Source organism: Sus scrofa, chromosome 10 (genome assembly GCF_054392235.1).
Source record: "Sus scrofa isolate SSC_HxYL_T2T_F1_AM1 chromosome 10, Sscrofa_HxYL_maternal_Yorkshire_Landrace_v2.0, whole genome shotgun sequence".
Taxonomy (NCBI): Eukaryota; Metazoa; Chordata; class Mammalia; order Artiodactyla; family Suidae; genus Sus; species Sus scrofa.
In genome coordinates, this window is record NC_139392.1 from 33,650,214 (window position 1) to 33,794,392 (window position 144,179).

General features: G+C 51.4%; 1 protein-coding gene across 27 annotated transcripts; it reads right to left on the reverse strand.

Annotated features, from left to right (window-relative positions):
• Window positions 1-13,904: 13,904 nt before the first annotated feature.
• Window positions 13,905-105,242, reverse strand: LOC102162336 (uncharacterized). Of its 27 annotated transcripts, none has more exons than XM_084980874.1 (21): window positions 105,114-105,242; window positions 72,579-72,911; window positions 71,434-71,578; window positions 69,341-69,519; window positions 63,398-63,579; window positions 59,382-59,517; window positions 54,633-54,753; window positions 48,891-48,974; window positions 36,187-36,377; window positions 35,713-35,737; window positions 33,468-33,515; window positions 32,293-32,421; window positions 30,016-30,236; window positions 29,267-29,291; window positions 26,169-26,219; window positions 25,762-25,809; window positions 23,979-24,199; window positions 23,230-23,254; window positions 20,132-20,182; window positions 19,725-19,772; window positions 13,905-14,612 (listed from the first exon to the last, which is right to left on the reverse strand). In XM_084980874.1, the coding sequence occupies exons 10-21, from the start codon at window positions 35,726-35,728 to the stop codon at window positions 14,593-14,595; spliced, it is 903 nt and encodes a 300-aa protein (XP_084837000.1). In that variant the 5' UTR covers window positions 35,729-35,737; window positions 36,187-36,377; window positions 48,891-48,974; window positions 54,633-54,753; window positions 59,382-59,517; window positions 63,398-63,579; window positions 69,341-69,519; window positions 71,434-71,578; window positions 72,579-72,911; window positions 105,114-105,242; the 3' UTR covers window positions 13,905-14,592. The 27 variants fall into 27 exon arrangements, 10 of the variants coding, with proteins under 10 accessions (XP_084837000.1, XP_084837005.1, XP_084837002.1 ...); XM_084980879.1 differs by having other exon boundaries at window positions 63,398-63,575; window positions 105,114-105,220; XM_084980876.1 differs by lacking the exon at window positions 105,114-105,242 and adding an exon at window positions 102,708-102,831.
• Window positions 105,243-144,179: the final 38,937 nt, after the last annotated feature.

The window sequence follows — 144,179 nt, forward strand, 5'->3', positions numbered from 1 at the left end:
GTCTTCTTTTGAGAAATGTCTTCTTTGATTTTTTTTTTCTTTTTAGGGCCAAACCCATGGTGTTTGGAAATTCCCAGGTTAGGGGTCAAATCTGAGCTGCAGCTGCAGTCCACAGCCACAGCACTGCAAGATCTGAGCTGTGTCTGCAACCTACACCACAGCTCACAGCAACGCTGGATCCTTAACCCACAGAGCAAGGCCAGATATTGAACCTGCAACCTCATGATTACTAGTTGGGTTTCATTATTGCTGAGCCACAATGGGAACTCCCTTTGTTCATTTTTAACTGTGTTATTTGGTTTTTTGCTATTGAGTTATATGACCTTCATACATATTTTGGATATTAACCCCTTGTCATTTAAATGGTTTGCAAATATCTTCTATTCAGTAGGCTGTCTCTTCATTTTGTTGATGGTTTCCTTTGCTGTGCTAAACATAGTGCTACTTTTATTTTTTTTTTTTTTATTTTTTATTTTTTAGGGCCACACTTGTGACATATGAGGTTCCCAGGCTTGGGGTTGAATCAGAGCTGTAGCTGCCGGCCTACACCACAGCCATGGCAATACAGGATCCAAGCCGTCTCTGCGACCTACACCACAGCTCACGGCAATGCCAGATCCTTACCCCACTGAGTGAGGCCAGGGATGGAACCCACATCCTCATGGATCCTAGTCAGATTAGTTTCCGCTGCACCACAATGAGAATTGCTCGTGTTACTTTTAAAATTTAGGTGTTTGTCTCAAATTCATATTTGCATATGGAATGAGGTAGGGGTTGAGTTTCACTTCTTTGCACTGATATATATTTGTTTCAGCACCCCTTTCCCTTACTTTTTTTTTTTTTTTTGGTGGTTTGTCTTTTTTTTAGGGCCACACCTGCCACTTATGGAGATTCCCAGGCTAGGGGTCTAATCGGAGCTGTAGCCACCGGCCTACACTACAGCCAGAGCAACACCAGATCTGAGCCGTATCTCCAACCTATACCACAGCTCACCGAAACACTGGATCCTTACCTTGCTGAGCCAGGCCAGGGATCGAACCCACAACCTCATGGATGCTAGTCAGGTTCCTTAACCACTGAGCCATGACAGAAACTCCTCTCTTACCTTTTGATTTACTTGGCATCTTGTCAAAATCCAGCAACTGTCAGCATGAGGCTGTTTTTACTCTAAGCATTTCTGCACTCTATTTTTGCTACACTGTAAATAGTATCACATTGTGTCCCCTCCCCCAGCCCTGAGGTCATCATGATATTCTCCTACTTATTCTTTCTTTTTTTTTTTTTTTTGTCTTTTTGCCTTTTCTAGGGCTGCTTCCCAGGGCATATGGAGGTTCCCAGGCTAGGGGTCCAGTCAGAGCTGCAGCCACTGGCTACACCAGAGTCACAACAACATGGGATCCAAGCTGCATCTGCAACCTGCACCCACAGCTCACAGCAATGTCAGATCCCCAACCCACCAAGCAAGGCCAGGGATCAAACCTGCAACCTCATGGTTCCTAGTTGGATTTGCTAACCACTGTGCCATGACAGGAACGCCATCTCCTACTTATTCTTGCAGTGGTGTAGGAGGGGTCTTTTAGGTGGGACTGTGTTAGGTTTCCAGTAATACTAGTTTTCTTATGTGGGTGACCATCCATCCTGGCCCTGTTTATTCAAGTGAACATCCTTCCCCACCCACTTGCAGAGTGCTGTCTCTATTATAAATCAGCTTTCTTGATACCTCTATTTCTTGGGGATGGTTTTCTTTCTTCCTTTTTTCTTTTTAGGCTGCACCCAAGTCACATGGATGTTCCCAGGCTAGGAGTCAAATCAGAGCTACAGCTGCCAGCCTATATCATAGCCACAGCAGTGCAGGATCCAAGCTGTGTCTGCAACCTACACCACAGGTCACAGCAATGCCAGATCCTTAACCCACTAAGCAAGGCCAGGGAGCGAACCCACATCCTCATGGATCCTAGTCAGGTTCATTAACTGCTGAGCTATGAAGGGAACTCCAGAGCTTTCTCTGTTTTTAATGGTGTTGTTTTGTTAGAATTCTTTGCATATTTTGAAACAAATCCTTTGTTGTGTATGTGTTTGCAAATAGTTTTCTCTCGGTTTGTGACTTGCTTTTTGATTTTCTGAGTAAGGCCTTTCACAGAGGAGAAATCTTTAATTTTACAAAATCCATTTGACCCCTAGCCCAGGAACTTCTGCAGCCCTAAAAAAACCAGACCAAACCAAATACTCTAGGAGTTCCCGTGGTGGCACCCACGGGGCAGGTGCGGTCCTGGAGGACCCTGCTTTGCACAAATGAAGGGAGTTGAGGCTCCTTGGGCCCATGGCTTCTGCTTTGCTGGGATGATTGGTGGCATCTCTGCTGTCAGAGCTCTGTCTTCTTCAGACTTCAGGGGCTTTCAGCTTTAGGACATCAAGGGGCAGTGTCTACACTGATGGGAGCCAGGTTTCCTGCCAATTGGGTGGCACAGGAGGAAAAGGTGAGCAGAAGCTTTTAGCTTCCCATGTGCACCAGAGGGGGGGTCCACCTTCAGAGGATGCAAGAGGGGCTCTGGGTTGAAAGCTGGGGTTTTTTGGTCCATTGTGTGTGTGGTATGGATGGTGTCCACTGTCTTTACATGGTATGTGGTGTTGAGTTTTCCCAGCAGCACTTCCTGTGGGGACGACGTGGCCTTGGCCCCTTTGTCGTGAACACACTGACCCGCTCAGTGTGGGTTGAATTCTGGGCTCTGTCCTCTTGCTCTGGGCCAGGCACCTGTTTTTGAGCCAGTTCCACACTCTGTTGGTGACTGTAGCTTCACAACATAGAGTGAAGTCAGGCAGGGAGATGCCTCCGGCCTCTTGTCCTTTCTGAGGGTTGCTTTGGCTCCTTGAGGTCTTTTGTGGCTCCACACAAACTGTAGGAGGATTTGCTCTATTTCTGGGAAAAAGACTGTTGGAATTTGGGGAGGGGCTGGCATTCACATGTTCATTTCCTTGGGCAGAATGAACATTTGAACAATGTGAATTTTTCCAAGAGCACAAGGTATCTTTCCATTTATGTGTGTCATAGTTTTCAGGGGCTTCATCACTGTCTGAAAGTGTTTCAGTCTTTCATGTCCTTGGTTAAATGTATTGTTTTGTTCCTTTTTTCCCTTTTTTAGCTGCCCTGTGGCATGTGGAGCTCCTGGGCCAGGGATCAGATCTGAGCACAGTTGCAACCCATGCCACAGCTGTGGCAACACTGGATATATATATATATATAATGATTTTTATTTATTTTTAGTATAGCTAGTTTGCAGTGTTCTGTCAATATTCTGCGGCACAGCATGGTGACCCAGTTACACACACACATTCTTTTTCCTCACGTTATCATGCTACATCATAAGTGACTGGATATAGTTCCCAGTGCTACACAGCAGGATTTCATTGCTTATCCATTCCAAAGGCAAGAGTCTGCATCTATTAACCCCAAGCACCCCATCCATCCCACTCCCTCCCCCTCCCCCCTGGCAACCACAAGTCTATTCTGCAAGTCCATGAGTTTCTTTTCTGTGGAAAGATTCATTGGTGCCATATATCCGATTCCAGATACAAGTGATATCTTATGGTACTTGTTCTCTTTCTGACTTACTTCACTTAGTAGGAGAGTCTTTAGTTCCAACTGTGTTGCTGCAAATGGCATTATTTTGTTCTTTTTATGGCTGCGTAGAATTCCATTGTACATATTTACCACCTCTTCCTAATCCAATCATCTGTTGCTGGACAGTTAGAATTTTTCCGTGTCTTGGCTATTGTGAATAGTGCTGCAATGAACATGTGGGTGCATGGGTCTTTGTCAAGAAAAGTTTTGTCCAGATATATGCCCAAGAGTGGGATTGCTGGGTCATATGGTAGTTCTATGTGGTTTTCTAACGCACCTCCATACTGTTCTCCATGGTGGTTGCACCAACTTACATTCCCACCCACAGTGCAGGAGGGTTCCCTTTTCTCCACACCCCCTCCAGCATTTGTTATTTGTGGACTGATGAATGATAGCCATTCTGGCTGGTACGAGGTGGTATCTCATGGTAGTTTTGATTTGCATTTCTCTAATAACCAGGGATGTTGAGCATTTTCCCATGTGCCTGTTGGCCAACTGTATATCTTCCTTGGAGAAATGTCTATTCAGGTCATTTGTGCATTTTTCAATTGGGCTATTGGCTTTTTTGCTGTTGATTTGTATAAGTTGTTTGTATATTTTAGAGATTAAGCCCTTGTCAGTTGCATCATTTGAAACTATTTTCTCCCTTTCTGTAAGTTGTCTTCTTGGTTTCCTTTGCTGTGTAAAACTTGTCTGTTTGATTAGGTCCCATTGGATTAGTTTGGCTTTTATTTCCGTTGCTTTGGGAGACTGACCTGAGAAAACATTTGTAAGGCTGATGTCAGAGAATGTTTTGCCTATGTTCTCTTCCAGAAGTTTGATGGTGTCTTGTCATACATTTAAGTCTTGAAGCCATCTTGAGTTTATTTTTGTGCATGGTGTGAGGATGTGTTTTAGTTTCATTGATGTGTGTGCACCTGTCTGGGTTTCCCAGCAATACGTGCTGAAAAGATGTCTTTTTCCCATTTTATATTCTTGCCTCCTTTGTCAAAGATTAATTGACCATAGGTGTCTGGGTTTATTTCTGGGTTCTCTCTTCTGTTCCATTGGTTTGTCTGTCTGTTTTGGAACCAGCACCACACTTTCTTGTTTCCTGTGGCTTTGTGATATTGCCTGAAGTCTGGGGAGTTAAGCCTCCTGCTTGGTTTTTGGTCCTCAGGATTGCTTTAGCAATTTTGGGTCTTTTGTGATTCCATATAAATCTTTGGATTGTCTGTTGTAGTTCTGTGAAAAATGTCATGGGTCATTTGATAGGGATTGCGTTGAATCTGTAGATTGCTTTGGGTAGTGAGTACATTTTTACAGTATTAATTCTTCCAACCCAGGAGCATGGACTCTCTTCCCATTTCTTTGAATCCTCTTTAATTTCCTTGATTAATGTTTTCTAGGTCTCAGCATATGTGTGTTTCACCTCCTTGGTCCGTGGTATTCCCATGCATTTGATTTTTGGGGTATTGTATTGTATTTTTGAAAGGTATTGTATTTTTGTGTTCCTTTTCTAATATTTCATTGGTAGTATCCGAAAATGAAACTGATTTCTGAATGTTCATCTTGTATCCTGCTACTTTGCTGAATTTGTTGATCAGTTCAAGCAGTTTCTGGGTTGAGTCCTTAGGGTTTTCTATATCCAGTATCATGTCTTTGTAGGCATACGGTGACAGCTTTACCTCTTCTCTTCCTAGTTGGATGCCTTTTATTTCTTTTGTTTGTCTGGTTGCTGTGGCTAGGAACTTCCCATACTTTGGTGAGTAACAGTGGCGAGAGTGGGCATCCTCATCTTGTTCCAGATTTGAGTGGGAAGGCTTTCATCTTTTCTCCATCGAGTATTACATTTGCTGTGAGTTTGTCATAAATGGCTTTTTTTATGTTACGGTATGTTCCCTCTAGACACACTTTGGCAAGAATTTTTAGGGTGAGTGGATGTTGGACTTTGTCAAATGATTTTTCTGCATCTATTGAGATGATCATGTGGTTTTTGACTTTTCTTTTGTTAATGTGGTGTTTGATGTTGATTGATTTGCACATGTCGAACCATCCTTGTGAACCTGGAGTGAATCCATCCTGGTCGTGGTGTATGATCTTTTTGATATGTTGGATTCAGGTGGCCAAAATTTTGTTGAGAATTTTCAAGTCTATATTCATCAAAGATATTGGCCTATAGTTTTCTTTGTTGGTGGTATCTCTGTCTGGTTTTGGAATTAGGGTTATGGTGGCATCATAGAATGTCTTTGGGAGTGTTCCTTCTTCTGCAACCTTTTGAAAAAGTTTAAGGAGGGTGGGTGTAAGTTCCTCTTTGTATGTTTGGTAGAATTCTCCTGTGAAGCCATCTGGTCCTGGGAATTTTATTTGTAGGGAGTGTTTTTATGACACACTCAATTTCATTTCTAGTGAGCAGGGTGCTCAGTTGATCTATTTCTTCTTGATCCAGTTTTGGAAGGCTGTATAAGTCTCTAGAAAGGTTTCTGTTTCTTCTAGTTTGTCAAACTTGTTGACATATAATTGTTGAGAGTATTCTCTCATGGTTTTTTTCTTTTTTTTTTTTTTTTGGTATTTTTGTAGTTTCCGTTGTGACGTCTCCTTTTTCATTTCTGACTTTATTTGGGTTTTTTCCTCTCCTTTTCTTGGTGAGTCTGGCAAGAGGTTTGTCAATTTTGTTGACTGTTTCAAAGAACCAGGTGTTAGTTTTATTGATTTTTTCTATTGTTTTTTGAATGTCTGTTTTATGGATTTTCTCTCTGATCATTATGATTTCCTTCCTCTGCTGACTTTAGGTTTTGCTTGTTGTTCTTTTTCTAATTCATTTAGGTGGTGGGTTAAGTTGTCAACATGAGATTTTTCTTCTTTTTTGAGGAAGTCCTGTATTTCTCTGAACTTCCCTCTGAGCACTGCTTTTGTGGCATCCCATAGATTTTGAGTAGCTATGTCTTCATTGTCATTTGTCTTGATGTATTTTTTAATTTCCTCCTTCTTTTCCTTTCTTTCTTTCTTTCTTTCTTTCTTTCTTTCTTTCTTTCTTTCTTTCTTTCTTTCTTTCTTTCTTTCTTTCTTTCTCTTTTGGTTTTTAGAGCCATATGTTGTGGCATATGCCAGCCTACACCACAGCCACAGCAATGCCAGATCCAAGCCACATCTGTGACCTACATCACAGCTCTCAGGAACACCTGATCCTTAACCTAGTGAGTGAGGCCAGGGATTGAACCCAAGACCTCATTTTTCCTAGTAGGATTCATTTGCACTGCACCACAATGGAAACTCCTTAATTTCCTCCTTGATGTCCTCATTGACCCATAGGTTTTTTTAGTAGCATGTTGTTTCATCTCCATGTAGTAAGTTTTTTTCTCATTTCTTTTCCTGTGGGTGACTTCTAGTTTCATGCCATTGTGGTCAGAGAAGATACTTGAAGTAATTCCTATACTCTTAAATTTGTCGAGGTTAGCTTTGTGCCCCAGTATGTGATCGATCCTTGAGAATGTTCCATGTGCACTTGAGAAGAATGCATATTCTGATTTTTTTGGATGTAATGCCCTGATAATGTTAAGTCCAATGTTTCTAAAGTGTGTCCTTTAGGATCTCTGTTGCCTTATTGATTTTCTCTCGAGAGGATTGTCATTGATGTGAGTGGGGTGTTAAAGTCTCCTGCTATGATTGTATTCCCATAAATTTCTCCTTTTATGTCTCTTAGTATTTGTTATAGGTATCGAGATGCTCCTATATTAGGGGCATATATATAGAGGATTGTAATATCTTCTTCTTGAATGGATCCTTTTACCATTAAATGCTGTCCTTCTTTGTCTTTCTTTATGGCCTTCATTCTAAAGTTGATTTTGTCTGATATGAGTATTGCAACTCCTGCTCTCCTGTCTTGTCCATTGACATGAGATATCTTTTCCTGTCCCCTCACTTTCAAACTATATGTGCCCTTTTCCCTGCGGTGACTCTCTTGTAGACAGCAGATGGATGCTTTTTGCTTTTTTTAATCCAATCTACCACTCTGTGTCTTTTGATCAGAGAATTCAGTCCATTGACATTTAAGGTGATTCTTATTATTCCTATTCTTATTTAGACTTTTAGGGCCGCATCTGCAGCATATGGAGGTTCCCAGGCTAGGGGTCTAATTGGAGCTGTAGCTGCTGGCCTACACCACAGCTACAGCAAAGTGGGATCCAAGCAGTGTTTGTGACCTATACCACAGCTCACAGCAACGCTGGATCCTTAACCAACTGAGCAAGGCCATGGATAGAACCGGCAACCTCATGATTCCTAGTCAGATTCATTTCCACTCTACCATGACAGGAAATCCAAGGTGATTATTGATAGATAGGTATTTATTGCCATTTTCAACCTGGTTTTCCTGTCGCTTCTATGTTTCTCTTTTCTTCCCTTCCTTTTTTGGCTAAATGATTTCCATTTATTTTATGTTTGAGTACTTTTCTTTTCAGGTTTTGTGAATGTAATGTTCAGTTTTGATTTGGATTGCCCTGTTGTTAAAGTATGTTCTTAACCCCTTCCTATATCTGCTTGCTTTAGCCTGATGGTCACATAGCCTCGAACACCTCATTAAAATAAAAACAGAATCTATATTTTCTTAATTTCCTTCCCTACATTGTATGATTTTGAAGTCCTTTTTTTAACATCTTCATGTTTAGATCTATATGCTGACTTACTTAAGGGATTGCTTTCCAATTATGGTTCCTTCCATCCTATTTCTTCTTCCTTTTTTTTTTTTTTGTTTATTTAGAGATGCCCTTCCCGTATTTCTTTTTTTTTTTTTTTTTGTCTTTTTGCCTTTTCTAGGGCTGCTCCCATGGCATATGGAGATTCCCAGGCTAGGGGTCCAATCAGAGCTGTAGCTGCCAGCCTACGCCAGAGCCACAGCAACACGGGATCCGAGCTGCATCTGCAACCTACACCACAGCTCACGGCAATGCCGGATCCTTAACCCACTGAGCAAGGCCAGGGATCGAACCTGCAACCTCATGGTTCCTAGTCAGATTTGTTAACCACTGCACCAAAACGGGAACTCCTCCGTATTTCTATTTGAATGGGTTTAGTATTGCTGTAGTCTTTCAGCTTTTGTTTGCTGGAGAAATTCTGTATTTTCCCTTCTATTTTAAATGATATTCTTGCTGGATAGAGTATTCTAGGTTGCAGATTTTTTTCCTCTCAGCCCTTGAAATCTATCTTGCCACTCTGTTCTGGCCTGTAGGGTTTCTACAGAGAAAAATAGCTGATAGCCTTATGGCTTTGCTTATCATTAATGCTTTGCTTTTCTCTTGCTGCCTTTAGAATCCTCTCTTGATCTTTAACTTTTGCCATTTTTCTTATGTTTTGGCGTGGGCCTGTTTGAGTTCACCTTGTTTGGGGCCCTCTGTACTTCCTGTATCTTCATATCAGTTTCCTTTAGATTTGGAAAGTTTTCAGACATCATTTCTTCAAACACATTTTCAATCCCCCCTTTTTTTCTTCTCCTTCTAGAATTCCTATTATTTGTAGATTGGCCTGCTTTATATTATCCCACAGATATCTTATATTGCTTTCATGTTTTTTCATTTGGTTTCCTGTCTGCTGTCCTGATTGGGTGATTTCCATTATTCTGTCTTCCAAGTCACTAATTTCTCTGCATCATTCATTCTGCTTTTTAGTGCCTTTAGCTCAGTTTGCATCTCTGCACATGAATTTTCTAGTTTTTCATGGCTCCTTCTTATATTTTCTAGTTCCTTTCTAAAGGAATCTGCATTACTATTCATATCCTCTCTTAATTCCTTGATCAGCATTAGTTCCTTCAGTATTTTCACTATCTCCCTTTTGAACTCAATGTCTGTCAGACTTCAGAGGTCTGTTTCATTGTTGACTTCTTTAGGTGAATTCCTCTTTTCCTTTAACTGGGATTGGTTTCTGAGCGTCTTCATCTTGCTTATGTTTTTCTTTGTCTGTGAGTTTAGGGAAGCCAAACTGTAGTCTTGCAAGGCTACTTCTATGTATTCTTTTTTTGTGGGGGGGAGGGTGGCTATTTTTGGTGTGCGAGTTTGAATAGTTTCTGTCTCTTTCTTTGGTGTGAGCAGACTGTTATTTCCAGGACACTCAGTGTGTTTTCAGGGAGAAGGAGGAAGTGGGTAGGGCCAGCAGTCAGTGCCTGGTCATTGGGTTCAAAACAGCAGCAAGGACCTGCAGGAATGTGGTACAGGCTACTCATAGTTGCAGGGTCCGAGTAAGTGGTAATGAGCTCTAGGCAGATCTACGAGGAGTCCAGAGCATTTGGCAGTAGCAGCAGCAGTGTTCAATTGCAATGCCCTCCTCTGAGGTGATTGGAACCACAGGTGAGGTGGTGCTTGTTCAGGGACCCCTAGTGGGAGCGGGCCATGACTGCCTCTGGAGTCAGAGATAACTGTGGTGGTTTGCCCCCACCACATGCAGACCATACAAGAAGCACCCTGTTCTGCCTATCCCCCACAGGAGGTGCTGCGCCAGCTGCTCCTAGTTGTAGGGTCTTGGGAAGGGACAGATGACCATCTCTGGGTGCTGCCCAGAGCATTTGGCAATGGCAGCTGCAGGGCAGGTGTGTTCCCAGGGGAGTGAGAGCAAAAGTGTATGGTGCTTGGGTGCAGTGCCCTCTTCTTTTTGCCAACCCCTGAGGTGACTGCAGGTGGAGCCCACTCACATGTCCCCAGTGGTGGCAGGCCATGCTTCTCTCTGGCCTCTGAGGCAACCGCTGAGGCCTGTCCCTGCTGCCTGTAGATGGTGCAAGAGGCACCACACAGCACTCAGCCCCCTGATGCTCTTAGGCCACACAAGAGGTGCCTGACCACTGGCAGCCTGCAGAAGAAGTGCCCAGTCTCCCTTCGAGGAGCAAGAGGCTTCTCACCGCCTGCTGGGAACCTGCACAGAGCCACCTGGTCCTCTGAGCCTGGGGCATGGGCAGCTCTGGTGCCTGGAGCTTCCTTTGGGTCCACCCATGCCCCTCCCTTCCCCAGCAATGGTGCCTGGCCTCTCGTGTGGGTTGGCCCTTCTCCTGGATTCCCTCTGCCCTGGCATTCCTCTCCTCAGCCTGTGCTGCACAGCTCCTTAGCCCCTCAGGCTGTCCCCACATGCCAGCCTCAGTCCTCTCCCCAGGACTCCCCTCTGGAGCCAGAGTCTCAGCACCCAGCCCCTGTCTGCGCATCTCTGGCTGGGGTGTCCCGGCCAGTGGTTCAGATGCAGCTCTCACTCTGCTTTGCCTTCCTCAGTCCAGCTGCTGTGCTTTTCGTGGTGACTTTGAGATTCCTCCATCTCAGCTTATCTCCCTGTCAGTTAGCTGCCTTCCCAGGAGGTGGGATCCTTTTCTCCTTCAGAGCTCCCTCTCAGGAATGCTAGTCCCGCCCTGATTCCTTTACCCTCTCTTTTTGTCTTTGGTTCTTCCCAGTTCTCTCAAGAGTTGCCCTTTTTGGAGGTTTAGGTTCCTCTGCCAGCAGGCAGTGGATGTTCTGTGCGAGTCATTGTACGTGCAGATGTGTTTTTCTGATGTGTTTGTGGGAGAGGGTGAGCGTGTCCTCTTATGCTTCTGCTGTCTTGCTCCAACACTGGATCCTTAACCCTCTGTGATGGAACGTGCCTCCCAGGGGTCCCAAGGCGCCACCGATCCCTTTGCACCCCAGTGTGAACTCCTTGTTCTTTTGGATGCAGTGGTGAATAGGGTTGTTTTCGTTCTTTTCCTGATGGTTCAGTATGAATGTTTAGAAATGCAGTGCCAGGAGTTCCCATCGTGTTTCAGCAGAAATGAATCTGACTAGCACCCATGAGGACAAAGGTTTGCTCCCTGGCTTCACTCAGTGGGTTAAGGATCCCATGTTGCCATGAGCTGTGGTGTCAGTCACAGACTCGGCTCGGATCCTGCATTGCTGTGGCTCTGGTGTAGGCTGGCAGCTACAGCTCCAATTAGACCCCTAACTTGGGAACCTCCACATGCCAAGGATACTGCCCTAAAAAGACACACACAAAAAAAGGCAAGGCTCACAGATTTCAGCGAGTGGGGTGGTTTCGAGTGGGGAGAGAGCCCTGGGAGAACTTGAGATAGGCTTATCCCCACCTGCAGTGCTTCTCAGTGTACTGAGAGGGAGAGGGTTAAGGAAGTCATGCTGGCAAATGCCCCAAGGCCAGTGGGGACAGGGGGTCTGTATTAGGAAACAGTAGGAAAAGTGGAGCATTGGTCTCAGAGCACATGGCCACCAGATGGTGCCAGACACCAGCAGAGTCCCTCTGCAGCTCCCTGGCTGTGCCTTCAGGCTCAGAGATGGGGTTGGAGACAGGTGGGTTGAACCTCATGGAAGTGCCCAGGGCCTTGCACCTGGGTACATGCAGCCTCTGATACTCTGGCCCTCTTTGCCTCAACTCAGAGAGGGGACATAGTTCCCCTTTCACACCTGTGGTTCCATTCCTGTCTGGTTGGGCAGCCCAGTGCCTAGAGAGTTGGACAGGCTATCAGGGGGCTCTGAGGGCCCTTTGATGACTTGGAGGCAGCATTCTTGGTCCAGATGTACCTGGCTTGAATCCTGGAGGTGCAGCTTCCTAGAATCAGGCTGGCATGGAATTTGGCTTCTGGTCATGAGCACAGTGTGTCCACGTGGTGGTATTTTGGGGGCAGGCTGCGCTCATCCCTGTGCCCTTTCTCTCCAGAGAGCTCCACACTCGCCTTCTTCCTTCTCCGTCTGAGCCTCTTCCTCCTCTGTGGCACCCTCGTTAGAAGGAAGCTACCTGAATCCAGGTCATGTGGATACAAGCTGGGTGGTCCTTGATTTGTCTGGATCTCAGGTCTGAAGGGTGCTGATGACTCAAAGCCTGCTCACTTGATTTAAAAAGAGGGGTTGCTGATTTCAGGGCATAGGGTGGTGTCGGGTTGGGTGAGAGGCCCAGCCAACTTTGCAACTGGTATTCATTTTGGGGCACTGAGAGGAGCAGGTAACTCACGCTGGCAGGTGCCCAAGGCCAGTGCAGACCAAGGTTCTGCTGTGGGAGGCGGAGGGAACTCTGCACGTCCAGTCTCTGTTGATCTTGGAGCCTGGGGGTCTATCACTGTACTTCGCACCTTATTGGAGTTTCCTTTCCCTTTGGCCAACAGCTCTTCTTTTAGCTCTCAGCCATGCTTCCTGGCTTGACCTGACTGCATTAGAGCAGTCCATGCTAGGAGTATCCTGCTGATAGCTGTCTGGTTCCCAGAACATGAAAGGCAGGTGTCTTGGTTCCCTTCTTGGGGCTCTTCAAGCAGCATGGTTGGGAGCACATCTTTTTGGATGGACTGCATCCCCTTCAGATGCTGGGTGAGTGTCTGTGGAAATCTGGGGGAGAACCTGACCTGATCGGCCCAGCAGGGACCCCAGGAGCTGCAGGCCCCTCAACCCCTCTGCCAACTTCAGAATGGCTTCCCCAGGGGAGATGCTTCACCAGGACGAAAAACACCTTGAGATAGCTCAGACTTGTGACAGCTTTGGTCACTAGGGGTGACTTGAGCCCGATGCTAAGGCCACTATGTCAACTGCCTCTCTTCCCTCTCTTTCTCTCTGAATTTTTGGTGTCTTTCTCTCACTCTTGTTTCCACTTTCTCCCCATTTTATGCTCAGCCCTCTCTCTCTCTCCCTGTCTGTCTTCCTTTTGGTCTCTGTCTCCTCTGTTTTTGTTGCTGGTGGACGGTGGAAAAAGCCTCCTCTTTTTGTGGTCGCCCAGTAGAAGCACTGGAGCATGGGGGTAGGTGGGGTTGGGGCTGGGATGTGCATTACAACCTGGGGAAGTGTGCAAAGTCTGTTCCCAGGGGTGAACCCAGTTTGGCCATCCCACGTCCTATCTGAATGACCAGGACTCAGCTTCCCACTAGGAGCATCTTTAGACACGGAAAGCCAGGAAGCCCAGGAGAGCCCGAGGGGTTTGAGAAGCCAAGGCAAAGACAGCTGGTCTTTCCCTCTCTTTCTTTGTTGTTTCAGGTGCAACCCTGATCATGCAGAACCCAGAGTCCTACAAGGCAGGGAGAGCAGAGCACGACGATGCGTGGACAATGGAAAGGTGTGACAACGCATTCTGGGGAGGGGAAAAGTGTTAACCTTGGGATTCACTCTCAGATTTTGGAATAGAGAAAATACTCTTGCCACCCAATTCTGCAGCACCGCATCTTCCTTCTGTGGACAAAGAAATGTTTCTCTTGGCCTTTGCCGAGAAATCTGCACGTTCATGCCTTCTCTCATGTTTCCTATCTCTGCCTTCCATACTTGGGTATGCCATTCTTTATCCTCCCAAGGGATCCATTAACACAAAACACACTTGCTTTGCAATCAAAGTGTACTTTATTAAAATTACTTTTACAGTTTTTATCTGTGTCTCATTCGGTGTCACTCTACATGTTTTAAAAATACCAACTCCAGGCATGGGATATAAAGAAACATGTCAGAGACATGAGGAGGGAAAAGGTGAGATATGGATGTTCCAGCAGCCAGGGTCTGGGCATGCAAGGCTCGGCCAACCATGTCATCCTGAAAGAGGGAGCGTGACAGAGTTCCCATGGTCAAAGGTACAAACCGACATGAGGCCACAGAATCCTTGGAAAGAAACTGGCTTGAGGGCAGTTGGTCAGGACTAAATCCACAGTCCCCTTCTTCAGTCAGGACTGATGCGGGTGACAGGACAGGGGTTGGACACTAGGGTGACTGCCTGACTCCAGTGCATTAAGTTCTACCTCTGCTTAAGGGGGCTTTCCTATACCTGTGTTTATTTTATCGAAAACTAGTTTTAAAAAAAGCAAATGGATAGGTAACAATTATTTAATACACAATCTTACATTCTACCAAAATCTTATATACCAAGTAGTAAACATGTATCAGAACTTAATACTAAATCTAGACAATAAAGAACTAAGCTTATACTAAAGTTGGCTCGTAATAGATGAAGAGTGAGGTCAATCTTGTATCCTGGTCAAGATGGAAACTTTTGGACTCTTCCAGTCCCAGGCTGAGGCTTCAAGGTGTCCCAGAGGAGTCTGCAACACAAACACAGGGATGCCATCACCGAGGAGGTGCAGAGTCAGATGGAAGGAGGGCTCCCCTGGGTGGATGTGTGGGTCCGTCAGGCTCCTCAGGGCCTGGAACTCCCCAGGGCTCAGATCCCCGTGGCACTGCCGTCTATGCTGTGCTTAGCTGAGGAGGTTTTCTGTTAGCAAAGAGGGAATACAATTGTCCTCCAGGAGCGAGTTCCCTGTGCATTGGGCTGGGCAGCCTTCAAGGGACTGATCCCTGCACAGTGAAACAGATGCAGCGGAAAGGGGAGGCTCCAGGAGACAAGGATGTAGTCCCTCCCAGTGGGGCCCTGGGAGGAGCAGGACAGCTGATAACCCAAGGGAAGGGGTAACCAGCCCCTGCAGCCCATGCTTTATACCACTAACCATGAGACCTGCGTGGCAGAAATGGACAGAGGCATGAAGACCTCCTTTTACCCTGAGAATGCTTTCTACCTCCTGGCCATTCTCGCTTGTGCTTTTCAAGGGGGGGGGAAGAAGTGGAGAAATCAGTCTTCCTGTATTCAGACTATACTACAAAGCTACAGTCATTCAACTCTATGATCCTGGCGAAAAAGCAGCAACACTGATCAGTCAGAAAGCCCAGAAATAAACCCAAGCACCAAGGGTCAACTGCTCTATGGCAAAGGAGGCAAGAACATACACTGGAGGAAAGACATTGTCTTCCATCAGTAGTGCTGGGAAAACCGGACAGGTACCTGTCAAAAGTGCAGTGAGAACATTCACTAACACCATACACAGAAATAAACTCCAAATGGCTGGGCGACCTCCATGTAAGGCCAGATACTAGAAAACCCCTAGAGAACAACAGGCAGAATGCTCTTGGACATAAATCGCATCAAGATCTTGTTTGATATGCCTCCTAGAATAATGACAATAAAAACACAACTAAATCAGTAGGAACTAATTAAGCTCAAAAGCGTTTGCACAGCAAAGGAGACCTTTTTTTAAAAAAGAAAAACTCCACAGAATGGGAGAGAATATTTGTTTTTTTTTTTTTATTTTCCCACTGTACAGCAAGGGGGTCAGGTTATCCTTACATATATACATTGCAATTACAGTTTTTCCCCCACCCTTTCTTCTGTTGCAACATGAGTATCTAGACATAGTTCTCAATGCTATTCAGCAGGATCTCCTTGTAAATCTATTCTAGGAGAGAATATTTGTACATGATTCACCCACCAATGGCTTTACCTTCAAAATAGAGAAACAACACATACAACTCATCCACCACCACAAAAACCAAACAACTCAATGCAAAAAGAGCCGGAAGACCTAAAGAGACATTTCTCCAGATGAGGCTTAGGGATGGCCAATAGGCACATGAAGAGATGCTCAACCTTGCTTGGTACGAGGGGACTACACATCAAAACTGCAGCGAGGGACCACCCCACACCTGTTAGAATGGCCGTCATTAAGTTGATAGATAACAAATGCTGGAGGGGGTGTGGAGAAAGGGGAACCCTCCTACACTGTTGGTGGCAGTGGAAATCAGTGTGACCACTCTGGAAAAGAGTATGGGGGTTCCTCAGAAAACTCACTACAGTACTACCCTATATGATCCAGCGATCCCACACCTGGGCATCTACCCAGACAAAACTTTCACTCAAAAAGACACATGCTCCTGTGGAGTTCCCATCGTGGCTCAGTGGTTAACGAATCCAACTAGGAAACATGAGGTTGCGGGTTCAATCCCTGGCCTTGCTCAGTGGGTTAAGGATCCGGCGTTGCCATGAGCTGTGGTGTAGTTTGCAGACACAGCTCGGATCCTGCATTGCTGTGGCTGTGGTGTAGGCCAGCAGCTCCAGCTCCGATTTGACCCCTAGCCTGGGAACCTCCATATTCCACGGGAGCGGCCCAAGAAATGGTAAAAACACAAAAAAATGAAAAACAAAAAAAAACCCAAACCCCCCTCAAAAAACACATGCCCCTGTATGTTCATGGCACAATTCACAAGAGCCAAGGCATGGAAGCAATCTAAATGTCCACCAACAGATGGATGGATGAAGACGATGGGGTACACATATACAATGTCGTACCACTCAGCTGTGTACAAGAAAGAAACAATGCCACTGGCAGCAACAGCGATGCCACTAAAGTTATCATGGTATGTGGCACAAGTCAGAAAGACAATGACAAATACCACATGACATCACTTCCATGCAGAAGCCAAGATAGGGCACAAAGGAACATATCTCCAGAACAGAAACAGACTCACAGATCTAGAGGACAGACGTGTGGGGAGCCAAGGGGGAGGGGAGAGGAAGTGGGATGGACTGGGAATTTGGGGTTGGTCGATGCAAACGCTTACATTTAGGATGGATAAGCAATGAGGCCCTACGCTGTAGCACAGGGAACTGTATTCAGTCTCTTTGGAGAGAACACAATGGAACATAAGAAGAGAAAAATAATGTATAAATAGGTGTGACTGGGTCCCTTTGCTGTACAGCAGAAATAGGTACAAAAATACCTCACTTCTTCAAAAAATACTTCATGTATATATAGGAGTCACACTCAGCCATAAGAAAGAATGAAGCCATGCAATTTGCAGCAACATGGACAGACCTAGAGATTATCATACTACGTGAAGTAAGTTAGACAAAGATGAAAGTTCTAACACTTCTATGCTGAATCTGAAACATGACTACAATCCAGCTTTTTTACAAAACTGAAACAACGCACAGACATGGGAAGCAAACTTCCATTAGCAAAGGGGAAAGGGAAAGGAAGGGAAGGGATCAATTGGGAGTGTGAGATTAATAGAGAAGCAACAAGGATTCACTGTGTAGCACATGGAACTCTATGCAATATCTTCTCATAACCTGTAAAGAAAAAGAATTTGAAGCTGTACACCTGAAACTAACACAATACAGTAAATAATCTATAGCAAAAGAAATTCAATAAATATTTTTCAGTATTAAGAGTTTCAAAAAATCATGAAGATGTGGTAGTAGAAATATAAATTTATCTTTTTATTCTATTGCTGCATGAAAAGTATATAGAAGAAAGGTATTCTCTTTTTCTTTTTTCAGCCACACCTGCAGCATATGGACGTTCATGGGCTAGGGGTCAGGGACAAGCTGCCTCTGCAGGCCTAAAACAGATGCCACAAGGTGGGATTTGAATCGCCTTTGCAATGTATGCCACAGCTTGCAGCAATGCCAGATTCTTCAACTGACTGAGCGAGGCCAGGGATTGAACCTGCATCTTCATGGACACCATGTCGTGTTTTTAACCCACTGAGCCACAGCAGGAACTCTGAGAAGACAATGCTTTTGAAAGTGTACTAAAACAAGTTACATTCATGTTATTAGATGACACAGTGAAAAGTCACTGAAAGGAATACAACAAATTTGAATCCTAGCCTTTCACTTTTCCCAAGAGAAGACAGAACTGAATTGCCTCAGGGGTTGCTGCATTTGAACTTGTCATCTATGTCAAAGAATTTACAGAAGTTCCAACCTCAGTTTGAGAATGGGTGGCATGGGATGGCCCAGGCCATCCCTGGGCCTTACAGAGACTGAGGGAAGACCCAGACCCTGGAAATTCCCACTCAGGTTGGGATCCTGCCATGTCTTCTGTGTGATGCCAGGAGCACTAAGCATCCACAAGGATGCAGGGCTGGGCCAGGTGAGCCACTCTTCGTACATGAGCACTGAGGGATAGATGCCTTCATCTTGATTGTTTTCTGGAGCCCCGACATGAGGGAGGCCTTAGAGAGGCTGACACAAACTCAGAGGGAAAGGACCCTGTGTCACTTCTCTCAGGCTGAGATTGGTTCAGTACAGACCCGATGTGAATGCTCACCACCTGCCTCCATTTGGCCTGAGCCTCGGGGACCTGGGAGGGAGGAGACCAGGGCCAGGCTAGGAAGGGACACAGGGTCAACATGACTGGGAATTGGGGATCAGGGGATAGCAGTCTGATGGGAAGAGGGGGATCCAACAGGAGCTGTGACCACCTGGTCCTGCTGCCAGAGGCTCTGTCTGGGACATGGTCAATCCCAGGAGATGAGGTCACAGGGCCAGGAGAGAAAGGGTCTGAAGCAAGGCCAGCAGCTCCTTCACACAGTCCCCCAAATTCCTGCTGGCCAGGGGTGGTCTCTTTGGGCAGCTGGACATGGACCTCTCCCAGAGGGGAGGAGAGTCATGACAGCAGCCTGGGGTCAGCTGTGCAGGTGGACAGGACTCAAGGGTACTGGATCCTATGCAGCAACCCCAGATGACTTCTCCTTTATTTTATTTTATACTATTTTTGTCTTTTTCTTTATTCTAGGGCAACTCTGACAGGATATGGAGGTTCCCAGGCTAGGGACAAAATGGGAGCTGCAGCTGCCAGTCGAAACCACAGCCACGAAATACAGGATGCAAGCTGTATCTGCGACAAACACCATAGCTCACAAAAATGCTGGATATTTAAGACACCGAGTGAGGCAAGGGATCGAACCCGCAATCTCATGGTTCCTAGTTGGATTCCTTAACCACTGGAACTCCAAGTATGCCTCCTTTAACTCATCCAACTCTGCGAACATCCCTTCCCTCAGGACACACCGTGAGGACACAATAGGACAGGGAGGCCAGAAATCCCAAACATGCAGAGCCAGAGAGCTGCCTTCTCACCCACCACCTGACACTCACTCGACCAACTTGGTCTCCAGGGTCAAGGTGCCACCACTTCAGGTGCCACCACTTCAGGTCCCTCAAGGCCAATAAAGGAAACCAAGTCAACAGCTCTTGTGCACTGGGCCCTCACGGTGCCAATCACAAAGCAAACTTGCACAACGGGCAGAGACCAAAGCAGGAAGGAGCAGCTTTGGGAGGGAAAATCGATTCTCCCTCTCAAAGAAAAGGAGAGAGGAATACAAACACAGCACAACAAAGACCAGGGACCCAAGTCTTCTTCGTGGTATCCATTTCACAGGGGAAAACACCACAGCAGAGTGCCACTCATTAGGCCACCCACCCACCCACCCGCCAAGTCCTATCCCCCACTTCCTCCCTCTCCCGGCAGCAGGCGGAACCCAGGTGCTCCCAGGAACCCTCTCCCACTGGATCCCAGCTGCGTGCTCTTCCCTACCTGCAGCCTCCTCATCCTGGCGGCTGCTCAGGCTCTCCACCACTGAGTCTGTAGAAACACACCATCAGGGGAATCAAGGAGTTAGAAAGAGTGGCCCTCCCGTTTCTCCGGCTTCCCTGAGGTGACTACGGGTACAGAGCATCACCCTGGTTTTTCCTCCAGGTGCCCAGACCTTCCCTCTGCTCCATGGACTGAGACCCTTCCACACAAGGTGAGCACAGATGCCAACATTCAGGCATCTCATATCTGCTCCCTCTCCTTATTAAAGTAGGCGGTGAACAGCTTTACATCAATTTCTTTCTGTTTTTAAGTTTCAGACTCACCTGCCCCACACTCCAAGCAGCAGGCGTCACCCAAGTGTCCCGGGATCCCTCTCCCATTGGCTCCTACCTGAGAGCTGTTCTTACCTGTATCACTTTCATCATGGTTGCTGTCACTCAGACTCTCCATGAAACATACTGCAGAGACACAGACATAAGGAATCAAGGTGTTAGAGCCTGTCCCCCACACGTATCCCCTACTTAGGGTTGTTTGCGGCCACACAGCACCACCCTGGCTTGTCCTCCGTGTGCTCAGAACTTCCCTCTGCTCTACGGCCTCAGAAGCTTCCATAAAACATTGGCCACAGTGGCAAACCTTCAGAGATCGTGCGCTGCTGAGGGATGGAGCCTTACACATCTCCCTTCTACGAGTCCATCTGGAGGCCTCAGCTCCAGGGTGACACACCTGAAATTCCAGCTGCATGGACACACTTGTGTGGTGGCCCCTGGGAGTGAACCATAGGCTGCTTTATTCTGTTCACTGCAAGAGGCAGACCTAACTACTGACTGAACTCAATTAAGCAGAAATGGCTCCTTCTGGCCAGTGGCTGGCACACTGTGGACAGCAGCTCTACAGAAGCACTGAGGAGAAAGGGACCACTGCCCGTGAGGTTCACCTCCAAAACATATATAAAGAAAACTCATACACCTCCACAACAACAACAGCAAAGAAACCACCCAGGAGTTCCCGTCAGGGCACAGCGGAAACGAATCCGACTAGGAACCACGAGCTTGCGGGGTTGATCCCTGGCCTCGCTGAGGGGGTTAAGGATCCAGCGTTGCCGAGAGCTCTGGTGTCGGTCGCAGATACGGGTGGAGAAAAGGCTCCCCCGCCCCAGCATTGCCGATGCGAACGTACACTGGTACAACCACTATGGAAGACACCATGGAGGGTCCTGCGAAAACTGAACACAGCAGGGCATGCGACCTAGCAAGCCGAGCACCCTGGGAAATATCAGGACAAATGTATCCAGGAAAAAGACATATGCCCCTCTATGTTTATGGCAGCACTGTTCACAACAGCCAAGACAGGGAAGCCACCTCATGTCCACAGACAGATGAATGGCTCATGACGATGTGGTCCACATAGATGATGGAATTCACGACTCAGCCAGAAAATCGAAGAAGAAACCAATGCCACTCAAAACAATAGGGATGGATCGGGAGATTCTCGTGCAAAGTGAAGTACGTGACAAAGAGAAAGACGGATACCACCTGATCTCACTTAGAGGTGGAATCTAAAGCACGGCACAAAGGAACCTGTCCACAGAACCCACGGATGCAGAGAACAGACTTGTGGTTGTGAAGGGCACGGACTGGGAGTTTGGGGGCAGTTGATGCCAACTACGGCATTGAGAATGGAGAGACAACAAGGTCCTCCTGTTGCAGCACACGGAGAACGAGATCCAATCTCCTGTAATCGACCTGATCTCAGACGGCAATAATATCAAAAAAGGAACATACGTTAATGGACACACACGACTGGGGAACGTTGCTCCACAGTAGAGAGTGAAACAACACTGTACCTCCATTAAAATAGAAACAAACAGAAAGGACAGTGTCTAACAATCCACTGAATGGAAAGACAACCTACAGAAGAGGATATTTGTAAATCTTGTATTTGAAACAGGGGCTCATATTTGGAATATATGGGAAACAACTACAAATCAATTGAATCAAAAGGCAAATACCTCAGTGGTAGATGAGTGGAAGCCTGGGAGAGACCCACCGTCCAAGAAGACCACAGAGAGCAGCACACAGAGGGCATGTTTCCCAAAGTCGCCTATCACAATGGAAAGGCAAAGCAAAGGCACCACGAGGTATCACCTCCCACCTGGTAGGACACGGAGTGTTTTCAAACCTGAACAGATGTTTGGGAAGATGTGACTGCCTGGGACTTCTGGACACTGTAGCAGGGAATGTCAACGGGGCCAGCCAGGACGGGAAACACCACGGCAGGACCCTGCAATCCCACTGCTGCATGGACATGTAAAGGAAGATCCATCAGTGTCGGGTAAAGAGACCTGCCATCCCAGGATCACGGCAGCGCCATACACAAGAGCCCAACAGAAACAGAGCCCCAGTGTCCACGGGCACACAGACTGAGAAAGACAACGGGGTGGATACAGACCATAGCAAGGTATTCCGTTGTCACAGAAGAAGGAAACCCTACCCATTGCAGCAATGCACAGAGAACTCCAGGACATTATTGACTGATTCACTTTTGGGCTTGAGGGCTGCCCCCGCAGCAGATGGAAATTCCCAGGCGAGGCGGCAAATCAGAGCTGTGGCCACCGGCCGACACCACAGCCACAGCCAAGCTGGATACCAGCCGCGTCTGGGACCTCTGCCGCAGCTCACCGCAATGCGGGATTCTTCACCCACTGAGCAAGGCCAAGGGTCGAACCCGTGTCCTCATAGGTACTGGTCAGGTTCATGAGCTCTGAGCCTCAACAGGAACTCGCTGGAGGACATCACTTCAAGTGAAGCCAGTCAGACACAGAAGGACAAAGACTCTCTGATGTCATGCACATGAGGTGTCTGAAAGACCACTCCTGAGCAGAGGCTGGAAGGGTGGCTGCCCCGAGTGGGCAGGAGGTGCGGGGGGAGCACAGCGTTCACAACACTCCTCGGGACACTTACAACCTCAAGAGGCTCGAGTTCATGGCACATGTTTGAAACAACAGCATGAAAGTCTGCACCAAGCAGAGGGGGAAGAAAAGAGGAAACGAAAGACCAACAGAGGAAGGAAAGCCTTTTCCCCAAACCTTGCTCCCAGCGGGTGCAGGGAGAATGAGGGAATGGACAGTTAGCCTGCGGTCATCATGAGACTGTTCAACGAGAAACTGGACAGCTATGTGGTGCTAAGGCACAAGTGACTCCCCACAAAACACACCCACTCACACTGGTTCACAATCACACCAACAGGCCCTCACACGCACACCCCCCAATGTTCCCGGACACCTACCCCCACCATACAAAGAGCCTCCTTTCCTCCAGGGACCCGAGGACTTGGGATGGCCCTTTTGTGGGAAGTCAGTCTCTTTCACCCCATCCTTCACCCCCTTTCCCAGGAGGAACCCAGAATCAGGGTGTCTCTGCAACCAAAGGGGCAGGAAAGCACCCCCCGCCCTTCCTCAACACCTGGACTTCTCCTCAGCAGAGCCGGGTTCCAGAATACTTACGGCTTTCATCGTCCATCCCGTCCACCTGTGATGAGAGAAAAGAAAACACTGTGAGTGTCACAGCATCCTCTGCACTGTGGCCACAGGTCTTCCTGTGGTTGCGGACCGCAGGCACACAGACAGAAGGCAGAGTTGAGTCTGTTTCCCCAAAAGAAGACAGCAAAGACACCTGTGGAAAAGGCACCAGCTTTTCATGGAAGACCTCCCAAGTCCACGTTCATTTAAAAAACATTCAGGCTTCTTTGGAGTTCCCGTCGTGGCGCAGTGGTTAACGAATCCGACCAGGAACCATGAGGTTGCGGGTTCGATCCCTGGCCTTGCTCAGTGGGTTAAGGATCCGGCATTGCCGTGAGCTGAGGTGTAGGTTGCAGACGTTGCTCGGATCCCGCGTTGCTGTGGCTCTGGCGCAGGCCGGTGGCTACAGCTCTGGTTTGACCCTGAGCCTGGGAACCTCCATATGCCACAGGAGTGGCCCTAGAAAAGGCAAAAAGACAACAAAACAAAACATTCAGGCTTCTTCAAAGACAAATGCTCCCTATGTACACTTGGGAACTGATGTGGTCCCTTTTGCCAATGCCCCTTGGAAGGAGTTATTGGTTGGTACCAAACTTTGACTCAACATTCCTCCACAAAGGAATGTGCATATATCCTCTATAATGGACTTGCTCAGATTTCCTTTTCTGAAGTAGGCACATCCAAGAAGAAAGGAGGCACCTTTTTAAATCTCCGATCAAGAAAGGTGAGCTTACCTTGGGGGCAAGCTGGTCTTCCTGCTCAACCAGGTCGCTGGCTGGGGACTCCTCGTCATTTTCAAGGGATGGGCCTGCCTCCTCCTCTGCCTCGTCAATGCAGGCAGCCTCCTCCTGCACCTTCTCAGTTCCCGGCCCCACCTCCTCCTCATTTGCCCCAGCCAGGGCCTCTTCCTCCGTCTTCTCACTCCCGCCGGCCTCCACAACATCATCGAGGGTTGCTAGGGGGACACACAGTCACTGTCAGCAAGGCGGTGGTGCTGCTCGGGAGGTACTCTGGGCACCTCACCTGACTGGACATGGGCTGAGAGTCAAGGGGTGGGGGTGGGATGAAGCACGGATGGAGCTTCTCTTGGCCCATCCTCCCGGGTAAACGTTTTGAAGGACGGCAGAGAGCACCTTGAAAGACCTGAGAAAGGGAGCCTCTGCCTCTCTTGCTAAAGGGAACCTCTCCGTGGCATATTCTCCATCTGAGAAATGGCCAACACGAGCATGCAGGCTCTGCTGCCATGACAGAGTCTCGTGAATCCTCCTGCCCATTTTCCTCTCCAGCCACATTCCTCCATCTTCTGAAAGGGCAGGAGATCATTTCAGCTTCCCTACTCTTCCCACAGGGTGCTCCTGTGTTCACACGCCATCCTCTGGGATGTTTCGCCTCTTTTCTTTTCTTAGATACATAATGCTTCTCTTTGGAATACTTTGGCAATAGGAAACTCACGGGGAGAGCAGGCCTTCCCAATGCTATGTACTTTGCACCACTGTCCATAACAACTTTTCTCATCATAACTCATAGGACCTCTGCACCCATTCAGGAATGACTCCCCCTTCAGCCCTGCTGCCAGGTCTTGGCCATTTCTACTTTCCATCTCTGACACTCTGCCGAGTCTGGTTACCGCCTATATGTTGAGTTGCACGATATTTCCTTCTCTGTGCTGCCTGATTTCTCTATTTTTTTTTCTATTGATACTTGTTGCTTTTTAGGGCCACACACATGCCATATGGAGGTTCCCAGGCTAGGGGTCTAATAGGAGCCGTAGCTGCCATTTTATGTCAGAGCCACAGCAAGGCAGGATCCCAGCTGCATCTGCCACCTACACCACAGCTCACGGCATTACTGGATCCTTAACTCACTGAGTGAGGCCAGCGATCGAACCCGCAATCTCATGGTTCCTAGTTGGATTCCTTAACCACTGGAACTCCAAGTATGCCTCCTTTAACTCATCCAACTCTGCGAACATCCCTTCCCTCAGGACACACCGTGAGGACACAATAGGACAGGGAGGCCAGAAATCCCAAACATGCAGAGCCAGAGAGCTGCCTTCTCACCCACCACCTGACACTCACTCGACCAACTTGGTCTCCAGGGTCAAGGTGCCACCACTTCAGGTGCCACCACTTCAGGTCCCTCAAGGCCAATAAAGGAAACCAAGTCAACAGCTCTTGTGCACTGGGCCCTCACGGTGCCAATCACAAAGCAAACTTGCACAACGGGCAGAGACCAAAGCAGGAAGGAGCAGCTTTGGGAGGGAAAATCGATTCTCCCTCTCAAAGAAAAGGAGAGAGGAATACAAACACAGCACAACAAAGACCAGGGACCCAAGTCTTCTTCGTGGTATCCATTTCACAGGGGAAAACACCACAGCAGAGTGCCACTCATTAGGCCACCCACCCACCCACCCGCCAAGTCCTATCCCCCACTTCCTCCCTCTCCCGGCAGCAGGCGGAACCCAGGTGCTCCCAGGAACCCTCTCCCACTGGATCCCAGCTGCGTGCTCTTCCCTACCTGCAGCCTCCTCATCCTGGCGGCTGCTCAGGCTCTCCACCACTGAGTCTGTAGAAACACACCATCAGGGGAATCAAGGAGTTAGAAAGAGTGGCCCTCCCGTTTCTCCGGCTTCCCTGAGGTGACTACGGGTACAGAGCATCACCCTGGTTTTTCCTCCAGGTGCCCAGACCTTCCCTCTGCTCCATGGACTGAGACCCTTCCACACAAGGTGAGCACAGATGCCAACATTCAGGCATCTCATATCTGCTCCCTCTCCTTATTAAAGTAGGCGGTGAACAGCTTTACATCAATTTCTTTCTGTTTTTAAGTTTCAGACTCACCTGCCCCACACTCCAAGCAGCAGGCGTCACCCAAGTGTCCCGGGATCCCTCTCCCATTGGCTCCTACCTGAGAGCTGTTCTTACCTGTATCACTTTCATCATGGTTGCTGTCACTCAGACTCTCCATGAAACATACTGCAGAGACACAGACATAAGGAATCAAGGTGTTAGAGCCTGTCCCCCACACGTATCCCCTACTTAGGGTTGTTTGCGGCCACACAGCACCACCCTGGCTTGTCCTCCGTGTGCTCAGAACTTCCCTCTGCTCTACGGCCTCAGAAGCTTCCATAAAACATTGGCCACAGTGGCAAACCTTCAGAGATCGTGGGCTGCTGAGGGATGGAGCCTTACACATCTCCCTTCTACGAGTCCATCTGGAGGCCTCAGCTCCAGGGTGACACACCTGAAATTCCAGCTGCATGGACACACTTGTGTGGTGGCCCCTGGGAGTGAACCATAGGCTGCTTTATTCTGTTCACTGCAAGAGGCAGACCTAACTACTGACTGAACTCAATTAAGCAGAAATGGCTCCTTCTGGCCAGTGGCTGGCACACTGTGGACAGCAGCTCTACAGAAGCACTGAGGAGAAAGGGACCACTGCCCGTGAGGTTCACCTCCAAAACATATATAAAGAAAACTCATACACCTCCACAACAACAACAGCAAAGAAACCACCCAGGAGTTCCCGTCAGGGCACAGCGGAAACGAATCCGACTAGGAACCACGAGCTTGCGGGGTTGATCCCTGGCCTCGCTGAGGGGGTTAAGGATCCAGCGTTGCCGAGAGCTCTGGTGTCGGTCGCAGATACGGGTGGAGAAAAGGCTCCCCCGCCCCAGCATTGCCGATGCGAACGTACACTGGTACAACCACTATGGAAGACACCATGGAGGGTCCTGCGAAAACTGAACACAGCAGGGCATGCGACCTAGCAAGCCGAGCACCCTGGGAAATATCAGGACAAATGTATCCAGGAAAAAGACATATGCCCCTCTATGTTTATGGCAGCACTGTTCACAACAGCCAAGACAGGGAAGCCACCTCATGTCCACAGACAGATGAATGGCTCATGACGATGTGGTCCACATAGATGATGGAATTCACGACTCAGCCAGAAAATCGAAGAAGAAACCAATGCCACTCAAAACAATAGGGATGGATCGGGAGATTCTCGTGCAAAGTGAAGTACGTGACAAAGAGAAAGACGGATACCACCTGATCTCACTTAGAGGTGGAATCTAAAGCACGGCACAAAGGAACCTGTCCACAGAACCCACGGATGCAGAGAACAGACTTGTGGTTGTGAAGGGCACGGACTGGGAGTTTGGGGGCAGTTGATGCCAACTACGGCATTGAGAATGGAGAGACAACAAGGTCCTCCTGTTGCAGCACACGGAGAACGAGATCCAATCTCCTGTAATCGACCTGATCTCAGACGGCAATAATATCAAAAAAGGAACATACGTTAATGGACACACACGACTGGGGAACGTTGCTCCACAGCAGAGAGTGAAACAACACTGTACCTCCATTAAAATAGAAACAAACAGAAAGGACAGTGTCTAACAATCCACTGAATGGAAAGACAACCTACAGAAGAGGATATTTGTAAATCTTGTATTTGAAACAGGGGCTCATATTTGGAATATATGGGAAACAACTACAAATCAATTGAATCAAAAGGCAAATACCTCAGTGGTAGATGAGTGGAAGCCTGGGAGAGACCCACCGTCCAAGAAGACCACAGAGAGCAGCACACAGAGGGCATGTTTCCCAAAGTCGCCTATCACAATGGAAAGGCAAAGCAAAGGCACCACGAGGTATCACCTCCCACCTGGTAGGACACGGAGTGTTTTCAAACCTGAACAGATGTTTGGGAAGATGTGACTGCCTGGGACTTCTGGACACTGTAGCAGGGAATGTCAACGGGGCCAGCCAGGACGGGAAACACCACGGCAGGACCCTGCAATCCCACTGCTGCATGGACATGTAAAGGAAGATCCATCAGTGTCGGGTAAAGAGACCTGCCATCCCAGGATCACGGCAGCGCCATACACAAGAGCCCAACAGAAACAGAGCCCCAGTGTCCACGGGCACACAGACTGAGAAAGACAACGGGGTGGATACAGACCATAGCAAGGTATTCCGTTGTCACAGAAGAAGGAAACCCTACCCATTGCAGCAATGCACAGAGAACTCCAGGACATTATTGACTGATTCACTTTTGGGCTTGAGGGCTGCCCCCGCAGCAGATGGAAATTCCCAGGCGAGGCGGCAAATCAGAGCTGTGGCCACCGGCCGACACCACAGCCACAGCCAAGCTGGATACCAGCCGCGTCTGGGACCTCTGCCGCAGCTCACCGCAATGCGGGATTCTTCACCCACTGAGCAAGGCCAAGGGTCGAACCCGTGTCCTCATAGGTACTGGTCAGGTTCATGAGCTCTGAGCCTCAACAGGAACTCGCTGGAGGACATCACTTCAAGTGAAGCCAGTCAGACACAGAAGGACAAAGACTCTCTGATGTCATGCACATGAGGTGTCTGAAAGACCACTCCTGAGCAGAGGCTGGAAGGGTGGCTGCCCCGAGTGGGCAGGAGGTGCGGGGGGAGCACAGCGTTCACAACACTCCTCGGGACACTTACAACCTCAAGAGGCTCGAGTTCATGGCACATGTTTGAAACAACAGCATGAAAGTCTGCACCAAGCAGAGGGGGAAGAAAAGAGGAAACGAAAGACCAACAGAGGAAGGAAAGCCTTTTCCCCAAACCTTGCTCCCAGCGGGTGCAGGGAGAATGAGGGAATGGACAGTTAGCCTGCGGTCATCATGAGACTGTTCAACGAGAAACTGGACAGCTATGTGGTGCTAAGGCACAAGTGACTCCCCACAAAACACACCCACTCACACTGGTTCACAATCACACCAACAGGCCCTCACACGCACACCCCCCAATGTTCCCGGACACCTACCCCCACCATACAAAGAGCCTCCTTTCCTCCAGGGACCCGAGGACTTGGGATGGCCCTTTTGTGGGAAGTCAGTCTCTTTCACCCCATCCTTCACCCCCTTTCCCAGGAGGAACCCAGAATCAGGGTGTCTCTGCAACCAAAGGGGCAGGAAAGCACCCCCCGCCCTTCCTCAACACCTGGACTTCTCCTCAGCAGAGCCGGGTTCCAGAATACTTACGGCTTTCATCGTCCATCCCGTCCACCTGTGATGAGAGAAAAGAAAACACTGTGAGTGTCACAGCATCCTCTGCACTGTGGCCACAGGTCTTCCTGTGGTTGCGGACCGCAGGCACACAGACAGAAGGCAGAGTTGAGTCCGTTTCCCCAAAAGAAGACAGCAAAGACACCTGTGGAAAAGGCACCAGCTTTTCATGGAAGACCTCCCAAGTCCACGTTCATTTAAAAAACATTCAGGCTTCTTTGGAGTTCCCGTCGTGGCGCAGTGGTTAACGAATCCGACCAGGAACCATGAGGTTGCGGGTTCGATCCCTGGCCTTGCTCAGTGGGTTAAGGATCCGGCATTGCCGTGAGCTGAGGTGTAGGTTGCAGACGTTGCTCGGATCCCGCGTTGCTGTGGCTCTGGCGCAGGCCGGTGGCTACAGCTCTGGTTTGACCCTGAGCCTGGGAACCTCCATATGCCACAGGAGTGGCCCTAGAAAAGGCAAAAAGACAACAAAACAAAACATTCAGGCTTCTTCAAAGACAAATGCTCCCTATGTACACTTGGGAACTGATGTGGTCCCTTTTGCCAATGCCCCTTGGAAGGAGTTATTGGTTGGTACCAAACTTTGACTCAACATTCCTCCACAGAGGAATGTGCATATATCCTCTATAATGGACTTGCTCAGATTTCCTTTTCTGAAGTAGGCACATCCAAGAAGAAAGGAGGCACCTTTTTAAATCTCCGATCAAGAAAGGTGAGCTTACCTTGGGGGCAAGCTGGTCTTCCTGCTCAACCAGGTCGCTGGCTGGGGACTCCTCGTCATTTTCAAGGGATGGGCCTGCCTCCTCCTCTGCCTCGTCAATGCAGGCAGCCTCCTCCTGCACCTTCTCAGTTCCCGGCCCCACCTCCTCCTCATTTGCCCCAGCCAGGGCCTCTTCCTCCGTCTTCTCACTCCCGCCGGCCTCCACAACATCATCGAGGGTTGCTAGGGGGACACACAGTCACTGTCAGCAAGGCGGTGGTGCTGCTCGGGAGGTACTCTGGGCACCTCACCTGACTGGACATGGGCTGAGAGTCAAGGGGTGGGGGTGGGATGAAGCACGGATGGAGCTTCTCTTGGCCCATCCTCCCGGGTAAACGTTTTGAAGGACGGCAGAGAGCACCTTGAAAGACCTGAGAAAGGGAGCCTCTGCCTCTCTTGCTAAAGGGAACCTCTCCGTGGCATATTCTCCATCTGAGAAATGGCCAACATGAGCATGCAGGCTCTGCTGCCATGACAGAGTCTCGTGAATCCTCCTGCCCATTTTCCTCTCCAGCCACATTCCTCCATCTTCTGAAAGGGCAGGAGATCATTTCAGCTTCCCTACTCTTCCCACAGGGTGCTCCTGTGTTCACACGCCATCCTCTGGGATGTTTCGCCTCTTTTCTTTTCTTAGATACATAATGCTTCTCTTTGGAATACTTTGGCAATAGGAAACTCACGGGGAGAGCAGGCCTTCCCAATGCTATGTACTTTGCACCACTGTCCATAACAACTTTTCTCATCATAACTCATTGGACCTCTGCACCCATTCAGGAATGACTCCCCCTTCAGCCCTGCTGCCAGGTCTTGGCCATTTCTACTTTCCATCTCTGACACTCTGCCGAGTCTGGTTACCGCCTATAGGTTGAGTTGCACGATATTTCCTTCTCTGTGCTGCCTGATTTCTCTATTTTTTTTTTCTATTGATACTTGTTGCTTGTTAGGACCACACGCATGGCATATGGAGGTTCCCAGGCTAGGGGTCTAATAGGAGCCGTAGCTGCCATTTTATGTCAGAGCCACAGCAAGGCAGGATCCCAGCTGCATCTGCCACCTACACCACAGCTCACGGCATCACCAGATCCTTATCCCCCTGATTGTGGCCAGGGGTCAAACTCACAATCTCATGCTTCCTAATCGGTTTCACTGCTGGCACGCCATGATGGGAACTCCTCACTTTTGGTCAAACAGTACTTAGTTTTTTTTTTTGGATCATCCTCTTGGTATCCTATTTAAAATTTTACTTTTGTTTCCGGTAGAATACTGTTCTCTTCTGTTCACATATCGCATTTGATCTCTCTCCTGATCTCTTGTCATTTGTGATTGGTTTCATCTCTTTGCTGTTGGGAATAACGTCCTTCTACAAATGGGAGTGTACACGTTCTCTATGGTAACATACTGGGGCCTCCTAATATTTTGCATGTGTCCAACCTCAACTACTGGCACAGCCCAAAAACTGAATGTGAATGTAAATGGGGAACTTTTCATTAATTAAAATTATAGGAATCTTTTGCTGCTCAGTGTACCATGAGTTCCCCATTCAGTGCTGGACGTTGTCATTGGTGGAAATTGGAGCAATGGGTTAGAGGAGCTTTCTGTAATATCCACCATTTCTTGTTAATATAATCTTGTTCTAAATCATTTCTAGTATTGTTTTCAAATTGGGAAATGTGGTTCCATGCAGGGATCTATTACAACTGGAAATGTTAAATATCAGCAAATGTCATAAAATGAGTGAGATCACCTTTGCTATTAACCAGGAACCAAATGTCGATTTTAAATGAATCATTATTTCCATAGTTGGGAAATTACCAACTGAGTTATTCAATTTATTTTTTGCTTTTTTTGTCATTTTGCCTTTTCTAGGCCTGCTTCCCTCAGCATATGGAGATTCCCAGGATACGGGTCTAATCAGAGTTGTAGTGGCCTACAGTGACCACTGCCACTGCAACTCAGGATCCGAGCCACATCTTCAACCTACACCATGGCTCACGGCAACCCTGGATCCTTAACCCACTGAGCAAGGCCAGAGATCAAACTCACAACCTCATGGTTCCTAGTCGGATTTATTAACCACTGCGCCACGATGGGAACTCCGAGTTAGTTCGTTTGAATTTGCATCATGGAATAAAAGAAAGATGTGGCGTAGCATTTGTAGAGTTTGTTCTGAAATTTGGAACACGGAATGAACTAGAATCATTGTTCAGGCCTGGATGTATTGAGTCAGGTTCCACAGTACCTTCATCTGGCTCATTGGCAGGGTGCACCCTGTTGTGTGGCCACCATGGGATTATTCCAGCCAAGGTGGTAAAGAACAAAATTGCCCTCAGACTCCTGAAGCAAGATCCTAGGTTTCCAAAGCAAGATTCTGGAAAATACATGACAACAGAGAGAACGAGTGACATCCTGATTGCAGAAGATAACAGGGAAATGACTAATAATTGACTCCCAGGCCAAGCCCTCAAAGCCCATAACACCCGGCCGCCCAGAAGAGCCTTCAGAATCCAAGTTCTACTTAGAAAGATCTTGCTCTTTGGGGTGCACTTCAAAACATTACCTCCCCACACAGGTTTCGTGTGAAAATGCCTCTGGGTAGCGGAGACAACCTAGATAATGACCATGCAGAATGGTCTGATGTCAATCCCATTGGTTGACTGATTGATTGTCACCACTCCCAGGGGATGCAGTGGTTCCCAACCCAGGCACTTGATTCTGCACCACGGAAGGGATCGAACACTCGATCTTTAGCCTCTAGGACACTAGGGAACTCCTCACATCCCCTGTAGAAGAAACACATGCCACAAAAGGAGATGTAGATCTGTCTGTGCCTCAGTTCCCTGTTCTGGGCATCCAACTCTGGGAACGCCCCTTCCCTCAGGACACACCGTGAGGACACAATAGGACAGGGAGGTCAGAAATCCCGAACATGCAGAGTGAGAGAGCTGCCTTCTCACCCACCACCTGACACTCACTCGACCAACTTGGTCTCCAGGGTCAAGGGCCTAGGAGAGCTTTGGGTGCCACCACTTCAGGTCCCTCAAGGCCAATAAAGGAAACCAAGTCAACAGCTCTTGTGCACTGGGCCCTCACGGTGCAAATCACAAAGCAAACTTGCACAACGGGCAGAGACCAAAGCAGGAAGGAGCAGCTTTGGGAGGGAAAATCGATTCTCCCTCTCAAAGAAAAGGAGAGAGGAATACAAACACAGCACAACAAAGACCAGGGACCCAAGTCTTCTTCGTGGTATCCATTTCACAGGGGAAAACACCACAGCAGAGTGCCACTCATTAGGCCACCCACCCACTCACCCGCCAAGTCCTATCCCCCACTTCCTCCCTCTCCCGGCAGCAGGCGGAACCCAGGTGCTCCCAGGAACCCTCTCCCACTGGATCCCAGCTGCATGCTCTTCCCTACCTGCAGCCTCCTCATCCTGGCGGCTGCTCAGGCTCTCCACCACTGACTCTGTAGAAATACACCACGCGGGGAATTGAGTTAGAAAAAGTGACCCTCCCATTCCTCCTGCTTCCCTGAGGTGACTGCAGGTTACAGAGCATCACCCTGGGTTTTCCTCCAGGCTCCCAGACCTTCCCTCTGCTCCATGGACTGAGACCCTTCCACACAAGGTGAGCACAGATGCCAACATTCGAAGGACAGCAACGTGCTGAAGGAATGACCTTTCAACTTCTTCCTTCTATGGCCCTTTATAGCTCCTACCTCTAAACTGACACACCTGAAATTCCACCTCTACACACACTGAAAAGGGGATAGCTGAGTAAGCAATTGAACGGTGCTGTGTTTTATATGAATGGATTGCACTATTTATTACAGAATTCCATGAAGTATAAAGAGGTGATCTGCCAGTGACTGCCACATCAGGCATCGTGTTCAGGGTGGAGATTCAAAGATGAGCAAGATATGACCTCCCCTCCCCGGACATGCTTTACTGCAGACCAGTTGGCTGGTCTGACCTGATCATTCATCTGTATGTATCTCCTGTGCTCATGAACCTGTGCCAGGAATTCTGGGAGGCCCTGCAGACCCCCAAAGAGAGATGGCAACGGTGACATTCTAGACCGATTCCTAGCAGAACCCACGGGTAAGCAGAGGTGCTGTGTATGGCCCACAACACCTGTGCTGCCATAATCAGAGCTCAGTGCAGAGGCAGTGAGGGACACGCCAATGTTTTCACGAGCCCGTCCTTCTCATGGTGCTGCTGGAGTAGCTGGAAAGCAGGCTCAGGGCTCTAAGAAAGGAAACAACTTTTACACTGAAAACTACAAAACATTGCTGAAAGAATTGAATAAGTCACAAAGAATTCAAATGACATTCCATGTTCACAGAGGGGAAGGAGGAGTGCCCATTGTGGCTCATCAGGAATGAACCCAACTAATATCCATGATGAAGCAGGTTCAATCCCTGGCTTCACTCAGTGGGTTAAGGGTCCAGTGTTGATTTGAGCTGTGGTGTAGGTCACAGACGTGTGTTGTAGGTGTGGATGTGGCTCTGGTGTAGTTTGGCATAAATAGCTCAGATTTGACCCCTCACCTGGGAACTTCATTATGTCATGAGCAAGGCCTGAAAAATACAGAAAACTAAAAAAAATAGATTGGAAGACGGAATATCATTGACATTTCATACTACATGAAAAAACAGCAGGTACACTACAACACATATCAAAATCTCAATATCATTTCTTTTGGTCTTTTTAGGGCCTCGCTTGAGGCATTTGGAGGTTCCTAGGCTAGGAGCTGAATCAGAGCTACAGCTGCTTGCCTATGCTACAGCAACAGCAACTTGGGATCTGAGCCATGTCTGCAACCTACACCGTGGCTCAGGGAAAAGTCAGATCCTTAACCCACTGAGCAAGGTCAAGGGTCGAACCCGTGTCCTCATAGGTACTGGTCAGGTTCATGAGCTCTGAGCCTCAACAGGAACTCGCTGGAGGACATCACTTCAAGTGAAGCCAGTCAGACACAGAAGGACAAAGACTCTCTGATGTCATGCACATGAGGTGTCTGAAAGACCACTCCTGAGCAGAGGCTGGAAGGGTGGCTGCCCCGAGTGGGCAGGAGGTGCGGGGGGAGCACAGCGTTCACAACACTCCTCGGGACACTTACAACCTCAAGAGGCTCGACTTCACGGCACATATTTGAAACAACAGCATGAAAGTCTGCACCAAGCAGAGGGGGAAGAAAAGAGGAAACGAAAGACCAACAGAGGAAGGAAAGCCTTTTCCCCAAACCTTGCTCCCAGCGGGTGCAGGGAGAATGAGGGAATGGACAGTTAGCCTGCGGTCATCATGAGACTGTTCAACGAGAAACTGGACAGCTATGTGGTGCTAAGGCACAAGTGACTCCCCACAAAACACACCCACTCACACTGGTTCACAATCACACCAACAGGCCCTCACACGCACACCCCCCAATGTTCCCGGACACCTACCCCCACCATACAAAGAGCCTCCTTTCCTCCAGGGACCCGAGGACTTGGGATGGCCCTTTTGTGGGAAGTCAGTCTCTTTCACCCCATCCTTCACCCCCTTTCCCAGGAGGAACCCAGAATCAGGGTGTCTCTGCAACCAAAGGGGCAGGAAAGCACCCCCCGCCCTTCCTCAACACCTGGACTTCTCCTCAGCAGAGCCGGGTTCCAGAATACTTACGGCTTTCATCATCCATCCCATCCACCTGTGATGAGAGAAAAGAAAACACTGTGAGTGTCACAGCATCCTCTGCACTGTGGCCACAGGTCTTCCTGTGGTTGCGGACCGCAGGCACACAGACAGAAGGCAGAGTTGAGTCTGTTTCCCCAAAAGAAGACAGCAAAGACACCTTTGGAAAAGGCACCAGCTTTTCAAGGAAGATCTCTCAAGGCCATGTTCATTTAAAAAAATTTTGGTCTTCTTCAAAGAAAAATGCTCCCTACCATACACTGCAGAACTGATAGGGTCACTTTTGCCAATGCCCCTTGCAAGGAGTTATTGGTTGGTACCAAACTTTGACTCAACATCCCTTCAAAGAGGAATCTGCATATATCCTCTATAATGGACTTCCTCCGATTTCCATTTCTGAAGTAGGCACATCCAAGAAGAAAGGAGGCACCTTTTTAAATCTCAGATCATGAAAAGTGAGCTTACCTTGGGGGCAGTCTGGGCTTCTTGCTCGGCCCTGTCGCTGGCTGGGGACTCCTCCTCGTTATTTCCACTTGTTGTGGCCTCCTCCTCCACCTTGTTATTGGGCGAGCCTTCCTCCTCCTCATTTTCCCTGGCTGGGGCCTCCTCTTCGGTCTTCTCACTCCCACTGGCCTCCACAACATTGTCGTGTGTTTCTAGGGGGACACACAGTCACTGTCAGCAAGGCAGTGATGCTGATCAGGAGGTACTCTGGGTGCCACACCTGACTGGACATGGGCTGGGAGTCAAGGGGTGGGGGTGGGATGAAGCATGGATGGAGCTTCTCTTGGCCCATCCTCCCGGGTAAACGTTTTGAAGGACGGCAGAGAGCACCTTGAAAGACCTGAGAAAGGGAGCCTCTGCCTCTCTTGCTAAAGGGAACCTCTCCGTGGCATATTCTCCATCTGAGAAATGGCCAACACGAGCATGCAGGCTCTGCTGCCATGACAGAGTCTCGTGAATCCTCCTGCCCATTTTCCTCTCCAGCCACATTCCTCCATCTTCTGAAAGGGCAGGAGATCATTTCAGCTTCCCTACTCTTCCCACAGGGTGCTCCTGTGTTCACACGCCATCCTCTGGGATGTTTCACCTCTTTTCTTTTCTTAGATACATAATGCTTCTCTTTGGAATACTTTGGCAATAGGAAATTCAGGGGTCGGGCATGCCTTCACAAGCCATGTACTTTGCACCACTGTCCATAAGAACCTTTCTCATCATAACTTATAGGACCTCTGCACCCATTCAGCAATGACTCCCCCTTCAGCCCTGCTGCCAAGTCTTAGCCCTCTCTACTTTCCACCTTTGACAATCTGCCTAATCTACTTACCGCCTATATGTTGAATTGTTCAATATTTCTTTTCCTGTGTCTGTCTGACTTCACTATTGTTAAAAGTGTGTTTCATTTTGGATCATCCATGTAGCAACATATTTAACATAATTACAATTTTTTCTCCGGTAGAATTTTATTCCTATGTGGATTCATACTGCCTTTGGTTTATCCACGGATCTCTTGTTAACATTTGGGATTGGTTTCATTGAATGACTACCTGCATAAGCTTGAGTCTTGGGGCTGGTTGGATCAAAAGAGGGGGTTTGAATAGCTCCACAGCAAGAGAGTATGGAAGAACATCACGGGAAGGAAGCTTTCCAGGTCATGTAGCGTCTCTCTCATCATCTCCTCTCATCCCCAAGTTGGCCCGGTTGCAGGCGAAGGGGGTGCAACCCAGAGAGTGTAAGCCTGATTTGACAGTAGAGGGCATTGAACTTTAGACTAACTTGCCAAGAATCACGGCAATGTTGAAGGATGGATGTGGGCCAAGAATGTAGTTGGTTCCTTGAGGACAGAAATCCCTGAACCCTGAAGGCCGGACACCTGCTCAGGGCCAAGACCATGCCCTGGACCCTTGAATCAAGAGATCTTCTCACTCTCCCACAAGTCCTCCCATCCCAAGGTTTTAGTGGGCAAGCTCTGATGCCTTCCCTGCAGGAGATGCTGAACAAAGACATCAGTCCAAACCCTTATCCAGCCCTTTGTCTCCATGCTTTAATCCCTGATCTGAATCCAACATTTTCCTCCAAACAAAGCCCCTCTGAAGGACCGAGGCTTTGCCCTGGCTCCGTGGATACTCCAACCCAGGCATTCTCCCCCAAATCTTCATGTCATCCACTGCATCACATTACACTTTCATGACAACCAGCTGACAACCTCCAGCGACTAGGGGTCTGTTTCACTCCCAAGATGGCTCAGAGCTTAGAACAGTCTCGACTGAATGCCAAGAATGAGCTTCCCTTCAGCTAATCATGCCTGGATAAGAGGTTCCTGGGAATTCACTCGGGAGGAGACCATCTGGGCCAGTGCTCTGACTGTTTAGTAAATTAAAATCTCTGACTGTCAATGTCTCACACAATTTTCTTTAAAAAATTGTTGTGATGAAAATACTGTTGACTGACAATGTTGTACCCCTTGCTGCTGTACAGCAATAGGAGTCTGAGCTCCTCCTCTGCAGCCTGGACCAAGGTCTGGCTGAGAATGAGCAGGAGCTCAAGTCATTCTTCACCCAAACCCAATCTGTACCCTGGAAACTCCTCATCCTTCTTCAGACCCTGCAGTGGCAGGGATAGTCTTCTATCCTCTAAAAGGGACCCTTTAGAGACTCTCAGCTTGAAGACCTGACCCTAAGTCTCCCTCTGTGGATCACCAGTCGGACCCTCCTTCCCTCAGTTACCAAATGGTCACCCCACGAACCTACCAGCACTGTGTGTTCTCAGCACACTACCAGCGAATAGCCAACTACCCAGGGAGCTTATCATCATCAACCCATGGAAATCCTACTTGAAAATCCAAGTTTCACTCCTTACAATCAATTTCTACATTTAAAATGCAATTATTGGGAGTTCCCGTTGTTGAGCAGTGGTTAACGAATCCAAATAGGAACCATGAGGTTGCAGGTTCGGTCCCTGCCCTTGCTCAGTGGGTTAAAGATCCGGCATTGCTCTGAGCTGTGGTGTAGGTTGCAGATATGGATTGGATCCCGAGTTGCTGTGGCTCTGGTGTAGGCTGGCGGCTACAGCTCCGATTCGACCCCTAGCCTGGGAACCTCCATATGCCGTGGCAGCAGCCCAAGAAATAGCAAAAGGGACAAAAAAAAATTGCAATTATGTGGCTTCAGACGTTGATATGTGCATTCAGAAGAGTGGAGCTATAAATGCCCATTTCCATCATGTGTATTGAAGAATGGAATCAGGGTCCCTCTGCACTGAATAAAGGCAGAGTAGGGTATTACCAGGGTTAGTGTGATGGGAGAAGGTTTGTACATGGGAAATAGGAAGGAGTATTGTATAAATTAAGAAAAAAATTGAGGCGCCCAACCAGGAAGAAATAATTAAAAATCTTAAGAGTAATACAAAATGGCTGTATAAGAGATTTACATCTCTGTACACAAATTGAAGTGGTGGAAATGAAAAAAAAAATCAGAGAACATTTTCCATCAGGGTAAACTATGCCATCTGATGGAACAGCCTTTAGATCAGTATCAACATACCTCCCCAACAACAGCTCAGGTTGCCCATCGTCCAACTCTTGAGGGGTGAAGGGGAGAGCCTCCCAGTTGTGGCCCAACACACACCTCTCCACTCACAGAGTGGCAGTTGGACCGCAGGACCCCGTGGGTATCATCCTATTGCTGTGGCAACCAGTCAAGGCCTGGAACTTTCAGAGGGAAGGCAACTCTGCCCCCTCTGGGCCCACCTGCTCTGTCTAGACTAATGTGTCTTTCTACGGACAGGGATGGCAGTGCAGGGTCAACATGTTGTCTCAAAAAATGCATCCCAGAACCACACAGTGTTACTCTCTGCTTGAGAACACAAGACAGGTGAGAGAAAAAGACCCACATTCCAAATAGACCAGATACAGACAATAATTAAAGAGTGAGGAAGAACCAAACAGGAGAAGGCCTTTCCATGGGAAGGGGGCTTTATGGCTCAGGGAGAATGTCTCCTGTCACGTTCCCTGATCTGCACATCATGCCACTTTAGAGGAAGAGGGTTCAAAACAGGGGCTCGAACCCCTATCTTCCAGTGGACAGCACTGAAACTTAGAGCATCTTCTCAAGAGTCGCGCCAATCATGTGTGAGCAGATCTGGGACAAGAGTGCAGTTGGTTCCCTCAGGTCACACATCCCCCTGAACCACTGAAGCCTGCTTGGCGCTGAGATCATGCCCTGGACTCTTGCTTGAATCCAGAACTCCACTTTCTCTCTCTCTCTCTCTGTTGAATCCTGCTGCCCCCAAGATGTCCTGGGGTGATCCTGGAGAACATATCAGAGCCAGGAGAGCAGTCCAATTCTTTACCCAACATTTTGCCTCTATCTTCTGACCCACAACCCAAAATACAAACATTCATCCAAAAAGAGCTCCTCTGGAGGACTAGACAAACCCCAACTCGGCCCATCCTCCCCCAATCTTCCCTTGGCAGCCCTTCACAGTGACCAGCTGACCACCTCATGTGAACAGCGGTCTGCTTGGATCCCCAATTTGACTCAGGGATCAAAACACCTTCAAGTTCACATGACGGCTCTAGCAAGAATCAGCTTTCCTGCGGCAGACCACACCTGGATGATCAAGTCCTGTGGACTCACTGGGGAGGTGGCCATCCGGATGAGTGCCTGCTGGGGGGCGGGGTTAGGAAAGGAAATCTGTGACTCTCCAGGTCTCACTGACGTTGCATCAGAGCACCAGTCTGAGCAACCTTGACGAAGGTCTGGCTGACAATGGGCCAGAGTGCAAGTCTTCTGTCACCCAAACCCAGTCTATACTCTGGACACTCCTCATCCTTCTCTAGACCTGAGAGTGGCAGGGACAGTGCTCCTCCTAGAGAGACCCCCTCCAGACCTCAGCTTGAAGACCCCACCCTGGGTCTCTCTGAGGATCACCAGAGAGACCTTCCTTCCTTTCCTTACCCAATGTTCACCCCACTAACCTGCTGGCACTGGCCCTTGTCACCACACTACCAGCTAGCACCCAAAGAGCCAGTGGGCTAGTCCTCATCAACCCGGGGAAATCCAACCTGAAAAATCCCCGTTTCTTGCTCCATCGAAATTCCTCTGCCTTTGGACTGCTAGCATGTGCATTAAGACATCGACATGTACACTGAGAAGAGTGGCGCTGTAACGTCCCTCTTTTGAATGTCTACTGCAGGGCTGACAGCGAGGGCCTCGTGCTTCGAAAAAGGCAGAGGGGCATGTTTGCCGTCTCTGTGCTCTGGGAGAACGTGTTTCAAACTGCCACGAGACACGAGTCTTTTCTCACATTTAGGAAAATACTTGAGGCAGTTGGCTCACTCGGAGCATTAAGATATACCTTAGTCATACAGCAAGCCTGTATAACAGACCTATGGCTTGAGAGACTGATGAGACTGGTGGCAATGGAGATAAAGATGGAGATAATATGTTTAGTCAAAATGAACCACCCATCTGAGGAAACAGCCTTTAGAACAGTAGCAACATACCTCCGCAACAACAGCTAAGGTTGCCCATCGTCTGACACTTGAGCAGTGAAGGGGAGAGCCTCCCAGCTGTGGCCAACACACACGTCTCTTCTCACAGACTGGCAGTTGAACCACAAGGCTCCGTGGGCAGCATTCCATTGCCGTGGAAACTGGTCAGAGGCCTGGAACTTTCAGAGGGAAGGCAACTCTGCCCCCTCTGGGTCCACCTGCTCTATATAGCCTAGTGGCCGTTTCCCTGGACAGGGTCAACATTTTATTTCAAAAACTGCATCCTACAATCAAACAGTATTACTCTCTGTTTTGAAAAGACATTACTGGAGAGAAAAAGACCTCCCCAAATATAATGGGTCTTCAACGTTTAGGGGAATTGCAAAATCCTACCATGGTGAGATTTAAAAGGGCTCCCATTTTTTGATGGAAATACCATTTCCACTCATTTCTGGTAGTTGAGGCACCAGACATTTTTACACTCCATAGGTAACATTTGTCCAGAAGAAAAGGAGTAGTTATAGAAATTAAATTGTAAAATGCCACACACTAAGCATATGTTCATCAAGTTGCAAAAGTCTTCACTCAATGACCGTGTGTAGAATTTTTCTCTGGATGCAACAATCTGTACACTTCATTATCTTTCCACTGGTTCTTCATTAACAGTGTCCCTGTCATTGTATACGTACAAAACTTACTATGCCTTGAACAGTTAGGAAACAAGGACTCACCCTACTTTCAACAGTGGGTTGCCTTAAAACACATATCTCATAATTTTCTAAGCAACAAACTTTAGCTAACTCAAAGTTCTAGGATGAAATGTATTCTTCTCAAAATTCAACCCCTCATCACACCAGTGCCTGGGACAGTGTCATGAAATCTGGCTCGAGAGCAAACTGAGCACCAGCCCACATGGAACATGAGACAATTCCTGGAGAAAACTGAGAGCACTGCAATATTTCAAGCCAAGCAGGGAGGGTGTAAGGTATGGGAGGCTGTGAGAGACAACTCTGCCATGGCTGATTCTCCCCAAGTATCTAAAATTGAGAGACCAAATGCATCGCTCTTCTGATAGGACAACAAGGGAGATGGGAGTCCTCTTTTCCTCCCTGTATCTATGAGTCTGTTACTCTTTGGTGTGTTTGATCATTGGTTTTGGGTATTAGACTGCACAAATCAGGGACATCACATAGTATCCTGATTTGTCTGACTGTGGCCTTCAGCATAATACTTTCTAGGCTCACCCAAGGTGCAGCAAATGGCAAGAGGCCACTCTCTTTTCTGGCCGAATACCACTGCACTGCATATGGACACCACATCTTCTTGACTCATCCCTCAGTGGACACAGGCTGCTGCCATGACCTGGCTGGTCTACACATTATCACTCGCTGTTGTGAAAAGAAGTTATGTGAGAGAAAAAGTCTAAGGGACACTTCAGTGGACAGAGCTGCTCCTATCTTTTCAAATTAGGATGTTCGTTTTCATCAGAAGCCCTAGCAATGGATTTGCTGAATCTTATGAGAGTTTTGGTTCCGTTTTTTTTGGATGAAATTCCACAATTAAGATACACTACTGAGGTTCTCATCAAACAATACATCCTACCTCATTTTACCTCATGTGGTAGTTCATGGCGGTATTCCTTTTCTTTTCTTTACTACTGGATTCTATACAGGTAGAAAAAGTCTCAGGGAACATGTTTTTAAACATGACCCTTAGGCATACTTTGCTGTAAGTAGGAATGAATTCTTCAAAGGGACACATATTTAACTTAAATTTATTTAAAAAGCAAACTTCAGGAGTTCCCGTCATGGCTCAGTGGTTAACAAATCCGACTAGGAACCATGAGGTTGTGGGTATGGTCCCTGGCCTTGCTCAGTGGGTTAATGATCTGGCGTTGTCATGAGCTGTGGTGTAGGTTGCAGATGTGCCTCGGATCCCGTGCTGCTGTGGCTCTGGCGTAGGCCAGGGGCTACAGCTCTGATGAGACCCCTAGCCTGTGAACCTCCATATGCTGTGGGAGTGGCCCAAAGAAATAGCATAAAGACAAAAAAAGAAATCCTATTTTTCACCTTCATATTCAGTCCCACAGAGGAAAACATGAACACACAGCCCCCTGACTCTCTGAGAAAAGGAAGCTGACCTGCTCAGCACTGGAGCTCATTCGCGGGTGCATCTCCATGGCTAGGAGGGAAATGGGCTCTGAGAAACAGCCTCCCCTTCCTGCTGACTGAGAGGAACCCCATTCCCACACTTCTGCTTGGCAAGGGCTGGTGTGTGTATAAGTATGGCAGTTGTGGACATGCTGCTCAGCTGTGGCTGTAGCAACACTGTCTGAAGCAAGGGAAAGGGAAGAAAGCAACCCAGAGAGGCTGCAAAGCCTTCCTGAGGACCAGGGCCCTAGATCGCCCCCCTTAGTCCACATGGGAGAAAAGCCAGCTCTGGAACAATGGAGGAACTATGTTCGAAATTAAACATCAGGACACAAGGGCTTTCAAGCAGAGAGAACATGAAAAAATCAGGGCTTCGCACCCACCGCAGCTAGGCACCTTGTGTCCCAGACCGGTGCTTCCCCACTTCCCAGCAAAGAGAATCACAGCTGGGCCCCCACCACAACAGGTGTGTTCACACAGACCACAGAGGAGACACTCCTTGAGTGCCTGGCTCTTGTGGCCAAGTGGGATGGCGCCTCTGGGCCCTACAGGACAGCTCCCAAGTATATCCTCTCCTTCAAGACTGGGAGAGATGGCAAATGGACCTAATGCATGGAAACACACACAGAAAATTAGGCAAAATGAAACACAGGGATATCTTTCTAAAAAAAAAAACAAAACAAACACAAGGCAAAATCACAGAATAAGAACAAAATGAAGTGGAAATAAGCCATCGACCTGAGAAAGAGTCAGAAGTCATGGACATAAAGATGCTTACTGAACTCAGAAGAAGGAATGAACACAAAGAGATCTTCAATGAAGAGACAGGAAGCAGAGGAAAGAACCAAAGAGAAGTTATTAATGAACTGAAAAACACACTCGAGGGCTTTGACAGCAGACTGGATGAAGGAGAATTAATCAGAGACCTGCCTGACAAAACAATGGAACTCAATCAGATAGAGAGGCAAAATGAAAAAAGAATTTTTAAAAAATTAGGCTACTTTAAAGGACCTATGGGATACCATCAAGCAGAATAACATTTGCATTACAGGGGTGGTTCCAGAAGAAGAGAAAGAGAACAGAACAGAAAAATTAATGGAAGAAATAATGCCTAAAATCTTCCATCATCTGGGAAGGGAAACAGAACTTGCTTGGCTGTGGTGTAGGCCTGCAGCTCTAGCTCTGATTAGACCCCTAACCTGGGAACCTCTGTATGATGTGGGTGCATTCCTAAAACTAAAACCGAAAAACAAAAAGGGTAAAAACCATATGATTATTTCCATAGATGCAAAGAAACCCATGAGATAAACTTCTACATCCACTTATGTTAAAGTCTCAACAAAGCAAGTATAAAGGGAATGGACCTCAACTTAATAAAGGCCATCAACTGCAAACCTACAGCTAACATTCCACTCAACTGTGACAAGCTGAACGCTTTTTCTCCTCTAAGATGATGAACAAGAGAAGGATGCCCACTCTTGCCCCTTTTATTCCACATAGGATTTGAAGTCCTACTAACAATTAGACAAGAAAAAGAAATAAAAGGAATCTGAATCATAAATGAAAAAAGTAAAAGTGTCCTTTTTGCCGATTACATGATACTATAATAGAAAATCCTACATACTCTAGCAAAAAACTGTTTGAATGAATACATTCAGTTATGTTTCAGTTTACATAATCAACGTACATATCAGTGGCATTTCTATACAATAATAACAAAACATCAAAAAGAGAAACAGGCGTTTCTGTCATGGTTCAATGGTTAAAAAACACAACAGTACCCATGAGGACACAGGTTCAATCCCTGGCCTTGCTCAGTGGGTGAAGGATCCTGTGTTGCCTTGAGCTGTGGTGTAGTTGCAGATGCAGCTCAGACCCCATGTGGCTGTGGTGTAGGCTGGTAGCTACAGCTCTGATTCAACCCCTAACCTGGAAACTTGTACATGCTGCAAGTGCAGCCCTAAAAACAAACAAAACAAAACAAAACCCCAAGAAGAGAAACAGACACGGAGTTCCTGTTGTGGCTCAGTGGTTAACGCATCTGACTAGGGACCATGCTGTTGTGGGTTCGATCCCTAGCCTCGCTCAGTGGGTTGAGGATCCTGAATTGCTGTGGCTCTGGTGTAGGCCCACAGCTACAGCTCTGATTAGACCCCTAGCCTGGGAACCTCCACAGAACAGATAAAAAGACAAAAAAAAAAAAAAAAAAGAAAGAAAGAAATAGACAAGATGGCAGAGTAGGAGGACTCAAGCTCCCCTCCTCTCATGAAAACACCAAAATTACAACTATGTGCTGAATGACCATCAACAAAATAGACTGGAAACTACCAAGAACAAGATATCCTACACCCAAAGGCAATAAGGAGCCACACTGAGACAGCAGGAGGTGCTCATTCATGGTAGAAGTAATCCCATACCCCCTGCATGGGCAGCCCACAAACTGGAAAAGAACTCTATTTCAGAGGCTTTCCCACAGGAGACTTCTGAACCCCACAGCAGGTGCCTAAGCCAGGGAGTCTGGCACGGGAAGGAGGAGCCCCTGGGACACATGACATTGAAGGCCAGTGAGGCTTGTGTGCAAGAGCTCCACAGGACTGGGGGAGACAGAAACTCCACTCCTGGAGGGTGCACACAGGCTTTCATGTGCACTGGGTCCCAGGGCTAAGCAGGCACTCAAGAAGAATCTGGGTCAGAATGACCTGGCCAATCATGGAGGGTCTCTTGGGAAAGGAGGGGGTGACTGGGAAACACTGTAGGGCAGGACAGTCTAGGCAGAGGTCCCAGGAATAGTTGTTGGCATGAGCTCCCCTGGAGGTGGCCCTTTTGGAACAATCTGGTCCCACAAGTTAGGGCTGAGAAGCCCCAGGCCAAACAACAAACAGGCTGGGAACACAGACCCACTGATCAACAAACAGGTACCTAAAGTGCTCCACATCACACCCACAGACAAAGGTCCACCCCCTAGAGGGACAAGGCTCAGCTCCACCTACCAGTGGGCAGGCACCTGTCCCTCCCATCAGGAAAGCTGGCCATAAACGCCTCTATTTTACCTACAAGAAGGCAGACACTAGAAGCAAGACAGGCTACACACCTCTAACCTACAAAAAGGAGATCATGCAAAAAGCATACAAAATGAGAAGGCAGAGAAATATGAACCAGATGAAGGAACAAGACAACCCCCACACCCACCTCCATGCAAAATGACTTTAGAATAATGATTGTGAAGAGGATCCAAGAGCTCAGACAAAAACTGGAGGCAAAGATCAACACATTACAAGAAAGACTAAACAAAGACATAGAAGATTTAAAACAGAAACAAACCAAAAAATCGTATTTATGATTGCATCAAAAATAAAGTACCTAGGAGTTCCCGTCAAGGCCCAGTGGTTAAGGAATCTGACTAGGAACCATGAGGTTGCAGGTTTGGTCCCTGCCCTTGCTCAGTGGGTTAACGATCTGGCGTTGCCATGAGCTGTGGTGTAGATTGCAGCCGCGGCTCAAATCCCGCATTGCTGTGGCTCTGGCATAGGCCGGTGGCTACAGTTCCGATTCGACCCCTAGCCTGGGAACCTCCATATGCCGTGGGAGCCGCCCAAAGAGATAGCAAAAAAATAATAATAATAATAATAAAATAAAATAAATAAATAAATAGATAAAAATAAATAAAATGAAAGTAAAAGAAAAAACTAAAGTACCTAGAGATAAATTTAACCAGGCAAGGTAAAGACTTGTACACTCTAAACTATATGCTGTTGAGGAAAGAAATTAAAGGCACAAATTAATGGAAAGATATTTCATGTTTATGAGTGAATTCACATCATTCAAATGTCCAGATTACCAAAAGCAACAGAGACTCAATGCACTCTCCACCAAAATCCCAACTGCACATTGCACAGACCTAGGAGAAACCCTTCTAAAATTTGTATGGAACCACAATAGATCCCCATCAGCTACAACCATCTTGAGAAAGAGCAGCAAAGCTGGAAGGATTACATTTCCTGATTTCAAACTACACTACAAAGCTATAGATAGCAAAACAGATCAGGACTGGCACAAAAACAAAACAGACAGACCAGTGAAACAACACTGACAGCCCAGAAGGAAAACCAACACAGACACAGACAAGTCATTTCCAACAAAGGACCACAGAGCATACAATGGACAAGGGACAGTTTCTTCAATCAATGGTGCTGGAAGAACTGCACAGGCACATGCAAGGAATGGAACGAGACCCCTACCTTACAACACATCCCCAAATTAAAATGGACTAAAGACTCAAATGGAAGAAATGAAACCATACAATGTCTAGGAGAAAACATAGGTGGTAAGCACATGGACATCTGTCTGCTTACACTTGGCTCTGACCTCAAAGGCAAGCGATAGAAAGGGAAAATTAAACCAGCGGAATGGAGTTCCCATTGTGGCGCAGTGGTTAACGGATCTGACTAGGAACCATGAGGTCGTGGGTTTGATCCCTGGCCTTGCTCAGTGGGTTAAGGATCTGGCGTTGCTGTGAGCTGTGGTGTAGGTCGCAGACACGGCTCAGATCTGGCATTGCTGTGGCTGTGGTGTGGGCCAGCGGCTAGAGCTCCGATTCAACCCCTAGCCTGGGAACTTCCATATGCCCCAAGAGCGGCCCAAGAACGTGGCAAAAATACAAAAAATCTGCTATTGTTACTACGGTGCCATGGGGCGCTGCTGGTTCCGTCCCTTACCTGGGAACTTCTGTGTGCCTTGGGTGTGGCACAAAACAAACAAAAAACAAACAAACAAAAAACTGGGGCAGAGGATCTGAATAGACATTTTCCAAAGAAAACAGAAAATGGCCAACAGGCTTATGACAAGAGGTTAAACCACACTAATGGAACTACAAACCAAAACCACAATAATGTTTCAACCTCATCCCTTAGAGAATGGTTATTATAAACACACACACACACAAGCAATAAATGTTGGAGAGCATGTGGAGAAAAAGGAACATTACTGGTGCAGCCACAGTGGAAAACAGCATGAGATTGCTCAAAAAATTAAAATCAGAACTACAGTGTGACCCAGCAATTCCACTTCTGGCAATTTATCGAAAACACTCGCTTGACGATCATACGCACCTCTATTTCATCACAACAGAGTTACAATCACCAGGACAAGAAAACAACCCAAGCATCTACAGAAGGATGAGCCAAGAAAGATGTGGTATATATCCATCTGCATTTCAGGGAAACATGGAATACTTTTGAGTAGGTCTCAAATATTGCATGAGGCATCCGTATACTTAAAATATATCTGTTGTTTATCTGAAATGCCAATGTAACTGGGCCTATCTTGTTCTTATCTGTTAAACCTGGGGACAGTCCAATGAACGTGAATGAGAATGGTCAGGGCAGAGATCATCACAGGGTGTCTGGGCTGCTGTGAGGAAAGACTTCAGAGAGCTGGGAAGACAACTGAGTCTTAAGCTGAGAACTCTGTGGGCTCTTCCACTCCTTGCAGAAATTCACAACACACCATCATTACTTGTGACTTACCTTTTGGATGGATCCATGTTTTGTCTGCAGAATAGATCCTAGGTTGCTTGAAGACAGGAACGAGGTGTGTGTTCCCCACTCCACCTAGGACCAACAGGCACACCAAAGGCATGTTAGTAAATCACCGCAGGAACTGAGTCAAAGGGTTTTATCTTCCCAAAGAGTAAAACCATTCTGTTTGGGAAATCACTGTTAACGGCTATTTTCTTTCTTTCAACAATGCAGCCAAGAATCCAGTCTGGAGTTTTTGCAGGCAAATTAGTAATACAGACATGCATTGTCTGTGGTGCAGTAAGTGTCCATGGTAGTGATGTCATGGGCACATTTCAGGTTTTTGAAAGTTGGATGTAGGAGATGGGATTAAGATGGCGGAAGAGGACTGGAGCTCAACTTCTCTCCTAAAAACAACAAAAGTCACGACTAAAGGCTGAGCAATCTTCACCCAAATGGACCAGAAACCTTCAAAAAGACATCCTACTCCGGAAGAGAAAGAGGAGGCCACATCAAGAGGTAGGAGGGATGATTTTGTGATACAAACAACCCCATACCTCCCAGGTGGGAAGCCCCCCAGACTGGAAACTAACTGGTTCACAGAGACCTACAGGAGTGAGAGTTCTGAGCCCCACATCAAATCCTCACATGCAGGGATCTGGCACTGGGAGAAAGAGCCCCAGAGCATCTGGCATTGAAGGCCAGTGGGGCATGTGTGCAGGAACTCCACGGGACTGGGGGAAAAGGAGACCCCACTCTTAAAAGGCGCACACAGACTTTCACGTGCACCGAGTCCCAGGGCAAAGCAAAGTCTCCATAGGAATCTGGTCAAAACTGAATGCAGTTCTTGGAGAACATCCTGGGAAAACAGGGGTGAATGTGGCTTGTTGCGAGGGAGGGACATTGGGAACAAAGCTCTCAGGAATATTCAGCAGCATGCCTTTCTCTGGAGGGTGGCCATTTTGGCAAAATCTGGCCCCACCAGTCAGTGCTGAGAAGCCCCAGGGCAAACAGCAATCCAGGTAGGATCACAGCCCCATCCCTCAGTAAACAAGCTGCCTAAAGAACCCTCAGGCACACAGACACCTCTAATCCCATCCAGAGACAAAGCCCCACCCACTAGAGGGAGGAGAATCAGAATCAGCCCCACGAACCGGTGGGCAGGCATCAGCCCTTCCCATCAGGAAGCCTACAGCAAGGCTCCATACCAACCTCAGCCACAAGGGGGGCAGACACCAGAAGGAACAGAGGCTACAATTCTATTCCCTGTCAAAAGGTCACTGCACCAAAAACCTATAAAAATGAAAAGACAGAGAACTATAACTCTGATGAGGGAGAAAGGAAAACCCCCAGAATATCAGCTAAGTGATGAGGAGAGTCTCAGCCTCTAGGAAAAAACTTTAGACTGTTGATGCTGAAGATGATGCAAGACATTGGAAATAAACTGGAGGCAAAGATGGGTAGTTAACAGGAAACACTGAGCAAAGAGATACAAGATATAAAACTCAAACAAGAAGAGATGCAAAATACAACAACTGAAATAAAAAATTCACGAGGAGCAGCTAACAGCAGGATACAGGAGGCAGAAGAATGAATAAACGAGGTGGAGGACAGATTAGTAGAAATTATGGGGGAGAGAGGACAAGATGGCAGAGGAGTAGGGGGACACGCTCACCCTTTCCCACAAACACAACAAAAAAAGCACATCTACAGAATAAATGACTTGCACAGAACAGCAACCAATCGCTGGCAGAGGAACCTAAACTCCAGTAACGGCAAGAAGTTCGTGACATTACTGGGCAGATCGGGAGAAAAGAGGAGAGTGAGAGAAGGTGAATCCGAGCGGGATGGGCGCTCCCGAAAGGGAACTGAGGAGGAGAAAGGGATCCCGCACGCTGGAAAGTCACCTCCACGGGGGGAAGATCAAACAAACCAGAGAAATCTCCAGATGCAGAGAAGAGAATAGCAGTAAGTCAGAGTACGGAAAAGCCGATCAAGAACCGAACGGACCATCTGAACTATGGGCACAGTCACCAAAAATTGAGACGCCTGGGTGGGGGCTGGGCACCAAGACCTCGGCTCCAGAGGTTAGTCCCAGGGCTGGGGGGGCAGGGCGGAGCGGAAACTGCTTGGAAGTCTAGAAACTTTTTGACCGGGCAGAGACTGCCTGGGAGACTAGAAAACAAAACTGTGGCAGAGGGAGGGAGCAATACTCTAGGGGCGGGGAAGTGGAAAGCTGCATCAGAGGGAACCTGGGAGAAGAGCCTGGTCTGCGCCCGTGCTGGGGAGGGGAGAAAAGAAGGGGTGGGTCCCCATAGAATACCCCCCACACCACAGCAAGCTTACAGGCCCACTAGCTAGCAGAAAGCTGCGCTTCCCAGTGCTTCCCCCCCACCCCCACCACCCCCTATGCTCTCGCTGGACCTGGGGCTACCTGCCATCCAGGAGGGCTGGCCTCAACAATTGCCTGAAGCCTACCACCACAGGGGCTGTCCCTGCACAGGCCTGCTTGCCCTTTGGAGGGGCTACACTTCCGCAGAGCAGCACCAATCACCACCAGCCCCCGAGAAAAGGCCTGCAGCCCAGAAAAGCTAGAACAAGCCTAGCCAGGCTGTGAATAAGTCTGCCTAATTCTCAGATGGTTTTTCTGAGTCGGGCTGCCCTGGGGAGGAGCCTCTTGGATTTCCAGCGGCCCTGCTACCCGCCCAAGGCCCCAGGGGGTGCCAAGCTCTAGAGGATCAGCTGCATACCATCACCAGCCCTCAGAAAATATTCCACGGCAGTGACAAGGCAAACACTGCCCGGCCACTGAGGGTACAACTCCACCAGGAAAAAGAAAACAACAAGCAAGATGAAGAAGCTGAGAAACCACCCCCAGTCAAACCAACAGGAGAACTCACCTCAAACAGTCAACAATGAAACAGATCTCTGCAGACTGACAGACCTGGAGTTCAAAAGAGAAATAGGGAAAATACTGAAGGAATTAAGAGAAGATATGAACAGTAACGCAGATACCCTCAGAAAGGAACTAGAAAATATAAGGAGGAGCCAAGAGAAACTAGAACATTCATTTGCAGAGACGCAAACTGAACTAACGGCAGTAAAAACCAGAATGAATAATGCAGAAGAACAAATCAGTGATATGGAAGATAGAATAATGGAAATCACTCAATCCGGTCAACAGACAGAAAACCGAATCAAAAAACTGGAAAGCAATATAAGAGACCTATGGGATAATAGAAAGCTGGCCAATCTACGCATAATAGGAATTCCAGAAGGAGTAGAAAAAGATAAGGGGATGGAAAATATATTTGAAGAAATTATCGATGGAAACTTCCCAAATCTAAAGGATACTGGGTCCAAGATACAAGAAGCACAGAGGGCCCCAAACAAACTGAACCCAAACAGACCCACACCAACACACATCATAATAAAGATGGCAAAAGTTAGTGATAAAGAGAGGATCCTAAAGGCAGCAAGAGAAAAACAGAATGTTACCCACAAGGGAACCCCCATAAGAATATCAGCTGATATCTCTACAGAAACACTACAGGCCAGGAGGGAATGGCAAGAGATATTTAAAGTGCTAAAAGGAAAAAATATGCAATCTAGAATACTCTATCCAGCAAGAATATCATTTAAAATAGAAGGGGAAATAAAAATTTTTCCCAACAAACGAAAACTTAAAGAATACAGCAACACAAAACCCAGGTTAAAGGAAATTTTGAAAGAGCTTCTCTAAACCAAAAAGAAAGGAAGGAAAGGGAAGAAAAAAGAAGAGAAAAAAAAAAAGAAGAAGAGAAAGAACTAGGACTGAGGAAAACGCAATCAGAGAGCAGTCACTCAAATAAGGCAGCATACAGATTATATAAGAAAAAAGAAAGCTTTATAGTTCTATGCCAAACTTCACAAAGAAAATATGTGTCATTGTGCGGCACATATTATATGGTAACAGTACTCACGTACCTTTCTGTAAATTTGGGAGAAGTAAGCTATGGAAATGTAGTTGTGTCATTTGTGAACAATGAAATTATAATTAAAAAATACATTCCTATTTTCCATCCAAAGTTTATTTATATTTCATTGGCTAATTCTAAACTTGGCGTGTAAGCTGTTCCAGGGTGAAACAGAAAAACGTAATGAAAGATGAGCCCAAGTCTCACAAAAATAGAAGAGTTTTACTTGATAACATTCCAAAAGATATAAATTCTAATTTGGTTTAGTATTGCAACCACTGTCCAAATCAAATAGTAGTAGTCCAAGACCTCTATGAAGTGCATTTATTAAAAATTGAATGTTAGTGTATTATTACTCTGAAGTTGTGACAACCCATTATCCTTGGAAGTCACTGAAACATGCATCAAAGATACAAACAGGCTTCTTAGAAGAAGGAGTTAAGGCATTTTTGGCTGAACACTCAGCACAGAAGATATTTCCACATTGTCTGCAGTGATGCTGTAAACAACAACAAAAAAATAAACATTTTCAAGCATAACAACTATATCAAAATTATGAGACTACAAGAATAGGCCAACTGCACTTTGAAAGTATACTATTTCAAGGTTTATTTAATAACAAATCTCAATGCTGATTTAATCCTTTGATTAATTTGAATGCTTACTAGTTATATACTACACTAAAAATTTCAATATGAGATTGATCTTAGAATTTTCAAAAAACCATGCGAGGCATTTTTAAAGTGTTAATAAAACAGTCCTATCAGGGGAAAAACTATTTCTACTTGCCAAATATTTCAGGCATCATTTCTACAATCAGAATATAAATTTGAAACATCACATGATGGTATTATTTAAAATGATTTTTTTAATCTCTGCTTTTTCTTCCTTTAAAATAACTCAATGATGATAAAATGTATGAGTTTAATAATGATGCTGTGGTTCAGAAAATGATTATTCTAGAAAGTGAATCAGTAGGAAGGCAACAAATGAATTTAAAGTTAAAATATATGCTAATCAGAAACTAGACTGCATAAATTTAATTGTTCTACGTAGTTATAAGTTAAAGTTAATAAATGGCAAAACTTTTAAAGTCTATCAAATGCAGGACAATTCTGATGGTTAAAACAGTCAACTGTGGAATAAAATCCCATCTCACTGTGACTGAAAAGCCTTTCCCACAGGTGCTTCAGCTCTGTACTTCATTGTCGTTAGCCCACTTTCTATTCAGTGTTTGTGTAGGTCTGATCTATTTTAAAAAGTTTCAGCACATTATAATATTCCACACTTTTAAGAATGATTGGTGCCCAAGTTTTCAAATGGATAACATTTTGAAAATCAGAAATAATTTGGTCATCTTCCATTATCAAAAAGTGCTACAATCTTAAGTCTGAATGACAATAAAGCAAAGCAAATTTTATCTCTCAAAAGCACTGGAAATTTCTAACCTTTGGTAATTTCCCATTTATTCTAACCCTAGGGAGCAATCCTTCCTTGAGACTCCAAGCATATATATTCAGATCACTTCTTTAACACACAGCAACTCATTCATGCCTTTGTGTTCTTGACTTCTCCTAATACTGACAATTCATGAATGACATGTCTCTATAATCCTTGGAATCCCTGAAGTCTTTAAATCTTGTATTTAATTACCCATAACACCTACAATATTATTACACAGACAGCAGCCATTTAAAAGTATGTATATATGAGATTTTTTAATGTTCAAAATATGCTTTTTACTAAGAGGTAAATTCTAGACTAAAAAACTGCTGCACATCACCAGGCGACTTACCTGAAGGGACTGATTCTCTTTGCCCAGCTCCTGCACTGCTGCAGTTTTATTATCCAGCTTTCTTTGCAACTCTAGTACTTTGGTTTGAAGCTTTTCTATTTTACCTTCTCCTTTAAGACACCTAGAACAAATCACAAAAACATTAAAAAAATAATTAAAGACCCCCCAACACAGATAATGAACTACTTTAGCAGTCTGAAGCATAATACATGAATTTCAACCATCTGTTGTAATGAGTAGTTTCTAAATGGCTACTTAAATACCTGTTGGAGCACTATTCTCAAGACTTCAGTTTTTTTCAATGTGCAATATGTAAGTCTTTATCACTTAGAATGGAAATAAATTATTTTTATTAGACATCAGTCACCTTTCTGGTAGTGCCCTTCTTTCATCATGATTATTCTGAACTGTTGCTTCCAATACCATGATTTTTCCCTGTAAGTCATCCATCTGCTTTTTTTTTTTTTTTTTTTTCTTTTCTAGAGCCACACCTCGCAGCATATGGAGGGCCAAAGCCACAGCAACGGGGGATCCTAGCTGCATTTGCGGCCTACACCACAGCTCATGGCAACGCCGGATGCTTAACCCACTGAGCAAGGCCAGGGATCGAACCCACAACCTCATGGTTCCTAGTCAGATTCGTTAACCACTGAGCCACGACGGGAACTCCCCCATCTGCTTCTTGAGCTCACTGACTCACTGCTGACTGGACTGCCACTCCTTCTTTACAGTGCCCAGGTTTTCATTTAATGCAGCTATCTGCATGGTATGTTTAGCCTAGTTTTCCTCATGCTTCTGCACTGCTACTTCTTTTTCTTTTCTTTCAGAATGCTGAGAATAGGAAAAACGGTGAGTAAAAAAAATCTATTACAAAAATAAAGTAAAAAAAATAAATTTGTCGAATTTAAAATACCAGCTGCATAACTACTACTACTTCTTTGGGAAAGAAGACACTAGTAGAATGGATTCCACAAATATCTGTGTATTTTGAACTGGCTTAAAGGCCACAATGCTGAAATGATGTTCAGCAGGTTTCTTATAAAATCAAGCTGAAGTAAATCAATTTAAGATTTTCCTTTTTTCCACTACAGCAGAAGAATAACCATAATCAGGGATAGCAAGGTGCCCTGGAGATAAAGCTCGACTTTTCTTATGTCTTAAATTACACATGCATCCCTTGGTCTCCATCAACATGCCAAAAACACAATACTTCAAATCACTGTGTGAACCTGAAATTGCAATTCAATGAAAACATTCCACAGTCAAGTTATCTGGGGCTATTTGGACCTCATTCACTAGAGGAAAGCCAGATGCTTCCCATTTGGCACACGCAAGTTAGGGAGGGGAAAGTAGACTTTTGGTCACACAATTGGTCATCACAATTCCCAACTGAAATCTCCACTTCCCCTTATCAGCATTCACTGTGACCAAAAAAATGAGTTCAATATAACTAACGTTCATGCCATCTACCGCAGACTACATAGTTAGAGGTTAGTTTGTTTTACTGGCACTAAAAGGTTTTTTTTTTTTTTTTTAATTATGTTCTACTGAACTTTCACTTACATAAGCCAAAAATTATATTTCCTATCACATGTCAGCTATTTAAGTCAATCACATCAGTCTTAAATTGAACAGTAAAGTGTCAGTTGAGCACTTGAATTATAACTTTTAAGTAGAAAAATCCTCTCTCACTGAATTAATTTACAAAATCAATTACAAAACCTCCCATTGTACTGTACAGCAAAGGGAACTATATCTAATCTTGGGATAGAACATGATGGATGATACTACAGGAAGAGGAATGTGTATATATGGATGACTGGGTCACTTTGCTGTACAGCAGCAATTGGCACATGATTATGAATGAACTGTACCTTAAAAAAAAAATAAAAAAACACACCTCCCACCATTAACTTACTGACCAGTTTAGCTCCCTTCTCCATAAATTCTTTCCTCAGTTCAACTTCTTCCTTTTTCATCTGCTTTTTTTCCCACTGTACAGCAAGGGGATCAAGTTATCCTTACATGTATACATTACAATTACATTTTTCCCCACCCTTTCTTCTGTGGCAACATGAGTATCTAGACAAAGTTCTCAATGCTATTCAGCAGGATCTCCTTGTAAATCTGTTCTAAGTTGTGTCTGATAAGCCCAAGCTCCCGATCCCTTCCACTCCGTCCCCCTCCCATCAGGCAGCCACAAGTCCCTTCTCCAAGTCCATGATTTTCTTTTCTGAGGAGATGTTCATTTGTGCTGGATATTAGATTCCAGTTATAAGTGATGTCATATGGTATTTGTCTTTGTCTTTCTGGCTCACTTCACTCAGGATGAGATTCTCTAGTTCCATCCATGTTGCTGCCAATGGCATTATGTCGTTCGTTTTTATGGCTGAGTAGTATTCCATTGTGTATATATACCACCTAAATTCCACCTTCAGTGAAATGGTTCTTTGGGGCACTACTACACAATCTTCTCAGTCCTAACAAATTTGCTACTCCTTGCCCCAAACAAAAAAAAAAAAGAGATTTAAGTATTTTAGGAAGAAAAACAATTATAAAAACAGAATCTCTTAAAATCTTAATTCTAAACTTAGATATTTTGAAGTTTGCTATCTATAACTCTTTTATTTTTTGTCTTTTTGCCTTTTCTAAGGCCACTCCTGCAGCATATGGAGGTTCCCAGGCCAGGGGTCTAATCAGAGCTGTAGCCACCCACCTGCACCACAGCCACAGCAACACAGGATCTGAGCCACATCTGTGACCTACACCACAGCTCACGGCAATGACGGATCGAGGCCAGGGATTGAACCCACAAACTCGTGGTTCCTAGTTGGATTTGTTAACCACTGAGCAATGATGGGAACGCACATAATTCTTTTAATTGATAGCTTTCTTGATTAGCATCTCAATAAAATCTAAATTTTTAGGGTTACTTCTCATTATTTAGTCATCTGAAAACAGAAGTAACAGTTTCAATATATGTATAGATATTCTGCAACACAAAAGCACTGAGAGCAAGAATATTTGTCAAAAATAACAAAACAATGGTTCCTGGCATAAAGTATGTTTTTTTTTTCTTTTTATGGCTGCACCCACATCATATGGAAGTTCCCAGGCCAGGGATTGAATCTGAGCTGCAGTTGTGACCTAAGCCAAGGCAATTCCCACTGCTCTTGGAATCAAACCTGACACCTCTGCAGCAACCCGAGCCATTGCAGTTTGATTCCTAACCCACTGGGCTATGGTGGGGACTCCCACAAAGTATGTTCTTAATAAATAAATGTGTGTGTGTGTATATATATACACTTTTTTTTAACAAGCACTAAAAAATACAGAGGAAAAACAATGATTATCTTCACATATCTTTATGCTTTCTTGCTTGTGAGACTTAGGTTCTTCACTCAATTTAGCAATTTATTTTTCTTGTCCACATTTAATTTCCTCAATCTCTGCCAATTTAGATTTTTCATTTACTAGTTCTTTTTCAGTGACTATAGAAAAATAACTTATTAAAAAAATAATTTTAACTACTTAACTGAAAATTAACAAAAATGACTGCTACTGTTTATGACTGTCTCTGCCCCTTTAACCTAAGTTAACTTGAGCAAATTACCTACCTTCTCTTGTTCCTGTGTCCTTGTTTATACAATATGAACAATAATAATGTTATAAGGACTAAATAGTTAATACTATAAAGTAAATAGTGTCTGGCCAAACTTGAGCTAAAACACCTTCTTATGCTTATTAATATTATTACTCTCACTATCTTTACATAAGGCACCTAAAGAGGAGAACTATATGTCTAATCTAATCTCTATACCACATAGCTCCTTTTAATCCTCATTTTATAGGTAAAGGGACAAAGGCTTAGAAAAGTTCAATAATCTATTAGAAGTAGAACCAAAACTAAAACAAGAGCTGCATGATCTCATGCCCTTGTAATTAAAGGCCTGTAAACTATAGTTCTGTCAGAATTTTCTACACTTGTGGCATAAGTCATAAATTTCATTCCAGCTTCACCGGTCCCATCCCCACAAAAACATCCCCCTAGTTTTTAGTTGAAGATAATTTCCAGGAACTGCACAATTAACAGATATACATACAAGTGCGCACACACACACACACACACACACACACACAAATACCTTCATAAATTGTACACTTAAGAATATTCTATCCACTGATGGAAATACATGATCTCAGTTATGAAACCAAAAATCAAATGTTTCTTAGAATCTGCATTTATCTTTTATATAGAAATATAACTGATCATTATGTGTACTGGTCATATAACCAGTACTTTCAACTTTATAACTTAGCATCATTTATATAAAATAAACCCACACTTCCTCTTAGAAAAAAGCTGGTTATTAATATTAAGAATTCTTAACACACTCAATTATTCCTAGACCTTTCATACCTGATTTCTATATCCAGAGGATAACATGTTATATGAGAAATAATTGAGGAGCTATAGTATCTTTTTTTGAATAACCAAGGGTCTATGATATAAAAAAGCAGACTCCTTTGTATAACTAAAAAGAGCAATAAGAAATGGCAAGGAAGCTGTAAAGAATAACCTCCTAGGATTAGAATTACAGTCACCAAGAGTCTCTTATTTATAACCTTGATGCCCATCTTAGCTGTTGAATATAAGGTGATGCCTTTACTGGTTAAGAGGTTTGACTAGATGATCTCTATGGCCATTGTAACTCTGAAGATTCTAGATTTAGTTAGAAAATAAAATACCTTTTCTTTCTGAACATCTTGTAGTGGTTTCTACTGCTCCTTCAACTGCTCTTCTTTCTTGGCTGAATCTTGCTCCAAAGAAGTCCTGGCAGTCTTCAGTTCTCGAATCAGTTTATTTTGGTTTCCAATTTGATTCCTGTTTGAAATCAAGCCCTCCTATGCTAGAGAAAGCGTCTCTTTCACAGACTTATAAAAAAATTTCCCCAGATTATTATATGTCATTGTTTAGTAAATTTCTATAGAAACATAACAGTTAACATATGCACAGTAGAAAGCAGTACACTCTAAAAAGATAGTATGTTATGCCCTTGAGCAAGATAATATACAAACTCCAAAATGCCTGTGGTTTAAATAGCTGCCTATAACATTGTAAACTCTCACAAAAACCTAATGACTAAATCTTTTAAAATCAAGCTCAAAATCTGTGCTACTATTTTCTGAAGATGCCAAGACATACTCTTCGACTTTGCCTCTAAATATTCATTTGTGTCATTCAGCAATACACTGCTATATATTCCTTTTCCTGGCTGCAGGCCAGGATATTTTCATCTGCTCAGGATCTTTTTACGTTGGAGAACTCCTTCTCTCATTTAGTGGTTTTACTGGGGCTACTGTAACCCACTGACTCCCACCAGAATAAGCAAATTCCTGAGTAGAACAAATACCAAACCTGATCCTGGAATACCCTAAACACATAGTAGTGTAGCCAAAAAGGAATTTCTGCATTATTCTGTGGTAGCTTTTTTTGGTCCAAAAATTTTTCTTTTTTCAAAATAAAATTTTAGAAATTTTAGTTGTTACTTATTCTTGATATCTGATGAAATGATATAAGGAATAGTATTAGGCTAACAAGGTTTATATTTAATTTTAAACTTACTATCCTAGAATTCTCACTTCATTCACGGTACAAAATCTATAGTTAAATTCCATGTCTATGAACTTTCTTGACAAGAAAGAATAACCTACAGCATGGCCAATTTGGAATACCCAGTCACAAACTTTAGTATTTCATTAATAATCCAGCAGATGGGGCTAAAGGCATAGATCAAGCCAGCCGGACTTGCATTTCACTGGTGTCTAGATACACCACATGCCCACAGATGGCACCCCTGACTTGGGTGTCATGTTACATGGTTCTGAACTTCTTCCTTTTCTCTCTTGTACACAAGATTATTTAACAAATACGATGCTGTGTGGGAGAAATTGACAGAACACTAAACCAACTATAATGGAAAAAATAAGAATCATAAAATTGAAAAAATCACGGAAGCAAAAGAATGGCCAATAACCATCCTTTATTCTGACCTATAAATTTGATTTGAATGTTCCTAGGAATTCCTTTTATTAAGTAGTTCAGATAACTTCTCACTTTGGAAGGAATTAAATGTCAATACTTCTATTAAAAAAAATTTAGTGAAATGATGGTAAAAGAATCATGAATCAGAAGAGCTGAGATCCAGTCACAGTTCTGTTATTGTGCAAACATTAGGCCTGTCACCAGCCAAGCAGGGCTTCAGTCTCACAGGCAGAAGGAAGCTTTGGAAGAAAGATCTATTTATGGCCTCTCAGCAGTTGTAAAACTCCATGGCAGCCTTAGCCCTCTGTCTTTCTCTTCTTCCCATATTTACATTTGCATTCTTTCAGGTATAAAATTAGAACAAGACATAACATTTTAGACAAAAATAGTTGGCTTAATGAAAAAATACTGATTTAAAAGATCTAAGACTTGTTGTTATTCTCATGCGTAAATAACATACATATGAAGAAAAAGTGTGATTTCTGTAGATCTTTTACAGTCAGTCTTTAGATATCATCTTCTCTGTCACCAAATAGTCCTTCCAGTTCATCTGCATTTCCCATCCTTCCTCCTACCAGCTCAAGCCACCATCATCTTCACTTGGACTATGGCACAGTCTCCTCTGTCTCATCCCCACATTCACCCAGGTTCCCCTACAATCCATCCTTATCCTGCTGCCAGTTATTGGCCTAAATAAAATACAAATCCTTGCAAATCCTCCTTCTTTTAGGATAAAGTCCAAACTCTTCCACCAACCCTCCCCAACTTTCAATAGTGTTCTAAAGGGGAAAAAAATAGTAATTTAAAGCTACTTAGAGAATACAGCAAGTAAGATGCTTTCTAAATGTCGAGGTGGTATTTTTTTCCTTAAAACAACTTGTTGATTTTGAACTTGATATATATAAAATATCTATTGTTGGCCCTATGAAAATTCTTTTACCCAATCTCCTGTTTCTTTGTCAGATCATTAGTCACCAACAATTCCTTCACCTCCTCTCTACCTATATGTTATTCATCCTTTTTGTTTCATTGTCTCTCTCCCATTAATCTCTTCTGTTCCAACCTTTTTAACCCCAGTCATAATCAATTCACACCTAGACTGCTGGAGTTTATGGAGGAGGAAGGGAGACAGCCTCTTTAATCTCCATGGCACTAATTTACCTCAGGTCCAAACTAAGCTGTCTTTAAACAACTTCCAGGTTAAGTTGCCTACAAATTTTTTTTTTCATTTTATTCCTCTGCTTAGATGACTCTTCTCCTCTCCCCCAAATATAAACTCCAGTCATCCCTGCTAGGCATCTAAGATACTTCACAATTTGAACCCAACCTTTTAAACTTCCAGACACCAACCATCACTCTGGCAAGACAATTATGTTGACTCCCAGCTTTGCTGGTTCCTGCTGCAGCACCTTTTCTCAAATGTGCCCCTGAGTGAACGGATCTCTCTCAGGACTCTGGGTATTCAAATTCTTAGATCCTTCAGGACCTGGTCAAGTCCTACCTCCTTCATAAAGCCTTCCCTAAAACAGCTTATGAATAAAACATAGTATATTTATGTATATTATAAATATTCTGTGATTTGACAAAATTTGTCAATAAGGCACTTTATACAAAGAAACAAACAAACAAAAAACCATACACATTAAAGGATCAAAAAGCATAATATTTCACCACGACAAAAAAGAGGACTGGCTAAGTCTTCTTTGAGAGAATAGAAATGTTCCATCTCCTGTAGAGAACTGATAACTTAATGCTACATAAAAATTATTTACCTTTTTTGTATATCATTCATTTTAATGATACTTTATCTAATCAAATAGTATTGCCAAGGACAAGGTATCCAGATATGTTTAGATAATTAAGGTTAAATTTACTTTGAGTTATAATCTCCCGATTTTAACCATTATGCATTCCAATAGTCTTGGGAAGTTAACAAATCCATAAAATTAAAGTCAGTCTTTCTTGAGAAGCAACAATAAAATTGCTTCCATTTTCACAAGTGGTTTACATTGAAAACTCCTTGGATTTTCTAACAGCAGTCCTTTATAAGTTATTTTTTTTACATAGGCAGCAAAGTCCTTTGATAAGCTAATACGACAGTTAACATATTTCCAAATTGTTTCACTATTAAAAGATACATTTGTATGGGGTTTTGTGGTTGTTTTTAAATGGCCACACCCATGGCATATGGAAGGTCCCAAGCCAGGGATTGAATCTGAGTGGCAGCTGTCCTTGAACCCCCTGCTCCAGGCCAGGGATCAAACCCATGCCTCCCCAAGGCACTGCAGTAGAATTCTTTTTCTTTTCTCTTTTCCTTTCTTCCTTCCTTTTCTTCCTTGCCTTTTTAGGGCTGCACCCATGGATATGGAAGTTCACAGGCTAAGGGACAAATCAGGGCTACAGTTGCCAGCCTACACCACAGCAACACGGGACCCAAGCTGCATCTGCGACCTACACCACAGCTCATGGCAACACTGGAACCTTAACCCACTAAGAAAGGCCAGGGATCAAAACCTCACCTTCATGGATACTAGTTGGGTTTGTTACCACTGAGCCACGACACGAATTCCCACAACTTATTTTTTAAAAAGCATATTTCTCCAAAAATAATTCAAAAGAAAACAAGTATGATATTCCACAAATACTAACATTCCCTGCCCATCTGGGTTCAGATCAATCATTTAATATTTATCAATAACATAGTGAGTTTTTATGATACCTTGAGATCTTGCTTGTGGCAAGAAGTTCAGATTCCTTCCCATAGAAATCAGACTGAAGCTGCTTTAGATTTTCCTGATTTTTTTCATAGGCATTTTGTAACACTGATATTTTCTCTTTCTCTGCTGCAAGTTCCTGTGCTGCTTGTGTTGACTGCTGCTGTAGTTTATTCTCAAGTTCTATCTGAAACATACAAGTTATTTAAAACAGTATGCATACAAAAATCCAGTTACAAATACAGAATGAAATCCAATAACTAAGATTCCTGAGAACAAACTAAAGTTATGTCTTAAAATTCTACTGTAATAAAGAGTATCTTACTTAGAAATACAAAATTAAAGAATTACAAAATCTGACAAGTCCCAATTAAAAAAAGAATTAAGTAAAGAAAAAAATATTTTCACTGGTAAGTGTCAAGTACCAAGGTCTCAGGAGACTGAGAGTAACAACTACTTTCTGATGGAAGATAGAGTGCTATGCATGCTTTAGAAGATGCTGAAAGTTAAGGTTGAACTAGAGGAATTTTCTGCATGAAAGAATTTCAAAGCCATTACTGAGCTCAAGTGTATTGTTTCTGCTCCCTAAAATTCAAGAATGACCCAAGAAATTTCTAAGGGCATGTTCATTAACATCAAGGCAGAAAAAGAAATGAAAATCCTGCAAAGGTCCAACTCCTCTAAACTTGTTTTCAGTCTTTAAGAAGATTCAAGAGATGTGCACAAATTATGATGTAATTAGAAGATATGTATGTATAGTATGAGAAGCAGCACTTGGCTTTTAAAATAAACTTACTACTTCCATGAACCTGCTGTTGAATTTATCAGCAACCTTTTTGTTCCACAATCCAATATTCATGTTCTTGTCCACATCTTACTGAACATTCCAGCAGTCCTTAAAATAGCTGATGATGGTCCCTGCTAGAAACATTTCTTGAACCTGGTTTCCAAAACATCTTGTGTTTTAGGTTAACCTATTACCTCACTGGTTATTCTTCCTTCCTAAAATCTCTTACTACTGCCTTTGATCGCTCTGTAGTACAAGACCCCAGGGTTCCATCCCTAGGCTGCTTTTATTCTATAAACAGTCTCTCTTTAGAATATCCTAACTAGACTCATAGCTTTAAGTACTTTATTTACAGTTGACTTCTGAATTTAAGTCTCTAGCTCCAACCTCTGCCTGAACTTTGAGCTCATTATATCAAAGGACTTCCCAGACATCTTCCCTTGACTGACTGATAGATATCTACCTCAAGCAGAATTCTTGACTCCTGACAACAATCCTCCTCCTCAAAAAGCTACTATTTCCCCCAATAAATATGGCCATCCATCCACCTTCACAAGCCAGAAACCTAGAGTTATTCCTGACTCTTCTTTCCAGCATCTCTCACCATCCAATCTATCAGCAAGCCCTGATGATTTAACTTCCAAAAGACACTTCCAAATCATTCACTTGTAACACTTTAGTTCATGCCATCATCATGGACTTTCTGGACTACTGCAATAGTTTTTCAGTGCCCTCCTTGCTTGCTCCTTTATCTCCCTTCAGTCATATCCCATCATTTTCTGCTCAAAATTTCCTAATTGATTCTAATTGTCCTTCAAATAAAATATATCATTCTGTTATAATCTACAAGTTTGCATGTTTATGCTTTGTCTGCTTCGCTGAGCTCAGCTCATATGACTCTTCCTCTCTCCTACTATACTTGTTTTTAGAAACTACCATGCTTGCTGTAGCCAAAGATCTCTGTACTTGTTCTCCTGAGCACTGTATGTATGGCTCGTGTATTTCATGTACCAGCTCAAACCTCTTCAGAGAAGCTTCTTTGATCACCCAGCCTTTTAGCAGGGCTAAATCCATCACTGTCTTTTGTGAAGCCTCTTCCCCCCTCAAGAAGGTGTAAATCCATGAGAACAGGTTACTTGTATGCTCACAGCCACATCTCCAACACCCAGAAATGTGCCCATGGCATAAAATACATACCTAGTAATATTTCTTGAATGAATGAATGACAAATAGATGGGAAGTGGACAAATAGAGCCCAAAACTCCACTAAGAGGATCTTATAATAGTCCATATAAGACAAAACCTGGACAAAGATTATGGAAGTTGGGAAATAAGAAAAGGAGATAGAGGAGTCCCACTGTGGTGCTGTGGGTGAAGCAATCTCGCATGGCTACAGCTGTGGCATAGGCTGCAGCTGCAGCTCAGATTCAGTGCCTGGCCCAGGAACTTCTGAGTGCCATGGGTGCAGCCAAAAAAAATAAATAAAAAGAGATAGGTGCAACTGAGTTAGGAAGCAGATTGCTGGGAGATGGTGGGGAAGGGGATGCCTAAGGGGGGGAAGGGCATTGATCACCCATACATTATCAGATAATACCCCATATCCCCTCCAATGATTCTTCATTATGACATTATTTTTCATGTTGAAGACTATACTGCATTTTTTTTTTGGTAGACTACTACTTTAACATCACCCCCCCACAAATCCAGATTTCTTTCTCTTTATTCACCAAAGTACTCTACAAAGTCTTAACAATGATCATCATTGCCCTCTGGGGCTTATATTTGGACCTTCATTTTATCAACTCCAAATGACAGGCTCATTCATTGATTCATCCATTCATTCTTTTTAAATCACTGATAGCTTATTTGTTAGAAAACACAGTTCTCTGATTTTGGAAATTCAAATTTATTAGTGGGTAGGTTAAAAAAAACAACAGGTCAATGTAACAGTTTGATAATTATTTTAATGGAATTAAATCCAACATTCCAAAGGAGAATACAGGAGGGTCCGTCATTTGCAATTTACCCTTCACACAGTGATCAGTTTTTGTACTAAAACAGGTATGATCACATTTCCCCCTTCTTAAAAACCTTTAACCTTCCAATATCAAGTATTTAATGTAGAAACAGTTATCCATCTACTCTGATCTTACTTCACCCAATTCTGTAGCCTTATCTCCCCTCACTTCTCCACTTACCATGTATTCCAATAGCGAACCTCCTATAATGACATCTTTTTAAGTTTCAAAAACTTTGCTAGTATTGCTTCCTCCTTGAAATATCTGCTTTCTTCATTTATTTAGGGCAGAACCCATGGCATATAGAAGTTCCCAGGCTAGGGGACAATTCGGAGCTGAGGCTGCCAGCCTACACCACAGGCATGGCAACACCAGATTCAAGCCGCATCTGTGCCACAGCTTCTGGCAATGCTGGATCCTTAACCCACTGAGCAGGGCCAGGGATCAAACCCGAATTCTCATGGGTACTGGTCAGGTGCGTTACCACTTAGCCACAATGGGAACTCCTTCTTCCTTTTTTTAACTTTTCAAAATTATAATCATCTTTAAAGATCCAGTTGAAATGCCAGCTCCTCTAAAAAGCCAGCCAAAACTTCTACTGAGCTCTATTTTTTTCTCTTTTTTATTACAATTTTCTTTGTCCTTACATACCAGCTTCCTCATTAAATTATAAGCTACTTAAGAATAGGGGCCATATCCTATTCAATCTGTATTCCCACATTAGGTTTCAAATAAAGTTGCTGTAGGAACCGATAACTTACAGCCGTGCTGGATCCTTGTTCAGTGGTTCCCAAACAATCACATTAAAAAAAAGGAAGTATATGCATGTGTGTCTTATATATAGTGTATGTACACATACACATCTATACCCTAAACTTTATCCCTGTTTTTCCTATTTCCCTGTGGCCCACTAATAAGTTTCCACAGACCATCACTGTGTGGTTTGCCGTGCGCACTGACAGTCTTGGATCACAGCTTGCCTACTTCCATATACTATCCCACAACTATTTTGTTTGCAACATGACACTGGCAGAGTAGACAACAACTCTATGACCCCATTATATTAATTCAGAAAGATGAATCACTTCCCTGTGACCATAAACCTAATAATACGTATAACATGAAATTTAAATTCAGATCTGCCTGACTCTAAAATTTACCTTCTTTCCAGGATATTATGCTGCTCCTCAATAAAGCCAAACTACTCTTGCCTCTCAATGATTCTCTAGTTACTCCAAATTCCAAAACTAATTTAGAGACTGGATATCCACCCAGCACTCCCTCAGGGTTAAAAATTGTGTCCCTTTTTCTGGCATCCATGCACTAGCATAAGTGAACTACTTACTGTGAATGAATGTCTCCAAAATGCACGTTTAAGCCTAGATCCCCAATGTAATGGTATGTAGAAGTGGATCTTTGGGAGATCATTAGATGATGGGGGTGGAATCCTTGTGAATGGGATTAGTGCCCTTCTAAGAAGGAATGAGATAACTGTTCTCAGTCATATCAGGATACAGCTGTCTACAAGCCAGAGTGGACCCTCATCAGACACTAGCTATGCCAAGTACCTTTATTCTAAGTTTCCCAGTCTCCAGAACTCTGAGAAATCAATGCTTATTGTGTTAAGCCACCTAGTCTATGGTATATTTGTTTTAACAGACCCATGTAAGACAACTACTGATAACAACACTTCCTCTAAATCTCATAATTCTTAAGGTGGTATCTAGTAAAGCCATGCAAAGTAGAAGAAATATACATTAACCATAAATCTGGAAGAAATCTTGTTGTAGCTAGTAATTTAAAAGAAAGAAAATGTGCTAATAGTTGTTAAGACTTTTTACTTATTAAATCAGGTGCTATAAAAATGATCTAAGGAATACTTTAATATGAGACTAATGGATTTCTTTGGTTTGTTTGTTTTTGTCTTTTTCTAGCACTGCACCCAAGGCATATTGAGGTTCCCAGACTAGGGGTCTAATTGGAGCTGCAACTGCCAGCCTATGCCACAGCCACAGCCATGCCAGATCTGAGCCTCGTCTACAACCTACACCATAGCTCACCACAACTGCCAGATCCTTAACCCACTGAGAAAGGCCAGGGATCGAACTTGAAACCTCATGGTTCCTAGTCAGATTCTTTAACCCCTGACCCACAATGGGAACTCTTGAGGCTAATGGATTTTGAAAAAACAAATGAACTCAAGATATCAAATCATAAACCAAAATACATATTGTGATAATTATATCCTGACTTCTGATTACATATGATAACACACAAAAAAAGAATAAAGGGTCATTAGAAAATTACTCTTTTGTAAAGCAGCCATAATAATGGTTGTAAAACAGAGGTCCACATAAAAGAATGTATTTGTGCGGTTATTTTTTTTCCTCTAGTAATATGACAAGCCAGCTCTTAATGCTATGAAGTATTTGGTTCTACATATTAAGGATTTTATATCTCCCTTCTCCCTGCATGAATTAACATAGAACAACCATGAGGAAAACCTCATTTTGTTCAAACACTAAGTTCATTCCACTTTTATCAACTCTTGGTCTGGACAAATATTAAAACATATTTAAGAATGAAGAACAGATGCTTAATAATAACTTATCATAGGTTTGGAAATAAAAACCATTATGATTTAACTTAAAAGTATCAAACAATTATAACCATATGAAACCTACATTATATACGTTATAGTAGATATAAATATATCTCACATTGTGATTTTTTATCTTGATTATTTCCCTTAATAAGGATAATTTATTGCTAAATTCCTTTAAAATTTTCTAATACACTAGAGATGTTTATACATTTTTCTCAATGTTGTTGTATCTTATTTTACAAAAAGTTTTGTCTGTCAAACAAATGATTAGTGTTATAAGAATTATCGAACAACATGATTACAGTGAATGGAAATCCAGACTTAGTCAATCATAGAAGTACAGTTGTGTATTTTAACTTCAAAAAATTTGAGCATGTATAAATTTTTCTTTGTTGCACCTCATCTGTGTTAATTATCATGTTACTATTTTCAATGCACAATTTTGCTTCCCATAAAAAGAAAACAAATATCACTATCTTCCCATAAAAAGAAAACAAATATCACTATCTTCCCATAAAAAGAAAACAAATATCACTACCTTTTAATCTCTCCTTGGAGTGCTTCAATTTGCTTTTTCTTCTGTTCAGTCAGTTGCTTTAACTCATTTCTGTTACCCTGAAGTCGTTGTTCTTCTTTTTCCTTTTGTTTTAAACTCTTCTGGGCCTGCATTAGTTGTCCCTGCATTGAATTGCACTCCAATTTCAACTGATGAGAAGTCTAAAAGAAAATAAAAATCTGTTTAGCATTCTTTTATCCATTCACCCTACTTCAAGCTAAGCACTACTCTAAGTAGAAACTACTGGGTCTGATGGCCATAAACAATCCACTAGTAAACCACAAAAGAAAAATCCCTGTCCTCACAGAGCTTTCATGACTGACACTATACACTATTAGATGGCATGCTGAATTAATCTTCAATATTTGTTTAATCCTCCTTTCCTTTTTAACTTATATATTTGGATAGAGCTTGGAAATGGACTATTCCTTTACATCATAACATAGGGAAAAACAGCATTCATCTCTAGATTGCTGAAATGTCTACTGCCTTTCAAGGATATGCAAATGCTACCTGAGCCTGTTAGCCACCATCAGAAAGGATAGCTTCATATTAACTGCAATAAAACCAAAATAATTTTGGCAAATATGTTTAGTATTTGATGAAACTAAACTATACCGCACACAATTTGTCATTTAGAGATCTGAGGAATATTTTGTTAATACCTTCTTTTTACAATCTACTAGGATATAGTTCTGTTCAAAATTAGACATCATATAGAAGCTAAGAGAGGTTCCTCTGTGGCCAAGGAGAACTACACATTCTCCGACATTTCTAGCTAAGGTCATGTTTCATGTTTTATGCATATTTCACTATGAACATAATTTGAGCAATTTGACCGTATTCTGAGTAACTTTTGAAAAAAATTCAGTGCTTCAGCTTATCTCCAACACAAAGGGAAATATTTTGTGCAAAGCAGGAATCAGGTAGTATAACAATAATGATTAACAAGTACCACTGGTTATGATAACCAATGACAAAGTAATAGCTAACATTTGACCATTTATTTTGTTAAGCTGGTTTTCTAAGCACTTTGAAATATATTAACCAATTTATTTCTCAAAATAATTCTATAGTGAACATTCTCTTATTAGCCTTATCTTCTACTGAGAAAACTGGAACACAGAGAGATCAAGTTGTCAGCCTAAGACAAGGCAAGACAGCACAGCTATTAAGTGGCACAACCAGGATATAAATCTGGACAATCTGGATTCAGAACTTATACACTAAACCACCATAATTTTGCCAGTTACATGTTGGCATCTAAAACACAGGTGTCTTCTTTCAAGCAACAACCAGAACACAACACTACAGATGTGTCAGGACCAGGTTTCACTACTTTATCAAATCAGATCTCTAGAAAGCTACATGCCTGGACTCTGGCTGCTGGAGGTATGCCTTCAGAAAAAATAGCAACATATTACTATACTCGCTTAATGTATATTATACTCTTGCTTCTTTTGATGGAGAACAACAGAAGTATTAACCACAGAAAATCTTTTTTTTTTTTTTTTTTTTTTGTCTTTTTAGGGCCGCACTTGTGGCACATGGAGATTCCCAGGCTAGGGGTCAAATCGGAGCTGTAAATGCCTGTCTCCACCACAGCTACAGCAACAGCAGATCCAAGCTGTATCTGCAACCTACACCACAGCTCATGGCAACGCTGGATCCTTAACCCACGAAGCGAGGCCAGGGATCAAACCTGCATCCTCATAGACACTAGTCGGGTTTGTTAACCATTGAGCCATGACAGGAACGCCAACAAATCTCTTCATTGTTAAACAACCATTATCAAATATATTAATATCAATGTCCATGAAATTGCCCTTAAAATTTCATTTCTATGGAAAGCCTATCAAGACTTTTTTTTATCCATAGTAGTCTGCCTTAATCTAAATTATCTAATTATAACTCTATAGTTAGATTACTCAATTTTCCATCTTTAATTAACTACTTTTATTTTAGGCCTCTTATCAAAAACTAGGTTAAATCTTTTTAGTAGTGGGTAGAATACAAATGAAATAAACCTTCTTTTGACCTAATTATCACTGAAAATATTTTGAAAATATAAATACCTTATTATGCTATAACATATTTTGTTACAGAAAAAGAAAATCTTAGCTCCTCTTTTTGAAGTGAGTTTTTCAGTTCATTCTGTTCCTTATGTGCGCATTCTATCTGTACTTCAAGGTGATGCTTTAAATCTTTGCAGGTTTTCTCCTAAAAAAATGGAAACTATATTATGCCGAAAATATCTGTAGTAAAATAAGACTTTTGGTTTACAAGCTTATAAGGTCGTTAGAAGGAAATAAACCAGAATTGCTGATCATTGAAGATGGGACAAAATAATCCCATTTCATTAATAAAAACAGGCAAGTATTATAGCAGTAAGGAAGGAGGAACAGGAAAAGGCTAAGTGTTTCAATCATCAACCAAGAGTCACAATAAATAATTTAGATAGTATTTGGGCAAGATTTTAGAAAACTTTGGTTTGGAAGCCACATTTTTTGTCACAGAATTAATTAAATTAAATAACTTATGTGGTTGTGGATATGGTTTGGTTTTTTTGATCACATCTGTGGTGTGCAAAAGTTCTCTGGCCAGGGATCAAACCCATGCACACCACGGCAATGACCCAAGCCACAGCAATGACAATGCTGGATCCTTAACTCCCTGAGCCACCAGGTAATTCCAAATTATGCTATTTTAAACGTAGAATAATATGCTTCAAAAAAAAGGAAGCAAGGAAATTCTTAAAAAGAAAGTGTTGAAATGATAAATAAAAATAATCACATATACTTTAAGAGGGAATGTGTACAGATAGATGTTTTCTCCAAACAGAAAGGAACATAAAAGTAACATGAAAATCTTTTTTTTAGGAGTTTCCATTGTGGCTTGGCAGAAATGAATCCAACTAGTAACCATGACGGTACGGGTTTGATCCCTGGCCTTTGCCTCACCCAGTGGGTTAAGGATCTGGCATTGCCATGAGCTGTTGTGTAGGTCACAGATGCAGCTCAGATCCCACATTGCTGTGGCTGTGTTGTAGGCCTGCAGCTGTGGCTCCAATCCAACCCCTCCTGTGGGAATTTTCACATGCCATGGGTGTGGCCCTATAAAGCAAAAAAGAAAATGTCAAATATGAATTAGGCAGAAGAATCAGTACATTTTAAATATTATCACTTCTGCTTAAAAAAAAAAGTAAATATAAACAACTAACCATATCTAATATAGCAGCTTTTCCCTTCTGACTTTCCTTTTCAAATTCACTTCTGGAGTTCTTCAAAGAATCAGAAACTTTTGATAATTCCTCTTTTGCTGCAGAAAGCTCTGTTACTAGAGTTTCTTTCTCCATCTTCACTTTGTGTAGTTCTGTCACTGCTGCTTGAATTTTGTTATTCAATTCTTCCTGCTGCATTTTTGCATTTTGACTTAAATTTTCTATTTTCTTGTTTAAGGATTTTTTTTTCCTTCTTCTTGCTTGGTAAGCACTTGCTTAATATTTTCAAGTGCTTCAGATTTCTTCTGTAGATCCAACTTTGTACTGGATATGCTATTTAAGAAAAAATTTAATAATGCATAATTTATCACCTCTAATTTACCATTCAAAATAAATTATTACTTTTTTAAACTTTTTTGTATCCTTAAGAAGTAAAAATAATAATTTAATGTATCAAGCCAGTACCACCTCACACCAGTCAGAATGGCCATCATTAGTAAGTCTACAAATAGCAAAGGCTGGAGAGGGTGTGGAGAAAAGGGCACCTTCCTACACTGTTGGTGAGAATGTAAATTGGTACAACCACCATGGAGGTTCAATAATATGGAGATTCCTCAGAAAACTCAATACAGAACTACCATATGACCCAGCAGTCCTATTCCTGGCCATATATCGAGACAAAACTTTCATTCAAAAAGATAAATGCACTCCCATGTTCACTGCAGCACTATTCACGATAGCCATGACATGGAAACAACTTAAATGTCCATCTACAGATTAATGGATTAAGAAGATATGGTACATATATACAATGGAATACTACTCAGCCATAAAAATGAATGAAGTAATGCCATTTGTAGCAACACATATGGAACAAGAGATTCTCATACCAAGTGAAATTAAGAAAAAAGAGGAAGACAAATACCCTATTTCATTTAAACGCAGAATCTGAAATACGGCACAGGAGTTCCCACTGTGGCGCAATGGAATTGGTAGGATGCAGGTTCAATCCTTGGCCCAGCACAGTGGGTTAAAGGATCCAGCATTGGTGCAGCTGAGGCATAGGTCTCAGCTGCAGCTTAAATCTGATCTCTGGCCCAGCAGCTCCATGGGCAGCCCCTCCCCCCTCAAAAAAATGGCACAAAATGAACCTATCTACAAAAGAGTAACAGACTCCCAGACTTACAGATTTGTGGTTGCCAAGGGGAAATGGGACAGACTGGGAGTTTGAGGTTAGTAGAAGCAAACTATTACATTTAGAATGGATAAGCAATGAGGTCCTATTGTATAACACAGGAACTATATCAAGTCTCAGGGAACTATATCTTGGAAGATAATATAAGAAAAGTAATATGTATATATGTGTGTGTGTGTATGTATATATACATGTATATGACTGGGTCACTTTTCTGTACAGCAGAAGTTGGTACAACATTATAAATTAACTGTAATTTTTTTTTTAAAAAAAGCAAAAAAAATTTAGTCAAAAAATAATAAAACCACACAACCAAAAAAATGCCGTAGAACATCTGTTCTGACTATTTAACAGATAAAGAAGATTTACCTCAAGTAAATAAATTAGTGGTAAAGTCAAGACCATCTAACGCCCCTGACTTAATCCCCAAAGAAAACTGTGCATAGAGCAAACCTAGCCTACGACAGCCAGAAAAGTTTTCCCTGTACTCTAAAGAACCTATTAACCCCTGAACATACAGAAATTTGCCTCCTTCCTTGAAAACATAAAACACATTATATCTTTGAAACGACTTAAACTTCAAAACACATAAGGTAAGTAGGAAAAAAATAGAAGAATATCTCATTTCAGATAGAGGAAGGACAAAAGATTTATTGTAATCTTAGAACCTAGCAGATTATGTAAGAGATTTGTTATTATTTGCCCCTTAAAAAATGCTTTCTGTAGCTAAATCAGTAAAAATTTATAAGAATAAGGAAATGCACATATTGCTGTAAGAGTTAAAGACTTCTCTTTTCATAAAATGAATACAATTATGTTTATATGCATATCAAAGGAAAAGCACATATTAAAGATCAACAAGTTTCTAAAGAGAAAATAAAACCAGATGCAAAGTAGTATTTCTAGAATGTATCCTCTTTCTAGTGTATTTTACCATCAATGTACTTACTATAAATTGAACAGTATGTTAAAGAGAGATTATTAAAAGCTATATCAGCCACATAATTGAAGTTAGGTATTAATACAATACCAGAGCTGCACATATACCTTGAAAATTTCTAACTTTTAGTCCCAGAAACTTACTTTTACTTTCTAAAAAGTAGCTAGAAAAGTGAACTACATTCATAGGATCCTGTACCGCACTGATTTTTAAAGGTCTAAACAGAAAAGTCATTGTACTAATTATTACTTTACCATTTTAATATAATTAAAATCCATGTCAAGCAACCTTGAAATTAGGACTTGATATATTTATTCACTATGCTATTTAACTTTCCCACAAATAATTATTATAAAATCATATGACTATGTGAATCAAAGACAGCAATAGAAATAAAGGCCTTCATAGTGACTGCAAAACTTAGCTGTTTTTTTAAAGTCACTTAGTAATAAAAAAACAAAACAAATCAAAATGAAAAAAAAAAAAACCACACATGATCTGGGAAACCTTAACACTCCGTTCTCAGAAACTGATAGAAATGACCAGAAGGGAAAAAATGGCAAGGATATGGAAGATTAGAACAATATTATCAACTACCTCAACCTAATTGATATTTATGGAATACTTTACCCAACAACACATATGTGTACCCATGGAAAATTAACCAAGATACGCCATATACTGGGCCCTAAATAAAACAGTTTGAAAAGTCTGAGTATGTTCTCTGACCTCAGTGGAATTAAATGAGAAACCAGTAACAGTAAGATATCTACAAGAATCCCAAATATTTGACAAGTAAACAAAATACTTCTAACTAACCATGATCAAAGAAGAAATCACAAAAGATATTTGAAAATATATTAAACTGCAGAGGAATGAAAATATAAGATGGAAGTTGGTGGGCTTGAATAGCATCAGTGGCCCTTGAGAAAGGTGGGCCCTGTGCCCTGTTATGTGGGCTGAGCCTTTCAACCAAGGTTGAGGGTTTAGTCAAACTCTAGATATGTTTACCTAGCTTGCCTTTCTTAGGTAGTACTCTAGAAAGGCAGGACCCAACATAGGAAATGTTCGTATAAAGGGAAAAAACAAAAAAACAAACAAAAAAAACCTTAGTAGAAGTGGAAAGAACCACTGATCCCATAAGTGTCCTTGGGAAAGAGAACAAGAAGCAACTCAGAGGTCACCTTCAAAGACACATGACTGGCTTCCAGAGGTGACAACCAAGTTAGTGGGTGATACAAAGGATCAGGTGTACTCTCCAAACGTCAGCACTGGAAACTATGATGTTATCAGTGAGAAGAAATGCCATTTGCACCTGTATATCCTCAAATTCACAGTATCAGGACCCAATGTACTAGATATGAGAACAAAAAAATTTTGTCATCCCTCCCAAAACAAGGATGCAACCATGAAGGTGTAAAACAACTTAATTATTGATGGGTTTTATTTCATTTCTCTGAAAGGTAACTTTCCCACGCACCCAACTTCCATCTTTACTACTGAGAGTCAAAAATCTTCATGCTCTTGCCACAGATCAAGTCCGTCAACACAGTCGGAATGGAATATTTGGCATTTAAAGACAAAGTCTGCTGAAATGTGACTGGTAACAAGCCCTCCTATTTAACCATATTATATGGATTTATTTTTATTCATGTTAATATAAGCAGTTTATAGAATCAAGTAAATCCTTAAAGATGTGATGATAAAATTGAAATCTTAAAAATATGTTAATTCTTAGTTTACAATGCTCCCCCTTAAGTCATTAAGCTTATGTTTCTTTCTCCACTTCAACTTGTTTACTCAATTCTGTAGCTCTAAGCTCTAAATCTGTGTTCAGTTGTCTTTGCTGTTGTAGATCCTGCAAAGCTTGCTCCTTGCTTGCTTTAACTTCAAGTGAATCAGCTTCCAATTTCTATTGAAGAAATATAATAACAACTTTAATGTCAATTATCTACTATAACATTATACCACTTTTGTTTACATTCAAACTGGTGTTGACATAACACACAAAAATAGCCAAAAATATCTGTTATAATAAAAAATACACTCTGAAGCTTTCACTGAATAAAGCTGCCATTTATCATGGAATATTTAAGAAAACCTAGCAGCAGGCTTCCTATAGGAGAAGCAGTCACTGAGTTTTTAATTTTCAAAATTAACTCTAAGAGAAAAACTTAAAATAATTATATTTGTTACCTGCGTAAAATTTATTAACTAAAGTCCGAAAAAACTAAGTAACAGGTTCACACATGGGCCCACTTAAAATATGTACTCCTTTATAATCACAGTTAATAATACTGACATAATTAGAACTATTCACAACTAAAATGCAGTTGTCATGTCATCCTTCTCATTAACACCTATTGACCGTAAACATAAAACCAATTAAACTTCTGATTTTGCTTCTTCAATCTCTTCATCTAGAGATCATTGTTCTTCACAGTGTGATTTTTGTGTCATTCATGTAGATATAACTGTGGGCACTTTTACAAATTCACAAAAGTCAGGAGTTCCCTAATGGCTCAGCAGATTAAGGATCCGGCATTGTCACTGCTGCAGCTCAGGTTGCTGCGGTGGTGCAAGTTTGATCCCTGGCTGAGGCCCTTCCACATTCCATAGGTGAAGCCAAAAAAAAGTCAAACTGTTAAGTACATAGTTCAAAAATCTATGAGCAAGACATTTTCTTGTATAGCAGTAAAAAATTTTGTGCCCTAAATATTTTATAAGCCAATCTAGGTACCTGTAGTTCTTACTCAAGGCTTATATTTGACACTCAATGTAACTATGTTAATTCTATGTAACAGATGGAATACGTCCTAAAACAATGATTAGAAAAAATATCTAATATCCAATGTTGTGATAGGTTACAATAAATATTATTGGTTCTAAATAACTATTTTTAAAAGATACTTAAATAGACTTCTCATGAGACGCCTTCATCTAAAAAATTAGTTTTTTGTTTTTTTCAACCATTATGTCGAGTAATTTGTCATGCCATGTTATTGACCATAAAGAAAATAAAAAAAGGAATGCAGAGAAGATCTGAAAATGTAATTTTCTTCTTCCACGTTATACTGATGTGGATGTGGATGTATACAAATTCAAAGCCCAGGATTCTACAGTTGTACAGAAGTGCTTTATCTGACAGTGGAGGTATAACTTATATATATAGTAACTTGAGAAATTTTTAACTTACAGCAGTTTTAATTTAAAGGACAAGGGACTCAGGTCAAATCCTTCTCTCATATGTGTAGCCACTTAATCTCTTTAGCTCCAAACTTTCATCTGGAGTTGTATTAAAGAAAGAAGTTTACCATAGTGTAAATTATAATAAATTTAAATGATATTAAATTAGAAACAAAACCCAAAGAGTATAAATGTAAAGTTTAAAATAGGAAGAAATATGCCATCCCTGAATATTATACTGGAATAAAGAGGGAAAGAGACAGGAATGATATAGCAAAACAAAAAATAAGTTCCTCATAATTACAGAGTAGATCCCTGGTTGGCTGTCTCTTTGAAATATTTACACATACCATGGAACCAGTATATATGTTAACTGCTATTTGCAAAAGCCCTCCTTTAACAAAGAAGTTAAAAGTAAAGATGGAATTCAAAAATCAAACAAGAAAAAGCACAGGTAATTTTTTTTGGTTCCCAGGCTAGGGGTCAAATCAGAGCTATAGCCTACACCTAGCAATGTCACAGCCTACAGCAACATCAAATCCAAGCCAAATCTGCAACCTACGCCACAGCTCATGGCAACGCCAGATCCTTAACCCACTGAGCAAGGCCAGGGATTGAACCTGAAACTTCATAGTTCCTAGTTGGACTCATTTCTGCTGCGCCACGATGGGAACTCCATTTATATATTTATTTATTTATTTATTTATTTATTTATTTAATTTATTTTTGTCTCTTTGCTATTTCTTGGGCAGCTCCCGTGGCATATGGAGGTTCCCACGCTAGGGGTCTGATCGGAGCTGTAGCTGCTGGCCTACGTACGCCAGAGCCACAGCAGCATGGAATCCGAGCTGCATCTGCGACCTACACCACAACTCATGGCAACGCCGGATCCTTAACCCACTGAGCAAGGGCAGGGACCGAACCCGCAACCTCTTGGTTCCTCGTCGGATTTGTTAACCCCTGCACCATGATGAGAAATCTTTCTTTTTTTTTAATTTTTAAAACTTTTACATCACAGCTTAACCTTAGTTTGAAAGTTTGAAATCTTAGATTCCATCTGAGTCATCAATTACATTGCTACAGGAACAGAAAATATGGCGAAATTCAGTTTCTTTTATACAAACCCTAATTTGACCTTCTAATTCTTCAGTTTTCTGTTCTAAAGAGAGATGTTTCTCTTTATATTCTTTAAGATGACTTTTCACCTGACTGCCATATTCTTGCTTATCCTGCAAATGTGTAGTGACCTGAGCCAGTTGAGTAGTGACTTTATTCAACTCCTTTTAGAAAAGTAAAATTAAAGATAACTTCAGTAAGGATTACTTTACTCTAGTTCCCAAATGATCGGTTAAAGTAAAATAGAAAATTCTAATTTTATCGAAGAAACTACTTTGAGTAAGACAATAGATAAGTCTATCAAAGGTTAAATTTACCCACCAATATAAAGGACCTGAACTGAAGTTATACACAGCCTGAGATACTAAGTTTACATACCTAACAGCTCAATTAACTTTCTCAAGGAAGAGTTACTTTAGGAGCCAAAAGATACAGTAGAATATTAAATAAGCTAACAGTAAAATAATACTGTCACAAATAAATATTATCAATGTTCAAGGCAGCATTTTTTAATAATTTATTAATTATAATGATAACATAATGTTCATTTGGAATATCTAGTTGCACAGGGAAAACAAAACAAAAAAAATACTAGGAAATCCACTACCCATAGATAATCACTATTAATATTTTGATAAATTTCTTTCTAGTCTTCTCTGTATGCTAGTCTCTATTTTCTGATTTGTATGTTTAAAATAACAGGTCTTGCTTTACATAGTGTTTTATTGTAACCTTTGTTTTTCCATAACAATGCATCATGAACCTGACATTATTTTCTAAAATATCATTATACATCACTACATAAATTTCCGTTTTATTGATACAGACCATTTTTTAGCCAAAGTCTTATTTTACAGTCTTAGGTTGCTACAAAACTTTCTGCAGAGATGCAAAGTATGATTATTCCTTAGGGTAAAGGACTAAAGGTGAGCTAAAGAATAAGAAAAATCCGATACGGGAGGACAAGATGGCGGAGGAGTAGGGGGACACGCTCGCCCTCTCACACAAACACAACAAAAAAAGCACATCTACAGAAGAAATGACTCACACAGAACAGCAACCAATCGCTGGCAGAGGAACCTAAACTCCAATAACGGCAAGAAGTTCGTGAAATTATTGGGCAGAACGGGAGAAAAGAGGAGAGTGAGAGAAGGTGAATCCGAGTGGGATGGGCGCTCCCGAAAGGGAACTGCGGAGGAGAAAGGGATCCCGCACCCTGGAAAGTCACCTACACGGGGGAAAGATCAAACGAACCGGAGGAATCTCCAGATGCAGAGAAGAGTGTAGCAGTCAGTAAGTTGGAGTACGGAAAAACCCATCAAGAACCCAACGGACCATCTGAACTACGGGCAAAGTCACCAAAAATTGAGACGCCTGGTTGGGGGCTGGGCACCGAGACCTTGCCTCTGAAGGTTAGTCCCCGAGAGGAGGCCGGGGGACGCCTGGGTGGGGGCTGGGTACCAAGACCTTGGCTCCAGAGATTAGTCCCCGGGCTAGGGGGCGGGGCAGAGCGGAAACTGCTTGGGAGGTCTCTAAACCATTTGAAGGGGCAGAGACTGCCTGGGAGACTAGAAAACAAAGCTGTCGCAGAGGAAGGGAGCAATACTCTAAGGGCGGGGAAGTGGAAAGCCGCCTCAGAGGGAACCTGGGAGAAGAGCCTGGTCTGCACCCGTGCTGGGGAGGGGAGAGAAGAAGGGGTGGGTCCCCATAGAATACCCCCCACACCACAGCAAGCTTACAGGTCCGCTAGCTAGCAGAAAGCTGCGCTTCCCAGTGCATCCCCCCCGCCCCCACCACCCCCTATGCTCTCGCTGGACCTGGGGCAACCTGCCATCCAGGAGGGCTGGTCTCAACAATTGCCTGAAGCCTACCACCACAGGGGCTGTCCCTGCACAGGCCTGCTTGCCCTTTGGAGGGGCTACACTTCTGCAGAGCAGCACCAAACACCACCAGCACCCTAGAAAAGGCCTGCAGCCCAGAAAAGCTAGAACAAGCCTAGCCAGACTGTGAATAGATCGGCCTAATTCTCTGACGGTTTTTCTGAGACGGGCTGCCCCGGGGAGGAGCCTCTTGGGTCTCCAAGGGCCTTGCTACCCGCCCAGGCCCCCAGGGGGTGCTGAGAGCTAGTGGACCCGCTGCATAGGACTGCCAGCTCCAGGCAGGACCCCCTGCAGCCCAGAAAAGCTGCAACAAGCCTGGCCGAGTTGGGAAAAGATCTCAGACGGTTTTTCTGAGTCGGGCTGCCCTGGGGAGGAGCCTCTTGGGTCTCCAAGGGCCCTGCTACCCGCCCAAGCCCCCAGGGGGTGCTGAGACCTAGTGGACCAGCTGCATAGGACTGCCAGCTCCAGGCAGCACCCCCTGCAGCACAGAAAAGCTGCAACAAGCCTGGCCGAGTTGGGAAAAGATCTCAGACGGTTTTTCTGAGTCGGGCTGCCCTGGGGAGGAGCCTCTTGGGTCTCCAAGGGCCCTGCTACCCGCCCAAGCTCCCAGGGGATGCCCCACTCCCGTGAAATAACTGCTCAGCACCACCAGCCCCCTGGAAGGGCCCCTGCGGCCCAGAAAAGCTGCAACAAGCTCAGCCAGACTGTGAAAAGATTCACCTACATCCTCAGGCTGTCCTTCTGAGTTGGGCTGCCCTAGGGAAGAGCCTCTCAGGTTCTCAGTGACCCAGATAGCTTCTCCAGCCCCCAGGGGGTGATGCACCCCTGAAGAGCAGCTGCCCAACACCGCCAACTCCCTGCAAGAACCCCACAGCCTAAAAACACCAGAGCAAGCTCTGCATGACCAAGTGAAATCTGCTACCATCGTGGGGTGGACCTCCCAGTCCTGTCTGCCCTCAGGAAGTCCTCCATTGCTTCAAAGAAACACTGTTAGCCCCATCAACACTCCAGAAAAGCCACACTGCCTTAAAAAAGATTGACCAACAACGCCAGCCCTCAGGAAATATTCCACGGTAGTGACAAGGCAAACACTACCCGATCACGGAGAGTACAACTCCAAAAGGAGAAAGAAAACAACAAGCAAGATGAAGAAGCTGAGAAACCACCCCCAGTCAAACCAACAGGAGAACTCACCTCAAACAGTCAACAATGAAACAGATCTCTGCAGTCTGACAGACCTGGAGTTCAAAAGAGAAATAGGGAAAATACTGAAGGAATTAAGAGAAGATATGAACAGTAACGCAGATACCCTCAGAAAGGAACTAGAAAATATAAGGAGGAGCCAAGAGAAACTAGAACATTCATTTGCAGAGACGCAAACTGAACTAACGGCAGTAAAAACCAGAATGAATAATGCAGAAGAACAAATCAGTGATATGGAAGATAGAATAATGGAAATCACTCAATCCGGTCAACAGACAGAAAACCGAATCAAAAAACTGGAAAGCAATATAAGAGACCTATGGGATAATAGAAAGCGGGCCAATCTACGCATAATAGGAATTCCAGAAGGAGTAGAAAATGATAAGGGAATGGAAAATATATTTGAAGAAATTATCGATGGAAACTTCCCAAATCTAAAGGATACTGGGTTCAAGATACAAGAAGCACAGAGGGCCCCAAACAAACTGAACCCAAACAGACCCACACCAACACACATCATAATAAAAATGGCAAAAGTTAGTGATAAAGAGAGGATCCTAAAGGCAGCAAGAGAAAAACAGAATGTTACCTACAAGGGAACCCCCATAAGAATATCAGCTGATTTCTCTACAGAAACACTACAGGCCAGGAGGGAATGGCAAGAGATATTTAAAGTGCTACAAGGAAAACATATGCAACCTAGAATACTTTATCCAGCAAGAATATCATTTAAAATAGAAGGGGAAATAAAAATTTTTCCCAACAAACAAAAACTTAAAGAATACAGCAACACAAAACCCAGGTTAAAGGAAATTTTGAAAGAGCTTCTCTAAACCAAAAAGGAAGGAAAGGGAAGAAAAAAGAAAAGAAAAAAAAAAAAAAAGAAGAAGAAGAGGAAGAACTAGGACTGAGGAAATTGCAATCAGAGAGCAGTCACTCAAATAAGCCAGCATACAGATTTAATCATGAACATACTTCAAACAAAATAAAATTAAAAAGAAAAAAATAAAAGAGTCATCAAAACCACAAAATGTGGGCAAGGGATGTTAGGAGGTAAATAACCCTTTTTGTTTGTATGTATGTCTCTCTTCTTAATTTTTAATATAGTAATGAAGTGTTTGAACTTACAGGACCATCAGGCTAAAACACACAATTATGGGAAGGGGTTAGCATACTTAAAAAACAGGGCAACCACAAGCCAAAACCAAATATTGCATTTACAAAAAATGAAAAAAAAATACACTCAAGCAGATAATAACAGGAGACCATCCAACAAAAAAAAAAAAAAAAAAAAAAAGAAAGGAAGAATGGAGAACCATAGAATCAACTGGAACACGAGGTTCAAATGGCAATAAATAATCATCTATCAATTTATCACCTTAAATGTCAATGGACTGAATGCCCCAATCAAAAGACACAGAGTGGCTGAGTGGATAAAAAGGCAAAAACCTTCAATATGCTGCCTACAAGAAACTCACCTTAGGACAAAAGATACATATAGATTGAAAGTGAAAGGGTGGGGAAAAGTATTTCACGTCAATAGACATGACAGAAAAGTAGGAGTCGCAACGCTCATATCAGACAAAATAGACTTTAAAACAAAAGACATAAAGAAAGACAAAGAAGGACACTACTTAATGATTAAGGGATCCATCCAAGGAGAGGATGTTACTATCATCAACATATATGCCCCAAACATAGGAGCACCCAGATACATACAACAAATATTAACAGACATAAAGGGAGATATTGATGAGAATACAATCATAGTAGGAGACCTAAACACCCCCCTCACATCAATGGACAGATCCTCTAGACAGAAAACCAATTAAGCAACAGAGATCCTAAAGGAAACAATAGAAAAGTTAGACTTCATTGATATCTTCAGGACACTACATCCACAAAAAGCAGAATACACATTCTTTTCAAATGCTCATGGAACATTCTCAAGAATCGATCACATATTGGGACATAAAGCGAATCTCAATAAATTTAGGAGCATAGAAATTATCTCAAGTATCTTCTCTGACCACAATGCCATGAACTTAGAAATCAACCATGGGAAAAGCAAAGAGAAAAAACCTACTCCATGGACACTAAACAACATGCTACTTAAAAACCAATGGGTCAATGAAGAAATCAAGAAGGAAATTAAAAACTACCTTGAAACAAATGATAATGAAGACACAACCTCTCAAAATCTATGGGATGCTGCGAAAGCAGTGCTCAGAGGGAAATTTATAGCAATACAGGCCTTTCTCAAAAAAGAAGAAAGATCCCAAATGGACAACTTAACCCTCCACCTAAACGAATTAGAAAAAGAAGAACAAAAAAGTCCTAAAGTCAGCAGAAGGAAGGAAATTATAAAGATCAATGAAGAAATCAATAAAATAGAGATTCAAAAAACAATAGAGAAAATTAATAAAACCAAGAGCTGGTTCTTTGAAACGGTGAACAAAATTGACAAACCCCTGGCCAGACTCACTAAAAAGAGGAGAGAAAGAACCCAAATAAACAAAATTATAAATGAAAAAGGAGAAATCACAACGGATACTGCAGAAATACAAAAAACCATAAGAGAATACTATGAACAACTATATGGCAACAAGTTTGACAATCTGGAAGAAATGGACAATTTTCTAGAATCTTACAGCCTGCCAAAACTGAATCAAGAAGAAACAGACCAACTGAACAGACCCATCACTAGAAATGAAATGGAAGAGGTCATAAAATCACTCCCTACAAATAAAAGTCCAGGACCAGATGGATTCACAGGCGAATTTTATCAAACATATAAAGAGGAATTGGTGCCCATCCTCCTTAAACGCTTTCAAAAGGTTGAAGAAGAACGAATACTGCCAAAGACATTCTATGATGCCACCATCACCCTCATTCCAAAACCAGACAGAGATACCACCAAAAAAGAAAACTATCAGCCAATATCATTGATGAGTATAGATGCAAAAATTCTCAACCAAATCTTAGCCAACCGAATCCAACAACATATCAAAAAAATTATACACCATGACCAGGTAGGGTTCATCCCAGGTTCACAAGGATGGTTCAACATACGCAAATCAATCAGCATCATACACCACATTCACAAAAAAAAAGTCAAAAATCATATGATCATCTCAATAGATGCAGAAAAAGCATTTGACAAAGTTCAACATCCATTCATGATCAAGACCCTCGCCAAAGTGGGTATAGAGGGAACATTCCTGAATATAATCAAAGCCATTTATGATAAACCCACAGCAAACATAATACTCAATGGGGAAAAACTGAAAGCCTTCTCACTCAAATCTGGAACAAGACAGGGATGCCCACTCTCACCACTGCTCTTCAACATCGTTTTGGAAGTCTTAGCCACAGCAATTAGACAAACAAAAGAAATAAAAGGCATCCATATAGGAAGAGAAGTGTTAAAGCTGTCACTGTATGCAGATGACATGATTCTATACCTAGAAAACCCTAAGGACTCAACCCCAAAACTCCTTGAACTGATTAATAAATTCAGCAAAGTGGCAGGATATAAGATTAACATTCAGAAGTCAGTTGCATTTCTGTATACCAGCAATGAAATATTAGAAAAGGAATACAAAAGTACGATACCTTTTAAAATTGCACCTCACAAAATCAAATACCTCGGAATACACCTGACCAAGGAGGTAAAGGACCTATATGCCGAGAACTATAAAACCTTAATCAAAGAAATCAAAGAAGATGTAAAGAAATGGAAAGATATTCCATGCTCCTGGATTGGGAAAATCAATATTGTGAAAATGGCCATTCTACCAGAAGCAATCTACAGATTCATTGCAATCTCGATCAAATTACCCATGACATTTTTCACAGAACTAGAACAAACAATCCAAAATTTTATATGGAACCACAAAAGACCCAGAATCGCCAAAGCAATCCTGAGAAACAAAAACCAAGCAGGAGGCATAACTCTCCCAGACTTCAAGAAATACTACAAAGCCACAGTCATCAAAACAGTGTGGTACTGGTATCAAAACAGACAGACAGACAGACCAATGGAACAGAATAGAGAATCCGGAAATAAACCCTGACACCTATGGTCAATTAATCTTTGACAAGGGAGGCAAGAACATAAAATGGGAAAAGGAAAGTCTATTCAGCATGCATTGATGGGAAACCTAGACAGCTGCATTCAAAGCAATGAAACTAGAACACACCCTCATACCATGCACAAAAATAAAATCAAAATGGCTGAAAGACTTAAATATACGACAGGACACCATCAAACTCCTAGAAGAAAACATAGGCAAAACACTCTCTGACATCAACATCATGAATGTTTTCTCAGGTCAGTCTCCCAAAGCAATAGAAATTAGAGCAAAAATAAACCCATGGGACCTAATCAAACTGAAAAGATTTTGAACAGCAAAGGAAACCCAAAACAAAAAGACAACTTACAGAATGGGAGAAGATAGTTTCAAATGATGCAACTGACAAGGGCTTAATCTCTAGAATATATAAGCAACTTATACAACCCAACAGCAAAAAAACCAATCAATCAATGGAAAAATGGGAAAAAGACCTGAATACACATTTCTCCGAAGAAGATACACAGACGGCCAACAAACACATGAAAAAATGCTCAACATCGTTGATTATAAGAGAAATACAAATCAAAACAACCATGAGATATCACCTCACACCAGTCAGAATGACCATTAATAAAACCACAAAGAACAAGTGCTGGAAGGGCTGTGGAGAAAAGGGAACCCTCCTGCACTGCTGGTGGGAATGTAAACTGGTACAGCCACTATGGAGAAGAGTCTGGAGATACCTTAGAAATCTATACATAGCTGGGGCTCCGCTGCCATCCTCACCTCCCGCCCCCACGCTCGCGGTGGCCCTCCACAGTCCCTGTGCGCTCCCTTCCCCTGCACGCACCCAACCCCCACGCCTGCGCCGCCCCCAAGCCGCTCCCCGCCACCCTCCTCCCGCCCAAAACACGCACCTTTCCCCCAAACACTTCCTGGGACCTTCCCTCCCCTTTTCCCAAGCATCCTAGGCACCCTCTTCCCTTCTCAAAAAGATAAACACAAACCTACCTTGGACCTGCCCGCTGCAGCCCTGCTCACGCCCTCAGCTCCTTCACCCATGCTCGCTCGCCGCGGTGTCCCTCAGCAGTCGCTCCGGGGGCTCCTTTCCCCGGCACGCACGCAACCCCCACGCACGCCACGGCACGCACGCAACCCCCTCGCACGCCACGGCACGCACGCAACCCCCACGCAGGCGCTCTGCACAACCGCGTCCCCGCCCCCCTCGCCCCTCTCTGCCCCCACCCACACCCCCCCCCCTTCCTGGAAACTTTCCCCATCAGCTCAAAGGCATCCAACCTACCCACCCCTCTACCCCCTTCTCAAACAAACAATCAAACGAACAAACACACACAGCAAGCCAAAAACCAAAACAAAAAACACCTCACTTGAACCTGTCTGCTGGAACTCCACTGACAGCCTTACCTCAGTCCCCCCCTGCTCCCCTGGCCCTCAGCACTCCCTTCAGCTCTCCCTTCCCCTCTGTTCAGGCACTACCCACAAGCCCCTCCCAGCTGCCCTGGCCCATTCCCACAGGAACCCCTCTGGGCTCCTTTCCTGACATCCTTCTGCTCCCATGTGCTAAGGGGTCCTCATCCTCCACCCTCTTCCCCCTTCACAACAACCAACCAAAAACCAAAAACCAACAACAAAAACCACCACCACCACCACCACCACAGCAGCCACCAAAACCTACCTTGAACCTATCCCCTAGAATGCCCCTCACAACCTCCCCGCAGGGCCCCAGGCTCTCCGTGTCCCTCTCCATTCCCTCCGGCCTCCCTTCCCCTGCACCCACGCAACCCCCACGCACGCTCGGGGGGCAAGGGGTGCCTGCCCGCCTCCACGCTCCCCGCACTCGCACAGGCCCAACCCTTCCTAGGACCTCGCCTCCACTTTTCCAAGGGATCCCATCCACCCTCTTCCCGCCTCTCAAAACTAACCCTAACTTCAACCTCTCAGCTGGGGCTCCGCTGCCATCCTCACCTCCCCTCCCCCACGCTCGCGGTGGCCCTCCCCATTCCCTCTGAGCTCCCTTCCCCTCCACGCAGCTAACCCTCCTGCACTCAACCCCCATACCTGCCCTGCACTGAAGCCGGTCCCTCCCCAACCACGCACCTTTCCCCCAAACACTTCCTGGGACCTTCCCTCCCCTTTTCCCAAGCATCCTAGGCACCCTCTTCCCTTCTCAAAAAGATAAACACAAACCTACCTTGGACCTGCCCGCTGCAGCCCTGCTCACGCCCTCAGCTCCTTCACCCATGCTCGCTCGCCGCGGTGTCCCTCAGCAGTCGCTCCGGGGGCTCCCTTCCCCGGCACGCACGCAACCCCCACGCACGCCACGGCACGCACGCAACCCCCACGCAGGCGCTCTGCACAACCGCGTCCCCGCCCCCCTCGCCCCTCTCTGCCCCCACCCACACCCCCCCCCTTCCTGGAAACTTTCCCCATCAGCTCAAAGGCATCCAACCTACCCACCCCTCTACCCCCTTCTCAAACAAACAATCAAACGAACAAACACACACAGCAAGCCAAAAACCAAAACAAAAAACACCTCACTTGAACCTGTCTGCTGGAACTCCACTGACAGCCTTACCTCAGTCCCCCCCTGCTCCCCTGGCCCTCAGCACTCCCTTCAGCTCTCCCTTCCCCTCTGTTCAGGCACTACCCACAAGCCCCTCCCAGCTGCCCTGGCCCATTCCCACACGAACCCCTCTGGGCTCCTTTCCTGACATCCTTCCGCTCCCATGTGCTAAGGGGTCCTCATCCTCCACCCTCTTCCCCCTTCACAACAACCAACCAAAAACCAAAAACCAACAACAAAAACCACCACCACCACCACCACCACAGCAGCCACCAAAACCTACCTTGAACCTATCCCCTAGAATGCCCCTCACAACCTCCCCGCAGGGCCCCAGGCTCTCCGTGTCCCTCTCCATTCCCTCCGGCCTCCCTTCCCCTGCACCCACGCAACCCCCACGCACGCTCGGGGGGCAAGGGGTGCCTGCCCGCCTCCACGCTCCCCGCACTCGCACAGCCCCAACCCTTCCTAGGACCTCGCCTCCACTTTTCCAAGGGATCCCATCCACCCTCTTCCTGCCTCTCAAAACTAACCCTAACTTCAACCTCTCAGCTGGGGCTCCGCTGCCATCCTCACCTCCCTCCCCCACGCTCGCGGTGGCCCTCCCCATTCCCTCTGAGCTCCCTTCCCCTCCACGCAGCTAACCCTCCTGCACTCAACCCCCATACCTGCCCTGCACTGAAGCCGGTCCCTCCCCAACCACGCACCTTTCCCCCAAACACTTCCTGGGACCTTCCCTCCCCTTTTCCCAAGCATCCTAGGCACCCTCTTCCCTTCTCAAAAAGATAAACACAAACCTACCTTGGACCTGCCCGCTGCAGCCCTGCTCACGCCCTCAGCTCCTTCACCCATGCTCGCTCGCCGCGGTGTCCCTCAGCAGTCGCTCCGGGGGCTCCCTTCCCCGGCACGCACGCAACCCCCACGCACGCCACGGCACGCACGCAACCCCCACGCAGGCGCTCTGTACAACCGCGTCCCCGCCCCCCTCGCCCCTCTCTGCCCCCACCCACACCCCCCCCCTTCCTGGAAACTTTCCCCATCAGCTCAAAGGCATCCAACCTACCCACCCCTCTACCCCCTTCTCAAACAAACAATCAAACGAACAAACACACACAGCAAGCCAAAAACCAAAACAAAAAACACCTCACTTGAACCTGTCTGCTGGAACTCCACTGACAGCCTTACCTCAGTCCCCCCCTGCTCCCCTGGCCCTCAGCACTCCCTTCAGCTCTCCCTTCCCCTCTGTTCAGGCACTACCCACAAGCCCCTCCCAGCTGCCCTGGCCCATTCCCACACGAACCCCTCTGGGCTCCTTTCCTGACATCCTTCCGCTCCCATGTGCTAAGGGGTCCTCATCCTCCACCCTCTTCCCCCTTCACAACAACCAACCAAAAACCAAAAACCAGCAACAAAAACCACCACCACCGCAGCAGCCACCAAAACCTACCTTGAACCTATCCCCTAGAATGCCCCTCACAACCTCCCCGCAGGGCCCCAGGCTCTCCGTGTCCCTCTCCATTCCCTCCGGCCTCCCTTCCCCTGCACCCACGCAACCCCCACGCACGCTCGGGGGGCAAGGGGTGCCTGCCCGCCTCCACGCTCCCCGCACTCGCACAGGCCCAACCCTTCCTAGGACCTCGCCTCCACTTTTCCAAGGGATCCCATCCACCCTCTTCCCGCCTCTCAAAACTAACCCTAACTTCAACCTCTCAGCTGGGGCTCCGCTGCCATCCTCACCTCCCTCCCCCACGCTCGCGGTGGCCCTCCCCATTCCCTCTGAGCTCCCTTCCCCTCCACGCAGTTAACCCTCCTGCACTCAACCCCCATACCTGCCCTGCACTGAAGCCGGTCCCTCCCCAACCACGCACCTTTCCCCCAAACACTTCCTGGGACCTTCCCTCCCCTTTTCCCAAGCATCCTAGGCACCCTCTTCCCTTCTCAAAAAGATAAACACAAACCTACCTTGGACCTGCCCGCTGCAGCCCTGCTCACGCCCTCAGCTCCTTCACCCATGCTCGCTCGCCGCGGTGTCCCTCAGCAGTCGCTCCGGGGGCTCCCTTCCCCGGCACGCACGCGAACCCCCACGCACGCCACGGCACGCACGCAACCCCCTCGCACGCGCTCTGCACAACCGCGTCCCCGCCCCCCTCGCCCCTCTCTGCCCCCACCCACACCCCCCCCCTTCCTGGAAACTTTCCCCATCAGCTCAAAGGCATCCAACCTATCCACCCCTCTACCCCCTTCTCAAACAAACAATCAAACGAACAAACACACACAGCAAGCCAAAAACCAAAACAAAAAACACCTCACTTGAACCTGTCTGCTGGAACTCCACTGACAGCCTTACCTCAGTCCCCCCCTGCTCCCCTGGCCCTCAGCACTCCCTTCAGCTCTCCCTTCCCCTCTGTTCAGGCACTACCCACAAGCCCCTCCCAGCTGCCCTGGCCCATTCCCACAGGAACCCCTCTGGGCTCCTTTCCTGACATCCTTCCGCTCCCATGTGCTAAGGGGTCCTCATCCTCCACCCTCTTCCCCCTTCACAACAACCAACCAAAAACCAAAAACCAGCAACAAAAACCACCACCACCGCAGCAGCCACCAAAACCTACCTTGAACCTATCCCCTAGAATGCCCCTCACAACCTCCCCGCAGGGCCCCAGGCTCTCCGTGTCCCTCTCCATTCCCTCCGGCCTCCCTTCCCCTGCACCCACGCAACCCCCACGCACGCTCGGGGGGCAAGGGGTGCCTGCCCGCCTCCACGCTCCCCGCACTCGCACAGCCCCAACCCTTCCTAGGACCTCGCCTCCACTTTTCCAAGGGATCCCATCCACCCTCTTCCTGCCTCTCAAAACGAACCCTAACTTCAACCTCTCAGTTGGGGCTCCGCTGCCATCCTCACCTCCCTCCCCCACGCTCGCGGTGGCCCTCCCCATTCCCTCTGAGCTCCCTTCCCCTCCACGCAGCTAACCCTCCTGCACTCAACCCCCATACCTGCCCTGCACTGAAGCCGGTCCCTCCCCAACCACGCACCTTTCCCCCAAACACTTCCTGGGACCTTCCCTCCCCTTTTCCCAAGCATCCTAGGCACCCTCTTCCCTTCTCAAAAAGATAAACACAAACCTACCTTGGACCTGCCCCTGCAGCCCTGCTCACGCCCTCAGCTCCTTCACCCATGCTTGCTCGCTGCGGTGTCCCTCAGCAGTCGCTCCGGGGGCTCCCTTCCCCGGCACGCAGGCGAACCCCCACGCACGCCACGGCACGCACGCAACCCCCACGCAGGCGCTCTGCACAACCGGGTCCCCGCCCCCCTCGCCCCGCCCTGCCCCCACCCACCTACACCCCCCCCCTTCCTGGGAACTTTCCCCATCACTTCAAAGGCATCCAACCTATCCACCCCTCTACCCCCTTCTCAAACAAACAATCAAACTCACACACACACACACACACAGCAAGCCAAAAACCAAAACCAAAACATCCTCACTTGAACCTGTCTGCTGGAACTCCACTGACAGCCTTACCTCAGTCCCCCCCTGCTCGCCCTGGCCCTCAGCACTCCCTTCAGCTCTCCCTTCCCCTCTGTTCAGGCACTACCCACAAGCCCCTCCCAGCTGCCCTGGCCCATTCCCACACGAACCCCTCTGGGCTCCTTTCCTGACATCCTTCCGCTCCCATTCGCTAAGGGGTCCTCATCCTCCGCCTTCTTCCCCCTTCACAACAACCAAACAAAAGCCAAAAACCCACAACAAAAACCACCACCGCCACCCACCACCACCACCACCGCAGCAGCCACCAAAACCTACCTTGAACCTATCCCCTAGAATGCCCCTCACAACCGCACCGCAGGGCCCCAGGCTCTCCGTGTCCCTCTCCATTCCCTCCCGCCTCCCTTCCCCTGCACCCACGCAACCCCCACGCACGCTCTGGGGGCAAGGGGTGCCCGCCCGCCTCCACGCTCCCCGCACCCGCACAGGCCCAACCCTTCCTAGGACCTCTCCTAGACCTCGCCTCCACTTTTCCAAGGGATCCCATCCACCCTCTTCCTGCCTCTCAAAACGAACCCTAACTTCAACCTCTCAGCTGGGGCTCCGCTGCCATCCTCACCTCCGGCCCCCACGCTCGCGGTGGCCCTCCACAGTCCCTGCGCGCTCCCTTCCCCTGCACGCACCCAACCCCCACGCCTGCGCCGCCCCCAAGCCGCTCCCCGCCCCCCTCGTCCCGCCCCAAACACGCACCTTTCCCCCAAACACTTCCTGGGACCTTCCATCCCCCTTTTCCCAAGCATCCTAGGCACCCTCTTCCCTTCTCACAAAGATAAAACACAAACCTACCTTGGACCTGCCCGCTGCAGCCCTGCTCACATCCTCAGCTCCTTCACCCACGCTCGCTCGCCGCGGTGGCCCTCAGCAGTCGCTCCGGGGACTCCCTTCCCCGGCACGCACGCAACCCCCACGCACGCCACGGCACGCACGCAACCCCCACGCACGCGCTCTGCACAACCGGGTCCCCGCCCCCCTCGCCCCGCCCTGCCCCCACCCACCTACACCCCCCCCTTCCTGGGAACTTTCCCCATCACTTCAAAGGCATCCAACCTATCCACCCCTCTACCCCCTTCTCAAACAAACAATCAAACTCACACACACACACACACACAGCAAGCCAAAAACCAAAACCAAAACATCCTCACTTGAACCTGTCTGCTGGAACTCCACTGACAGCCTTACCTCAGTCCCCCCCTGCTCGCCCTGGCCCTCAGCACTCCCTTCAGCTCTCCCTTCCCCTCTGTTCAGGCACTACCCTCAAGCCCCTCCCAGCTGCCCTGGCCCATTCCCACAGGAACCCCTCTGGGCTCCTTTCCTGACATCCTTCTGCTCCCATTTGCTAAGGGGTCCTCATCCTCCGCCCTCTTCCCCCTTCACAACAACCAAACAAAAACCAAAAACCCACAACAAAAACCACCACCGCCACCCACCACCACCACCACCACAGCCGCCACAAACACCTACCTTGAACCTATCCCCTAGAATGCCCCTCACAACCTCCCCGCAGGGCCCCAGGCTCTCCGTGTCCCTCTCCACTCCCTCCGGCCTCCCTTCCCCTGCACCCACGCAACCCCCACGCACGCTCTGGGGGCAAGGGGTGCCCGCCCGCCTCCACGCTCCCCGCACCCGCACAGGCCCAACCCTTCCTAGGACCTCTCCTAGACCTCGCCTCCACTTTTCCAAGGGATCCCATCCACCCTCTTCCTGCCTCTCAAAACGAACCCTAACTTCAACCTCTCAGCTGGGGCTCCGCTGCCATCCTCACCTCCGGCCCCCACGCTCGCGGTGGCCCTCCACAGTCCCTGCGCGCTCCCTTCCCCTGCACGCACCCAACCCCCACGCCTGCGCCGCCCCCAAGCCGCTCCCCGCCCCCCTCGTCCCGCCCCAAACACGCACCTTTCCCCCAAACACTTCCTGGGACCTTCCATCCCCCTTTTCCCAAGCATCCTAGGCACCCTCTTCCCTTCTCACAAAGATAAAACACAAACCTACCTTGGACCTGCCCGCTGCAGCCCTGCTCACATCCTCAGCTCCTTCACCCACGCTCGCTCGCCGCGGTGGCCCTCAGCAGTCGCTCCGGGGACTCCCTTCCCCGGCACGCACGCAACCCCCACGCACGCCACGGCACGCACGCAACCCCCACGCACGCGCTCTGCACAACCGGGTCCCCGCCCCCCTCGCCCCGCCCTGCCCCCACCCACCTACACCCCCCCCTTCCTGGGAACTTTCCCCATCACTTCAAAGGCATCCAACCTATCCACCCCTCTACCCCCTTCTCAAACAAACAATCAAACTCACACACACACACACACACAGCAAGCCAAAAACCAAAACCAAAACATCCTCACTTGAACCTGTCTGCTGGAACTCCACTGACAGCCTTACCTCAGTCCCCCCCTGCTCGCCCTGGCCCTCAGCACTCCCTTCAGCTCTCCCTTCCCCTCTGTTCAGGCACTACCCTCAAGCCCCTCCCAGCTGCCCTGGCCCATTCCCACAGGAACCCCTCTGGGCTCCTTTCCTGACATCCTTCTGCTCCCATTTGCTAAGGGGTCCTCATCCTCCGCCCTCTTCCCCCTTCACAACAACCAAACAAAAACCAAAAACCCACAACAAAAACCACCACCGCCACCCACCACCACCACCACCACAGCCGCCACAAACACCTACCTTGAACCTATCCCCTAGAATGCCCCTCACAACCTCCCCGCAGGGCCCCAGGCTCTCCGTGTCCCTCTCCACTCCCTCCGGCCTCCCTTCCCCTGCACCCACGCAACCCCCACGCACGCTCTGGGGGCAAGGGGTGCCCGCCCGCCTCCACGCTCCCCGCACCCGCACAGGCCCAACCCTTCCTAGGACCTCTCCTAGACCTCGCCTCCACTTTTCCAAGGGATCCCATCCACCCTCTTCCTGCCTCTCAAAACGAACCCTAACTTCAACCTCTCAGCTGGGGCTCCGCTGCCATCCTCACCTCCGGCCCCCACGCTCGCGGTGGCCCTCCACAGTCCCTGCGCGCTCCCTTCCCCTGCACGCACCCAACCCCCACGCCTGCGCCGCCCCCAAGCCGCTCCCCGCCCCCCTCGTCCCGCCCCAAACACGCACCTTTCCCCCAAACACTTCCTGGGACCTTCCATCCCCCTTTTCCCAAGCATCCTAGGCACCCTCTTCCCTTCTCACAAAGATAAAACACAAACCTACCTTGGACCTGCCCGCTGCAGCCCTGCTCACATCCTCAGCTCCTTCACCCACGCTCGCTCGCCGCGGTGGCCCTCAGCAGTCGCTCCGGGGACTCCCTTCCCCGGCACGCACGCAACCCCCACGCACGCCACGGCACGCACGCAACCCCCACGCACGCGCTCTGCACAACCGGGTCCCCGCCCCCCTCGCCCCGCCCTGCCCCCACCCACCTACACCCCCCCCTTCCTGGGAACTTTCCCCATCACTTCAAAGGCATCCAACCTATCCACCCCTCTACCCCCTTCTCAAACAAACAATCAAACTCACACACACACACACACACAGCAAGCCAAAAACCAAAACCAAAACATCCTCACTTGAACCTGTCTGCTGGAACTCCGCTGACAGCCTTACCTCAGTCCCCCCCTGCTCGCCCTGGCCCTCAGCACTCCCTTCAGCTCTCCCTTCCCCTCTGTTCAGGCACTACCCACAAGCCCCTCCCAGCTGCCCTGGCCCATTCCCACACGAACCCCTCTGGGCTCCTTTCCTGACATCCTTCCGCTCCCATTCGCTAAGGGGTCCTCATCCTCCGCCCTCTTCCCCCTTCACAACAACCAAACAAAAACCAAAAACCCACAACAAAAACCACCACCGCCACCCACCACCACCACCACCACAGCCGCCACAAACACCTACCTTGAACCTATCCCCTAGAATGCCCCTCACAACCTCCCCGCAGGGCCCCAGGCTCTCCGTGTCCCTCTCCACTCCCTCCGGCCTCCCTTCCCCTGCACCCACGCAACCCCCACGCACGCTCTGGGGGCAAGGGGTGCCCGCCCGCCTCCACGCTCCCCGCACCCGCACAGGCCCAACCCTTCCTAGGACCTCTCCTAGACCTCGCCTCCACTTTTCCAAGGGATCCCATCCACCCTCTTCCTGCCTCTCAAAAGGAACCCTAACTTCAACCTCTCAGCTGGGGCTCCGCTGCCATCCTCACCTCCGGCCCCCACGCTCGCGGTGGCCCTCCACAGTCCCTGCGCGCTCCCTTCCCCTGCACGCACCCAACCCCCACGCCTGCGCCGCCCCCAAGCCGCTCCCCGCCCCCCTCGTCCCGCCCCAAACACGCACCTTTCCCCCAAACACTTCCTGGGACCTTCCATCCCCCTTTTCCCAAGCATCCTAGGCACCCTCTTCCCTTCTCACAAAGATAAAACACAAACCTACCTTGGACCTGCCCGCTGCAGCCCTGCTCACATCCTCAGCTCCTTCACCCACGCTCGCTCGCCGCGGTGGCCCTCAGCAGTCGCTCCGGGGACTCCCTTCCCCGGCACGCACGCAACCCCCACGCACGCCACGGCACGCACGCAACCCCCACGCAGGCGCTCTGCACAACCGGGTCCCCGCCCCCCTCGCCCCGCCCTGCCCCCACCCACCTACACCCCCCCCTTCCTGGGAACTTTCCCCATCACTTCAAAGGCATCCAACCTATCCACCCCTCTACCCCCTTCTCAAACAAACAATCAAACTCACACACACACACACACACAGCAAGCCAAAAACCAAAACCAAAACATCCTCACTTGAACCTGTGTGCTGGAACTCCGCTGACAGCCTTACCTCAGTCCCCCCCTGCTCGCCCTGGCCCTCAGCACTCCCTTCAGCTCTCCCTTCCCCTCTGTTCAGGCACTACCCACAAGCCCCTCCCAGCTGCCCTGGCCCATTCCCACACGAACCCCTCTGGGCTCCTTTCCTGACATCCTTCTGCTCCCATTCGCTAAGGGGTCCTCATCCTCCGCCCTCTTCCCCCTTCACAACAACCAAACAAAAGCCAAAAACCCACAACAAAAACCACCACCGCCACCCACCACCACCACCACCGCAGCAGCCACCAAAACCTACCTTGAACCTATCCCCTAGAATGCCCCTCACAACCGCACCGCAGGGCCCCAGGCTCTCCGTGTCCCTCTCCATTCCCTCCCGCCTCCCTTCCCCTGCACCCACGCAACCCCCACGCACGCTCTGGGGGCAAGGGGTGCCCGCCCGCCTCCACGCTCCCCGCACCCGCACAGGCCCAACCCTTCCTAGGACCTCTCCTAGACCTCGCCTCCACTTTTCCAAGGGATCCCATCCACCCTCTTCCTGCCTCTCAAAACGAACCCTAACTTCAACCTCTCAGCTGGGGCTCCGCTGCCATCCTCACCTCCGGCCCCCACGCTCGCGGTGGCCCTCCACAGTCCCTGCGCGCTCCCTTCCCCTGCACGCACCCAACCCCCACGCCTGCGCCGCCCCCAAGCCGCTCCCCGCCCCCCTCGTCCCGCCCCAAACACGCACCTTTCCCCCAAACACTTCCTGGGACCTTCCATCCCCCTTTTCCCAAGCATCCTAGGCACCCTCTTCCCTTCTCACAAAGATAAAACACAAACCTACCTTGGACCTGCCCGCTGCAGCCCTGCTCACATCCTCAGCTCCTTCACCCACGCTCGCTCGCCGCGGTGGCCCTCAGCAGTCGCTCCGGGGACTCCCTTCCCCGGCACGCACGCAACCCCCACGCACGCCACGGCACGCACGCAACCCCCACGCAGGCGCTCTGCACAACCGGGTCCCCGCCCCCCTCGCCCCGCCCTGCCCCCACCCACCTACACCCCCCCCTTCCTGGGAACTTTCCCCATCACTTCAAAGGCATCCAACCTATCCACCCCTCTACCCCCTTCTCAAACAAACAATCAAACTCACACACACACACACACACAGCAAGCCAAAAACCAAAACCAAAACATCCTCACTTGAACCTGTCTGCTGGAACTCCGCTGACAGCCTTACCTCAGTCCCCCCCTGCTCGCCCTGGCCCTCAGCACTCCCTTCAGCTCTCCCTTCCCCTCTGTTCAGGCACTACCCACAAGCCCCTCCCAGCTGCCCTGGCCCATTCCCACACGAACCCCTCTGGGCTCCTTTCCTGACATCCTTCCGCTCCCATTCGCTAAGGGGTCCTCATCCTCCGCCCTCTTCCCCCTTCACAACAACCAAACAAAAGCCAAAAACCCACAACAAAAACCACCACCGCCACCCACCACCACCACCACCGCAGCAGCCACCAAAACCTACCTTGAACCTATCCCCTAGAATGCCCCTCACAACCGCACCGCAGGGCCCCAGGCTCTCCGTGTCCCTCTCCATTCCCTCCCGCCTCCCTTCCCCTGCACCCACGCAACCCCCACGCACGCTCTGGGGGCAAGGGGTGCCCGCCCGCCTCCACGCTCCCCGCACCCGCACAGGCCCAACCCTTCCTAGGACCTCTCCTAGACCTCGCCTCCACTTTTCCAAGGAATCCCATCCACCCTCTTCCTGCCTCTCAAAACGAACCCTAACTTCAACCTCTCAGCTGGGGCTCCGCTGCCATCCTCACCTCCGGCCCCCACGCTCGCGGTGGCCCTCCACAGTCCCTGCGCGCTCCCTTCCCCTGCACGCACCCAACCCCCACGCCTGCGCCGCCCCCAAGCCGCTCCCCGCCCCCCTCGTCCCGCCCCAAACACGCACCTTTCCCCCAAACACTTCCTGGGACCTTCCATCCCCCTTTTCCCAAGCATCCTAGGCACCCTCTTCCCTTCTCACAAAGATAAAACACAAACCTACCTTGGACCTGCCCGCTGCAGCCCTGCTCACATCCTCAGCTCCTTCACCCACGCTCGCTCGCCGCGGTGGCCCTCAGCAGTCGCTCCGGGGACTCCCTTCCCCGGCACGCACGCAACCCCCACGCACGCCACGGCACGCACGCAACCCCCACGCAGGCGCTCTGCACAACCGGGTCCCCGCCCCCCTCGCCCCGCCCTGCCCCCACCCACCTACACCCCCCCCTTCCTGGGAACTTTCCCCATCACTTCAAAGGCATCCAACCTATCCACCCCTCTACCCCCTTCTCAAACAAACAATCAAACTCACACACACACACACACACAGCAAGCCAAAAACCAAAACCAAAACATCCTCACTTGAACCTGTGTGCTGGAACTCCGCTGACAGCCTTACCTCAGTCCCCCCCTGCTCGCCCTGGCCCTCAGCACTCCCTTCAGCTCTCCCTTCCCCTCTGTTCAGGCACTACCCACAAGCCCCTCCCAGCTGCCCTGGCCCATTCCCACACGAACCCCTCTGGGCTCCTTTCCTGACATCCTTCTGCTCCCATTCGCTAAGGGGTCCTCATCCTCCGCCCTCTTCCCCCTTCACAACAACCAAACAAAAGCCAAAAACCCACAACAAAAACCACCACCGCCACCCACCACCACCACCACCGCAGCAGCCACCAAAACCTACCTTGAACCTATCCCCTAGAATGCCCCTCACAACCGCACCGCAGGGCCCCAGGCTCTCCGTGTCCCTCTCCATTCCCTCCCGCCTCCCTTCCCCTGCACCCACGCAACCCCCACGCACGCTCTGGGGGCAAGGGGTGCCCGCCCGCCTCCACGCTCCCCGCACCCGCACAGGCCCAACCCTTCCTAGGACCTCTCCTAGACCTCGCCTCCACTTTTCCAAGGGATCCCATCCACCCTCTTCCTGCCTCTCAAAACGAACCCTAACTTCAACCTCTCAGCTGGGGCTCCGCTGCCATCCTCACCTCCGGCCCCCACGCTCGCGGTGGCCCTCCACAGTCCCTGCGCGCTCCCTTCCCCTGCACGCACCCAACCCCCACGCCTGCGCCGCCCCCAAGCCGCTCCCCGCCCCCCTCGTCCCGCCCCAAACACGCACCTTTCCCCCAAACACTTCCTGGGACCTTCCATCCCCCTTTTCCCAAGCATCCTAGGCACCCTCTTCCCTTCTCACAAAGATAAAACACAAACCTACCTTGGACCTGCCCGCTGCAGCCCTGCTCACATCCTCAGCTCCTTCACCCACGCTCGCTCGCCGCGGTGGCCCTCAGCAGTCGCTCCGGGGACTCCCTTCCCCGGCACGCACGCAACCCCCACGCACGCCACGGCACGCACGCAACCCCCACGCAGGCGCTCTGCACAACCGGGTCCCCGCCCCCCTCGCCCCGCCCTGCCCCCACCCACCTACACCCCCCCCTTCCTGGGAACTTTCCCCATCACTTCAAAGGCATCCAACCTATCCACCCCTCTACCCCCTTCTCAAACAAACAATCAAACTCACACACACACACACACACAGCAAGCCAAAAACCAAAACCAAAACATCCTCACTTGAACCTGTCTGCTGGAACTCCGCTGACAGCCTTACCTCAGTCCCCCCCTGCTCGCCCTGGCCCTCAGCACTCCCTTCAGCTCTCCCTTCCCCTCTGTTCAGGCACTACCCACAAGCCCCTCCCAGCTGCCCTGGCCCATTCCCACACGAACCCCTCTGGGCTCCTTTCCTGACATCCTTCCGCTCCCATTCGCTAAGGGGTCCTCATCCTCCGCCCTCTTCCCCCTTCACAACAACCAAACAAAAGCCAAAAACCCACAACAAAAACCACCACCGCCACCCACCACCACCACCACCGCAGCAGCCACCAAAACCTACCTTGAACCTATCCCCTAGAATGCCCCTCACAACCGCACCGCAGGGCCCCAGGCTCTCCGTGTCCCTCTCCATTCCCTCCCGCCTCCCTTCCCCTGCACCCACGCAACCCCCACGCACGCTCTGGGGGCAAGGGGTGCCCGCCCGCCTCCACGCTCCCCGCACCCGCACAGGCCCAACCCTTCCTAGGACCTCTCCTAGACCTCGCCTCCACTTTTCCAAGGAATCCCATCCACCCTCTTCCTGCCTCTCAAAACGAACCCTAACTTCAACCTCTCAGCTGGGGCTCCGCTGCCATCCTCACCTCCGGCCCCCACGCTCGCGGTGGCCCTCCACAGTCCCTGCGCGCTCCCTTCCCCTGCACGCACCCAACCCCCACGCCTGCGCCGCCCCCAAGCCGCTCCCCGCCCCCCTCGTCCCGCCCCAAACACGCACCTTTCCCCCAAACACTTCCTGGGACCTTCCATCCCCCTTTTCCCAAGCATCCTAGGCACCCTCTTCCCTTCTCACAAAGATAAAACACAAACCTACCTTGGACCTGCCCGCTGCAGCCCTGCTCACATCCTCAGCTCCTTCACCCACGCTCGCTCGCCGCGGTGGCCCTCAGCAGTCGCTCCGGGGACTCCCTTCCCCGGCACGCACGCAACCCCCACGCACGCCACGGCACGCACGCAACCCCCACGCAGGCGCTCTGCACAACCGGGTCCCCGCCCCCCTCGCCCCGCCCTGCCCCCACCCACCTACACCCCCCCCTTCCTGGGAACTTTCCCCATCACTTCAAAGGCATCCAACCTATCCACCCCTCTACCCCCTTCTCAAACAAACAATCAAACTCACACACACACACACACACAGCAAGCCAAAAACCAAAACCAAAACATCCTCACTTGAACCTGTCTGCTGGAACTCCGCTGACAGCCTTACCTCAGTCCCCCCCTGCTCGCCCTGGCCCTCAGCACTCCCTTCAGCTCTCCCTTCCCCTCTGTTCAGGCACTACCCTCAAGCCCCTCCCAGCTGCCCTGGCCCATTCCCACAGGAACCCCTCTGGGCTCCTTTCCTGACATCCTTCTGCTCCCATTTGCTAAGGGGTCCTCATCCTCCGCCCTCTTCCCCCTTCACAACAACCAAACAAAAACCAAAAACCCACAACAAAAACCACCACCGCCACCCACCACCACCACCACCACCGCCGCCACAAACACCTACCTTGAACCTATCCCCTAGAATGCCCCTCACAACCTCCCCGCAGGGCCCCAGGCTCTCCGTGTCCCTCTCCACTCCCTCCGGCCTCCCTTCCCCTGCACCCACGCAACCCCCACGCACGCTCTGGGGGCAAGGGGTGCCCGCCCGCCTCCACGCTCCCCGCACCCGCACAGGCCCAACCCTTCCTAGGACCTCTCCTAGACCTCGCCTCCACTTTTCCAAGGGATCCCATCCACCCTCTTCCTGCCTCTCAAAACGAACCCTAACTTCAACCTCTCAGCTGGGGCTCCGCTGCCATCCTCACCTCCGGCCCCCACGCTCGCGGTGGCCCTCCACAGTCCCTGCGCGCTCCCTTCCCCTGCACGCACCCAACCCCCACGCCTGCGCCGCCCCCAAGCCGCTCCTCGCCCCCCTCGTCCCGCCCCAAACACGCACCTTTCCCCCAAACACTTCCTGGGACCTTCCATCCCCCTTTTCCCAAGCATCCTAGGCACCCTCTTCCCTTCTCACAAAGATAAAACACAAACCTACCTTGGACCTGCCCGCTGCAGCCCTGCTCACATCCTCAGCTCCTTCACCCACGCTCGCTCGCCGCGGTGGCCCTCAGCAGTCGCTCCGGGGACTCCCTTCCCCGGCACGCACGCAACCCCCACGCACGCCACGGCACGCACGCAACCCCCACGCAGGCGCTCTGCACAACCGGGTCCCCGCCCCCCTCGCCCCGCCCTGCCCCCACCCACCTACACCCCCCCCTTCCTGGGAACTTTCCCCATCACTTCAAAGGCATCCAACCTATCCACCCCTCTACCCCCTTCTCAAACAAACAATCAAACTCACACACACACACACACACAGCAAGCCAAAAACCAAAACCAAAACATCCTCACTTGAACCTGTCTGCTGGAACTCCGCTGACAGCCTTACCTCAGTCCCCCCCTGCTCGCCCTGGCCCTCAGCACTCCCTTCAGCTCTCCCTTCCCCTCTGTTCAGGCACTACCCACAAGCCCCTCCCAGCTGCCCTGGCCCATTCCCACACGAACCCCTCTGGGCTCCTTTCCTGACATCCTTCCGCTCCCATTCGCTAAGGGGTCCTCATCCTCCGCCCTCTTCCCCCTTCACAACAACCAAACAAAAGCCAAAAACCCACAACAAAAACCACCACCGCCACCCACCACCACCACCACCGCAGCAGCCACCAAAACCTACCTTGAACCTATCCCCTAGAATGCCCCTCACAACCGCACCGCAGGGCCCCAGGCTCTCCGTGTCCCTCTCCATTCCCTCCCGCCTCCCTTCCCCTGCACCCACGCAACCCCCACGCACGCTCTGGGGGCAAGGGGTGCCCGCCCGCCTCCACGCTCCCCGCACCCGCACAGGCCCAACCCTTCCTAGGACCTCTCCTAGACCTCGCCTCCACTTTTCCAAGGGATCCCATCCACCCTCTTCCTGCCTCTCAAAACGAACCCTAACTTCAACCTCTCAGCTGGGGCTCCGCTGCCATCCTCACCTCCGGCCCCCACGCTCGCGGTGGCCCTCCACAGTCCCTGCGCGCTCCCTTCCCCTGCACGCACCCAACCCCCACGCCTGCGCCGCCCCCAAGCCGCTCCCCGCCCCCCTCGTCCCGCCCCAAACACGCACCTTTCCCCCAAACACTTCCTGGGACCTTCCATCCCCCTTTTCCCAAGCATCCTAGGCACCCTCTTCCCTTCTCACAAAGATAAAACACAAACCTACCTTGGACCTGCCCGCTGCAGCCCTGCTCACATCCTCAGCTCCTTCACCCACGCTCGCTCGCCGCGGTGGCCCTCAGCAGTCGCTCCGGGGACTCCCTTCCCCGGCACGCACGCAACCCCCACGCACGCCACGGCACGCACGCAACCCCCACGCAGGCGCTCTGCACAACCGGGTCCCCGCCCCCCTCGCCCCGCCCTGCCCCCACCCACCTACACCCCCCCCTTCCTGGGAACTTTCCCCATCACTTCAAAGGCATCCAACCTATCCACCCCTCTACCCCCTTCTCAAACAAACAATCAAACTCACACACACACACACACACAGCAAGCCAAAAACCAAAACCAAAACATCCTCACTTGAACCTGTCTGCTGGAACTCCGCTGACAGCCTTACCTCAGTCCCCCCCTGCTCGCCCTGGCCCTCAGCACTCCCTTCAGCTCTCCCTTCCCCTCTGTTCAGGCACTACCCACAAGCCCCTCCCAGCTGCCCTGGCCCATTCCCACACGAACCCCTCTGGGCTCCTTTCCTGACATCCTTCCGCTCCCATTCGCTAAGGGGTCCTCATCCTCCGCCCTCTTCCCCCTTCACAACAACCAAACAAAAGCCAAAAACCCACAACAAAAACCACCACCGCCACCCACCACCACCACCACCGCAGCAGCCACCAAAACCTACCTTGAACCTATCCCCTAGAATGCCCCTCACAACCGCACCGCAGGGCCCCAGGCTCTCCGTGTCCCTCTCCATTCCCTCCCGCCTCCCTTCCCCTGCACCCACGCAACCCCCACGCACGCTCTGGGGGCAAGGGGTGCCCGCCCGCCTCCACGCTCCCCGCACCCGCACAGGCCCAACCCTTCCTAGGACCTCTCCTAGACCTCGCCTCCACTTTTCCAAGGAATCCCATCCACCCTCTTCCTGCCTCTCAAAACGAACCCTAACTTCAACCTCTCAGCTGGGGCTCCGCTGCCATCCTCACCTCCGGCCCCCACGCTCGCGGTGGCCCTCCACAGTCCCTGCGCGCTCCCTTCCCCTGCACGCACCCAACCCCCACGCCTGCGCCGCCCCCAAGCCGCTCCCCGCCCCCCTCGTCCCGCCCCAAACACGCACCTTTCCCCCAAACACTTCCTGGGACCTTCCATCCCCCTTTTCCCAAGCATCCTAGGCACCCTCTTCCCTTCTCACAAAGATAAAACACAAACCTACCTTGGACCTGCCCGCTGCAGCCCTGCTCACATCCTCAGCTCCTTCACCCACGCTCGCTCGCCGCGGTGGCCCTCAGCAGTCGCTCCGGGGACTCCCTTCCCCGGCACGCACGCAACCCCCACGCACGCCACGGCACGCACGCAACCCCCACGCAGGCGCTCTGCACAACCGGGTCCCCGCCCCCCTCGCCCCGCCCTGCCCCCACCCACCTACACCCCCCCCTTCCTGGGAACTTTCCCCATCACTTCAAAGGCATCCAACCTATCCACCCCTCTACCCCCTTCTCAAACAAACAATCAAACTCACACACACACACACACACAGCAAGCCAAAAACCAAAACCAAAACATCCTCACTTGAACCTGTCTGCTGGAACTCCGCTGACAGCCTTACCTCAGTCCCCCCCTGCTCGCCCTGGCCCTCAGCACTCCCTTCAGCTCTCCCTTCCCCTCTGTTCAGGCACTACCCTCAAGCCCCTCCCAGCTGCCCTGGCCCATTCCCACAGGAACCCCTCTGGGCTCCTTTCCTGACATCCTTCCGCTCCCATTTGCTAAGGGGTCCTCATCCTCCGCCCTCTTCCCCCTTCACAACAACCAAACAAAAACCAAAAACCCACAACAAAAACCACCACCGCCACCCACCACCACCACCACCACCGCCGCCACAAACACCTACCTTGAACCTATCCCCTAGAATGCCCCTCACAACCTCCCCGCAGGGCCCCAGGCTCTCCGTGTCCCTCTCCACTCCCTCCGGCCTCCCTTCCCCTGCACCCACGCAACCCCCACGCACGCTCTGGGGGCAAGGGGTGCCCGCCCGCCTCCACGCTCCCCGCACCCGCACAGGCCCAACCCTTCCTAGGACCTCTCCTAGACCTCGCCTCCACTTTTCCAAGGGATCCCATCCACCCTCTTCCTGCCTCTCAAAACGAACCCTAACTTCAACCTCTCAGCTGGGGCTCCGCTGCCATCCTCACCTCCGGCCCCCACGCTCGCGGTGGCCCTCCACAGTCCCTGCGCGCTCCCTTCCCCTGCACGCACCCAACCCCCACGCCTGCGCCGCCCCCAAGCCGCTCCTCGCCCCCCTCGTCCCGCCCCAAACACGCACCTTTCCCCCAAACACTTCCTGGGACCTTCCATCCCCCTTTTCCCAAGCATCCTAGGCACCCTCTTCCCTTCTCACAAAGATAAAACACAAACCTACCTTGGACCTGCCCGCTGCAGCCCTGCTCACATCCTCAGCTCCTTCACCCACGCTCGCTCGCCGCGGTGGCCCTCAGCAGTCGCTCCGGGGACTCCCTTCCCCGGCACGCACGCAACCCCCACGCACGCCACGGCACGCACGCAACCCCCACGCAGGCGCTCTGCACAACCGGGTCCCCGCCCCCCTCGCCCCGCCCTGCCCCCACCCACCTACACCCCCCCCTTCCTGGGAACTTTCCCCATCACTTCAAAGGCATCCAACCTATCCACCCCTCTACCCCCTTCTCAAACAAACAATCAAACTCACACACACACACACACACAGCAAGCCAAAAACCAAAACCAAAACATCCTCACTTGAACCTGTCTGCTGGAACTCCGCTGACAGCCTTACCTCAGTCCCCCCCTGCTCGCCCTGGCCCTCAGCACTCCCTTCAGCTCTCCCTTCCCCTCTGTTCAGGCACTACCCACAAGCCCCTCCCAGCTGCCCTGGCCCATTCCCACACGAACCCCTCTGGGCTCCTTTCCTGACATCCTTCCGCTCCCATTCGCTAAGGGGTCCTCATCCTCCGCCCTCTTCCCCCTTCACAACAACCAAACAAAAGCCAAAAACCCACAACAAAAACCACCACCGCCACCCACCACCACCACCACCGCAGCAGCCACCAAAACCTACCTTGAACCTATCCCCTAGAATGCCCCTCACAACCGCACCGCAGGGCCCCAGGCTCTCCGTGTCCCTCTCCATTCCCTCCCGCCTCCCTTCCCCTGCACCCAAGCAACCCCCACGCACGCTCTGGGGGCAAGGGGTGCCCGCCCGCCTCCACGCTCCCCGCACCCGCACAGGCCCAACCCTTCCTAGGACCTCTCCTAGACCTCGCCTCCACTTTTCCAAGGGATCCCATCCACCCTCTTCCTGCCTCTCAAAACGAACCCTAACTTCAACCTCTCAGCTGGGGCTCCGCTGCCATCCTCACCTCCGGCCCCCACGCTCGCGGTGGCCCTCCACAGTCCCTGCGCGCTCCCTTCCCCTGCACGCACCCAACCCCCACGCCTGCGCCGCCCCCAAGCCGCTCCCCGCCCCCCTCGTCCCGCCCCAAACACGCACCTTTCCCCCAAACACTTCCTGGGACCTTCCATCCCCCTTTTCCCAAGCATCCTAGGCACCCTCTTCCCTTCTCACAAAGATAAAACACAAACCTACCTTGGACCTGCCCGCTGCAGCCCTGCTCACATCCTCAGCTCCTTCACCCACGCTCGCTCGCCGCGGTGGCCCTCAGCAGTCGCTCCGGGGACTCCCTTCCCCGGCACGCACGCAACCCCCACGCACGCCACGGCACGCACGCAACCCCCACGCAGGCGCTCTGCACAACCGGGTCCCCGCCCCCCTCGCCCCGCCCTGCCCCCACCCACCTACACCCCCCCCTTCCTGGGAACTTTCCCCATCACTTCAAAGGCATCCAACCTATCCACCCCTCTACCCCCTTCTCAAACAAACAATCAAACTCACACACACACACACACACAGCAAGCCAAAAACCAAAACCAAAACATCCTCACTTGAACCTGTCTGCTGGAACTCCGCTGACAGCCTTACCTCAGTCCCCCCCTGCTCGCCCTGGCCCTCAGCACTCCCTTCAGCTCTCCCTTCCCCTCTGTTCAGGCACTACCCACAAGCCCCTCCCAGCTGCCCTGGCCCATTCCCACACGAACCCCTCTGGGCTCCTTTCCTGACATCCTTCCGCTCCCATTCACTAAGGGGTCCTCATCCTCCGCCCTCTTCCCCCTTCACAACAACCAAACAAAAGCCAAAAACCCACAACAAAAACCACCACCGCCACCCACCACCACCACCACCGCAGCAGCCACCAAAACCTACCTTGAACCTATCCCCTAGAATGCCCCTCACAACCGCACCGCAGGGCCCCAGGCTCTCCGTGTCCCTCTCCATTCCCTCCCGCCTCCCTTCCCCTGCACCCACGCAACCCCCACGCACGCTCGGGGGGCAAGGGGTGCCCGCCCGCCTCCACGCTCCCCGCACCCGCACAGGCCCAACCCTTCCTAGGACCTCTCCTAGACCTCACCTCCACTTTTCCAAGGGATCCCATCCACCCTCTTCCTGCCTCTCAAAACGAACCCTAACTTCAACCTCTCAGCTGGGGCTCCGCTGCCATCCTCACCTCCGGCCCCCACGCTCGCGGTGGCCCTCCACAGTCCCTGCGCGCTCCCTTCCCCTGCACGCACCCAACCCCCACGCCTGCGCCGCCCCCAAGCCGCTCCCCGCCCCCCTCGTCCCGCCCCAAACACGCACCTTTCCCCCAAACACTTCCTGGGACCTTCCATCCCCCTTTTCCCAAGCATCCTAGGCACCCTCTTCCCTTCTCACAAAGATAAAACACAAACCTACCTTGGACCTGCCCGCTGCAGCCCTGCTCACATCCTCAGCTCCTTCACCCACGCTCGCTCGCCGCGGTGGCCCTCAGCAGTCGCTCCGGGGACTCCCTTCCCCGGCACGCACGCAACCCCCACGCACGCCACGGCACGCACGCAACCCCCACGCACGCGCTCTGCACAACCGGGTCCCCGCCCCCCTCGCCCCGCCCTGCCCCCACCCACCTACACCCCCCCCTTCCTGGGAACTTTCCCCATCACTTCAAAGGCATCCAACCTATCCACCCCTCTACCCCCTTCTCAAACAAACAATCAAACTCACACACACACACACACACAGCAAGCCAAAAACCAAAACCAAAACATCCTCACTTGAACCTGTCTGCTGGAACTCCGCTGACAGCCTTACCTCAGTCCCCCCCTGCTCGCCCTGGCCCTCAGCACTCCCTTCAGCTCTCCCTTCCCCTCTGTTCAGGCACTACCCACAAGCCCCTCCCAGCTGCCCTGGCCCATTCCCACAGGAACCCCTCTGGGCTCCTTTCCTGACATCCTTCCGCTCCCATTCGCTAAGGGGTCCTCATCCTCCGCCCTCTTCCCCCTTCACAACAACCAAACAAAAGCCAAAAACCCACAACAAAAACCACCACCGCCACCCACCACCACCACCACCGCAGCAGCCACCAAAACCTACCTTGAACCTATCCCCTAGAATGCCCCTCACAACCGCACCGCAGGGCCCCAGGCTCTCCGTGTCCCTCTCCATTCCCTCCCGCCTCCCTTCCCCTGCACCCACGCAACCCCCACGCACGCTCTGGGGGCAAGGGGTGCCCGCCCGCCTCCACGCTCCCCGCACCCGCACAGGCCCAACCCTTCCTAGGACCTCTCCTAGACCTCGCCTCCACTTTTCCAAGGGATCCCATCCACCCTCTTCCTGCCTCTCAAAACGAACCCTAACTTCAACCTCTCAGCTGGGGCTCCGCTGCCATCCTCACCTCCGGCCCCCACGCTCGCGGTGGCCCTCCACAGTCCCTGCGCGCTCCCTTCCCCTGCACGCACCCAACCCCCACGCCTGCGCCGCCCCCAAGCCGCTCCCCGCCCCCCTCGTCCCGCCCCAAACACGCACCTTTCCCCCAAACACTTCCTGGGACCTTCCATCCCCCTTTTCCCAAGCATCCTAGGCACCCTCTTCCCTTCTCACAAAGATAAAACACAAACCTACCTTGGACCTGCCCGCTGCAGCCCTGCTCACATCCTCAGCTCCTTCACCCACGCTCGCTCGCCGCGGTGGCCCTCAGCAGTCGCTCCGGGGACTCCCTTCCCCGGCACGCACGCAACCCCCACGCACGCCACGGCACGCACGCAACCCCCACGCAGGCGCTCTGCACAACCGGGTCCCCGCCCCCCTCGCCCCGCCCTGCCCCCACCCACCTACACCCCCCCCTTCCTGGGAACTTTCCCCATCACTTCAAAGGCATCCAACCTATCCACCCCTCTACCCCCTTCTCAAACAAACAATCAAACTCACACACACACACACACACAGCAAGCCAAAAACCAAAACCAAAACATCCTCACTTGAACCTGTCTGCTGGAACTCCGCTGACAGCCTTACCTCAGTCCCCCCCTGCTCGCCCTGGCCCTCAGCACTCCCTTCAGCTCTCCCTTCCCCTCTGTTCAGGCACTACCCTCAAGCCCCTCCCAGCTGCCCTGGCCCATTCCCACAGGAACCCCTCTAGGCTCCTTTCCTGACATCCTTCTGCTCCCATTTGCTAAGGGGTCCTCATCCTCCGCCCTCTTCCCCCTTCACAACAACCAAACAAAAACCAAAAACCCACAACAAAAACCACCACCGCCACCCACCACCACCACCACCACAGCCGCCACAAACACCTACCTTGAACCTATCCCCTAGAATGCCCCTCACAACCTCCCCGCAGGGCCCCAGGCTCTCCGTGTCCCTCTCCACTCCCTCCGGCCTCCCTTCCCCTGCACCCACGCAACCCCCACGCACGCTCTGGGGGCAAGGGGTGCCCGCCCGCCTCCACGCTCCCCGCACCCGCACAGGCCCAACCCTTCCTAGGACCTCTCCTAGACCTCGCCTCCACTTTTCCAAGGGATCCCATCCACCCTCTTCCTGCCTCTCAAAAGGAACCCTAACTTCAACCTCTCAGCTGGGGCTCCGCTGCCATCCTCACCTCCGGCCCCCACGCTCGCGGTGGCCCTCCACAGTCCCTGTGCGCTCCCTTCCCCTGCACGCACCCAACCCCCACGCCTGCGCCGCCCCCAAGCCGCTCCACGCCCCCCCTCCTCCCGCCCCAAACACGCACCTTTCCCCCAAACACTTCCTGGGACCTTCCATCCCCCTTTTCCCAAGCATCCTAGGCACCCTCTTCCCTTCTCACAAAGATAAAACACAAACCTACCTTGGACCTGCCCGCTGCAGCCCTGCTCACATCCTCAGCTCCTTCACCCACGCTCGCTCGCCGCGGTGGCCCTCAGCAGTCGCTCCGGGGACTCCCTTCCCCGGCACGCACGCAACCCCCACGCACGCCACGGCACGCACGCAACCCCCACGCACGCGCTCTGCACAACCGGGTCCCCGCCCCCCTCGCCCCGCCCTGCCCCCACCCACCTACACCCCCCCCTTCCTGGGAACTTTCCCCATCACTTCAAAGGCATCCAACCTATCCACCCCTCTACCCCCTTCTCAAACAAACAATCAAACTCACACACACACACACACACAGCAAGCCAAAAACCAAAACCAAAACATCCTCACTTGAACCTGTCTGCTGGAACTCCGCTGACAGCCTTACCTCAGTCCCCCCCTGCTCGCCCTGGCCCTCAGCACTCCCTTCAGCTCTCCCTTCCCCTCTGTTCAGGCACTACCCTCAAGCCCCTCCCAGCTGCCCTGGCCCATTCCCACAGGAACCCCTCTGGGCTCCTTTCCTGACATCCTTCTGCTCCCATTTGCTAAGGGGTCCTCATCCTCCGCCCTCTTCCCCCTTCACAACAACCAAACAAAAACCAAAAACCCACAACAAAAACCACCACCGCCACCCACCACCACCACCACCACAGCCGCCACAAACACCTACCTTGAACCTATCCCCTAGAATGCCCCTCACAACCTCCCCGCAGGGCCCCAGGCTCTCCGTGTCCCTCTCCACTCCCTCCGGCCTCCCTTCCCCTGCACCCACGCAACCCCCACGCACGCTCTGGGGGCAAGGGGTGCCCGCCCGCCTCCACGCTCCCCGCACCCGCACAGGCCCAACCCTTCCTAGGACCTCTCCTAGACCTCGCCTCCACTTTTCCAAGGGATCCCATCCACCCTCTTCCTGCCTCTCAAAACGAACCCTAACTTCAACCTCTCAGCTGGGGCTCCGCTGCCATCCTCACCTCCGGCCCCCACGCTCGCGGTGGCCCTCCACAGTCCCTGCGCGCTCCCTTCCCCTGCACGCACCCAACCCCCACGCCTGCGCCGCCCCCAAGCCGCTCCCCGCCCCCCTCGTCCCGCCCCAAACACGCACCTTTCCCCCAAACACTTCCTGGGACCTTCCATCCCCCTTTTCCCAAGCATCCTAGGCACCCTCTTCCCTTCTCACAAAGATAAAACACAAACCTACCTTGGACCTGCCCGCTGCAGCCCTGCTCACATCCTCAGCTCCTTCACCCACGCTCGCTCGCCGCGGTGGCCCTCAGCAGTCGCTCCGGGGACTCCCTTCCCCGGCACGCACGCAACCCCCACGCACGCCACGGCACGCACGCAACCCCCACGCAGGCGCTCTGCACAACCGGGTCCCCGCCCCCCTCGCCCCGCCCTGCCCCCACCCACCTACACCCCCCCCTTCCTGGGAACTTTCCCCATCACTTCAAAGGCATCCAACCTATCCACCCCTCTACCCCCTTCTCAAACAAACAATCAAACGAACACACACACACACACACACAGCAAGCCAAAAACCAAAACCAAAACATCCTCACTTGAACCTGTCTGCTGGAACTCCGCTGACAGCCTTACCTCAGTCCCCCCCTGCTCGCCCTGGCCCTCAGCACTCCCTTCAGCTCTCCCTTCCCCTCTGTTCAGGCACTACCCTCAAGCCCCTCCCAGCTGCCCTGGCCCATTCCCACAGGAACCTCTCTGGGCTCCTTTCCTGACATCCTTCTGCTCCCATTTGCTAAGGGGTCCTAATCCTCCGCCCTCTTCCCCCTTCACAACAACCAAACAAAAACCAAAAACCCACAACAAAAACCACCACCGCCACCCACCACCACCACCACCACAGCCGCCACAAACACCTACCTTGAACCTATCCCCTAGAATGCCCCTCACAACCTCCCCGCAGGGCCCCAGGCTCTCCGTGTCCCTCTCCACTCCCTCCGGCCTCCCTTCCCCTGCACCCACGCAACCCCCACGCACGCTCTGGGGGCAAGGGGTGCCCGCCCGCCTCCACGCTCCCCGCACCCGCACAGGCCCAACCCTTCCTAGGACCTCTCCTAGACCTCGCCTCCACTTTTCCAAGGGATCCCATCCACCCTCTTCCTGCCTCTCAAAACGAACCCTAACTTCAACCTCTCAGCTGGGGCTCCGCTGCCATCCTCACCTCCGGCCCCCACGCTCGCGGTGGCCCTCCACAGTCCCTGCGCGCTCCCTTCCCCTGCACGCACCCAACCCCCCACGCCTGCGCCGCCCCCAAGCCGCTCCCCGCCCCCCTCGTCCCGCCCCAAACACGCACCTTTCCCCCAAACACTTCCTGGGACCTTCCATCCCCCTTTTCCCAAGCATCCTAGGCACCCTCTTCCCTTCTCACAAAGATAAAACACAAACCTACCTTGGACCTGCCCGCTGCAGCCCTGCTCACATCCTCAGCTCCTTCACCCACGCTCGCTCGCCGCGGTGGCCCTCAGCAGTCGCTCCGGGGACTCCCTTCCCCGGCACGCACGCAACCCCCACGCACGCCACGGCACGCACGCAACCCCCACGCAGGCGCTCTGCACAAGCGGGTCCCCGCCCCCCTCGCCCCGCCCTGCCCCCACCCACCTACACCCCCCCCTTCCTGGGAACTTTCCCCATCACTTCAAAGGCATCCAACCTATCCACCCCTCTACCCCCTTCTCAAACAAACAATCAAACTCACACACACACACACACACACAGCAAGCCAAAAACCAAAACCAAAACATCCTCACTTGAACCTGTCTGCTGGAACTCCGCTGACAGCCTTACCTCAGTCCCCCCCTGCTCGCCCTGGCCCTCAGCACTCCCTTCAGCTCTCCCTTCCCCTCTGTTCAGGCACTACCCTCAAGCCCCTCCCAGCTACCCTGGCCCATTCCCACAGGAACCCCTCTGGGCTCCTTTCCTGACATCCTTCTGCTCCCATTTGCTAAGGGGTCCTCATCCTCCGCCCTCTTCCCCCTTCACAACAACCAAACAAAAGCCAAAAACCCACAACAAAAACCACCACCGCCACCCACCACCACCACCACCACAGCCGCCACAAACACCTACCTTGAACCTATCCCCTAGAATGCCCCTCACAACCTCCCCGCAGGGCCCCAGGCTCTCCGTGTCCCTCTCCACTCCCTCCGGCCTCCCTTCCCCTGCACCCACGCAACCCCCACGCACGCTCTGGGGGCAAGGGGTGCCCGCCCGCCTCCACGCTCCCCGCACCCGCACAGGCCCAACCCTTCCTAGGACCTCTCCTAGACCTCGCCTCCACTTTTCCAAGGGATCCCATCCACCCTCTTCCTGCCTCTCAAAACGAACCCTAACTTCAACCTCTCAGCTGGGGCTCCGCTGCCATCCTCACCTCCGGCCCCCACGCTCGCGGTGGCCCTCCACAGTCCCTGTGCGCTCCCTTCCCCTGCACGCACCCAACCCCCACGCCTGCGCCGCCCCCAAGCCGCTCCACGCCCCCCCTCCTCCCGCCCCAAACACGCACCTTTCCCCCAAACACTTCCTGGGACCTTCCATCCCCCTTTTCCCAAGCATCCTAGGCACCCTCTTCCCTTCTCACAAAGATAAAACACAAACCTACCTTGGACCTGCCCGCTGCAGCCCTGCTCACATCCTCAGCTCCTTCACCCACGCTCGCTCGCCGCGGTGGCCCTCAGCAGTCGCTCCGGGGACTCCCTTCCCCGGCACGCACGCAACCCCCACGCACGCCACGGCACGCACGCAACCCCCACGCAGGCGCTCTGCACAACCGGGTCCCCGCCCCCCTCGCCCCGCCCTGCCCCCACCCACCTACACCCCCCCCTTCCTGGGAACTTTCCCCATCACTTCAAAGGCATCCAACCTATCCACCCCTCTACCCCCTTCTCAAACAAACAATCAAACTCACACACACACACACACACACACAGCAAGCCAAAAACCAAAACCAAAACATCCTCACTTGAACCTGTCTGCTGGAACTCCGCTGACAGCCTTACCTCAGTCCCCCCCTGCTCGCCCTGGCCCTCAGCACTCCCTTCAGCTCTCCCTTCCCCTCTGTTCAGGCACTACCCTCAAGCCCCTCCCAGCTGCCCTGGCCCATTCCCACAGGAACCCCTCTGGGCTCCTTTCCTGACATCCTTCTGCTCCCATTTGCTAAGGGGTCCTCATCCTCCGCCCTCTTCCCCCTTCACAACAACCAAACAAAAACCAAAAACCCACAACAAAAACCACCACCGCCACCCACCACCACCACCACCGCAGCAGCCACAAACACCTACCTTGAACCTATCCCCTAGAATGCCCCTCACAACCTCCCCGCAGGGCCCCAGGCTCTCCGTGTCCCTCTCCACTCCCTCCGGCCTCCCTTCCCCTGCACCCACGCAACCCCCACGCACGCTCTGGGGGCAAGGGGTGCCCGCCCGCCTCCACGCTCCCCGCACCCGCACAGGCCCAACCCTTCCTAGGACCTCTCCTAGACCTCGCCTCCACTTTTCCAAGGGATCCCATCCACCCTCTTCCTGCCTCTCAAAACGAACCCTAACTTCAACCTCTCAGCTGGGGCTCCGCTGCCATCCTCACCTCCGGCCCCCACGCTCGCGGTGGCCCTCCACAGTCCCTGCGCGCTCCCTTCCCCTGCACGCACCCAACCCCCACGCCTGCGCCGCCCCCAAGCCGCTCCCCGCCCCCCTCGTCCCGCCCCAAACACGCACCTTTCCCCCAAACACTTCCTGGGACCTTCCATCCCCCTTTTCCCAAGCATCCTAGGCACCCTCTTCCCTTCTCACAAAGATAAAACACAAACCTACCTTGGACCTGCCCGCTGCAGCCCTGCTCACATCCTCAGCTCCTTCACCCACGCTCGCTCGCCGCGGTGGCCCTCAGCAGTCGCTCCGGGGACTCCCTTCCCCGGCACGCACGCAACCCCCACGCACGCCACGGCACGCACGCAACCCCCACGCAGGCGCTCTGCACAACCGGGTCCCCGCCCCCCTCGCCCCGCCCTGCCCCCACCCACCTACACCCCCCCCTTCCTGGGAACTTTCCCCATCACTTCAAAGGCATCCAACCTATCCACCCCTCTACCCCCTTCTCAAACAAACAATCAAACTCACACACACACACACACACAGCAAGCCAAAAACCAAAACCAAAACATCCTCACTTGAACCTGTCTGCTGGAACTCCGCTGACAGCCTTACCTCAGTCCCCCCCTGCTCGCCCTGGCCCTCAGCACTCCCTTCAGCTCTCCCTTCCCCTCTGTTCAGGCACTACCCACAAGCCCCTCCCAGCTGCCCTGGCCCATTCCCACACGAACCCCTCTGGGCTCCTTTCCTGACATCCTTCCGCTCCCATTCGCTAAGGGGTCCTCATCCTCCGCCCTCTTCCCCCTTCACAACAACCAAACAAAAGCCAAAAACCCACAACAAAAACCACCACCGCCACCCACCACCACCACCACCGCAGCAGCCACCAAAACCTACCTTGAACCTATCCCCTAGAATGCCCCTCACAACCGCACCGCAGGGCCCCAGGCTCTCCGTGTCCCTCTCCATTCCCTCCCGCCTCCCTTCCCCTGCACCCACGCAACCCCCACGCACGCTCTGGGGGCAAGGGGTGCCCGCCCGCCTCCACGCTCCCCGCACCCGCACAGGCCCAACCCTTCCTAGGACCTCTCCTAGACCTCGCCTCCACTTTTCCAAGGGATCCCATCCACCCTCTTCCTGCCTCTCAAAACGAACCCTAACTTCAACCTCTCAGCTGGGGCTCCGCTGCCATCCTCACCTCCGGCCCCCACGCTCGCGGTGGCCCTCCACAGTCCCTGCGCGCTCCCTTCCCCTGCACGCACCCAACCCCCACGCCTGCGCCGCCCCCAAGCCGCTCCCCGCCCCCCTCGTCCCGCCCCAAACACGCACCTTTCCCCCAAACACTTCCTGGGACCTTCCATCCCCCTTTTCCCAAGCATCCTAGGCACCCTCTTCCCTTCTCACAAAGATAAAACACAAACCTACCTTGGACCTGCCCGCTGCAGCCCTGCTCACATCCTCAGCTCCTTCACCCACGCTCGCTCGCCGCGGTGGCCCTCAGCAGTCGCTCCGGGGACTCCCTTCCCCGGCACGCACGCAACCCCCACGCACGCCACGGCACGCACGCAACCCCCACGCAGGCGCTCTGCACAACCGGGTCCCCGCCCCCCTCGCCCCGCCCTGCCCCCACCCACCTACACCCCCCCCTTCCTGGGAACTTTCCCCATCACTTCAAAGGCATCCAACCTATCCACCCCTCTACCCCCTTCTCAAACAAACAATCAAACTCACACACACACACACACACAGCAAGCCAAAAACCAAAACCAAAACATCCTCACTTGAACCTGTCTGCTGGAACTCCGCTGACAGCCTTACCTCAGTCCCCCCCTGCTCGCCCTGGCCCTCAGCACTCCCTTCAGCTCTCCCTTCCCCTCTGTTCAGGCACTACCCACAAGCCCCTCCCAGCTGCCCTGGCCCATTCCCACACGAACCCCTCTGGGCTCCTTTCCTGACATCCTTCCGCTCCCATTCGCTAAGGGGTCCTCATCCTCCGCCCTCTTCCCCCTTCACAACAACCAAACAAAAGCCAAAAACCCACAACAAAAACCACCACCGCCACCCACCACCACCACCACCGCAGCAGCCACCAAAACCTACCTTGAACCTATCCCCTAGAATGCCCCTCACAACCGCACCGCAGGGCCCCAGGCTCTCCGTGTCCCTCTCCATTCCCTCCCGCCTCCCTTCCCCTGCACCCACGCAACCCCCACGCACGCTCTGGGGGCAAGGGGTGCCCGCCCGCCTCCACGCTCCCCGCACCCGCACAGGCCCAACCCTTCCTAGGACCTCTCCTAGACCTCGCCTCCACTTTTCCAAGGGATCCCATCCACCCTCTTCCTGCCTCTCAAAACGAACCCTAACTTCAACCTCTCAGCTGGGGCTCCGCTGCCATCCTCACCTCCGGCCCCCACGCTCGCGGTGGCCCTCCACAGTCCCTGCGCGCTCCCTTCCCCTGCACGCACCCAACCCCCACGCCTGCGCCGCCCCCAAGCCGCTCCCCGCCCCCCTCGTCCCGCCCCAAACACGCACCTTTCCCCCAAACACTTCCTGGGACCTTCCATCCCCCTTTTCCCAAGCATCCTAGGCACCCTCTTCCCTTCTCACAAAGATAAAACACAAACCTACCTTGGACCTGCCCGCTGCAGCCCTGCTCACATCCTCAGCTCCTTCACCCACGCTCGCTCGCCGCGGTGGCCCTCAGCAGTCGCTCCGGGGACTCCCTTCCCCGGCACGCACGCAACCCCCACGCACGCCACGGCACGCACGCAACCCCCACGCAGGCGCTCTGCACAACCGGGTCCCCGCCCCCCTCGCCCCGCCCTGCCCCCACCCACCTACACCCCCCCCTTCCTGGGAACTTTCCCCATCACTTCAAAGGCATCCAACCTATCCACCCCTCTACCCCCTTCTCAAACAAACAATCAAACTCACACACACACACACACACAGCAAGCCAAAAACCAAAACCAAAACATCCTCACTTGAACCTGTCTGCTGGAACTCCGCTGACAGCCTTACCTCAGTCCCCCCCTGCTCGCCCTGGCCCTCAGCACTCCCTTCAGCTCTCCCTTCCCCTCTGTTCAGGCACTACCCTCAAGCCCCTCCCAGCTGCCCTGGCCCATTCCCACACGAACCCCTCTGGGCTCCTTTCCTGACATCCTTCTGCTCCCATTTGCTAAGGGGTCCTCATCCTCCGCCCTCTTCCCCCTTCACAACAACCAAACAAAAACCAAAAACCCACAACAAAAACCACCACCGCCACCCACCACCACCACCACCACCGCCGCCACAAACACCTACCTTGAACCTATCCCCTAGAATGCCCCTCACAACCTCCCCGCAGGGCCCCAGGCTCTCCGTGTCCCTCTCCACTCCCTCCGGCCTCCCTTCCCCTGCACCCACGCAACCCCCACGCACGCTCTGGGGGCAAGGGGTGCCCGCCCGCCTCCACGCTCCCCGCACCCGCACAGGCCCAACCCTTCCTAGGACCTCTCCTAGACCTCGCCTCCACTTTTCCAAGGGATCCCATCCACCCTCTTCCTGCCTCTCAAAAGGAACCCTAACTTCAACCTCTCAGCTGGGGCTCCGCTGCCATCCTCACCTCCGGCCCCCACGCTCGCGGTGGCCCTCCACAGTCCCTGCGCGCTCCCTTCCCCTGCACGCACCCAACCCCCACGCCTGCGCCGCCCCCAAGCCGCTCCCCGCCCCCCTCGTCCCGCCCCAAACACGCACCTTTCCCCCAAACACTTCCTGGGACCTTCCATCCCCCTTTTCCCAAGCATCCTAGGCACCCTCTTCCCTTCTCACAAAGATAAAACACAAACCTACCTTGGACCTGCCCGCTGCAGCCCTGCTCACATCCTCAGCTCCTTCACCCACGCTCGCTCGCCGCGGTGGCCCTCAGCAGTCGCTCCGGGGACTCCCTTCCCCGGCACGCACGCAACCCCCACGCACGCCACGGCACGCACGCAACCCCCACGCAGGCGCTCTGCACAACCGGGTCCCCGCCCCCCTCGCCCCGCCCTGCCCCCACCCACCTACACCCCCCCCTTCCTGGGAACTTTCCCCATCACTTCAAAGGCATCCAACCTATCCACCCCTCTACCCCCTTCTCAAACAAACAATCAAACTCACACACACACACACACACAGCAAGCCAAAAACCAAAACCAAAACATCCTCACTTGAACCTGTCTGCTGGAACTCCGCTGACAGCCTTACCTCAGTCCCCCCCTGCTCGCCCTGGCCCTCAGCACTCCCTTCAGCTCTCCCTTCCCCTCTGTTCAGGCACTACCCTCAAGCCCCTCCCAGCTGCCCTGGCCCATTCCCACACGAACCCCTCTGGGCTCCTTTCCTGACATCCTTCCGCTCCCATTCGCTAAGGGGTCCTCATCCTCCGCCCTCTTCCCCCTTCACAACAACCAAACAAAAGCCAAAAACCCACAACAAAAACCACCACCGCCACCCACCACCACCACCACCGCAGCAGCCACCAAAACCTACCTTGAACCTATGCCCTAGAATGCCCCTCACAACCGCACCGCAGGGCCCCAGGCTCTCCGTGTCCCTCTCCATTCCCTCCCGCCTCCCTTCCCCTGCACCCACGCAACCCCCACGCACGCTCTGGGGGCAAGGGGTGCCCGCCCGCCTCCACGCTCCCCGCACCCGCACAGGCCCAACCCTTCCTAGGACCTCTCCTAGACCTCGCCTCCACTTTTCCAAGGGATCCCATCCACCCTCTTCCTGCCTCGCAAAACGAACCCTAACTTCAACCTCTCAGCTGGGGCTCCGCTGCCATCCTCACCTCCGGCCCCCACGCTCGCGGTGGCCCTCCACAGTCCCTGCGCGCTCCCTTCCCCTGCACGCACCCAACCCCCACGCCTGCGCCGCCCCCAAGCCGCTCCCCGCCCCCCTCGTCCCGCCCCAAACACGCACCTTTCCCCCAAACACTTCCTGGGACCTTCCATCCCCCTTTTCCCAAGCATCCTAGGCACCCTCTTCCCTTCTCACAAAGATAAAACACAAACCTACCTTGGACCTGCCCGCTGCAGCCCTGCTCACATCCTCAGCTCCTTCACCCACGCTCGCTCGCCGCGGTGGCCCTCAGCAGTCGCTCCGGGGACTCCCTTCCCCGGCACGCACGCAACCCCCACGCACGCCACGGCACGCACGCAACCCCCACGCAGGCGCTCTGCACAACCGGGTCCCCGCCCCCCTCGCCCCGCCCTGCCCCCACCCACCTACACCCCCCCCTTCCTGGGAACTTTCCCCATCACTTCAAAGGCATCCAACCTATCCACCCCTCTACCCCCTTCTCAAACAAACAATCAAACTCACACACACACACACACACAGCAAGCCAAAAACCAAAACCAAAACATCCTCACTTGAACCTGTCTGCTGGAACTCCGCTGACAGCCTTACCTCAGTCCCCCCCTGCTCGCCCTGGCCCTCAGCACTCCCTTCAGCTCTCCCTTCCCCTCTGTTCAGGCACTACCCTCAAGCCCCTCCCAGCTGCCCTGGCCCATTCCCACACGAACCCCTCTGGGCTCCTTTCCTGACATCCTTCTGCTCCCATTTGCTAAGGGGTCCTCATCCTCCGCCCTCTTCCCCCTTCACAACAACCAAACAAAAACCAAAAACCCACAACAAAAACCACCACCGCCACCCACCACCACCACCACCACCGCCGCCACAAACACCTACCTTGAACCTATCCCCTAGAATGCCCCTCACAACCTCCCCGCAGGGCCCCAGGCTCTCCGTGTCCCTCTCCACTCCCTCCGGCCTCCCTTCCCCTGCACCCACGCAACCCCCACGCACGCTCTGGGGGCAAGGGGTGCCCGCCCGCCTCCACGCTCCCCGCACCCGCACAGGCCCAACCCTTCCTAGGACCTCTCCTAGACCTCGCCTCCACTTTTCCAAGGGATCCCATCCACCCTCTTCCTGCCTCTCAAAAGGAACCCTAACTTCAACCTCTCAGCTGGGGCTCCGCTGCCATCCTCACCTCCGGCCCCCACGCTCGCGGTGGCCCTCCACAGTCCCTGCGCGCTCCCTTCCCCTGCACGCACCCAACCCCCACGCCTGCGCCGCCCCCAAGCCGCTCCCCGCCCCCCTCGTCCCGCCCCAAACACGCACCTTTCCCCCAAACACTTCCTGGGACCTTCCATCCCCCTTTTCCCAAGCATCCTAGGCACCCTCTTCCCTTCTCACAAAGATAAAACACAAACCTACCTTGGACCTGCCCGCTGCAGCCCTGCTCACATCCTCAGCTCCTTCACCCACGCTCGCTCGCCGCGGTGGCCCTCAGCAGTCGCTCCGGGGACTCCCTTCCCCGGCACGCACGCAACCCCCACGCACGCCACGGCACGCACGCAACCCCCACGCAGGCGCTCTGCACAACCGGGTCCCCGCCCCCCTCGCCCCGCCCTGCCCCCACCCACCTACACCCCCCCCTTCCTGGGAACTTTCCCCATCACTTCAAAGGCATCCAACCTATCCACCCCTCTACCCCCTTCTCAAACAAACAATCAAACTCACACACACACACACACACAGCAAGCCAAAAACCAAAACCAAAACATCCTCACTTGAACCTGTCTGCTGGAACTCCGCTGACAGCCTTACCTCAGTCCCCCCCTGCTCGCCCTGGCCCTCAGCACTCCCTTCAGCTCTCCCTTCCCCTCTGTTCAGGCACTACCCTCAAGCCCCTCCCAGCTGCCCTGGCCCATTCCCACACGAACCCCTCTGGGCTCCTTTCCTGACATCCTTCCGCTCCCATTCGCTAAGGGGTCCTCATCCTCCGCCCTCTTCCCCCTTCACAACAACCAAACAAAAGCCAAAAACCCACAACAAAAACCACCACCGCCACCCACCACCACCACCACCGCAGCAGCCACCAAAACCTACCTTGAACCTATGCCCTAGAATGCCCCTCACAACCGCACCGCAGGGCCCCAGGCTCTCCGTGTCCCTCTCCATTCCCTCCCGCCTCCCTTCCCCTGCACCCACGCAACCCCCACGCACGCTCTGGGGGCAAGGGGTGCCCGCCCGCCTCCACGCTCCCCGCACCCGCACAGGCCCAACCCTTCCTAGGACCTCTCCTAGACCTCGCCTCCACTTTTCCAAGGGATCCCATCCACCCTCTTCCTGCCTCTCAAAACGAACCCTAACTTCAACCTCTCAGCTGGGGCTCCGCTGCCATCCTCACCTCCGGCCCCCACGCTCGCGGTGGCCCTCCACAGTCCCTGCGCGCTCCCTTCCCCTGCACGCACCCAACCCCCACGCCTGCGCCGCCCCCAAGCCGCTCCCCGCCCCCCTCGTCCCGCCCCAAACACGCACCTTTCCCCCAAACACTTCCTGGGACCTTCCATCCCCCTTTTCCCAAGCATCCTAGGCACCCTCTTCCCTTCTCACAAAGATAAAACACAAACCTACCTTGGACCTGCCCGCTGCAGCCCTGCTCACATCCTCAGCTCCTTCACCCACGCTCGCTCGCCGCGGTGGCCCTCAGCAGTCGCTCCGGGGACTCCCTTCCCCGGCACGCACGCAACCCCCACGCACGCCACGGCACGCACGCAACCCCCACGCAGGCGCTCTGCACAACCGGGTCCCCGCCCCCCTCGCCCCGCCCTGCCCCCACCCACCTACACCCCCCCCTTCCTGGGAACTTTCCCCATCACTTCAAAGGCATCCAACCTATCCACCCCTCTACCCCCTTCTCAAACAAACAATCAAACTCACACACACACACACACACAGCAAGCCAAAAACCAAAACCAAAACATCCTCACTTGAACCTGTCTGCTGGAACTCCGCTGACAGCCTTACCTCAGTCCCCCCCTGCTCGCCCTGGCCCTCAGCACTCCCTTCAGCTCTCCCTTCCCCTCTGTTCAGGCACTACCCACAAGCCCCTCCCAGCTGCCCTGGCCCATTCCCACACGAACCCCTCTGGGCTCCTTTCCTGACATCCTTCCGCTCCCATTCGCTAAGGGGTCCTCATCCTCCGCCCTCTTCCCCCTTCACAACAACCAAACAAAAGCCAAAAACCCACAACAAAAACCACCACCGCCACCCACCACCACCACCACCGCAGCAGCCACCAAAACCTACCTTGAACCTATCCCCTAGAATGCCCCTCACAACCGCACCGCAGGGCCCCAGGCTCTCCGTGTCCCTCTCCATTCCCTCCCGCCTCCCTTCCCCTGCACCCACGCAACCCCCACGCACGCTCTGGGGGCAAGGGGTGCCCGCCCGCCTCCACGCTCCCCGCACCCGCACAGGCCCAACCCTTCCTAGGACCTCTCCTAGACCTCGCCTCCACTTTTCCAAGGGATCCCATCCACCCTCTTCCTGCCTCTCAAAACGAACCCTAACTTCAACCTCTCAGCTGGGGCTCCGCTGCCATCCTCACCTCCGGCCCCCACGCTCGCGGTGGCCCTCCACAGTCCCTGCGCGCTCCCTTCCCCTGCACGCACCCAACCCCCACGCCTGCGCCGCCCCCAAGCCGCTCCCCGCCCCCCTCGTCCCGCCCCAAACACGCACCTTTCCCCCAAACACTTCCTGGGACCTTCCATCCCCCTTTTCCCAAGCATCCTAGGCACCCTCTTCCCTTCTCACAAAGATAAAACACAAACCTACCTTGGACCTGCCCGCTGCAGCCCTGCTCACATCCTCAGCTCCTTCACCCACGCTCGCTCGCCGCGGTGGCCCTCAGCAGTCGCTCCGGGGACTCCCTTCCCCGGCACGCACGCAACCCCCACGCACGCCACGGCACGCACGCAACCCCCACGCAGGCGCTCTGCACAACCGGGTCCCCGCCCCCCTCGCCCCGCCCTGCCCCCACCCACCTACACCCCCCCCTTCCTGGGAACTTTCCCCATCACTTCAAAGGCATCCAACCTATCCACCCCTCTACCCCCTTCTCAAACAAACAATCAAACTCACACACACACACACACACAGCAAGCCAAAAACCAAAACCAAAACATCCTCACTTGAACCTGTCTGCTGGAACTCCGCTGACAGCCTTACCTCAGTCCCCCCCTGCTCGCCCTGGCCCTCAGCACTCCCTTCAGCTCTCCCTTCCCCTCTGTTCAGGCACTACCCTCAAGCCCCTCCCAGCTGCCCTGGCCCATTCCCACACGAACCCCTCTGGGCTCCTTTCCTGACATCCTTCTGCTCCCATTTGCTAAGGGGTCCTCATCCTCCGCCCTCTTCCCCCTTCACAACAACCAAACAAAAGCCAAAAACCCACAACAAAAACCACCACCGCCACCCACCACCACCACCACCGCAGCAGCCACCAAAACCTACCTTGAACCTATCCCCTAGAATGCCCCTCACAACCGCACCGCAGGGCCCCAGGCTCTCCGTGTCCCTCTCCATTCCCTCCCGCCTCCCTTCCCCTGCACCCACGCAACCCCCACGCACGCTCTGGGGGCAAGGGGTGCCCGCCCGCCTCCACGCTCCCCGCACCCGCACAGGCCCAACCCTTCCTAGGACCTCTCCTAGACCTCGCCTCCACTTTTCCAAGGGATCCCATCCACCCTCTTCCTGCCTCTCAAAACGAACCCTAACTTCAACCTCTCAGCTGGGGCTCCGCTGCCATCCTCACCTCCGGCCCCCACGCTCGCGGTGGCCCTCCACAGTCCCTGCGCGCTCCCTTCCCCTGCACGCACCCAACCCCCACGCCTGCGCCGCCCCCAAGCCGCTCCCCGCCCCCCTCGTCCCGCCCCAAACACGCACCTTTCCCCCAAACACTTCCTGGGACCTTCCATCCCCCTTTTCCCAAGCATCCTAGGCACCCTCTTCCCTTCTCACAAAGATAAAACACAAACCTACCTTGGACCTGCCCGCTGCAGCCCTGCTCACATCCTCAGCTCCTTCACCCACGCTCGCTCGCCGCGGTGGCCCTCAGCAGTCGCTCCGGGGACTCCCTTCCCCGGCACGCACGCAACCCCCACGCACGCCACGGCACGCACGCAACCCCCACGCAGGCGCTCTGCACAACCGGGTCCCCGCCCCCCTCGCCCCGCCCTGCCCCCACCCACCTACACCCCCCCCTTCCTGGGAACTTTCCCCATCACTTCAAAGGCATCCAACCTATCCACCCCTCTACCCCCTTCTCAAACAAACAATCAAACTCACACACACACACACACACAGCAAGCCAAAAACCAAAACCAAAACATCCTCACTTGAACCTGTCTGCTGGAACTCCGCTGACAGCCTTACCTCAGTCCCCCCCTGCTCGCCCTGGCCCTCAGCACTCCCTTCAGCTCTCCCTTCCCCTCTGTTCAGGCACTACCCTCAAGCCCCTCCCAGCTGCCCTGGCCCATTCCCACACGAACCCCTCTGGGCTCCTTTCCTGACATCCTTCTGCTCCCATGTGCTAAGGGGTCCTCATCCTCCGCCCTCTTCCCCCTTCACAAAAACCAAACAAAAACCAAAAACCCACAACAAAAACCACCACCGCCACCCAACACCACCACCACCACCGCCGCCACAAACACCTACCTTGAACCTATCCCCTAGAATGCCCCTCACAACCGCACCGCAGGGCCCCAGGCTCTCCGTGTCCCTCTCCACTCCCTCCGGCCTCCCTTCCCCTGCACCCACGCAACCCCCACGCACGCTCTGGGGGCAAGGGGTGCCCGCCCGCCTCCACGCTCCCCGCACCCGCACAGGCCCAACCCTTCCTAGGACCTCTCCTAGACCTCGCCTCCACTTTTCCAAGGGATCCCATCCACCCTCTTCCTGCCTCTCAAAACGAACCCTAACTTCAACCTCTCAGCTGGGGCTCCGCTGCCATCCTCACCTCCGGCCCCCACGCTCGCGGTGGCCCTCCACAGTCCCTGCGCGCTCCCTTCCCCTGCACGCACCCAACCCCCACGCCTGCGCCGCCCCCAAGCCGCTCCCCGCCCCCCTCGTCCCGCCCCAAACACGCACCTTTCCCCCAAACACTTCCTGGGACCTTCCATCCCCCTTTTCCCAAGCATCCTAGGCACCCTCTTCCCTTCTCACAAAGATAAAACACAAACCTACCTTGGACCTGCCCGCTGCAGCCCTGCTCACATCCTCAGCTCCTTCACCCACGCTCGCTCGCCGCGGTGGCCCTCAGCAGTCGCTCCGGGGACTCCCTTCCCCGGCACGCACGCAACCCCCACGCACGCCACGGCACGCACGCAACCCCCACGCAGGCGCTCTGCACAACCGGGTCCCCGCCCCCCTCGCCCCGCCCTGCCCCCACCCACCTACACCCCCCCCTTCCTGGGAACTTTCCCCATCACTTCAAAGGCATCCAACCTATCCACCCCTCTACCCCCTTCTCAAACAAACAATCAAACTCACACACACACACACACACACAGCAAGCCAAAAACCAAAACCAAAACATCCTCACTTGAACCTGTCTGCTGGAACTCCGCTGACAGCCTTACCTCAGTCCCCCCCTGCTCGCCCTGGCCCTCAGCACTCCCTTCAGCTCTCCCTTCCCCTCTGTTCAGGCACTACCCTCAAGCCCCTCCCAGCTGCCCTGGCCCATTCCCACACGAACCCCTCTGGGCTCCTTTCCTGACATCCTTCTGCTCCCATTTGCTAAGGGGTCCTCATCCTCCGCCCTCTTCCCCCTTCACAACAACCAAACAAAAACCAAAAACCCACAACAAAAACCACCACCGCCACCCACCACCACCACCACCACCGCCGCCACAAACACCTACCTTGAACCTATCCCCTAGAATGCCCCTCACAACCTCCCCGCAGGGCCCCAGGCTCTCCGTGTCCCTCTCCACTCCCTCCGGCCTCCCTTCCCCTGCACCCACGCAACCCCCACGCACGCTCTGGGGGCAAGGGGTGCCCGCCCGCCTCCACGCTCCCCGCACCCGCACAGGCCCAACCCTTCCTAGGACCTCTCCTAGACCTCGCCTCCACTTTTCCAAGGGATCCCATCCACCCTCTTCCTGCCTCTCAAAACGAACCCTAACTTCAACCTCTCAGCTGGGGCTCCGCTGCCATCCTCACCTCCGGCCCCCACGCTCGCGGTGGCCCTCCACAGTCCCTGCGCGCTCCCTTCCCCTGCACGCACCCAACCCCCACGCCTGCGCCGCCCCCAAGCCGCTCCCCGCCCCCCTCGTCCCGCCCCAAACACGCACCTTTCCCCCAAACACTTCCTGGGACCTTCCATCCCCCTTTTCCCAAGCATCCTAGGCACCCTCTTCCCTTCTCACAAAGATAAAACACAAACCTACCTTGGACCTGCCCGCTGCAGCCCTGCTCACATCCTCAGCTCCTTCACCCACGCTCGCTCGCCGCGGTGGCCCTCAGCAGTCGCTCCGGGGACTCCCTTCCCCGGCACGCACGCAACCCCCACGCACGCCACGGCACGCACGCAACCCCCACGCAGGCGCTCTGCACAACCGGGTCCCCGCCCCCCTCGCCCCGCCCTGCCCCCACCCACCTACACCCCCCCCTTCCTGGGAACTTTCCCCATCACTTCAAAGGCATCCAACCTATCCACCCCTCTACCCCCTTCTCAAACAAACAATCAAACTCACACACACACACACACACAGCAAGCCAAAAACCAAAACCAAAACATCCTCACTTGAACCTGTCTGCTGGAACTCCGCTGACAGCCTTACCTCAGTCCCCCCCTGCTCGCCCTGGCCCTCAGCACTCCCTTCAGCTCTCCCTTCCCCTCTGTTCAGGCACTACCCACAAGCCCCTCCCAGCTGCCCTGGCCCATTCCCACACGAACCCCTCTGGGCTCCTTTCCTGACATCCTTCCGCTCCCATTCGCTAAGGGGTCCTCATCCTCCGCCCTCTTCCCCCTTCACAACAACCAAACAAAAGCCAAAAACCCACAACAAAAACCACCACCGCCACCCACCACCACCACCACCGCAGCAGCCACCAAAACCTACCTTGAACCTATCCCCTAGAATGCCCCTCACAACCGCACCGCAGGGCCCCAGGCTCTCCGTGTCCCTCTCCATTCCCTCCCGCCTCCCTTCCCCTGCACCCACGCAACCCCCACGCACGCTCTGGGGGCAAGGGGTGCCCGCCCGCCTCCACGCTCCCCGCACCCGCACAGGCCCAACCCTTCCTAGGACCTCTCCTAGACCTCGCCTCCACTTTTCCAAGGGATCCCATCCACCCTCTTCCTGCCTCTCAAAACGAACCCTAACTTCAACCTCTCAGCTGGGGCTCCGCTGCCATCCTCACCTCCGGCCCCCACGCTCGCGGTGGCCCTCCACAGTCCCTGCGCGCTCCCTTCCCCTGCACGCACCCAACCCCCACGCCTGCGCCGCCCCCAAGCCGCTCCCCGCCCCCCTCGTCCCGCCCCAAACACGCACCTTTCCCCCAAACACTTCCTGGGACCTTCCATCCCCCTTTTCCCAAGCATCCTAGGCACCCTCTTCCCTTCTCACAAAGATAAAACACAAACCTACCTTGGACCTGCCCGCTGCAGCCCTGCTCACATCCTCAGCTCCTTCACCCACGCTCGCTCGCCGCGGTGGCCCTCAGCAGTCGCTCCGGGGACTCCCTTCCCCGGCACGCACGCAACCCCCACGCACGCCACGGCACGCACGCAACCCCCACGCAGGCGCTCTGCACAACCGGGTCCCCGCCCCCCTCGCCCCGCCCTGCCCCCACCCACCTACACCCCCCCCTTCCTGGGAACTTTCCCCATCACTTCAAAGGCATCCAACCTATCCACCCCTCTACCCCCTTCTCAAACAAACAATCAAACTCACACACACACACACACACAGCAAGCCAAAAACCAAAACCAAAACATCCTCACTTGAACCTGTCTGCTGGAACTCCGCTGACAGCCTTACCTCAGTCCCCCCCTGCTCGCCCTGGCCCTCAGCACTCCCTTCAGCTCTCCCTTCCCCTCTGTTCAGGCACTACCCACAAGCCCCTCCCAGCTGCCCTGGCCCATTCCCACACGAACCCCTCTGGGCTCCTTTCCTGACATCCTTCCGCTCCCATTCGCTAAGGGGTCCTCATCCTCCGCCCTCTTCCCCCTTCACAACAACCAAACAAAAGCCAAAAACCCACAACAAAAACCACCACCGCCACCCACCACCACCACCACCGCAGCAGCCACCAAAACCTACCTTGAACCTATCCCCTAGAATGCCCCTCACAACCGCACCGCAGGGCCCCAGGCTCTCCGTGTCCCTCTCCATTCCCTCCCGCCTCCCTTCCCCTGCACCCACGCAACCCCCACGCACGCTCTGGGGGCAAGGGGTGCCCGCCCGCCTCCACGCTCCCCGCACCCGCACAGGCCCAACCCTTCCTAGGACCTCTCCTAGACCTCGCCTCCACTTTTCCAAGGGATCCCATCCACCCTCTTCCTGCCTCTCAAAAGGAACCCTAACTTCAACCTCTCAGCTGGGGCTCCGCTGCCATCCTCACCTCCGGCCCCCACGCTCGCGGTGGCCCTCCACAGTCCCTGCGCGCTCCCTTCCCCTGCACGCACCCAACCCCCACGCCTGCGCCGCCCCCAAGCCGCTCCCCGCCCCCCTCGTCCCGCCCCAAACACGCACCTTTCCCCCAAACACTTCCTGGGACCTTCCATCCCCCTTTTCCCAAGCATCCTAGGCACCCTCTTCCCTTCTCACAAAGATAAAACACAAACCTACCTTGGACCTGCCCGCTGCAGCCCTGCTCACATCCTCAGCTCCTTCACCCACGCTCGCTCGCCGCGGTGGCCCTCAGCAGTCGCTCCGGGGACTCCCTTCCCCGGCACGCACGCAACCCCCACGCACGCCACGGCACGCACGCAACCCCCACGCAGGCGCTCTGCACAACCGGGTCCCCGCCCCCCTCGCCCCGCCCTGCCCCCACCCACCTACACCCCCCCCTTCCTGGGAACTTTCCCCATCACTTCAAAGGCATCCAACCTATCCACCCCTCTACCCCCTTCTCAAACAAACAATCAAACTCACACACACACACACACACAGCAAGCCAAAAACCAAAACCAAAACATCCTCACTTGAACCTGTCTGCTGGAACTCCGCTGACAGCCTTACCTCAGTCCCCCCCTGCTCGCCCTGGCCCTCAGCACTCCCTTCAGCTCTCCCTTCCCCTCTGTTCAGGCACTACCCACAAGCCCCTCCCAGCTGCCCTGGCCCATTCCCACACGAACCCCTCTGGGCTCCTTTCCTGACATCCTTCCGCTCCCATTCGCTAAGGGGTCCTCATCCTCCGCCCTCTTCCCCCTTCACAACAACCAAACAAAAGCCAAAAACCCACAACAAAAACCACCACCGCCACCCACCACCACCACCACCGCAGCAGCCACCAAAACCTACCTTGAACCTATCCCCTAGAATGCCCCTCACAACCGCACCGCAGGGCCCCAGGCTCTCCGTGTCCCTCTCCATTCCCTCCCGCCTCCCTTCCCCTGCACCCACGCAACCCCCACGCACGCTCTGGGGGCAAGGGGTGCCCGCCCGCCTCCACGCTCCCCGCACCCGCACAGGCCCAACCCTTCCTAGGACCTCTCCTAGACCTCGCCTCCACTTTTCCAAGGGATCCCATCCACCCTCTTCCTGCCTCGCAAAACGAACCCTAACTTCAACCTCTCAGCTGGGGCTCCGCTGCCATCCTCACCTCCGGCCCCCACGCTCGCGGTGGCCCTCCACAGTCCCTGCGCGCTCCCTTCCCCTGCACGCACCCAACCCCCACGCCTGCGCCGCCCCCAAGCCGCTCCCCGCCCCCCTCGTCCCGCCCCAAACACGCACCTTTCCCCCAAACACTTCCTGGGACCTTCCATCCCCCTTTTCCCAAGCATCCTAGGCACCCTCTTCCCTTCTCACAAAGATAAAACACAAACCTACCTTGGACCTGCCCGCTGCAGCCCTGCTCACATCCTCAGCTCCTTCACCCACGCTCGCTCGCCGCGGTGGCCCTCAGCAGTCGCTCCGGGGACTCCCTTCCCCGGCACGCACGCAACCCCCACGCACGCCACGGCACGCACGCAACCCCCACGCAGGCGCTCTGCACAACCGGGTCCCCGCCCCCCTCGCCCCGCCCTGCCCCCACCCACCTACACCCCCCCCTTCCTGGGAACTTTCCCCATCACTTCAAAGGCATCCAACCTATCCACCCCTCTACCCCCTTCTCAAACAAACAATCAAACTCACACACACACACACACACAGCAAGCCAAAAACCAAAACCAAAACATCCTCACTTGAACCTGTCTGCTGGAACTCCGCTGACAGCCTTACCTCAGTCCCCCCCTGCTCGCCCTGGCCCTCAGCACTCCCTTCAGCTCTCCCTTCCCCTCTGTTCAGGCACTACCCACAAGCCCCTCCCAGCTGCCCTGGCCCATTCCCACACGAACCCCTCTGGGCTCCTTTCCTGACATCCTTCCGCTCCCATTCGCTAAGGGGTCCTCATCCTCCGCCCTCTTCCCCCTTCACAACAACCAAACAAAAGCCAAAAACCCACAACAAAAACCACCACCGCCACCCACCACCACCACCACCGCAGCAGCCACCAAAACCTACCTTGAACCTATCCCCTAGAATGCCCCTCACAACCGCACCGCAGGGCCCCAGGCTCTCCGTGTCCCTCTCCATTCCCTCCCGCCTCCCTTCCCCTGCACCCACGCAACCCCCACGCACGCTCTGGGGGCAAGGGGTGCCCGCCCGCCTCCACGCTCCCCGCACCCGCACAGGCCCAACCCTTCCTAGGACCTCTCCTAGACCTCGCCTCCACTTTTCCAAGGGATCCCATCCACCCTCTTCCTGCCTCTCAAAACGAACCCTAACTTCAACCTCTCAGCTGGGGCTCCGCTGCCATCCTCACCTCCGGCCCCCACGCTCGCGGTGGCCCTCCACAGTCCCTGCGCGCTCCCTTCCCCTGCACGCACCCAACCCCCACGCCTGCGCCGCCCCCAAGCCGCTCCCCGCCCCCCTCGTCCCGCCCCAAACACGCACCTTTCCCCCAAACACTTCCTGGGACCTTCCATCCCCCTTTTCCCAAGCATCCTAGGCACCCTCTTCCCTTCTCACAAAGATAAAACACAAACCTACCTTGGACCTGCCCGCTGCAGCCCTGCTCACATCCTCAGCTCCTTCACCCACGCTCGCTCGCCGCGGTGGCCCTCAGCAGTCGCTCCGGGGACTCCCTTCCCCGGCACGCACGCAACCCCCACGCACGCCACGGCACGCACGCAACCCCCACGCAGGCGCTCTGCACAACCGGGTCCCCGCCCCCCTCGCCCCGCCCTGCCCCCACCCACCTACACCCCCCCCTTCCTGGGAACTTTCCCCATCACTTCAAAGGCATCCAACCTATCCACCCCTCTACCCCCTTCTCAAACAAACAATCAAACTCACACACACACACACACACAGCAAGCCAAAAACCAAAACCAAAACATCCTCACTTGAACCTGTCTGCTGGAACTCCGCTGACAGCCTTACCTCAGTCCCCCCCTGCTCGCCCTGGCCCTCAGCACTCCCTTCAGCTCTCCCTTCCCCTCTGTTCAGGCACTACCCTCAAGCCCCTCCCAGCTGCCCTGGCCCATTCCCACACGAACCCCTCTGGGCTCCTTTCCTGACATCCTTCTGCTCCCATGTGCTAAGGGGTCCTCATCCTCCGCCCTCTTCCCCCTTCACAACAACCAAACAAAAGCCAAAAACCCACAACAAAAACCACCACCGCCACCCACCACCACCACCACCACCGCCGCCACAAACACCTACCTTGAACCTATCCCCTAGAATGCCCCTCACAACCGCACCGCAGGGCCCCAGGCTCTCCGTGTCCCTCTCCACTCCCTCCGGCCTCCCTTCCCCTGCACCCACGCAACCCCCACGCACGCTCTGGGGGCAAGGGGTGCCCGCCCGCCTCCACGCTCCCCGCACCCGCACAGGCCCAACCCTTCCTAGGACCTCTCCTAGACCTCGCCTCCACTTTTCCAAGGGATCCCATCCACCCTCTTCCTGCCTCGCAAAACGAACCCTAACTTCAACCTCTCAGCTGGGGCTCCGCTGCCATCCTCACCTCCGGCCCCCACGCTCGCGGTGGCCCTCCACAGTCCCTGCGCGCTCCCTTCCCCTGCACGCACCCAACCCCCACGCCTGCGCCGCCCCCAAGCCGCTCCCCGCCCCCCTCGTCCCGCCCCAAACACGCACCTTTCCCCCAAACACTTCCTGGGACCTTCCATCCCCCTTTTCCCAAGCATCCTAGGCACCCTCTTCCCTTCTCACAAAGATAAAACACAAACCTACCTTGGACCTGCCCGCTGCAGCCCTGCTCACATCCTCAGCTCCTTCACCCACGCTCGCTCGCCGCGGTGGCCCTCAGCAGTCGCTCCGGGGACTCCCTTCCCCGGCACGCACGCAACCCCCACGCACGCCACGGCACGCACGCAACCCCCACGCAGGCGCTCTGCACAACCGGGTCCCCGCCCCCCTCGCCCCGCCCTGCCCCCACCCACCTACACCCCCCCCTTCCTGGGAACTTTCCCCATCACTTCAAAGGCATCCAACCTATCCACCCCTCTACCCCCTTCTCAAACAAACAATCAAACTCACACACACACACACACACAGCAAGCCAAAAACCAAAACCAAAACATCCTCACTTGAACCTGTCTGCTGGAACTCCGCTGACAGCCTTACCTCAGTCCCCCCCTGCTCGCCCTGGCCCTCAGCACTCCCTTCAGCTCTCCCTTCCCCTCTGTTCAGGCACTACCCACAAGCCCCTCCCAGCTGCCCTGGCCCATTCCCACACGAACCCCTCTGGGCTCCTTTCCTGACATCCTTCCGCTCCCATTCGCTAAGGGGTCCTCATCCTCCGCCCTCTTCCCCCTTCACAACAACCAAACAAAAGCCAAAAACCCACAACAAAAACCACCACCGCCACCCACCACCACCACCACCGCAGCAGCCACCAAAACCTACCTTGAACCTATCCCCTAGAATGCCCCTCACAACCGCACCGCAGGGCCCCAGGCTCTCCGTGTCCCTCTCCATTCCCTCCCGCCTCCCTTCCCCTGCACCCACGCAACCCCCACGCACGCTCTGGGGGCAAGGGGTGCCCGCCCGCCTCCACGCTCCCCGCACCCGCACAGGCCCAACCCTTCCTAGGACCTCTCCTAGACCTCGCCTCCACTTTTCCAAGGGATCCCATCCACCCTCTTCCTGCCTCTCAAAAGGAACCCTAACTTCAACCTCTCAGCTGGGGCTCCGCTGCCATCCTCACCTCCGGCCCCCACGCTCGCGGTGGCCCTCCACAGTCCCTGCGCGCTCCCTTCCCCTGCACGCACCCAACCCCCACGCCTGCGCCGCCCCCAAGCCGCTCCCCGCCCCCCTCGTCCCGCCCCAAACACGCACCTTTCCCCCAAACACTTCCTGGGACCTTCCATCCCCCTTTTCCCAAGCATCCTAGGCACCCTCTTCCCTTCTCACAAAGATAAAACACAAACCTACCTTGGACCTGCCCGCTGCAGCCCTGCTCACATCCTCAGCTCCTTCACCCACGCTCGCTCGCCGCGGTGGCCCTCAGCAGTCGCTCCGGGGACTCCCTTCCCCGGCACGCACGCAACCCCCACGCAGGCGCTCTGCACAACCGGGTCCCCGCCCCACTCGCCCCTCCCTGCCCCCACCCACCTACACCCCCCCTTCCTGGGAACTTTCCCCATCACTTCAAAGGCATCCAACCTATCCACCCCTCTACCCCCTTCTCAAACAAACAATCAAACTCACACACACACACACACACAGCAAGCCAAAAACCAAAACCAAAACATCCTCACTTGAACCTGTCTGCTGGAACTCCGCTGACAGCCTTACCTCAGTCCCCCCCTGCTCGCCCTGGCCCTCAGCACTCCCTTCAGCTCTCCCTTCCCCTCTGTTCAGGCACTACCCACAAGCCCCTCCCAGCTGCCCTGGCCCATTCCCACACGAACCCCTCTGGGCTCCTTTCCTGACATCCTTCCGCTCCCATTCGCTAAGGGGTCCTCATCCTCCGCCCTCTTCCCCCTTCACAACAACCAAACAAAAGCCAAAAACCCACAACAAAAACCACCACCGCCACCCACCACCACCACCACCGCAGCAGCCACCAAAACCTACCTTGAACCTATCCCCTAGAATGCCCCTCACAACCGCACCGCAGGGCCCCAGGCTCTCCGTGTCCCTCTCCATTCCCTCCCGCCTCCCTTCCCCTGCACCCACGCAACCCCCACGCACGCTCTGGGGGCAAGGGGTGCCCGCCCGCCTCCACGCTCCCCGCACCCGCACAGGCCCAACCCTTCCTAGGACCTCTCCTAGACCTCGCCTCCACTTTTCCAAGGGATCCCATCCACCCTCTTCCTGCCTCTCAAAACGAACCCTAACTTCAACCTCTCAGCTGGGGCTCCGCTGCCATCCTCACCTCCGGCCCCCACGCTCGCGGTGGCCCTCCACAGTCCCTGCGCGCTCCCTTCCCCTGCACGCACCCAACCCCCACGCCTGCGCCGCCCCCAAGCCGCTCCCCGCCCCCCTCGTCCCGCCCCAAACACGCACCTTTCCCCCAAACACTTCCTGGGACCTTCCATCCCCCTTTTCCCAAGCATCCTAGGCACCCTCTTCCCTTCTCACAAAGATAAAACACAAACCTACCTTGGACCTGCCCGCTGCAGCCCTGCTCACATCCTCAGCTCCTTCACCCACGCTCGCTCGCCGCGGTGGCCCTCAGCAGTCGCTCCGGGGACTCCCTTCCCCGGCACGCACGCAACCCCCACGCACGCCACGGCACGCACGCAACCCCCACGCAGGCGCTCTGCACAACCGGGTCCCCGCCCCCCTCGCCCCGCCCTGCCCCCACCCACCTACACCCCCCCCTTCCTGGGAACTTTCCCCATCACTTCAAAGGCATCCAACCTATCCACCCCTCTACCCCCTTCTCAAACAAACAATCAAACTCACACACACACACACACACAGCAAGCCAAAAACCAAAACCAAAACATCCTCACTTGAACCTGTCTGCTGGAACTCCGCTGACAGCCTTACCTCAGTCCCCCCCTGCTCGCCCTGGCCCTCAGCACTCCCTTCAGCTCTCCCTTCCCCTCTGTTCAGGCACTACCCTCAAGCCCCTCCCAGCTGCCCTGGCCCATTCCCACACGAACCCCTCTGGGCTCCTTTCCTGACATCCTTCTGCTCCCATTTGCTAAGGGGTCCTCATCCTCCGCCCTCTTCCCCCTTCACAACAACCAAACAAAAACCAAAAACCCACAACAAAAACCACCACCGCCACCCACCACCACCACCACCACCGCCGCCACAAACACCTACCTTGAACCTATCCCCTAGAATGCCCCTCACAACCTCCCCGCAGGGCCCCAGGCTCTCCGTGTCCCTCTCCACTCCCTCCGGCCTCCCTTCCCCTGCACCCACGCAACCCCCACGCACGCTCTGGGGGCAAGGGGTGCCCGCCCGCCTCCACGCTCCCCGCACCCGCACAGGCCCAACCCTTCCTAGGACCTCTCCTAGACCTCGCCTCCACTTTTCCAAGGGATCCCATCCACCCTCTTCCTGCCTCTCAAAACGAACCCTAACTTCAACCTCTCAGCTGGGGCTCCGCTGCCATCCTCACCTCCGGCCCCCACGCTCGCGGTGGCCCTCCACAGTCCCTGCGCGCTCCCTTCCCCTGCACGCACCCAACCCCCACGCCTGCGCCGCCCCCAAGCCGCTCCCCGCCCCCCTCGTCCCGCCCCAAACACGCACCTTTCCCCCAAACACTTCCTGGGACCTTCCATCCCCCTTTTCCCAAGCATCCTAGGCACCCTCTTCCCTTCTCACAAAGATAAAACACAAACCTACCTTGGACCTGCCCGCTGCAGCCCTGCTCACATCCTCAGCTCCTTCACCCACGCTCGCTCGCCGCGGTGGCCCTCAGCAGTCGCTCCGGGGACTCCCTTCCCCGGCACGCACGCAACCCCCACGCACGCCACGGCACGCACGCAACCCCCACGCAGGCGCTCTGCACAACCGGGTCCCCGCCCCCCTCGCCCCGCCCTGCCCCCACCCACCTACACCCCCCCCTTCCTGGGAACTTTCCCCATCACTTCAAAGGCATCCAACCTATCCACCCCTCTACCCCCTTCTCAAACAAACAATCAAACTCACACACACACACACACACAGCAAGCCAAAAACCAAAACCAAAACATCCTCACTTGAACCTGTCTGCTGGAACTCCGCTGACAGCCTTACCTCAGTCCCCCCCTGCTCGCCCTGGCCCTCAGCACTCCCTTCAGCTCTCCCTTCCCCTCTGTTCAGGCACTACCCACAAGCCCCTCCCAGCTGCCCTGGCCCATTCCCACACGAACCCCTCTGGGCTCCTTTCCTGACATCCTTCCGCTCCCATTCGCTAAGGGGTCCTCATCCTCCGCCCTCTTCCCCCTTCACAACAACCAAACAAAAGCCAAAAACCCACAACAAAAACCACCACCGCCACCCACCACCACCACCACCGCAGCAGCCACCAAAACCTACCTTGAACCTATCCCCTAGAATGCCCCTCACAACCGCACCGCAGGGCCCCAGGCTCTCCGTGTCCCTCTCCATTCCCTCCCGCCTCCCTTCCCCTGCACCCACGCAACCCCCACGCACGCTCTGGGGGCAAGGGGTGCCCGCCCGCCTCCACGCTCCCCGCACCCGCACAGGCCCAACCCTTCCTAGGACCTCTCCTAGACCTCGCCTCCACTTTTCCAAAGGATCCCATCCACCCTCTTCCTGCCTCTCAAAACGAACCCTAACTTCAACCTCTCAGCTGGGGCTCCGCTGCCATCCTCACCTCCGGCCCCCACGCTCGCGGTGGCCCTCCACAGTCCCTGCGCGCTCCCTTCCCCTGCACGCACCCAACCCCCACGCCTGCGCCGCCCCCAAGCCGCTCCCCGCCCCCCTCGTCCCGCCCCAAACACGCACCTTTCCCCCAAACACTTCCTGGGACCTTCCATCCCCCTTTTCCCAAGCATCCTAGGCACCCTCTTCCCTTCTCACAAAGATAAAACACAAACCTACCTTGGACCTGCCCGCTGCAGCCCTGCTCACATCCTCAGCTCCTTCACCCACGCTCGCTCGCCGCGGTGGCCCTCAGCAGTCGCTCCGGGGACTCCCTTCCCCGGCACGCACGCAACCCCCACGCAGGCGCTCTGCACAACCGGGTCCCCGCCCCCCTCGCCCCGCCCTGCCCCCACCCACCTACACCCCCCCCTTCCTGGGAACTTTCCCCATCACTTCAAAGGCATCCAACCTATCCACCCCTCTACCCCCTTCTCAAACAAACAATCAAACTCACACACACACACACACACAGCAAGCCAAAAACCAAAACCAAAACATCCTCACTTGAACCTGTCTGCTGGAACTCCGCTGACAGCCTTACCTCAGTCCCCCCCTGCTCGCCCTGGCCCTCAGCACTCCCTTCAGCTCTCCCTTCCCCTCTGTTCAGGCACTACCCACAAGCCCCTCCCAGCTGCCCTGGCCCATTCCCACACGAACCCCTCTGGGCTCCTTTCCTGACATCCTTCCGCTCCCATTCGCTAAGGGGTCCTCATCCTCCGCCCTCTTCCCCCTTCACAACAACCAAACAAAAGCCAAAAACCCACAACAAAAACCACCACCGCCACCCACCACCACCACCACCGCAGCAGCCACCAAAACCTACCTTGAACCTATCCCCTAGAATGCCCCTCACAACCGCACCGCAGGGCCCCAGGCTCTCCGTGTCCCTCTCCATTCCCTCCCGCCTCCCTTCCCCTGCACCCACGCAACCCCCACGCACGCTCTGGGGGCAAGGGGTGCCCGCCCGCCTCCACGCTCCCCGCACCCTCACAGGCCCAACCCTTCCTAGGACCTCTCCTAGACCTCGCCTCCACTTTTCCAAGGGATCCCATCCACCCTCTTCCTGCCTCTCAAAACGAACCCTAACTTCAACCTCTCAGCTGGGGCTCCGCTGCCATCCTCACCTCCGGCCCCCACGCTCGCGGTGGCCCTCCACAGTCCCTGCGCGCTCCCTTCCCCTGCATGCACCCAACCCCCACGCCTGCGCCGCCCCCAAGCCGCTCCCCGCCCCCCTCGTCCCGCCCCAAACACGCACCTTTCCCCCAAACACTTCCTGGGACCTTCCATCCCCCTTTTCCCAAGCATCCTAGGCACCCTCTTCCCTTCTCACAAAGATAAAACACAAACCTACCTTGGACCTGCCCGCTGCAGCCCTGCTCACATCCTCAGCTCCTTCACCCACGCTCGCTCGCCGCGGTGGCCCTCAGCAGTCGCTCCGGGGACTCCCTTCCCCGGCACGCACGCAACCCCCACGCACGCCACGGCACGCACGCAACCCCCACGCAGGCGCTCTGCACAACCGGGTCCCCGCCCCCCTCGCCCCGCCCTGCCCCCACCCACCTACACCCCCCCCTTCCTGGGAACTTTCCCCATCACTTCAAAGGCATCCAACCTATCCACCCCTCTACCCCCTTCTCAAACAAACAATCAAACTCACACACACACACACACACACAGCAAGCCAAAAACCAAAACCAAAACATCCTCACTTGAACCTGTCTGCTGGAACTCCGCTGACAGCCTTACCTCAGTCCCCCCCTGCTCGCCCTGGCCCTCAGCACTCCCTTCAGCTCTCCCTTCCCCTCTGTTCAGGCACTACCCTCAAGCCCCTCCCAGCTGCCCTGGCCCATTCCCACACGAACCCCTCTGGGCTCCTTTCCTGACATCCTTCTGCTCCCATTTGCTAAGGGGTCCTCATCCTCCGCCCTCTTCCCCCTTCACAACAACCAAACAAAAACCAAAAACCCACAACAAAAACCACCACCGCCACCCACCACCACCACCACCACCGCCGCCACAAACACCTACCTTGAACCTATCCCCTAGAATGCCCCTCACAACCTCCCCGCAGGGCCCCAGGCTCTCCGTGTCCCTCTCCACTCCCTCCGGCCTCCCTTCCCCTGCACCCACGCAACCCCCACGCACGCTCTGGGGGCAAGGGGTGCCCGCCCGCCTCCACGCTCCCCGCACCCGCACAGGCCCAACCCTTCCTAGGACCTCTCCTAGACCTCGCCTCCACTTTTCCAAGGGATCCCATCCACCCTCTTCCTGCCTCTCAAAACGAACCCTAACTTCAACCTCTCAGCTGGGGCTCCGCTGCCATCCTCACCTCCGGCCCCCACGCTCGCGGTGGCCCTCCACAGTCCCTGCGCGCTCCCTTCCCCTGCACGCACCCAACCCCCACGCCTGCGCCGCCCCCAAGCCGCTCCCCGCCCCCCTCGTCCCGCCCCAAACACGCACCTTTCCCCCAAACACTTCCTGGGACCTTCCATCCCCCTTTTCCCAAGCATCCTAGGCACCCTCTTCCCTTCTCACAAAGATAAAACACAAACCTACCTTGGACCTGCCCGCTGCAGCCCTGCTCACATCCTCAGCTCCTTCACCCACGCTCGCTCGCCGCGGTGGCCCTCAGCAGTCGCTCCGGGGACTCCCTTCCCCGGCACGCACGCAACCCCCACGCACTCCACGGCACGCACGCAACCCCCACGCAGGCGCTCTGCACAACCGGGTCCCCGCCCCCCTCGCCCCGCCCTGCCCCCACCCACCTACACCCCCCCCTTCCTGGGAACTTTCCCCATCACTTCAAAGGCATCCAACCTATCCACCCCTCTACCCCCTTCTCAAACAAACAATCAAACTCACACACACACACACACACAGCAAGCCAAAAACCAAAACCAAAACATCCTCACTTGAACCTGTCTGCTGGAACTCCGCTGACAGCCTTACCTCAGTCCCCCCCTGCTCGCCCTGGCCCTCAGCACTCCCTTCAGCTCTCCCTTCCCCTCTGTTCAGGCACTACCCACAAGCCCCTCCCAGCTGCCCTGGCCCATTCCCACACGAACCCCTCTGGGCTCCTTTCCTGACATCCTTCCGCTCCCATTCGCTAAGGGGTCCTCATCCTCCGCCCTCTTCCCCCTTCACAACAACCAAACAAAAGCCAAAAACCCACAACAAAAACCACCACCGCCACCCACCACCACCACCACCGCAGCAGCCACCAAAACCTACCTTGAACCTATCCCCTAGAATGCCCCTCACAACCGCACCGCAGGGCCCCAGGCTCTCCGTGTCCCTCTCCATTCCCTCCCGCCTCCCTTCCCCTGCACCCACGCAACCCCCACGCACGCTCTGGGGGCAAGGGGTGCCCGCCCGCCTCCACGCTCCCCGCACCCGCACAGGCCCAACCCTTCCTAGGACCTCTCCTAGACCTCGCCTCCACTTTTCCAAGGGATCCCATCCACCCTCTTCCTGCCTCTCAAAACGAACCCTAACTTCAACCTCTCAGCTGGGGCTCCGCTGCCATCCTCACCTCCGGCCCCCACGCTCGCGGTGGCCCTCCACAGTCCCTGCGCGCTCCCTTCCCCTGCACGCACCCAACCCCCACGCCTGCGCCGCCCCCAAGCCGCTCCCCGCCCCCCTCGTCCCGCCCCAAACACGCACCTTTCCCCCAAACACTTCCTGGGACCTTCCATCCCCCTTTTCCCAAGCATCCTAGGCACCCTCTTCCCTTCTCACAAAGATAAAACACAAACCTACCTTGGACCTGCCCGCTGCAGCCCTGCTCACATCCTCAGCTCCTTCACCCACGCTCGCTCGCCGCGGTGGCCCTCAGCAGTCGCTCCGGGGACTCCCTTCCCCGGCACGCACGCAACCCCCACGCACGCCACGGCACGCACGCAACCCCCACGCAGGCGCTCTGCACAACCGGGTCCCCGCCCCCCTCGCCCCGCCCTGCCCCCACCCACCTACACCCCCCCCTTCCTGGGAACTTTCCCCATCACTTCAAAGGCATCCAACCTATCCACCCCTCTACCCCCTTCTCAAACAAACAATCAAACTCACACACACACACACACACAGCAAGCCAAAAACCAAAACCAAAACATCCTCACTTGAACCTGTCTGCTGGAACTCCGCTGACAGCCTTACCTCAGTCCCCCCCTGCTCGCCCTGGCCCTCAGCACTCCCTTCAGCTCTCCCTTCCCCTCTGTTCAGGCACTACCCACAAGCCCCTCCCAGCTGCCCTGGCCCATTCCCACACGAACCCCTCTGGGCTCCTTTCCTGACATCCTTCCGCTCCCATTCGCTAAGGGGTCCTCATCCTCCGCCCTCTTCCCCCTTCACAACAACCAAACAAAAGCCAAAAACCCACAACAAAAACCACCACCGCCACCCACCACCACCACCACCGCAGCAGCCACCAAAACCTACCTTGAACCTATCCCCTAGAATGCCCCTCACAACCGCACCGCAGGGCCCCAGGCTCTCCGTGTCCCTCTCCATTCCCTCCCGCCTCCCTTCCCCTGCACCCACGCAACCCCCACGCACGCTCTGGGGGCAAGGGGTGCCCGCCCGCCTCCACGCTCCCCGCACCCGCACAGGCCCAACCCTTCCTAGGACCTCTCCTAGACCTCGCCTCCACTTTTCCAAGGGATCCCATCCACCCTCTTCCTGCCTCTCAAAACGAACCCTAACTTCAACCTCTCAGCTGGGGCTCCGCTGCCATCCTCACCTCCGGCCCCCACGCTCGCGGTGGCCCTCCACAGTCCCTGCGCGCTCCCTTCCCCTGCACGCACCCAACCCCCACGCCTGCGCCGCCCCCAAGCCGCTCCCCGCCCCCCTCGTCCCGCCCCAAACACGCACCTTTCCCCCAAACACTTCCTGGGACCTTCCATCCCCCTTTTCCCAAGCATCCTAGGCACCCTCTTCCCTTCTCACAAAGATAAAACACAAACCTACCTTGGACCTGCCCGCTGCAGCCCTGCTCACATCCTCAGCTCCTTCACCCACGCTCGCTCGCCGCGGTGGCCCTCAGCAGTCGCTCCGGGGACTCCCTTCCCCGGCACGCACGCAACCCCCACGCACGCCACGGCACGCACGCAACCCCCACGCACGCGCTCTGCACAACCGGGTCCCCGCCCCCCTCGCCCCGCCCTGCCCCCACCCACCTACACCCCCCCCTTCCTGGGAACTTTCCCCATCAGCTCAAAGGCATCCAACCTACCCACCCCTCTACCCCCTTCTCAAACAAACAATCAAACGAACAAACACACACAGCAAGCCAAAAACCAAAACAAAAAACACCTCACTTGAACCTGTCTGCTGGAACTCCACTGACAGCCTTACCTCAGTCCCCCCCTGCTCCCCTGGCCCTCAGCACTCCCTTCAGCTCTCCCTTCCCCTCTGTTCAGGCACTACCCACAAGCCCCTCCCAGCTGCCCTGGCCCATTCCCACACGAACCCCTCTGGGCTCCTTTCCTGACATCCTTCCGCTCCCATGTGCTAAGGGGTCCTCATCCTCCACCCTCTTCCCCCTTCACAACAACCAACCAAAAACCAAAAACCAACAACAA

Coding starts and splice junctions, on each gene's coding strand:
- LOC102162336 (XM_084980873.1), bottom strand. CDS start 49,002: ATGCCTTTGGTGTGCCTGTTGGTCCTAGGTGGAGTGGGGAACACACAC. Junction 33,516..35,712: donor TGGGATGGATGATGAAAGCC/GTAAGTATTCTG, acceptor GTATTTCTACAG/AGTCAGTGGTGGAGAGCCTG. Junction 26,220..29,266: donor CGGGATGGACGATGAAAGCC/GTAAGTATTCTG, acceptor GTGTCTCTGCAG/TATGTTTCATGGAGAGTCTG.